The sequence below is a fragment of the Melozone crissalis genome, unplaced genomic scaffold, assembly GCF_028551555.1.
Source record: "Melozone crissalis strain CALT ecotype California unplaced genomic scaffold, PUWL_Pcris_2 ptg000237l_1, whole genome shotgun sequence".
NCBI classification, from domain to species: domain Eukaryota; kingdom Metazoa; phylum Chordata; class Aves; order Passeriformes; family Passerellidae; genus Melozone; species Melozone crissalis.
Genome location: NW_026535998.1, coordinates 683,384 through 827,562, shown reverse-complemented (window position 1 = coordinate 827,562; position 144,179 = coordinate 683,384). Strand labels below are relative to the sequence as shown.

The 144,179-nt window shown below is 42.6% G+C and overlaps 1 protein-coding gene across 1 annotated transcript; it reads left to right on the top strand.

Moving 5' to 3' along the window:
* Nucleotides 1-24,827: 24,827 nt before the first annotated feature.
* LOC128949464 (inositol polyphosphate 4-phosphatase type II-like) lies at nt 24,828-97,706 on the top strand (the record flags this gene model as incomplete). Its single annotated transcript, XM_054294322.1, has 18 exons — nt 24,828-24,866; nt 27,985-28,064; nt 33,262-33,373; nt 34,985-35,057; nt 40,155-40,302; nt 55,512-55,642; nt 58,682-58,786; nt 62,016-62,124; nt 67,281-67,458; nt 72,163-72,375; nt 77,050-77,194; nt 85,283-85,454; nt 86,323-86,447; nt 87,363-87,480; nt 89,168-89,308; nt 91,857-91,954; nt 95,619-95,731; nt 97,557-97,706. Coding segments are annotated over 18 exons (2,250 nt in total), but the record flags the coding sequence as incomplete, so codon positions are not given.
* Between the last annotated feature and the right edge of the window lie 46,473 nt (nt 97,707-144,179).

Genomic DNA, 144,179 nt, shown 5'->3' with positions numbered 1-144,179 from the left:
GAAAAGCTCAATCTCTCACCTCTGGGACATCTGTCCCCCCCATATTTCATATACCCCCTGGGGCCGAGGGGTGCCCACACTGAATCTTCTTTGGCTCTGGGACATTTCTCCCCCTGGACTCAGTCTCTGTATTACACGGAAACATAGCTCTGTCCATGGCTACACAAAAGAGTCCAGCATAAAATGCCACTCCCTCTTCTCCATCTTTCCAACATCTCTCACTTTCTCTCTCTCTCTGGTCCAGACCTTCATCACTCGCTCATTTCCTTCGTCCTCCTCCACTCTTATCTCTCGTCTAGGAAGGGGTAATGTTCTGTGAAGTTTTCATTGTCCAAAAAAAAAGGGTGAAAAACTCCTCCAAGCGGCTGGACTCCTGGCTGCACCCCCCCCATCTCCTCAGCCGGGCTGCCTGCTGTCAGCACATGTTTACTGCTTTCAAGGTAACGGCACACAAACACAGGCTGCCCTCTCTCTCTCTCTCTGTCTGTCTCCAAGGGGGGGGAACAGGCTGCCCATTGCTTCCTGGCATTTCTTTACTTCTTCCTTCCACCCTTGGGGGGGGCCAGGCCTACCTCTCCCGGGCCAGGCCGCATGGCTTTTCCCCTCCCCCCGCCCAGCCAGCAACTGGGCCGGGGGAAGAGACCCAACTCCTTCGCCGCCGGAAATCCAAAGAGAAGCTGCCGGGGGAGAGCCCTGCTTTTACCCTGTGTTCTCAGAGGTGGATCCCAGTGCCCAGTGGTTAGGCCAGATGGCAATATTCAAATCTGAGCACTCATTGGCCCCATCCACACAACATCCCAGAAATCCCGTTTCCGGGTCAAACCATGACACTTGGGTTTTGTTAAACCTGGCTCTGACTATACAAGAGAATTTGCTCTCATTTTCAAATCTGCTGGAATTTTACTATAATAGAAAACTAACTAAATACTTCTTGAGTTGTGCACACAAGTGATAACATTAAAGTGAAAGAAGATGCTCCTCATTGAGAAACAACCAGAATTTATTTTTGGCCTGCTCTTTAAAAAAAAAAAAAATCTTGAAAATTACCTTTCAATGCTAGTATTCCTGTACCAGGAAGCTTTTAGTTGCTTCACTCTTGACTGTCACTTCACTTCCATTATGTAAGAAGTATGGTTTAATTATATTGAAATACTGTGCAGCTGGGATCACATTCACTCTGCTTGACTACCGGAATGTTCAGACTGCACTTCTCACTTTTTATGCTTCTCTGTCTGATGTTGATCATAATTATATCTTGGCTGTGTCAGATTTTCTGTTATTGCGGCTTTTTAGGTTGATGAAAGGGGGGTTTTTGTTTGTTTTGACTAGTCTTTCTAAGTGATTCGTTACTGTAAGTTTTCACGTAAATAGAAACTTTTAAGAAAGACTATGGTATTCCCAGTTCACTTAGATATACTCAGAACAACGTAGCTGAAACGCTTATGAAATATCCTTTAAATATTTCCAGCGAAGCCACGCATACAGATCGGTGGGTAATGCCATATTGTGAGAAATGCATAGTGACATCTGTTTCTACATCACAAAGATTTTTCTTCTCATATTGCTGTGGGCAAATTTATGTTTTGCTGGCTTGAGCTACACTGTCTTTAGGATTTTATAAAGTTGGGTTTTGTTGTAATGCTGGGGCTGTACCTGTTCTATGTCATTGTCAAATAAGATCAGAATTATAGGCTTATAAATCGTTGAAAAATTACCTCTGTCCCACTTTTGCACAGGCATGCTGTTCTTACCTTTCTTATAGGCATGTAGGTTAGCCCAGTTTGGTCTGGCAAGATTTAGAGCTGAAGCTGGGCTCATTCTCTGGGACAATACTGCATAGCACGAGTCAGGTACCACTGCTGCATGGCAGAGCCACAGAGAATACAAAGCTGATGGTTTTGTGTTCCACTGAGAGAAGTCTACTCAGTGTGGACTCCTCCTCCTCCTCTGCTCCTCATCTGGGAGGCAGTGGGTGTTGTTCTTTGTTTGGAATATGTCTATCCTGCAGCAAGAATTAACCTCATACCCAGTGAGTTGGCCACTTCTTTTTCATCCACACATGGACAAGTGCTGGGAACAGAGGCAGGAGCAACTTTCTGAACCTGCTGGGAACTTTCTATATCTGATCTTTGCGTCATCCCTTCAAAGATAATCTCCTTTGGATGGATATTACTATTGGAATTCATGTGCGGTACTGAAAGTTACACACAGCCACTCCAGTGTTATCTCCTGAGGGCAAGGAGAAACTGGATGTATAAAATGCTGTTAAAATATTGCATTTGACAGTCCGGTCTCCCTTTTTTTACTCCCCAAATTTCATCTTAATCACTCAGAATAAAATTCTACTCATTTGATAATCTTAGAAGTAGTGGGGCTAGAAGTTCTGTTTTTGATATGGGAATATATCTTGTAAAGTGGCAATTTAAGATTACTCAGGCTTTAAATAACTTGTCTTCTAACTCTTGGGGTTTAAATTTTCTATTAAACCTGTTCACTGGGAATGATATTTTGCAAAAGGCTTTGCTTTGTGTGTTTCTTGATTTTGCAAGTGCCCCTGTTAAAATTGAATCCTGCTGGGGTGAGCTGGAAAATGAGGCCTGTCCATCACGACAGAGGCGTTTTGAGTTAAGCCAAATCTGAAGTGACAGCGTTCTGTGTTCCCTTGTGGGCACTGATCCCTGTTACACCACCACCACCATGCAGTTTGGTCCTTGTGCCTTTGCCATCTCTGCTGAGGGGACACTGGAGCACCAGGAGTGCTGCAGGGCAGCGTGTAAAATGCATTGGCAGAGATCAATGTGAAATCTCTACCTCGCCTTCCCGTTCTCTGCCTGCACCACAGTGCACACAGTCCCTCATTCCTGCGAATGCTAAAAATACCGAAACAGTTTATCTTCAAAAGCTGAAGCAAAGTGGTATACTTTGTTTAAAGACAAAAACACCTAAGTCTTCCCTTTATCAGTTGTGTTCCCTGCTGTCTCTGCAGGATTTGCAGAGAAATATTGCCTTAAACTAGAAACTCCTATTATCTCATTCTCCGTAATAGAGCAGTACTGTAGTCTGCTACAGTCCTACCCACAGAAGTACTTGCATTAAAGCTTTAGATGTTCATCTTTCTCTGCAAAATCATCTATTTTTTTCATAAATATATATTTGATGATAGATTTAGTTTTCCTTTTGCATCAGGCTGGATGTTCTTACTAAACATCATTATTAGGAGGAGGAGAGGAATGTCTTTTGATTCTTCGAGGCACCTGCATGTTGAATCCCTCTAAAGTATTGTCAGTTGTTTCTGTATTTTTTAAAAGTCTTGGATGCAAAAAGGGAAAGTCAAACTACTGACTTTTCTTTGGGTTTATATTGATATAAATTCTTTCTTTGAAGTGGCTGAGCTACAAATAGGTTTCATATATCTTAGTCTATCTGTAAGAGAATTGAGGAGAAGTGTCAAGACTGGTCAAGTTACAGTTATAGGCTTAAAGTCCATTTGTAGCCTTACTGCTCTTTGCACCTCACCTTTGAAAATTTAGTGGGAGGATTTGGTTTTGCAAAAATCTTTCTCCCTTTGAAACTATCTACTACTTTTTCTCCTACCCTTTTATTACTTTTTTTTCTTTTCTTATTGAGGAAAACTCCTCCCTCTTCCTGTATCTTCAGGGAAAATTGTAACCTACTGTTTGTTAATTTTCTATTTTCTTTTCCTTTTCCACCTGCTCTGCCAATCAAATGTTATTTGCTGCCTCACATCAGGCAAAGGTTTGTTCTAAGAGCTGACATTTGGGCAAAGGTTTGTACAAGTACCTAGCAATGAGACTAATGGTATTCTCTGAGAGTTTAAAGGGTTGCCTTGAAAATTGCTTAGGAAGAAAAGAACGAATTAGTAAATGATTGCATTTTCCTGTAAATTTTACTGGACAAGGCACTGGAGGAGCTGCTCATCCCTCAGGAGGGATGGCTGGTGCTGGATACTGAAGCCCTCCTAGGGAGCCCAGGCACCACAGGGGTGAAGGATTTCCTTGAGCTAAATGCAGCAACATGGAAATGTTAGTCACTTCAAGGATGATTTGTTTGTTCTCATTGGTCATTTTTTATTTGTTGTCAGTTTTTCATTTCTTGATCAGTTCTTCCAGCTCAGATGCACGGGTAGCCAGACAACAGCTGGCCTTGCTATTAAAGTCTGGAGCAAAGAAGGCATTTGAAGTACCTCAGCCTTTCCCTCGTCTTTTGTCTCTGTGTGTCTCTGCATCCATTAAAGATGAGGTTCTCCTTAGCCCTCCTTTTGTAGCTAACGTATTTATAGAAACATTTGTTACTGTCTTTGATGGCAGACGCCAAATGAAATGTCAACTAGCCTTTGGTCTTTCTAATTTTCTCCCTGTATAAGCGAATGGAATCCTTGTAGTCCTCCTGCATTGCTTTCCCTTTCTTCCAAGGGCCACAAACTCTCTTTTTCTCCTTGAGTCCCAGCTCTAGACAATCAGAGCCCTTCCTAACATGTGGGGCTACCCCACCTCCTATCTCCTTCCTTGCTTACCCCTTCTGAAGGGTTTGTAGACATTGCACCCTTTGTAGAGATTGATGTCAAACAGAGCAAAGTATCCCATCAGGATTGAAAAGATGAAAAGAAAGGTGTATGGAGCAGTGGTAAGTCTGCCCTTGCTTCTGTGCTATGAGAGCAGGTACTCAGAGGTTGGAAACAGATTTTTCTTTGGAGGTTTTGGAGTGTGTGCTCTGTGAAATTGAAAGCAGCAAATTCAATCTGTTAGAACAGATTTTTCTTCCTCTGCCGTGTGCCTCATAAAAGTGTCTTTTACAGTTACAGCCATGCTTGTACCAGTAAATGTTTACATTTGAAAATTTGTACCTAAAAACTAAAGCTGAGGAAATAATTCTATTAAAAAATAACATTAGAAACATATGCACTGGACGTAACGTGAGACTTTATCTTCTTGAGCAAATTTTTGCTGGAAGAGCACAGTAAATTGCTCTCAAAGCAAACTAGTTCAACGTTTTGTACTATGCTGTATTTTAAATATTTGATGAATAAACATGAAAGGCTTGTGTAATCATTTAGGATTTCCAATGCTGTTAGAAGTGCACGTATCATTGTATTTTACAGTAATCAAAGCCTCTTGATGTAATCATTATGCAGTATTTTACAGAGCTAAATTCCCATGTGGCTGAAATTCTCCATGCTTGTCTTTCTTCATGCCAAAAATGAGGATTTTGTTTTGATCTGTTCTTTGTTTTGTCCTGTTCGTCACAGATTGTGTGATCTCAAAGAGAGGGCAAGAATCCCTGCCTTCTAACATGCATCGTTTTTAAACAATGCAGCTTGCGTAGTGATGACCAGAAAGCCAGGAGAACAAACGAAAAAAATGCAGTCTTGTAGCATGGTCAGAATTTAGTGCATGTGGTCCTGTCAAAATCTCAGCAGCATAAATGTGAATGAGCACTATCAACAGCAACAATTGTGGGCCCAAGGTTTCAGTGTGCAAAGCAGTTACTGCATTCAGCAGAGCATCAGCTGCTTTGTAGTGTTCTGGCAATTTGTGGTGTCTGAGATGTCCTTTCACCTTGAATTTATTACTTTTAGGTGAGATCTTGGGTTATAACCAAGGATTCACTGACACAGGGACATTGGTTATGTTTCTATTTATTCTTTTTTTGGTGGTTTTTTTCACCATTCTTCAGTGATGAGAATTCAGTGCATTTTGTTCCCCCTCCCTTCTGTCCTCCCTTCCCACCTCACCCTCCACCACCCTCCTGAGTTCTTCTCATTGCAATCATGGTATTTTTAAAGCAAGAATAGTTGAATACTTTTAGAGTACCATGCAGCTGTTGATCTTTATTCTTGCGGGCTTATCATCCTTAAATCCCTTGCTGTATACACAGTCTCACTAACGTCAACGAAATTCAGAGGTCTCTCACTGGAGAGGAAGTAGAGGAATGTATTTCGTCTGCAAGTTGCTAAGCAGACATGTTGTCACACACATCAGGAATAGTAAGTAAGCAGAACATTTCTAGCATATGTATTCTTGTGAGATAAAATGAAGGTTTTGAGTGTGTCTATGTTATATGTTAGTCTGACTTGATATCTGCCTTGACAACCCTTTCTGGTGGAATCTGAAATCATTTTACTTCATGTATCTCACTGTTGCCTATGGTTGTCTACATTGCTCAGCTTTTTGGTTCTAAGGCAAGACCGTGGGCATTTGTTACTGTATTTTTAGTGAAAGAAAGAAAATTTCTAGATCTCTCCGTGGAGTAGAAGTCTGAGTCTTTTAGCAAAAACAAATTGTGCAGGTGTAAGTGTCTTAGAAATTTGTCTCTACTATTTCCATCAAAATCTGGCAGCAGCAGTTGGAGCAGCATTGTATCACAGCGCTTCAGGGTTTTTTTCCCTACTTTACAGAAGTTTTACTGGGTGTATTAGAAGTGCATCCAGAGTTACAAGCTATTTCCTTTCATTGCAACAGCATCTACACTGTGAGTAGTTGTGTGTAGGTATGTTTTGTCTTAAAATGCAGATCCATGAATTTGTGTTGGAAAAATAATTTCTCTCTTGAGAACCCTTCAGACAGGTTTGTTTGCTTCTGAACAGAAGGTCTGTGTCATGAGGGACAAATGTGATTTTTTGCCTGTAGAAGGCAGCGGTTAGTATGTTTTTGAGATCCTTGGAAGGCTTGGATTTTGGCACACAGCTGCCTCAGCGAAATCGAACACTGAGGTCTTTGATTGTTATAGCTGTAGATTCTCATTGCCTCTGTTCCTGCTGAATAACTTGGCAGCTTTTCAAAAAGAAGTAATTGCTAGACTCTTGCTAAAGAAATTATCTCTGAACGTGGAAGCTCTGGATGGTTACTGCCCAATTATTGCTACCCTGTTTTGAAATAACGTCATCCCTGTGAGACAAGGAAGGTTCTGAATAATTAGCTGGGTCCAAATGGCTTTCAGGCTTGGGTATGACAGAAGACTGTCTTTGCAGTATAAATTAAAGTATAGGCACATAGACCCAATTTCATTGAGAGGCTTCCCGAGAGACTTTTCTCTCTGACCCAAAATAGTCATGTCCAAAGTTTCATTGCCCATTAAGACGACCTTGGCATTATCAGCCTGCAGTCCTCTCGTGGTGAATAACTCTGTCTGGACTTAGAATTAGCCCTGTACAGAGTATTTGATAGTAGGGCAGGGATGTATTCCTTTTCTCTACTGCTTTCTGAGGTTCCTTAGGCAGCATCTCAGTGGCCCCTGGAAAAGGCTCCTCTCGGAGGGACCACAGGGCCTGAAGTGTTCATGTCTGTTCTCAGGCAGGCGAAACTCATAATGAGCAGGGTATTCAGTATGAAGACAAAAAGCCTGTTGACTCCAGTGGCATAAACTCCACAGGAATAGGACACTGGCATTCTTAACATCTGAACTATTGTTCCTCATAATCCATGAGCTATCTTTTGAAGGAGTTGAAGAGACGGTAACAAGAAGTGAAGGGGTGTTATGCAGTTTGAAAAAGCAAAGCATTATTTGCCCTGGGTTTGGTTTGTTTCCCCCCTTTTCCTGCCAGTTCATTTTTTTTTCCAGATTTGCAGTTTGGTTTCCCTGCTAGGTGTGCAGCCTGTTCTGTATGCTCAGCATGGACCACGCTGTTTATTTGATGTTTCTGAAACTCCTAGATGAAGCAGCTTTTAGAGTTACCTGATTTTTTTTCACTTTTATTTTAAGACAAATTGGATGTAACCATTGACTACAGGTGTCTATATGTGATGAATTTTGCAAGTATTTTTCTTAATATCTTAAAAACATGTTCAGAGAATATCAAATTGTCTAGTGTGCTTGCCTATACCAAAATAGTGATTCAAGTACTTTATTTCATTTTATTGTGGTTGCTCATTTATGTGATGTATTCATGTCTTGTTCAGGATTAGCCCTGCAACATATGAGAAAAAGCCTTCAATACTTTATTAAAATAATTTAATTTTTCAATGAAATATGTAAGTTGGCTTTTCCAAAGAAGGAAACGTTGTCATTACCATTAAACTAATGTAATGATATTGCATTATTATTAGCAGTTATTTTAAGCAGATCATCACTTTATCTTAAATTAGCCTCTCCTGTTACTGTGAGGCCATTCACTTCTAATAACACCTCACCTTCCTGAAGAACACAGTGGTTAATGGGGACGTTTGGTTTGGCTCATATTTCTAAAATGCTTTCATTTTCTTGTCCTCCATGAAATTTAAACTGTTCTAAAAGCTGATATTAGACAAAGTACCCTTTAAATGTTTGAAATAAAATTCCAAGAATGTTCACCTGGTGTGTTTGATTTCCCTTGAATTAGGTTTTGTTTGGTTTGATTGGGAGATACTTTTAGGGGGGAAAGGGACTGTTTCTGTCAAGATCCTTGGCCTGATAGTGCTTTAAACCTCGTAGGCCTAGCTGGCTGGATGAGTCAGAATTTCCACGTGGTGTAACTGCTGGAGCTTGAGCTGGCTCGGAGTTTGCGGGCAGGGTGCTGCTTGCAGCCTGGAATGTAGGTTAGTGTCTCAGCCACAGTGGCATTTGCAGGAGACAGGGCTAGGATTCTAAAAGGTGCATGTCCTTACATGAAGGTTTCTACATTCATTTCTGGAAGGCAGCTTAAGTTGTTTCCTTTAATCTCTTACTCCTCCTCCTGGTTTTCAGAGCAGTAAGGAGGTCACATATAGGTGGATTATTTTCTAAGCTAGGTGTAAAGACTGGAGTTTGTACCCAAGAGCAGAGTGTGCTGCTTAGTGCTCTTTTTCCTGTGTGCTGCTTCTAGAGTCAATATTAACAAAGTCCTATGAAAAATGAAAACAGTCTATGATAAAACAATGAATAGCATTGAAGGTCTGCTGCATGTTAATAGAGCAGTTCCTATTCATGCAGGAGGAATTTGAATACCTGTATTTAGAGACATGCAGTCTTAGAAAAGATGCTACTTTTTGAGGTATAGTTTCTTCAAGATGTTTAAAGGAAAAGGCTGGAATGTAGGCTACGGTATCAGGTATCTTTATTTACATTTTTTGTTTGTTTGTTTGTGTTTTCCTCTTTCTAAATCTAGATAGTCCTTGTTACTGCTGATCAAGTTCACTGTCTCTCCTTAACCTTTCAGTTTTTAGGGAAGGGAGCTGAAGTAGTGCTTGTGTTGCTACATTTGGTTAGCTTCAGATCCAGAGCTGGAAATGTACGAGTTCTGTTAATAAATCCTTTTCTCTAGTGTCTCTCTGGAAGTTGAAGTGATGTGTGACTGCAGGATTTCCCTGGTGATATCACTTCAAACACAGAGTTATTTGCAACATGTACTGAGTGCTCCCACGTCTTTCTTCTGAGGGTTCTGTTAAAAGTGTTACTGTTCACATAACTCTGAAAATTTCTTGCTAATGAAAATTTTCTTTGCAGTAAATGTACATGAAAATTTACCTACTTTCAGCTCCAGAACTTGTATTTGAATCCAGTCTTTTCAGATATAATGGGATTCTTAATCAGTCTGTCCTTATTTGGAACTGAAAGGAAATTTGTTGAAAAAAGCAAAGAGAAAAAGGGAAGAGTAGATTCCTCACTGATCTTCATGGAAATTGTTAAATTTGCCATGAACTTTTTATGTTGCTCATGGTGCTTGCTGCTGTAGTTCCCTTCTGTTAATTTCAGAAAGTTGAAGAGTCAGGTCAGTAGCAAATGAAACCAGTTCTGCTGACAAACTTACAGATTTCTGAAAAGTGCCCTAAAAAATAACAGTTTCTTTTCAATGGCTTTATGATTTGTGGCATCCTCTGTTTCACGGTCCTACCTTGTTTGTCTTTTAAAGCACAACACATCATACCCTTGAACAAAAGGGAGATTTCTGACATAAATTTCACTGAATATTTTTCATTCAGTTGGCTGCTGCAAAGGCAGTTGATTCTTATATAATTTTCATTCACCTGTAGAATTAGATTTATGTAATTTGTGATAGGCTCTGCTGCATGTCACTATTTGTTACTTTTTTACCTTTTAGCATGGATTTACCACAGCAGTGCAAAGAAAAAAGGCAGTTTATCCTGCATGACAAAGTTACTCCCCTAACACACAGAGTTTGCACGTAACCTACTAAGACTGTAGATGTTACTATTTATGTGCTGTATAGCCTTTGGGGAAATCATAGCTTATACACTGGGCTGGAAAAAGACTGAAAGGTCTGGAATGGGACTGGATTGTCTAAGGTGCTTTTTAAGAAGGAAACATGAGTTTTTAATGTTTTTTCATTTTTTTCCTTCATGTTAGAACTTCTGCTGTAGCTGAAGAGTATGTTAACTCTTATGGGTAGATTTTATAAAGGTATTCTGATGGGAGATACTTATACACCTGGAGATGTCAATGGGCTGCTCAATGGATTTGAATCAAATTAGACATCCAATTTCCCATTTTTTTTAGGTATTTGAGATACTTTTTTTTTTTTTTTTTTTAGCCCCATGTATCTCCTCAGGCACTTTTAAAACTGCTTGAAGAAATGTGTCAGCACCATTTTCAGACTCCGTGTGCATTTAAAAAATGTGACCCTGACTTCTCCAGAGTGGTGCCCAACAGAGCATCTCTGTTAGAATGCAGAGTTCAGCCTACCTACACAAAGCAGTATGCTCCATTTACTTCAGAGAGGAAGACCAAGCACCTTTCCAAGAATTCATTAATCAGGGGTCTGGATGAAACACATTCCTGGGAGTCAAAAAACAAACACATTTTGCTTCCCTCTCCATCCTTTTTTAGTGAAAAAACTTAGCAATAAAACTCTTAAACTGAAATATGAACGTGTGTTCATTACTCCTGTTCTTACAGTCACAGGAAGGTCCATGAAGGCTGTGATGCCTTTTGCTTCTAAATCTTTGTTATAAAGGACCACTGGAAAGGAAAGTAAGTGTTTAGAACAGCAACAAGAATGCATTTAGGAAATTTCAGCTCTGTCAGCAAGTCCTTTCTGAAATTCCTATTCTCTTGCAGGGTTTTTTGTCAAAGAAGATTTTGATACAGGCACCTCTTATTCTGACAGTGTGAATATATGTAATGCTTATTATTTTTAAAATTAATTTTAAAAGTAATTGGTTTGAGGTGCTTGAGTGTGATGGTTTGGTTTGGAAGAGGTTCTTCGGCTGGGTTAGTTTTGTGGGGGGTTTTGTTATTTGGGTTTTTTTATTGTTCATTTTAAGTAATTAGCGAGAATAGGGTAAGGAGGAATGAGGAAGGTTGTGTTGGGGGCTACAGTACCGATCCTGTGCTTATGTGGATGTATGTAATTAGCACAACAATACTGTCACTATTTTAAGCAAGGCAATGCTCTTACTCTTTTACACACCTCAGGACAAAACAGGAATTTTGGGTGCTTTGAGCCTGTGCCACTGAATCCAGGCCAGGTGGTTAAAACTGTGCCAGATTCATAGCTGAGTGTGTCTGCTGTGGCCCAGAATAGCAGTCATGGTCCCCAGGGCAGTGCAAGCATAGCAGCAGTCATGGAGTGCCCAAAAGAATTCAAGAGGAGTACAGCCCAAAGGGAATTTGCAATTTTTCAATTACATTTGAAGATATGGTCATTTGGAAGATAGGATTCAGTTAGGTTGAAAACGAATCTTTTCTGAAAGAAAAATAATTATGCTGAGTCACAAGGGGATCTCTTGTTTAAATTATTTTGGTATTATTCAGTCTTTAAACAGTGACTTGTATCTATTTTTATCTATTTGCATTTGGATGCAAGGAAGTTCACTTTTTCTAGTAAGGTTCTGCCACTTTTCTTGTCACTAGTTCTAAATAGAGGGATGCTGAGAAACTTAGACCTGCTTGGAGTCTTTAATACACTGCTATCTGTCTGGTTTGGGTGTCCCCACGTGCTGTGGCATAGTGTTTGGGATGTTCCAAAAGCTTCAGTTCTTTGCTTTTGGTTAAAGACTACCCCAGCTTTTAGACTCTACTGATATTAGCCATCTGCATTCTAACTAAGTAGAAAAGTTGAGTTTCTTCCTTGGGATGCCAGGGGGCTACCAGCGGCTTTAGAATTTATTTTCCATCCTGGTGCAACAACTTGTTTGCGCATAATTTTTTCACCTCTTCCCCAAACCAGCGTGCATTCCACTGCCAAAGGCAGTTCCTGACTCCAGTGAGGAGTTCTGAAGCAGTATTATTCATGCCCCTTGTGAAAGTATCACTCGTGGAGAGGAATGGTTTTAGTTTTCTGCAGGTAAATTCCTCATAAGTAATTCATTTTATCTCTGGGGGTCTTGGGCTGTGGGAGAAGGCAAAGTTACTCATTTCAGCCCAAACTCTTTTGTGTGGTGAATTCTGACCAGAATGGAGGAAGAGTGCCATAATTTAAAACAGTTTCTGAACAGCTAAACCAAGTAAAAAAACTATAGTGTGTTTCTTTTTTCCTTCTTTTTCTTTCACAAAGGTATATAAATACACAGCAATCAAGGTAATAGAAACAGATTTTTTTCTTTTAATGCTTTTGTAGCTAGAGTTCATCTGTCTACCTGAAATGAATAGGGATCCAAAGCTTTTCCATAGCTTCTTGGTTTATTAACCCTTTTTTGCAGCTGCAGATACACTGGAGTGAGTTCCATGGAATATTACTGTGTGTGATGGTCAGGAATGTGATTTGAGCTGGCATTTCGTTTAGTTACCCGACTGAGCTGCCTTTAACTTAAATGTTACTGTGTGTAACCTTTGCTGAAATATTTTGTGTTGTCCTGCTTGGCTGCCAGTCAGCCTCTGGGGGCTTCACCCTGACTATTCACTGCAGCTTGTTTTCACTTATTTTGAGTATGGTGGTGTTGCTTGTTTTAATATGCAAACAAGTGGAGAGGTTTTTTGTTTGTTTCTTTAAAATTTGAAATGTGGATGTCAGGTTTTTCTGATCTACTGATCTACTGTTGTACAGAAATTACTGAAGTTTGCAGGAGCATGAGACCGTTTATGAATAATTTTCTTTCATATATGGAGAGAGCAAATCTTATTCTCAGAAAATAAAGAGCAGGAAAGTCAGGAGTAGATAACCGAACAGTTGTTTAGTGCAGTCTAATGTGTGTGTGTCTCCTCATGGAAAGTGGTGTATATTAAAATATTTGTACAAGAAAAAATTTCTGTGAAATCCTATTATAAATGCTAGTAGATCACACCCAGGAATATATTTGCCAATGTTACGGTAAGGATTAAAAGAAAGTTAAAAGACATGTAAGTGAAAGTTAAAAGACATGTATGCGAACTTTGATAATTTTGAATTTGAAACTTTGCAGATGGAGTTTGTTAAGGCCTTAATATAAAAAGGCTGTGAATGTGGGAGTTTAGAAAAGCAGAGATGACTTTCCTTTGTGATGCAAACTTGGTGGCCAGTGAGCTGGTTGCTCCGAGTCAAGCACAGAGCCTAGTTTGATTTGTGGTTACTAACAAAAGAATAAGATATACAGAGAAAAGAGTAAAACCCTTTTCTGGGTTCAGACCATGCCGACTCCTGGTGTCTGGAACCAGTGAATGTGCTGCACTGGCCCCGTGCCACGGGGCAGCCTTTATCTGTGCCCTGCAGGCACGAGGAATTATACTGCCACATGATTCATGGGTTGCCAACAGAGCAGGATTTATACAGAATGCATTGGAGCTGTTTATTATCAGTACAGAATGTGGGAAATTTAGGGGAGAAAAAAAGGGAGAGGAAAAAATACTGCTGTTAATACAATTGAGCTGCATAACTGGAAGTGGCTTTTGTCGTTGCTTTGCTATATGGAGGCAGTGCTGGAAGCAAACTGAGCATCTGCTCAGGAAGTTTGGTGTTCTTAAACGATGTTCACCAGGCACTGGTGCTTATCTTTACAGAGAAATATGCAAGACAAAATGGAAGCCAGCCTACAGACGTTCTTTCCTGGAAAGTGTAGTTTGCTGGGATGACACTGTGCTTATGTCTTTGGTGAAATGGAACAAGAACAGTAGCTCTGCCCTTGAGAGATCTTTAGCATCCACAACACAGTAGATGAACAAAAAGGTTAAACCTTGAATAATTCTTTGTCATTTGAAGATCACTTTTTAGCAGGGAAAAAAAAATATCTTCCAGACTTCACTTGGATTTGTGGGGTTATGGTAGCTATAGTACTGGCAGGAGCTCTCTTGTGTGTAGGCAGGTGAAGTGCATGATTGTAAAATGATCATCAATACATGGCAAACCAGAAGAACCAACAGGAATTTTTTGGCCGTGAGACTAATAATACTTCTCATGATGCTGACATTTCCAGCTGCTGCTTCTTAATGTTGTCTTTGGAAGAACCAAGTTTCTGTGATTATATGTTATGGATAACTGGTATGGTATTTTTAAGTAGAAACTGAAGTTAGGAGTAAAATGGGTTCTGTCATTTGGAAGAACTTGGAAGAGACATGTGCCAAAAAGTAGTCCTTCAGCAGCTGTGTGCCTTTTCCCAAGGCTTCTACCAGCTGTGTTCACAAATAAAACTTAAAAAGAGGGAATGGTAATTTTTTTAAATGAAGGCATTTATTTGCATGAGTTTCCTTTTTATGTCCATAAAATAAAAAAGAGTAACCAACTTAACTTTTGTTTCATATGCCAGTGGTAAAACGTCATAATGACTTACATGAAAAGGAAACTTCTGCAGCAAACTTTATTATCAAATTCTTGGTAGTGAAGAATGGAAAAGAGTAGAAGTTTGGCCTACCAGCAAAGAGAAGTTTCTGATCATGGGAGTCCAGGAATCCTGGAAGGATGCTTATGACATGTGATCCATCCTGGTGCTGTCCAGGTTGAGGTGTTAAATACCAGCTTTCCTCAGCAGGGCTTTGTAGATCACTGTGTTCAGCTCACTGTTAGGCAGGAAAAGCAATTCTCTCTTCCAGGAGAGAAATATCTCAGGAGAAAATACGCCTGGGTTGGCACATGGCTTTTGAAGAAAAGAAGGGTCTGGGTGCTGAGTGCTGTGCAGTCTGACTTCCCTCTGACAGAGGCTGAAAATGTCATTCTTTGTCCTGTTGTGAGTCATGGTGAGGAATTAAGGGAAGCGCTGCCTCAGGAAGGACGTGTTTCACTGTGGCAGCATGGAAGGAATTGCTGTGTGCTAAGGACAAAGATGCTAGGTAGAAAATAAATTAACAGTTGAATTAAATTGGGGTAGGGGAAACAAAAACTACCATGACAGAAACGAGAGGACAGGTGGAGCAGAGAATTGATGTCCTGGCTCCAGCATCTTAGGTCCTCCATTCTGCAGGACAAAGGCATTTAGTTTTACATAGACATGGATGGCTTTTATGAGATGAATATTGACCAGAAAACAGCTTCCATAAATGTCTAGCTTTTGAGCTTGCTATTTCACACAATCAACCTTCCTGCAGAGGTCTGCAAGTCTGTCACTCTTGTGTTTGCAAAACGTTCTTCATGGGCTTCATTCAAGGGCTCTTGGTTTATTCTTACATGCACAAGGGAAAAGGGAAGTATTGTTAACTCAGACCAACCTTGAGAATTCTTGGCGTTTTTGAGGACCTTCACATGCCCTGAAACTGTCCCTCTCAAGGTATTTGCAATTGTGGATTGCTCAAAGGTTTGTGGTAGAAAGTGGTACATAAATCACTGCCTTTCTGTGCCATGAGATTTGTGTGGAAGGAGGAGAATTTTAAGCTGCAGTCTTTAAATCACACCTGTCATGCACACTTTGTTAATCCTAACATAATCTTGAGCTGAAGCCTCACATGAAATTTAGATCAGTGCTGGGCCTTCCTTTTAAAAGAATGCTCAGCTATTATTTTTAAATGTGTGCTTTCAAGTCCAAGCATGTTTTAGTTTTTGCAGGGAATGATTACTGAAGATCATTAATGTGGGTTTTATTCCACTCTGATCTTTTCAAAACCAAAAGATAGACTTCAATAAAGAGCATTTTATTAATGGCTCTCTGATGAGGTCTGTGCTGATAGCTTTGGAGTTAAGGTTCTTGCAGCAGTATTAAATTAGGTATTATTTCAAGATCTTTAGTGCTTAAAGCTGAGCAGAGTGACTTAATGAAATCACAGACTGCAACAAAAAGAAATTATTCTCGTTTAGGCCATGTCTATTGAAGGTGCATAAATAAACAATTGGTATACTTTGGTTTAACTGCCCATTTTCGTTCTTGTACATCTGAATAAAGATGGTTTTTAATGGTGCTAATATTTATGTGCAAATAGAGGAAATTGTAGCGAATTCTAGGAGATGTGTATGGAAATACTTATTGTGATTTTGCTGGTGTTTGGTTCTTTTTAAAGTTAAATTATTAGCTTCTTAGATTTTAAAAATATTTTTTTGATTTGCTAGCCAAAATATTGAAAAGCATTTTGAGCCTTTTTATTCTTTCCTTTGTGAAATAAGCTAGAAGTGACAAAATTAATTTTGGCCAACTTTATGGAAGTTTTAAAGATGGAGAGAAGACTCAGGATTAATTTCAAAATAATTCTGATGATACTGGTACTGTACAAAATAATGACTAAGTTGGGGCATATATGTGAGAATGGGATTTTTCTGTCTTCAGAAAGATGTGATAAACTTTTATATGGGGTGTTTCAAATGATGTGTGTGAAACAGACACTGTCTGTCTCCCTTTAAGGTTAGACTCTCTACTCATCTCCAGTGTTCATTGACCTCATTACATCCTCATGTTTTGTTTGTCATTTTTCAGTGTGGCTGTTGCTGTTGTGGATGAGGACTTGGACTCTTTATTTGTGGTATGACAAATAAAAGTCATAAATCTGTGTGTAGGAGGTGTTTTGGGTTGTGTTTTTGGGGTTGTATTTTTGGGGTTTGATTCTGAATTAACTTGGACAATTCAGCTGCTGGATATGGCTTTTTTAACATTGGAAATTGAATGGGTTTTATTAGAAAACTGGGCACGTGACCCTTGGCATTCATGCTAGCTTAGTTAATATCTTGAAATGTTTCCTGGAATTAATTAGATAAAAATGAATGCATTTTTATCTAATGGAGTTTTGTCTTGCTTTTGATTTTTGTCAGAAGGACCCATCTGTAAGATGGTTGAGTTGGAGGACTCCTTTTGGAGGGCTTTTCCAACACTGATGATTCTATGATTCCACCATAATAGTAATATTGGATGCAATGTGGGTCTGCAATAATTTACGGAGAATTTATGGCATGAGTTGTGCGATGTTCTGTGAATACAACATTATTTCACATATAAGCTCTTCCTTGTTGCATATATCTTTTTCCCTTTTAGTTGAGTTGTGGAAGGGGAAGCCTTTAAACATTAATTTTCCAGAACTACCATTATCCTGCCAGCACATGGGATGCTGTGCTATTGGGGATGCTATATCACCAGCTGTCCTCAGGCTGAGGAGGTTACCATATTTTCACATGTAAAGTTACTGTTCATATCATCCATCATGTGTTAAAATGGTTTTCTTTTACAAATAATGACTCCCTTTGTCAGGGAAGGAGGTTCTGCTCCATGTGGAAGGAGTGAAGCTGCTCTGTACTTGGCTGAATTATGATACCTACAACTTGTGGCCTGTGGCCTTATGATACATGAGGCCACCAACACATTTTTGGAAGCACAGACTATGTGGTTTATTAAACGGATAGAATCTCTCACTGTTTTTCAGAAGTCCCTCCTCAAGATGTTGCATTATCTGTAGTGACCCATTTCAAGTTATGTAAATTTAGATTTGTCTACGGCAAAATGTATCTGTTCCTTTCACTTTATTTAGAGAGAAATCAACTCTGTCATCTAATTTAGATTACATAAAATCCTTGCTGTGGAAATGTGCACGTGCTTTTTTCAACCCCTATTCTTGCGGTATGATGGAGAAAACACAGAAATTTTCAGAAGCACGAGCTTTCTTTAGTTCCTGAAGGAACCTTGGGCCAAGAAAAAAGTGCCTGTTTCCATCTTACATCAGCTTGTCTGATAACAGATCCTATCTTTCCCAGAAAACAATGTCATGCTGAATTTCCAAATAAGAAGATGCAATATAAAAAGGAAGAAAGAATCTGTGAGTAATTTCTAGAAATAGAAGTGTGGTGGTCAAATTTCAGACCTAAGCAGCTTTGCCAACAATATTGTTCCTAATAGATCCTTTTATTTGCAGAAAAAGCATCACTGAAACAGTTCCCCAAAAAAAGGCCACTTTTCAGGTTCTGAAAAAACTCTTATTTTGTTTTTTCTAAGCAGTGAAAATATTGAAATATATTTGGCTCTCTGAGCCTTAGCATCTTTCTGCATTAATTCTGAAAGAGGCAAAATGATTGCTTAAAAACATACACCTAATGTCTTTATTCACACCTTGTGCTTCGTAAGAATCAGAGTTTAATTACTTATCTCAGGCAGCTGTGACTATGAACTTTCCTGAGCCTGCTTATCAGTCTGAAAGTAGGGAGCTCATTTCTTACCTGGTTTTAAGTAACATCTCTGCAAGAGCTTGATCATGCTTGCAGAAGAGGATTACCATGTCTTGCAGATTGCAGTTGTGCTTTAAAAAAAGTAGAATTGACGCTGTAGAGGAGGGAAAGGGTTTATCTTTGTGTGGCAGTCAGGCACAATGACGCACACTCTGGTGAGGAAAGCTGCTCTTCCTGTGAAATGGTTTGGAGAGCAAAATCATGTGTGTTTAATGGGGATGTAGCCATGAATACAGTATCACTGATGGGAAAATGAACTTCTCTTCACACAAACCTGTGTCTGGTACAGGAGAGAGAAGGTGCTGTGTGAAAACTGCTTTTTACCTTTGCTTGTAGGCACAAAGTTTCTTTTGGGTTGCTGCATAGTGAAATAGTCCCACAGAGATACTTGTTCCCAGTGATACCTCCTCCTTCCTTTAAAACAGAAACTAATTTAGATTGTGGGACAGATGACACATTTGTCTGGAAACTTCTTCCAAAGCCAGCAGTGAATTTATTTGATAAATAAATAAATAAAACTCCTTTCAGTTTCTCATCTCAGAAGACAGGGAGCAAAGGGCAGAGCACTAGCAAAAACTATTTAAAGATAGCTGATCAGGAGGTTATGGGTTTTAGTGTTTGTGTACTTAAGAATTTAATTCTTGCTATGCAGGTTTAACTGTTTTAACCCAAGAAAAAATGCTTTCTCAAATGAAAAAAAAAAATTGTACATTTTTTCTTTTTAGATAGCTTTAGAAATGTTTATATTTGGGTAGTTGGGAGTGTTTATATTTGGATAGCTGGCAACATTTATTTTCCCAGGATCTTCTGGAGGCTCTTTAGAGAAAATTCCTTGCTCCCCTCGAGCGCGGATTGTTAGAAATGTGGACGGAGCATGTGGGAGCCCTGGACAGAGCAGTAATTCTCATGAATTCTCATGCTGCAGTTCCACAGGCTGGAAGGGACATTCACTATGGAAGTGCAGCTATAATCTTGCTAGAACAGACTTTTGTGAATAAATAGATCCTGTCTATGAAGGCAAAAAAAACCAGAGCTTGTAGGAAGCCCCGAATATTTTCCTACTCCCTCTCATCTGTCTAAAATACACCTTCTGCCACAGTAAATCTGATGAGCAATTTTACCCCTAATTCTGTAAAGGAGAAGTGAAATCCTATCCATTAGGTAATGCTAGCACCAGACCTCAGCCTCAGCTGTTTTTTAAACATTATCACAAACTGTCAGGAGAAGAAAAGAAAAATCCTTCTTGGCAAATATAATTTTCTTTGCTTTTGTGGATGTTTGTGCGAGAGTCCTTCAGCTTCTATGTGTTAGAGAAAAGTTTGGTGTGTGCAGAAATTTCCCTTAGTTCTCCTAAAAAAAAGCGTTTGCCAGCTGGAACAATGCAAACAGGATGAAATAAAGTAGACTCTCAGTACATGCCTCTGTGCTTTTCTAATAACATGAAGTTTTTTGGGTGAACAAAGACTTAATACATCAGAAACAAATGGTGTGAAGGAAAAAAAAAGGTAAATTAGTTGTTCAAAGTGTGACATAGGACTGGAGCAGATGATGTGATTTGGGGAATGCAGAGCTTATGGTATGACAGTGTACTGGAAAAGATTGGCTTATTATCCTAACAAAATGAAGTACAAGAGGGCATATAATTCCTTTCTCATTGATTCATCAGGAGACCAGTATGAGGAACAGAAAAGAATTACTTATCTAAGACACCATGTTGGCAGAAGAGCAAAGGAGTATAAACTTGCCATGAATAATGATGGGCTGTAGATTAGGAAAGGACTCTGAGCTATCATTGCAATCCTGTGTTTTGAATGACCTTCCAGTCAGAAGAGAGGCAGAGGAAATAGGAAATTAAAATAATTTCAATGTGTAGTTAGAAAGTGTTCACTTTAGAATCTAAAAATTTATGTTAAAAAGTTACCATAAAACATGGAGTGGGGGATAAAATCTTCACTGTTTTTTGGGGGTGATCTTAAAACCACTGTTTGCTTCTATATTTGGTTAGTTTGGTACCTCACATGAAAATAACTCTTTCAAAATATTGAACTCAAGGCCCCCAGCTGGAAATGCACTTAGGTCTTCTTGGCAGAGGGATAATACAAACTCCTCAAGGGAACTTTGGAGGTTCATGGACTGCTCCAGCAAGTTAAATTCTGAGTTCTTCATTTCAGCTTCTGCCATGAGTCAGAAGACAGGGGTATTTTGTGTGGAGTCTTGAAGGGTCTGGACTTGTTTAAGGCAGCAAGACTTTTTTTCTGTGTTTAATATGTGAATAATCTTTTGTCACTTGAGTAGATGTTGCAATCTGGTAAGGAACTGGAACACTTGGATATACCTCTAAAAAATGAATAAAATCAATCTTGTTTCTTGTAACTGGTTCGTCAGTGGAAATGGCATCATGCTTAATTTATACTAAGATTTCTTACTGCAGCTTCTATGGTAATAGATGCAAATTATGAAACGTGGACTTTAGCATATTCAAAAAAGGCTGTTTATTCAGTAAATCAAAATATAGGATTTCAGTTTATTTTGTCAGATATTCACAGTCAAATTTTAAATTTTGCTGAAGTTTTTAGGCAGAAGATCATGTTCTGGAAATTTTGTTATGCCATTGAGCTCATCTGATCACTCCAGTAATACTTGCTTTAATTCATGTTGTCTGCCATACACTGAAGCGAGGTGGAGCTGACCTGAGTGTTCATCAGACAACTGTAGGAGCTTTTTACCAGCTTGGGCTTGCATCCTCTCAAGTTTCCTATTTCCTTCATCGCACTAGAGTGAGTATTTTTTGGGATATAATTTGTCAGAACATCTGGATTTCTTTGGCTGCCATTAGCTGCTGCCTTGTTTGGACTGTGGAGTCTGTCTCGGGGATTTTTGAATAGTGCCATTGCAGTGACTAGGCTGAGGTGTTTGGATCTGGGAACACAGGTCCCCATTGCCTGCTCCATGTAAATGAAGAGCCAGAAGAGCTTAGGAATGCTCCAGCTGTAGCTTGCTGACAGAAGCCAGAATTTTCTTTTTGTGAATTTTATTTCACAGTGGAAGAAAGCTGGAAAGAGGAGGCACCGCAAGCACTTTGAAGGGTATTTTTACTCTTCAAATTTTGCAGATTGTTCCCAGCATAAAACAGACTTCAACAGGTTCATTCCTGGGAATTATTATGGGGAGGAGGCAAGGCTAACTGGCTGATTGTAACAGCTACAGACTTAAATGTGATTTTCTGCTCTATTTCATTAAAATTATAACTGACCAAATGCTTAGAATATTCAGTAGCTATTAAGACTTTAGAAGGCTACTTTGCATCATTGGGCTTTGTTCAAAAAAGCCTGAAAAATGGCAGAAAAAGCCTGTGGCTCATTAGCTTGCTACCAGTGGTCATGGATTGCAAAAATTCAACTGCTTATAAAAACCCCAGTGGGTCTGTGCCAGTCAGCACTCATCACTGTGGGGCACTGGGATGCCTGAGTGTCCCTGTCACAGTTATACACGTTTTTCTTTGTCACTTTTTATCTGTGGCATAACCTTACGTGACAAAGCTTTCTCTGCAGAAAAAATGCTGTTTCAAATTGGTTAAAAAAATTGAATCCAGTCTCACGCTGTGTGCTGTGTTAAGAAGGTAAATAAACTCTTCCTTCCTTCCATTTTTTTTGTTGCATACACTAAAAACATATTAAAATTATTTAGATTTATGTTAAACTCAGTCTTTGCTTGGGGGATCTCGTGATTCTTCTCTCGTGCCATATCAGTTGTTATACAGCAAGTGATAGGGGCATACATATTTTCCCTACTATCTGTAGTAGGAAATATATATATATATATATATATATATATATACACACACAGGCACATATATATATATATATATATATATATATATATATATATAAATATTTTGTAAGTTTAAACTAATTAATATATAATAAAAATCATGCAGTTATTATGCAATGTTGCAGTAATTTGATAAATCTTATATTCCCTTTATTAGTTTTCATCTTTAATGAAGTTTTAACATTTATTAGTTTCGCTGCCTATCAGGTTTTCCATTGGAACTGTAGAATCCCGCAATACCACGTGCATGTCCATTTTGAAAAGATTTTCTCTTTTGTTTTATATGGACTGTAGGAAAAACTGATTGGTTTTGTGGCAGAACCCCATAACAGTTTTGGCATTTTAGGCTCACCCAGCACAAACACACGAAGCTGCAATTTGTTTGACTGGGAAATTCCAGGGAGTCGTAACTCCTGGACTCTGATGTGTTTGGCATTGAAAACTAACTCTACTCTTGTGCATCTTTCACTTGCACGAACCTTCATCACGCTGCCCTTTTCCCAGTGGGTTCACAGGCCTCCACTGTGGTGTAAAAAGGTAACTGTGTTGTTCTACACACAAAATTACAGGAATGGATAGATGCCAAAACCTTTGCTGCATTTAGTCCAGGTCACAAGCTGTGTTTCTTGTGTGCCTTTGTGATCTCTTTGTGTCACAAAGGTAAAGCAGTAGTGGTGCTATTCCCTGCAGGCATGGGCTTACCCCGGTTGTGAATGACCTCCCCACTCAGAGGTTTGCATTTTGCACAGGAAAACCTAGAGAGAGTAATGGGAAAACTGAAATTCTAACAGAGTAGTGGAGGTTTGGGAATAAAATCTGACTTTCTGTTTGCTTTTAGATTTTATAGTTGTTCTGGATGGGGCCAGAGGGGAAAAGTTGATTTATGACGTGGTTTTAAAAAGTGTGGCAGTTTGTTTAATCAAGAAATGCGCTGGGAGGATATTTGACCTGTCAAATCCTCTGTATTTATCTCCCATTTTTTCTCTTCCATTTTGTGGACTGGGACTAAAACTGACTCGTTTCTTATGTTTTATAAGTTTTTATGAGCTGACCTGATGTTTATAATGAGGCCTGTGTGAACACTCCATAATGATACCCCAGTAATTGCAGCATTCAGAGAGTTTGTTCGGGAACTCAACCAACAGACAGCCTGATAGTGTTCAGCCTGTACCACCCATGTATGTATTTACATACACATATGTGGCTTCTCTTTTGATAAATGTCAAATAGTAAAACTGCTTCTGAAATTGCAGATATTTGCACACACTTGGATCAAGGCACTAGATTTAATTTCAAACAAAATATACTTTGGGAAGAAGAGAGGTACGGTCTAATGTACAGTCTAATTTAAAGGGGTTAAAACCCAATGAAAACAAATAAACATAGCTGAACCAAAAAGTATTGCAAAATGCAGCAGAAGTTTTTTCTGTATTTTAAGTCCATTTGAAATTCAGGAATATGCTTTTATTATATGGAAGACTCTAGGTTAGTCAGGTGTTGACATCCCTTTCTGCTCCTGTGTTGGGTCAGAAAAGCTGAAATATGTTCTCCTGAATTGATATTTTATCCAGCAAAAGAAGGAATTAATATTCTTTGATTCTAAATTAAGGTTGAATTTCCTTGATTTCAGTATGTGTAAAAGAAACATTAGCTTTCTCTTGCTGTGAAATACAACGTAGTATCATATAAAAACGCATACACTGTTAAAAATATGAACTGCTGTTGGGTTACAAATACGTAAGTAAATTATGAAAAGGAGTGTTAATTCTTACATTATTAGTTTATTTCTCTTGAATAAATAGCCATAATAATAATTAGAAAATATAAATACCTCAGTTGTTGGGCCAGATGTCACTTCTTTGAGGCTGGCACATAGAGCAGCTTTTTAGCATCTTAAAATGACACAGCATTTTTGGTTTGGTGTTGATACTCCATCTTTCTTTTAAGAAACAGATTGCTCTAAGTTATTTCCTCAGCTTCAAAAGGGAAAGATGGGTATCACCAACAAGAAAATGCCAGTAATTTCATTTTCATTCAGGGCGTGAAGCATTTAAAGGTTAATTTTAGATAAAAATATCATGATTGAACATTTTATACTAGCTTTCTGTAGATTTCCAAATGCTTTGCAGTTGCTAATGTATTAGTGTGGAAAATCGAAATGTAAAATTGCATCCATATGAGGACTCCCACAGATTTCTAAAGTATGCTGTCCCTTAATAAATTAATTATAGCATTTTTTTTACTATCTCCAGGCTTTTGTGGAAAAATCAAAGTTCTCACTGTAGGAAATCAAGGGATAAGAGCTGGCTGAGAAAAGCTGTGGTTCTGCTTTGTCAAGTCTTTGTGGTAGCCTTTATATTGGTGCTTTATAACAACATGTATTTAGAATAACAAACAGACAATTAAATTATCTTTACATTAAAGGAGTGTTTCTTTTTGTGCACTAAGTTGCAGCTAGAATAGAAGAATTGAGGGTCACTTTTGAGGGCATGGGAAAAAAAATGAGTCTTTTGCAGAGAGATTTACAGAAGGAGTTTGATTATTTCTTGCCTTTTTTTCCCCTCCCTTCTCTCAGGTCCACACCAGTGTCCTACCTGACCACAAGGAACCAAGAGCAGATGTTGGGGTAAGAAATCATTTTCAGTAATTGATTTTTTTTTTTTCCATCTCATTGGAAGGCACTAACACTCAGTGCTCAACAGGAGCTGAAAAGCTTTTTTAATAGCGAAAGTTTTTGGTGGAATGAATAAAATAATCAAGGCAGGAGTGGCAGTCTCATGGATTGATGTAATCCCATTCACATCTTTTTGAAAACCTCTTTCAACTGAAGCTATCCTGAGACCAGCATAACCCTGTAAAGTCCTTGCTAATATCAAGCAAGCAGTCTGGATGGGAAGTCATTTTCTGAGAGGGCTAAAACCTCATGGATAATATGGGCCCCTGGTGGGAGTGGGAAAGGTTGGTCCTGCTCGAGCTGAGTAGAAGAACAAAGCTCACCTGGTGCAGGTGTCAGATCTGTCTGCAAATATGGAAAATGCCTGGAGGCTTCAATTTTTTAGCCTAAGGGTTTGACTTTTCTGCCTTACAAGGGCTTCCTTGGCATGGTTTTCAAGACTTCAGCTAGTGTTTGAAAAACCTGTAGCTTGGCAGCAAGTTCAATCTTAGTGAAGTAATCAGTGTGTTTTAGCTTTCCATATAGCTATTATAGAGACTTTTCTCTTTGGCTAGTTGAGATTATTCATCAAACTACTCAAGGCGAGTGTCTTTAGATTTGTGTCTGGAACACTAGCAAAATTCCGAAGGAGCATTACTCTGTGATTAGGATTACAGCACAAATTTTGTTCTAAAGCCTACTTTTCAAGCCTTTCCAAGTCATGTGGGCAAAGTTAAATTGGTTTGTAGACTGCCAGTTCAGGCCCCAGGGTGGACTATTGGTATCTGAATCAGTATAGAAAAAATATTCTCCAGTTTGATATTAGACCCCTTGAACATTAGCATAACTCTCTTAATTTGGGTCATGGGATCATTTGAAATTTTATTTGATTTTGCACATAGCTCTGTGCTGTCAAGCAAAGAATTTCTTTTTTTCTAAATAAGCATATGAATATGAAACAGAGAACTAAGTAGAACATTTTAAGCCGATAAAATCATTCACCTTTAATTTCATGACACAGAAGAAGTAGATCTGATGCTCAGACATGTTTAGTGGGTACAATGACCAAAGCTCTTTGGCTTTATGAGAGAGCAGTGTAGTTGTCTCTTGGCCCTGGTCACTTGAGGATTCTGACTTAGGATTCTTAAATATATTTATGGTTCTATTTTGCTGCAGAAAGAAGCCCCAGGTGACCAAACCTTATATCAGTTTCATTCCAAATAGCCCTCTTCCCCTTTCCAAGCGGTCAGGTTTCAAATACAAACACTCAAATGTCATGAAATGCCAGAATAAAGGCTGCTGTGGAGAGACAGTGCTGTGGAATGCGTTCTTGCAGCATGGAGAAGGATATGCTCTTGGAAGAAGATGAATAATCTGGGCTAAGTGTGTGTGACCACAGAGTTTTAGTGCGGAAACACTCTCACACTGACTCATCCAAAGGAAGACAGAACCACCTGTGTGTTCACTCCAGCAAGGCTGTGCATCACCATGTGTTGCACCTGGATGTCTTTTTTTGTAGAAGTGCCTTTAATTTTGGCATTGAAAACTAACTGTGCTCTTTGCTTGTGTGGCTGTGTTATTTTTCTTCCTTTCTTCCTGTTCATCGCTTCCCAAATTCAATGTTTTTCCAGCCTGCCCTAGACACTCGTGTCCTTGTTCCATTGCTGCTTACATGCTGCTTAGGAAATCTAAGGCTGTGCCATTTATGGGAACAAGCCTTACCTCATGACTCAGTTTATTGAACTGCAGACATGCAGTTTGCAGTTTACTAACTGCACTGTGGGTGCTTGCCCAATTTCAGAGTTGGTGTTTGAACTGTACGTTGTGTATGGAAGAAAACTTATCTTAGTGTAAAGCTTTATTGTTTGCATTCAAGCACACAACATCCTGCTGGCTTTCCTGAAAGAAAGCAGGCTGAAGGTTTGTTTTTTTTTTTACCAGAGAAGTAACTCTTCTCAGCAGTGACAAATTCTTTTCTGTTTTCCTTGAAGAGAACATTGCTCTCTGTAGGCAGCCTCTGTTGACTCAGAGCAACTTGATTCTTCTTTCATTTGTATAGCCAAGAATGTATATAATTTAGCCTGGAATTCTAATTTGCCATTCCAACAGTAAACTTAGTGTTATGTAAGAAAAACCAAACTTTGTGCCCTTCTTATTGTTTTTTTGCTAAAAATTAAACATAATGTCATGATCTTCTTACAATTTATTTAGAGCAAGTGATGTTGTGTTGTACATTTGAAAGATAAATTGGTAGAAGATGGCTGTTAGTTTCTTGCCCATTGTTCCCAAGGCAAGAATACTACTGCTGGCCAAATTGACAAAATGGGATCTCAGCAGGATATGAGCAGAGGTTAAAAAATAGCCAAAGTGCAAGAGAAGATTTAACCCTTTTTCCTCTTTGTACTTTGTTATGCGTGAAGAGTGATTTTTATAGAAGAAAAAGATACAGTGGTGTAGCCTAATTTAACTTTAGGCATTCTAGTTACATTACCACATTTCTCTGCAATTTTAATGCAGTAAATAAGTTCACCTTACAATGGAAATAGAGGAAAACACTACTTAAAACATTGCCAAGAACTAGAGAAATAAAACATTTCTATTAATAAACTTGTGCTGAACTCAATTTAAGAATGCCTTCCTAGCACATACATTCATATTTTGAATACGTGGATGGTAGTGCCAATGGCTTGAGGAAAAACCATAACAAGAACAACTTTGGTATAACACTGAAAACTTAGCACTTCTTGTAATCCAGAAATTAGAAAAATAGGAAGGAACAGATGCAAAATGCAAATACTGGTACTGAATGAAAATCTTCCTGTGGCTGTACATCTTACAACCTGTTATTTTGTCAGGTTGTTAGACTGTTCTTAATGGAAATGAGAAAGGTTCCTGCCCATAAAACCAAAGTTTTTAACAGTTTACTGATAATCATGCTGCACAAAAAAAATTCTAGAGGATTAAGTATCAAACTGTTATATTGAAATGCAATATTTTTCTTTGTAGCAAAGAAAGATTTTCAAGTGTGTGAGCAAAAGAAATAACAAAAATGAATGAATATGTTATCTTTTCTTTCTGCTTTGATTTGTAGCGAAGCTTCCTGGGCTATGCAACTTTTAGAGTGGGTGATCTGGTAAAGTCAAAGGAGCAGCAGTTGACCCTCACCCTCAGGTAAGTGTTGTAAATCAGGGTTTTTCTAAGTACTAACCTTTGGCATTTCTCATCCAAAGAATGGCAGCAGAGATAGGGAAGGGTCTGCAGCACGAGTCGAACAAGGAATGGCTGAGGGAGCTGGCATGTTCATCCTGCAGAAAAGGAGGCTCAGCCAGACCCTGTCACCCTCCACAGTTAACTGAAAGGCCATGTTGAGAAATGCAGGTTGGTCTCTTCTCCCAAGAGGTAGCAAGTGAGCTTCCCATGTGCCAGATTAGAAAAGCTCATTTTATACCATGATAACCTATGGAAGAATTGTAGAGAACTTGGCATAGGGAATATTCATTCAAAGTTTCCTTTAGAAAGGAGCATAAAATTGTCAGTTTTGTTTGGTGTGTGTGGTTTAAAGAATTAGCAGTGTACAGGTTTTTTTAGGCACGTTTAAAGAAGGTGGTCCTAATTATTGAAGGTGTCTCCCACATGAAAATGCTTGTGGTCTCCTGAACTCGTTGTATGCAGCTACACTGAGACTGCAGGGGGTGTGATACAGAACTCTAATCAGTGACAGGGTACAGACCTAGGTTGATGAACTCCAGCTTAGTGATCGTAAGAATCTGTTCTTACAGGAATTCAAGTTGTCTTCAGCTCTTTGGGATAAATTTGGTTTCCCTAACTGACATATTGAAAATTTGATCTGGAAGATTGTCTCCAACAGGTGGCACAGTAATTGACAGAACGGAAAGCTTCGGTTTCAGAGTAAATATTTTGTATCTCAGCCATCCAATTTGTAAGCAAAAAGTTAAGATGGAAAACTCATAAGAAATAGATGAAAAAATTGGTTTTCATTAATATTTTTAGTCTTGGTTGCCCTCTTTGTTCAGCTAACACTAAAATACAAATGTACCAATGAAATTTAATTTGCAGACACATTAAATGGTAGGGTTTAGTCAGTTGGATATTTTTTAAGAAAAACATCCTAACCTTTCAAAAGTGGGTTTGTTTTCTGGTTATGACTATTGGGCAGCAGAATGTCAGTAGAAATGATCCACATTTCTTTGATGGCAATTTAACCAGAGCAGTCTACTTATTTAAGCTTGCTTTCCTCTAATTACCCTGCAATATTAGTACCTCTCAGGAGGATAGAGGATATATCAAGGGACTTGTCAGAGCAATAAATTCTATTTAATTCTTGTTGATATTCTTTGGATAGGAGTTTATCAGGGCATGCCTGTGATTGAGATACTCCTTTGTTAGATTTAAAGTAGAGATTTAAGGACCCAGAAATAGCTCTGTGGTGTGCCCTGTAAAGATTGGTGTAATTATAGAATCTGCTTAATTTTTAACTGAGTTTTCTTTTTCTTTTCCTTTTTTTTAGTTATGTTTTTCCTTTATCTTTCTGAGGTACAATGGAACAATATAAAAGTGTTTTCAAAGGAGCATTCTTGTGTTTTTCTGTTATTTTGTGGAGAGCTGGCTTGTGTCTACAAATTCTTACTGCTGACACACAGTGCTCTACTTCTCTGTTTTCCTACCATTGTGCCCTAATAGTGATTAGGGACACAAGTTACAAAACCTCTGCAAAAGAAGTTTTTATTTTGATTGTCCTTTCTTCTCCATAAAGGTGTCCTAAACTGGTGGCTGAGTGTTTCTGGTAGATCTATGCAGTAATCATCAAAACACAAAAAGATTGATTTGCAGAATTACTTCAGTGTACACAACAGGTGTTGGGAGAGGAATTTAGTTATTAGAGATTTGGGATTGCAGTTTTCAATATGGAATTTATAAGAAGAGAGAGGTTTTCTATAGACTTGCATGTTTCATTTTGCAGTGATAACGCAATGTCACTTGCTTCCAGCTTTCTCATACAGTTGTGATGATGAATGGCAAAAAATGGGCTGTTGAATGCAACAGAAGTATTTTTCAGTAGGAGAATGTTTCTTAATATTGAGTGTATGATACAGTGTGTCTGATGAAAAAAATAAAATCACACTTTTTTTTTTCCTTTCTAAATAAGAGCTAGGTATACTGGTTGCTAATTTAGCAATAAAAGCTGATTTTTTTTATTTTTTTTTTTTTTAGAAGGTTGGAGGCAAATGCCTGCTGTTCTCAGTCCATCTTGTTCACTTACTTTTCCATCACTAGCTTGTTACCTTTTTTCTCCCTGGATGCCTTGGTCAGCATTTTATGGCCAGAAGGAGTAAGGTGGGCACAGATTCCTGCTGCTCGTGGTGTTACTGGCTATCTCCTTCCCTCACATTTGGGGGAACTAATACTGACCTGGGGATCCTTAAGGACCTGGGATAGTAGAGAAATCTGTTTCAAATGCAGGTGCTCTGCTGACAGGTATCAGATGAGTGCTGATCCTTGTCCCAGGGTGCCAAAAAATATCAGCAATTTTCCATCTCCATAAGCCAGGTGGGTTTTGTCCCGTGTATGGGCTTCTTATGTTGATGCTGAGTTTATTCTCTTGGCCAGATTCCCCATCCCAACTCGCCCTAAGCAGGTTGTCAAGGTGCAGTCCTTTGTTTTGTGGGGATGTGTCTCCTCACTCATGACTGAAAGCAATTTGGTGCAGGGACCGTCTTCACTGCACCGTGTGAGTGCAGAGTGCCCTTCTCAGCTTTATTAAACTACAGCAAATAAGCTGATCTCATTCTAATGCATTGTGAAGTATCCTAAAACCAATTGATTCCTTATCTGGTGCTGTGTTGAACAGTGTGTCTGTGTGAGACTTTTTACATCTCTACAAGCAAAGGACATGAGGTGTATACATAATGTGTGTGTGTGCTCAATACTGTTAGTGCAAAGTAAAATTATGCAGGGTTTTATCCTACTAAGGTATGATCACTAAGCTTTTTTTTTTTTCCCACTCCGTCACTTCTGTTTCTCTTTTTAAATTTTCTTTCGAATGAAATTTTAATCTCATGGTATTGCTGGAAAGTTTGAAATGCGTGTTTTCAAGTAGCTGAAGACTCTCAAGCACTGCTGGTGTTTTAAAATCAGTCTGACAGTTTTACCCTGGGCATTTACAGAGCTCTTTGTTGATTTGTATGCCTGTAGCATTCAAAAGAAACTTTGGGTTTGGGATTTGTTGATTTTGTTGTTGTTGCCTTTTTCGTTAAAATGTGTCTTCGTATTTCTGTGTGGGAAGATAAGAACTGGAGAAAGGAGTGCAACTACAGTGCAACAAGTCCCACTGTTTAGTTTTATTGTGTTGCATTACCTTCTCTTACAGGTAACACCTGTAACAGATTGTAGTATTAAATATGTATTAGACCAGAACAGGAGTGATTTTGAGAAGAAAATAATAATTAAAAAATATATAAAAGTGGAATTATATCAATCACTGTTTTTAAACCCATACAAAATACATATTGCTCCTTGTGCAGGCAAACAGTGCAATGCTCGCTATCATACTGAGGCCAAGCTTTTAATAATAGCACCAAGGGAAATATTTAGGATTCTAAAGAACAGGAGACAAGGATGAGAAAGTGTAGTTAGCATTTCCATTTTACTGGAGCAACAGGCCCTGTTGGTTTGGATCAGTTCATTTGCTTGGCACTTTGATCGGAACACCTTAAGCTCCTGAAAAATTGTCAGTCTCATAACCACACACTTTGGCTTCTAAAGATATGTGATTTGCTGACATCTGCTGTATTCCCTTTCTGCTGGGGATGCTGCAGTGCATTTGTTGACAGAGCCTAGTTTGGGTGCTGGTTTGACACAAGAAGGAGCAGTCAAGCCACACGGCTGTAGCAACTCCAGGGAAAGTTCTTCATTCAGAAGGCCCTTTCAATATTATTATGTATTTCTGCTCGTAATTTGGACACTGAACCCTTACTGCTTTTCTTCTGGATACTTCTTAAATTAATACAGGCTTCTTCAATTGCAAAAATATCTGGAACTGGTTCATTTTTAATAGTCTCTTTATTGTCAGTAATTAATTTGGCTTAGAGCAGATGAAGTTTTACACATGTAAAATATGAAGAATTATGTTTATTTTGCAAGGTTTTATAGAAGACCAGATTTGTGTAGTTGCAAGATGAGTGTATTCTACTGAGTGCATAGTAAAGCCTAATGGTTTTCAAGGAAGATAATTATTTAATTTGAAAGCTTGGGGGTAACTATTTTTTGAGACTTTACTGTACGAGCTGAACTTGTTTAATGGGTCCCTTCCAACTCAGCATATTCAATAATTCTGTGGTTTAATGATTTTATGACATTGAAGTTTTCTATGTATTCTTTTTTCTTGATTCATCACTCTTCATTTCCACTGCTCAGAAAAGACACAGTATTGCCCCACACGTATTTGTTTTGATTCTCCTTCCTCGCTGTGTTTTTGTAATTGTGCTGAACTTATTCTCGTCATTTCCTTTTTGCCTATTTTTGCTTGGTGCCTTTTGTTACCCTTTCCTCATTATTATGAAACTATCAGTTACTCTTCTTTCCGTCCTTTAAAAAAAAAAAATCTAGCTGTTCAGAAGAAGCCAGGGAGATAAACTTGGTGCTGTGCTGCCAGTGAAAGCTGAAAAAGCATTTGGTATCTTTCAGGAGTTTAAATCCTTGTTTCTTCCTAATGGAAGTCAGCAATGCTCTTCTCTCGGTGATGTACATCTAAATTATTTGTTTTTGATTAATTGAAAGTAAACTATTTATGGGGATGATAATGAAGGAATTCACCTGTAACTATACTACCATTCCCATATAGTTCAAGAAATGGGATGGATTCTGAATAATTTCTCTGTGGAGGGATTACAAAGGGAAACGTGATATTCAGATTAGCTTCACTGTTTTGGTTTTGCAGGGATTCTGTTAATACACTCTGTCCTTTCTTTGCAGATTGTTAGGAAACAAAGCCATGTACTCTGCATTGGGATTGCAGATCCTAAGTGGAATATTGGTGCAGTGTTACAGCCCTTTATCCAATGGTCCACAAAGAGGATAAGGTCTAGAATGAGAACCTGGCAGTGTTCATGGATTCATGCACCATTCATAGCACTTACCTGTCCTCAGTGTTGTGATGAGAGCTTTCATTGTCCTGAAGAAGTTGCCTCATTGTTGTTAACATTTGGTTTGTGATGGTAAATAGCCAGCTCAGTAGTGGTGGCTGCACTTTACAGAATGGAGAGGGCACTAAATATTTACTGATGTTATTCTAATTGAAAGGATTTGATGCTGCAAGTGACCCGGTGTCATGGGTTGGTTTTTTTCCCAGGACATCTGATGGTGGAAAGACAGTTAGTACCATTGAAGTCAATCTTATGAAGATGGGAGAGCTGGATGAGGGGGAAACAGACCACATCACAGCAGATGCTCAGGATCAAAAGGTAGAAACTCAGTTTATTGCACCAAGTTAATTAGAATGATCTGTTGTACCAGATGTCTAAAATACTAATTACCAAATTGGGTTAAGAACTTAAAACAAAATTTGTGGCGCAAGTGCTGTGTAAACTTATCTCCCTCATCCAAAAAAACCAAATTCATGAAGATGTACAGAGTAATATCCTAACCTGAGTTTCCTAGGCCCTTTCCTTCTTGAAGAAAAAAATAGCTTATTTTTATCTCAACTGAATATATTTGATCACTTCTGATAAAAACTGTCCAGAGCGATGCCATAAATACAGCTTCTTTTTTCCTTGGACAGCTGGTCTGGTTTCTGCCCTTGAAGTCCTGTTTATGTTGATTTTTATGTGCAATCTGTGCCCACAATACTGAAAAGCTGGAAGAATGACAGACAGGCAAAGCAAAGAAGAGGTAAATTCCCTTGCAAAGGGGCAGGTTCATCTGCATTAAATGGGAGCACACAATTTTTGCAGCCCGAATACAACAGTTCACTGCTTAACACTGTGGTGTATCCTGTTCTTCCTGAATAAAAGGAAATATTGCTACAGGGAATGCAGGATTTTTTTGTTTGGAAGTTACATATAAAACTATTTTTTGAGCAGAGGACATTATTTTCAGTATCTTTTCTGCATAGCAAAATCAGTCTGAGGGTAAATTTCACACTTTTTTTTCACTGCTTATCTCAGAGAACTTCAATGCCTTAGATGAGTGTGACCAGTTCCAAAAAAGCAACAAATGCTGTGAAATCTTCCTGACTTTGACCCGTAAAACTTGCACAATATAGGCAACATGAGCTGTTTTTTTCAGCCTTCTCTTTTATTTGGCTTTTCTTCCACTGCAGAATGTGGAATGAGACTCCTTGCAGTTATTGGAGATGTAGTTACTGAGCTCTGTTGGGCCTGGGGGACACAGAAGGCTTTAATAGCAGCTTTCTAGGGGTTTCTAATACTTGTAAAGAGAGACCAGACTCATGACCAATGTATGGTCTTTAAAGGAGTCCTTGGTTTGTACAAATCAGTGGCAACACAGTCTTGGATTATATGTTGATAGTGAGGATGCAATTGTGAGAATGGTGAGTCATTGAATTAATAAAAAATAAATAAGTTTTGAACTGGTGAATCACAAAATCTGAGCACATTTTAAGGACTTTTTTGTGCTTCCTGCTTTTCCCTTGTTTAAAAATTAATGAAGGGTTTTCTTGCACTGTGCATGTGAAAACTGCTTTGTCTAAAGAAACCTCTTCGAAAGTATGGAACTTGTCAAAAATGGTTTTAAACTAAAGTGCCTTATTTTTATAGTAAAACGTATTAAGCTAAACTATTACTATCTCTCAACATTTCTGCCATAATACTGGTAGGAAACATTTCTGTTTTGTTATGGAACGGCTGATCATATTTTTTTCATTTTCTTGGCTATAATTCTGATTGTGTTTCAGTATCTTGGAACAGAAATATAAAGAAAAATGTAAATTCTAAGTAAGACTTTGGAAGTTTGTATTATTATCACTCATGGTTTTCAGCCTACCTTTTATAAACTGCCATGGATTTATCTCAGACCCCCTGAATGTGTCACATCTGTATTGTATTTTTTTTCAGTGTGCATTGGTTCGTGAGTGTACAGCCACTGAGGGCATAAGTGGGAAGGACAACCTGCCTTCCTTAAATGCAGGTAAGAATTCCAATATCTGTAAGAGACAGCTCTTGCAACTCCACCTCTGGTGCTGTAGAAATCACACAGATTCGTGGCAGAGCTCATCAATGTCTCTTCAAATGCTGCACAGATGTTCAAGTTCAATATTTTAGTGTTTTATACATGTTTGGCATTATCATTTCACGGAGAAGTTTGAATAAGTGTGTGTCAATTGCGCTTTCTGAAGCAGTGCTGAAATCTCCATCTCCTGCATCTTTACTGTTCAGTGATTTTCAGTGACTAAAAATCACTGTCAGTGACTTCCATGGGCATGGAATTACCATCATTAGTTTCTGTTGTGTCATTGCACGGCATTCTGTAAAATAATTCTGCATTATTTGTAAGTGAATACCCAGGACAATCAATCTCTCTCATTCATAACTGGTGAAGTGGCAGTTTCAGATTGATCTGGAAACTGTCTGTCCTAGAATGAAGGGAGCTGTTGGCAAGGCATTCTCAATTCTAGGCCAGCTTGGGCTTGAGTGCATGGTGTTAAACTAGATCTGTTTTTCTTTCATTATCTGAGGAGTATTACATGCTGATGTGCTGTGCCATAAAACCTTTATTAGCCCGAGTTTATGAATCTCCATTACTCGGCAATAACAATGTCACAAATAAGTTATATGGGTCATCTAAAACCACAGCACTGTCAAGAATTCTGTGTTTGCTACATACCGTTGAGGAGGAATGTTACCAAACTTTTACAACTTTTTAAAATCTTTCTTGAAACTTTTTAATCTGATTTCTCTGATAGGGCAGACTTTCTGAATCTGCTTTGCAGTCTGAAGGAAGCCCTAAAAACTGCCAAAAATTAAGTTCTTCCATATGTGTGTGAATATTGCATTTTTTTTCTGTGAGTTGTTGAGATTAGATCAGAATCAGAAAAAATATGTTCTAGAGAAATACCATTTATTTTCATCAATTCAAAGTGAGAAAGATGTTAATTGAGAATTTCTGAATGTGCCGGAGCTACATCCGGCTCCAGAAATTCCTGAACTGGAAATAGCTGGAGGCATGGAGGGTATCCTGTGTCTCCAGGTGTGTATTTATGGCTTTTCTTGGGCACAAGATACAGAGGCCAGGTGAAGGATTTCATCTAGCCCAGTGCAGTTCTTTGGTTGTGATTCTGTATGTCATCCAGATTAGTGAGACTTGAAGAAATGACATTTCTGCCAGAGAATGATGCTGATTCACAACAGATTGTTTTCTGTTTGTTGCCTCCCTTGTATAGGTCTGATTGGGGTTTTTTGTTGACTTCTTTTGTATAGGAAAATGCTGTAGGTTGTGAATATGTTTTGTTGGAACTTCCAAGGTAGATGTCAGTTTTAGGAATATTGAAGTCTCAATCAATTTGTCAAGAATATTTCCATGTGATTCTACAGTGTATCTAGGCAGCGTTTTCACATTTGTTATTGTCATATACAAACACAATATAAAACCAAAGCCCACCCAACACTACTCAGGTTTATAAAGTTATAAAGTCAAACACACCTTGAAGAGCTTTTTTTTTTTTTTTTTTGTCATTTTTTGGGTTGTCAGGCTTTTTTTAAAGAATTGAGGGGAAAGAGGTGCATATGCAAGAAATGACAGCATGCAGGCTATTGGGAAGAGTTTGCACTCACAGGAAGTTTTTCTCAGATAAATAATTAGTCTTCAGTCTGTTTCCTGTATTTGTGACTTTCTCTTCTCGTGCAGCATCACCTCCACTTTCCTGCTGACATGCTGTGCTCATACAGAACTGCCCCCAGAACAGTATGTTTTCCATATACATTCATATTTAGTTCACGTGTATGCTGCTGTAAAGCTTTCTGGTATTTTCTTGTTGTTTATCAGGCCTTCAAAATGATGAAACTGAAAAAAAAAGCTGCCTCTGTGAATCCTTAAGCTTGTAGGCATAGAAGCATGCTGGCATTCTTGTGAAATTTAAATCCTAGGATAGGGAACTCTCAGCCCTCCAGTGAGTTATGAGATGCTTGTTGAGCGAGTGGGAATAAGCAGTGTGTTTCAGAGCCTTATCACTATTGCTTCTATACCTCCAGAGACTGAATTTACGTCTCAAAATTCAGTTACTTATTTATAATGCTGGAGAGTTTGCCAGTTGTTTACATGTAAACAAATTGCATTCTAAATTAAAAAAGAAAGATAAGAAAAGTAATTGAAATTTAGCAAAATTAGGAAAGCTTTAATTATTATTCCTGAGGTAATACACATCATATTCCTATGCTACAAAGAAAGATATAAATAGGAACACTGTTAGCAAATTAATATATGGCAAAGATATGCTTTGATCTGTGTTCAATAGGGAATGAAAATAAAACCAGAGTATTCAATCTTTTATTATTTTTATTGTACTTTCAGGGGAAGCAATGTGAAGGATATTGCATGGAATAAAAAGCACAGAGGTTCTTCATATTAAAAATGACAATGTCCAAAAATATTCATGGGTAAATATATGGCATTGGCTTTCAGGCTTGATGCTGTGGAGAAAAGCTTTTAAAACAGAGTTTTCTCTTTTTTAACCACTGCAGTTCATGTGGATTTTGGGTTTTCTTCAATGCCTCTCATGATCACTGTCTGAGTACAGCAAGGATTATCTTTATGAAACTTCCACTCATTTTAATCACTACTTTTTATGAAAACCAATTCTAGTCTCACCCTTCTTATTGTACATGCCCTCTAGAATTTGGTTCTAGACAACTTGTTACAGGTAGAAATTAATTATTGTTGCAGTTGGAGGGGAAGATACTTCTGAGATTTTTATGGAGTTGCATGCCTTCAGTAGTTCTGTTTATAAGGAAAAAACATCAAGTACTTATGCAGCTTTTATTGGCCTTAAATCTTAAGCTTTAGCAATACTGCATATTGGGATTATTTGGGAAAAATGCCCAGGCTTTTTTTGACTTTGTAAATGAAATTTTCTTCTTAAACCCATGGATTTGACCATTTAAAAAACTTACAACACACTTGAGATTATCCCCATCTGAAAATTCAGACCTGAATCAAAGACCTGAAGATGAAGCCAGTACCGGGAGAGGAGTTTAATAATTCTAGCCACAATAAAAGTCACAACTTTGAATCCATATTTTTAGTGTTCTTTGTCCCTTGGTGCAGTTGTGATGGGTTTTCTGGGCTTTGTTTTACTTTGTGATGGTGGCAACATTGGGGAGATGGGAGGAAAGAGATTTTTCAGATACATATTTGCATTAGGTTCTCACAGATTAATGTGCATTTTTCAGTGTAGTCGATTCTGAGTGTGAATTTAAGGGCTGCTCTTGGAAAAAATCCCTTGATAAACTCCTTAGGAAGTAGATATAAAAAGGTAAAATAAAGAATCTTTTGTGTCAGGGGCATCATCATTTAAAATGTCCAGGTAATATGCTGATCGGGGGGCACAATAGAAAAAACAGTACCAACTCAAAATTATCATCTGTTTTGGCAGTTTTCTGTTTAAGGCCAGACTTGAATTAGCCCTTGAATTAGCCCTTAGTTTCCTGAGGTTTGAACATTGAGATATTTTGGGTATTGATAGTAAAGGAAAATTGCTCTTTTTAATATGTCAGAGAAATTAAGCATCTCTTTCGCTTATTTCACAATACTGAGTGAAAATTTAGTTTTTGAAAGTAAAATCACTAAGAACTAAAGGCAAAATTACTCTAAAAAGGTTCATAAAATGACAATAAAATGGCAAGAAGTGCTTATAATGTACTGTAATTAAGAAATAGTTGGCTTCTGATTGTAAAGGTGTAAATTATAACATCTGTATTGTCTCACCCTTCCCAAGAGATTGAAAATAGAATAAAAGTTTTTTAAGACTCGGTTGCTCCATCTCTGGATCAGAAAAGGGCATAATCCAACAACAGTTTTTCATCCAAGATTGCTGATGAAAGACATCTCAGTGGAGTGATGGGAATATAGAGCAGTGCGACCACTTAAACATTGCTCCTTTCTTCGGGTTGCAAGCAGTGGGTTTATTATCAGTGTATTTAAATCTCTGGTCTTCTTTTAGGCCTTTCCTAAAGGATATTTGTTAAAAATCCTGATTGCTTAGATAGACAAGGCAGTTTGGGTACCTTTTATTTTTAATTCTCTATAAATCAGACTACATAAACATTAATGGTGTCTGTGAAATGTCTGTTAGTAGCTGTCACTGTTAGTAGCTGTCACTCATTCCAAGTCAAGATATTGTGGATGTGTGTGTTAAATGGCAATCATTTGTCTCCAAGTAAACTTACCAAACTAGTGAAACAGAACTTTTTCTTCCTCAGCTTTTCCCCTTTTTGATCTTTCTGGAAAATAAGAGCGGGGTAAAAAAAGAAAATAAAAAGATGGAAAGGAGAGAGTAGATTGTATGGCATAGTTTTAAGATCTGAATGGAAATGTAGCCAACACGTGAAAACTGTAAAATAAAAAATGTGATGGGTTTTAAGCATAATCTTCCAAAATACAAAGAAATGTGATTTTCTTATGTCACATTGCAATAGTGATCTGAAAACTGTGTGTGTAACATATCGACAGGGCTGTTATATTTATTTCTATGTAGTGGCAGTGTCTTGACCCCATCAAAGTTCCAGGTAACTCTAATATGTTCAAGTTTCCTTTAATGCAGAAGCACACCTCCAATTTGCATTAATGATTTGTGTGTGCATGTCCAGGGGAAGATGCAGCTGAACCCTGAGTCCTGTGCAATTTATTGGAATTGTGAGTGGTGCTGGCAAGCTGTGGTGGTGGCTGTACTGAGTTCATTGTTCATTTGTGCTCTCTGGTTTTCCTAACTTCAGCTGAAATGCAAGAAAAGAGAGTCTGATTGACATTCTCACTACTTTGAAGACCTAAATTCAAAAGTTAGCTACTCTGCTGGTAAAATGCGATTTATTGATGTACTAGTAATACTTTGCCCTCCACATGCTGGTATAAAAATGAAATAGATATTAAATGTTTTTAGTGGAATTTTAATGATACTAAAATTAATTTTGTAAGCTAGGGGGAAATAATATAATAATTATGCAGGTTATTGTCATAAATGTTTGGACTCATATAAGCACATGAAAGCAATGATATTATTTTTGCTCTTTGCAGTGTTGAGAAACCCTGTTTGTAAGTTGTATAGATTCCCTACTTCTGACAACAAGTGGATGCGGATCCGGGAGCAGATGGCTGAGACCACCCTCTCCTTCCACGTTCCTAAAGAACTAATAAATCTGCACATAAAGGAGGACATGAGAAGGTAAGGAAGAGGCAGCAATATAAATTATATTTTTCTGACTTTGAATCATGCAGACGAGGAGCTAAAATATATTTATTTGTAGTATGAAATGGGCACTTTTATAGCTGCTAAGAATTTACAGCTGTAACTGAACAGAATTGATTGCTCAATAGGACTCCAGTGACCTCATAAGTTCTGAGCAATGAACTGTGCTAAAGTGCAGTCATGGCTTTAAACCTGTTAGCACCACCGTTTGATTAACAATTTAAATATTCTGGAACATTAGCATTTTATAAAGGATCAGAAAATGACAGGGGGCTGAGCAACATTGTGCTGTGTTTGGCTATGTGTCTGGGTAGAGTTAATAACATAGACAAACATTATGCCATGAAAAATGACAAGTTTATAGTGAATAAAGGAGCAATGAGGATAAAATGGACATTCCTTTAGCTAATCTAAATTAGTTGGCATAAGAAAAGGATTCCAAAGTAATGTTTGTTTGAAACCCTAACGTTTGGCCTCATAACCCAGAGAGATATCTGAGAATCATAACAATGTGTATGGCCTGGAGAAAAAGGAGAATGGAGAACACAGGTGTCCCAAAAGCCTTTGAATGTCCAATTTGCCATTGCAGTGATTAAAATGGAGCCTGTCCTTGAACCCTTGTAAGCTGTGCTGATAAAATTTGGGGAAACATCTTTTTAAGTAACCCAGGGCTACCCTGAAGACAGTGCCTCCTTCTTCTTCCAGCGATAATGGATGATGTAGAAGATATTGCCTCCTTCCTCATGCAAGTTACTTAACACATAGATGGGCAGCTGGTCTCATGTGTAAGAGTGATGCTGGGACCCAGTGCTGCATTCCAAAGCCATCCTGTGCGCTTTGAGGCAATTCCTTCCTGTTGTGTCACATCCCAAAACAACCTGTTGTGGCTCTTTGTTCTGCAGTATCAAGCTTCTTTTCCTTTTTTTATTTACCCCATCTGTTGCTTCCCTGTGATGTTTATATGCCAATAGAACAGCATGTGGGAGGCTGGAATCTTGATTTTAATAAAGTCACTGGACTGATACATCCTTATGCATGGTGATGATGGGTTATAAAATTCCTATGAATTGTTATAATAGTTTATTTTATTCATTTAGTACTGTGTTTAGGCATTTATGGCCTCATCTTGTTTGAGAATACTTATGGGCAAGGTTTTTGCAGTAAGCAATAAAAATAGATTATACTGAGTCTCACAGTTCATGCACTTCCCATATTTTCATTTGCCTCATGGGTAAGTGCCTTTTAAATGTTAGAGGATTACTTGAACCACTTTTACTACTTCTGCATTATTCTCTCCAAAGGCATAATACAAGTAATAGCCCTTGTTGTTGTATCATATTATAGAATTCACCTCCCTGGACAAACTCCTAGTAAGAATTCACCATGGTGGGGTTTTCTCTTCACCAAAATAAAGATTTGAAAAAGAAACAGAAGTAACAGTGGCACAAAGATTGAGATAAGTGCCTCTGATTTTCCTGACTGCCGGTGTGGTTGAGCTGTTCAAGCCTAGTTGAAAGTGTGGGTGTGAAAGAAAGAGACCAAGTGATTGATGCAGTCTGGAGGAGGAGATAAGACTAACCAAAATGAGCAACACTATGTAGAATACCAGCAGATGGTGGGAACAGGAGCATCTGTGTCATCTACCATCATATAAGAGTGTGGGTTGGAGCTTCTGCTTTGTCTGGCCTTTCTTTTTCAAGAAAAGCAATTGTGGAGATGTGTGTTCTTGTGGAGTCCTTACACTTGTAGTCTAGTAGAACGTGTGAGGAGGATGCTGCTATATTCGGTGTGGGCTCAAGTATTCTTCTCTGTGTCTTTTCCCCTCTGTTAGTATAAAAGGATAAATATTTCTGTCTCAGAAGCCACTTATCATACTCAGCCTGTTTCATTTTTTTTATTGTGGCTTCAATATAGTCAGGCCTGAAGCAATTACCTATAAAAATGTGCCAGTAAGTGTTAATGCTATTCAGTATTCATTAAAAATTGTAGTTTAAATTCCCTTTTCTCGCCATCTTGAGATTGATTGTCTCTTGATAAAACTTCAGTGTTCATTGTTAACCAAACCCTTTCATTTATTGACATGATGCTTTGAAATTTGTAACTTCTAACATTATTTGACTTTATTTTAACTTTAAGGGAAAGAATTTAAAGCAGGAATGGAAGCAAAATGATCTTAAAGTAGGAAGGGAGAAACAAGTTAAATTTAGCTTATAATTGTCTACACTTTTGTATAATAAAAAGTGTAGTGGATAGAAATTTAAAAGGAACTTAAAGTTTTCATCTCTTAGGAACCATATAAAATCGTATCATGGCTTTGCAAACCCCAGTCTATTCTCCTCACATGCATAGGAAAAGAGGCTTTAAAATAATTTTAAATGTATTTGTTGCCATTTTTGGGGTGGGTAGTTTGCTCATGGGGTTCTGGTGGGGTTTCTTTTGTCTCTTTTTTCTGCTTTGTTTTCTCTTTTTCTGTTTCTAAACAACTGTTCAGGGCATGCAAAGGTAAGCACAACTCACATTGAAGTTTTTAGTTGCCTGTCGGGTCAGGCTCACCAAAACTTGAAATAATTTTGGGAAATTCTGTAAGGAGACAAAAATTGCAACTGTTTTCAAGAGAGTCTAAAATGAGATTATTAGTAGAGAAAGAAAAACATGCCTTTTTTTTTTTCTTTTTTTTCTTTTTTTTTTCTTATTGACTCCTCCGTAATAATTATTTGCCTGGTTTGGAAACAACAGAGTGAAAAAGCTATGAGTATTTTATTTCTGGAGGGAATGTTATATTGTTTGTCTGGAGTTTATTGCCTGTATATCACAGAAGCATATCTTGCAGCAAAGAAAAATGAGAGTAATTTTATCTGATTCTGTTCTTTAAAAAAAAAAAAAAAAATTGAAGTGGTTATCCATACATTTTAAAGTGAACTTTGTTAGGAAGAAAAATTCCTGTGCTCCTTTCCTTAGAAGCTTCTAAACTTCCATTATGTATGAATGATTGAGTCATATCCCAAAGCTATAGTTTATATTTACTCCAAAGCTCCTGTTTGATAAATATTCAGAATTTTTAAGCTGTTACAATATTACAGAAGTTTTGCAAATATAATCTGCAGAAATGTCCCCTCTTGTTTTGAATCCTGCTAAGCTCTTTGCTTCTGATGTGTTGTAGTGTGTTTTTAAGTTTCTTGTTTTGTTCCCCCATTTTAGGTATTATTCTCCCCCTGTTCTTTGTAAGATGGTTCTTCCCCCTCCAGTTTTCCCGCCACAGAGTCTTTGGCAGTTATGTTACCACGGTTACCCCTGCTCCCCTTATTTGTCAATCTCCCAAGTTACATAACTGCTCCTCCCTTATCCCACCATATAAGTAAAGTTTTCCTCCTCCCTGGGCCCAGTCAATCACCCCCCACTCCTCCCTGCTTTCGAGAACATTCTTCTCTCTGGGGGTCATAGTTGGCTGGCGTCCCAGGGCCCCTCCTTTGTTCTATGTTTATTGGATAAGTTCTTGTGTCAGTTTTCTTATGTACCTCCCCACATGTTCCCCTATTGGTTAGCTGGGCTTCCCCTCCCATCTCCACCCCTTCCCTGTAAAACTCTGTCTCCCCCCGTGTTCGGGGCCATTTTTGCTGTGGGTTTTTCCACCTGTTGGTTTGCCCTGTGCTGCCTGTGGGCTCTTCAATAAACCGACGTTTTACCCCCAGCAAGTGGTCGCCTCCTCTCTCGTCTCGTCCAGCGCGAACCCAAGTCCGCAATCCAGCCCAGCCCGAGGCCAGGATGCCAAGGGGGGCTGGCCTCAGATGCGCAGGGGCGTCGGCCGCTTTACCCCTTCAGCTAGCCGGACTTAGGGCCGTGTACGCCCTCGCGCAGTTTGCCGTCCAATGTGGGGGCTGACGAAGTGGACTTTTGACCACGGACTGGACCCTGCGGAGTTGGGATTTACTTACCCTCTGGACGCCAGACTACCCCGGGTAGTAGCAGGCTTCGTTTTAGAAGCAGCGCTCCCCGGCGGGAGTCGGGACTCCTCGCACCCTCAGAGGACGACTCCCCGAGACAAGTGACCTTCGCCTGGTTTTTTCTTTGTCGCCGCAGCAGGATTGGTGAGTTCGGGCCCCGTCCTGGGGACTCTCCGGCTTCCCCTCTGCCTTTTTAACTTTCCCTAGGGGTATATGCCCTGCGTTGGGGACCTACCCCCCCGCCTTCTCTCCTTGAGGTTTTTCCTCGCCCCCGCGCCGTTTTTGTTTTCTCTTCCCTTTGGGTGCCGGATTTCCCCAGACGTGGGGCCGCACCCATCACCCAATCTCTTTTTCCCTCCGGCTGTTTACCCAGACTTTGGGGCAGTGGAGGGGGCAGGGGCCGGCGGCAGGCGGCTCATTGTTTAAGTTCTCGTTGTTTCCCGGGCGTGCGGTTGCGTCATCAGAGGATTTTCCCCCTTTCTAGCGGTAGCAGTTTCTGCTCTAGAAAGGTGCAATGGGTGCCGGCTTGGGAAAATCCCAGAAGGAGGTTTATTATGTTGTGAAGGGTTTGTTGCTTGGGGGTGGTCAGAAAGCCCGCAAGCAGGAGTTAAAATGTTTAGTTAAGTGGGTATTTTCTAGGTTTCCCGAGGTCTCCCCGGAACGCGTAAAAAAGAGCCGCGGTTTTGGGCAGCCGTTGTGGCAAAATTAGAAGAGGCCATAAATTCCGGGGAGACAAAACTAGCCACCGTGGCGTATTGCGCGCGCAGAGTTCATGCGACACTCGGCGCGCCTGTGGAGCCTAAGAAATGTCCCGCGGTTTCTGGTTTGTCCCCTCGTTCTCCTCGTTCAGTTGCCCTTGTCCCCCAAACCTTTCCCTCGTCCCGTAGGCATGAGCCCTCGAGGGGGATTTTGAGGGCCGACCAGAGGCAGGGGGTCCATCCTGCCCCTGCTCCCCCTCGACCGGCTCGGCCTCCCCCTTCGAGGAGCCCTGGCCAGGCTCCTTCTCTTCCCTTACCCTCTAACCCGGTCCTCAAGTCCCCGGTTCCAAACCCCAAAGTTGTTCGGTTTTGCGACGACCCTCAAAAGGGGTCCCTTGGTGCCCGAGATGGCGGCGGCCACGCGGCCGCTCCCGCCAGGGCTCTTTCTTCTCCTCCTAACCCTTTCCTCCCTAATGCTAACCCTTTCCTTCCCCTGGACCGAACCTCTTTTTCGGTTGTCCCTCCCCCATCTCTTTCCTCTGCTCCTTCCATTTCTCCGCCCTCCGATCCTCCGTCGGCTCCTCCCCAGGTTCCTCCCCCAGTTCAGCCCCCTGTTTACTCCTCCCCTGCTCCACCTTCATACTCTGCTCCGCCTCCGAACTCCACCCAGGGGGCGGAGAGGGGCGGTGTGCCGCGCCCACTCCCTCGCCCTGCCCCATTGCCAGACTCCGCCTCAACCTCCTCCAACTCCGGTTCCCACGCTCCCCCTTCCGGTTCTCACGCCTTGTGTTCGGGGTGGGGGGGGATGGATGACTGGAAGCCGGGGCAGGCGCCTTTATTGGAAGACGCTCCGGTTACGTACCACCTCAGCGGGGAGGGGAGCTCTCAGGCCCAGTGGGTGCCTTTAGCACAGGCCCGGATTAAGAAACTGTGCAAGGCGCAGAAGGACTACTCCCGCGGGTCTGAATACTTCCGGGGTATGCTCCGGAATGCCCTTGCACAGGGAGATCTGGTGCCGGCGGACCTGAGGGCCCTTTTCTCTAGTTTAACAAGACCCATGGAGTTTAGGGTCTGGGTGGGGGAATGGAGGAGGGAGATAGTGGAGGTTCTCCCGATTCTTTGGGGGAATCCTTCAGTGTCTCATGACGCGGCCGGTTTGGCAATTTCCCAAGAATATCTTTTAGGCGAGGGACAGTGGGCAGAGGGGATAGCTCAAGCAAAGGCCTTGTTCTCGTCTCAGCTTGTAGAGACCGCTAAGGCAGCAGAGCGGGCCTTTTATAAGCTAGAGGTGGTGACCTCCCAATGGGAGGACGATGAAGTCCGGCAGGGGCCGCAAGAGCCTTACATGGTTTTTATCGAGCGCCTCTACAGATACGTGGAGGCGCAGGCGACCGGGGACGACGACAGGGAGAAGATGCTCTGGAGGATGGCGTATAGCAACGCCAACCTAGAGTGTCGGAAGGCCATCAGGAGGCTCCCTCGAAGTCCCCGGCCCACGGTGGAGGCCATGATAGAGGCCGTGGTAGGCCAGGTATCCTTACCATCGCGGCCTAAAAGAGCCTCAGTGGCTTTTGCGGAGGACCCCGAACCGGACTTCTTTGATATAGAAGCTGCCCCCGTTGCCGGGCCCCCAACACCCGGGTCCGGCAGAAGATCAACAGCCACCCACCCCTGCCACCTCTGTGGCAAGACAGGGCATTGGATGCCTCAATGCCAGATGCGATTAGATTATTTGGAGTATAGAAGGAAGCGGGAAAAGGAGGAGAGTAAGGGCACAAAAAACTAGGCCTGGAGTGCAGCCCCTCCCTGCGCGAAGACAAAAATGCGGCAGGCCACTTAACAACAAGCGGGGAGGGAGGAGACGACAGAGAGCTGCCGTACACACTGCCGGATTTGTCTTACTTAGTACCAGACTTGACACATACCTGTGGTATTCAGCCTACACCTGCGCTTGACACCATGTCCTCTGTCCCTACAGGCTGCAGCTAACTAGGGACTTCTATCTCCCTAGTAGTGACATCCAGCTGGTGTCTGTCGACCTGCAACACCCGGGTCGCTGGAGGAAACTTGGACGTTGCAGGTGGACAGTCGTCGGGGACACAAAGCACACACCGCGAGACATTCACATCGTCCCTGGTCTAGTAACTACCGACCGGGACCGTTTCGCGGTAGGGCTGTACTGTGTCCGACCCCCACTCTTCCTCCCTAAGGGACAGATCATTGCCCAGGCTATTCCGGTTCCAGATAAAGATAATTGGAAGAACTCCGTGGAGAGGACATCGCCTCCGACAGTAGCCTGGGCACAGCTGGTGGGGAGGGAGAAGCCCCGCCTGACTTGTCAACTCTCGTTGGGAGGGGACAGAAAGATCGTGAGGGGTCTTTTGGACACAGGTGCGGATGTGACGATCATTCCCTCTCGGGAGTGGCCGTCACATTGGGACTTGCAAAGCGCTGCGGGCACAATCTCAGGTGTTGGGGGCCTTCAATTGGCCAATCAATCTAAGAGCATTGTGCAAATTAAGGGGCCCGACGGGCAATTGGCCTCTATACGCCCGTTCGTTTTAGATTACACCGAGCCTCTCTGGGGAAGGGACCTACTAGCCCAGTGGGGAGCCAGAATTGACCTCCCAAAGGCTCCCCAGGTTTTTCGGGCAGTGGCCACTGAGGAGCGCCAGACCTGGAAGCTGAATTGGCTGTCAGATAAACCAGTACAGGTCTTGCAGTGGCCACTCAACAAGCAAAAATTAAAAGCGCTCAATGAACTCGTTCAGGAGCAGTTACTGAAAGGCCACCTGGTGGAGACCATGTCACCTTGGAACTCCCCAGTGTTTGTCATTAAGAAGCCTAATAAGGACAAGTGGCGGCTCCTGACCGACCTCCGCCAAATTAACGAACAAATAGTGGACATGGGTCCTCTTCAGCCAGGGATGCCTTCCCCAGCAATGCTCCCCCAAAACTGGAATTTGGCAGTTGTAGATATAAAAGATGGTTTTTTCCAGATTCCCCTGCACCCAGATGATGCCCCGCGCTTTGCGTTCACGGTTCCATCCATCAACCGTGAGTCCCCAGCCAAGCGCTATCATTGGCGAATGCTTCCGCAAGGCCTAAAGAACAGCCCTGTGATCTGCCAATGGTATGTCGCTTTGCTGCTGTCACCCATACGTACAGCCCTCGGGGATGCCGTCATCATTCACCATTACATGGACGACATCCTCGTGTGTGCACCCGACCACAGTCTGCTTGCCCATGCGCTTGACCTGACAACCAATGCGTTGGTTGCTGCAGGGTTCGAGCTCCAGCAGGACAAAATTCAGCGGATGCCACCTTGGAAATACCTGGGCCTCGAAATCACAAAGCGGACCATTGTTCCGCAGGAATTGGCTATTAGGACAAAAGTCCAGACCCTAGCGGATGTCTATCAGCTGTGTGGGTCTTTAAATTGGGTGAGACCCTGGCTAGGCATTTCAACTGAAGACCTAGCCCCCCTTTTCAATTTGTTGAAAGGGGGAGAGGGGCTGAGTTCCCCTAGGGCTCTCACCCCAGAGGCAGGGGTGGCTTTGGAGAAGATACAGAAAGTTATTTTGGCCAGGCAGGCCCACCGTTACCATCCGGGCCTGCCCTTCAAATTTATTATACTGAGAAAATTGCCACATCTCCATGGCATGATACACCAGTGGGACACCAGTGTAAAGGACCAGGGGCTGGGTGACCCCCTCTTAATTATAGAGTGGGTGTTTCTCAGCCACCATCGGTCCAAAAGAATGACACGGCCACAGGAGTTGGTAGCCGAACTGATCCTCAAAGCAAGATCGAGGATCAGGGAGCTGGCGGGGTGTGATTTCGCATGCATACATATCCCAATTAAATTAGAATCAGGACAACTCAAATTAAAGACCTTTGAAGAACTGCTGCAAACTAATGAATATCTTCAGTTTGCATTCGACAGCTACACCGGGCGCATCGCAGTAGATCGGCCGGCCCACAAATTATTCAATTCGGAGTTTAAATTATCGCTGAAAAAGGTTCAGAGCAGGAAGCTGCTGGATGCCTTGACAGTTTTCACAGACGCGTCTGGAGCATCCCACAAGTCAGTAATGACTTGGAAAGATCCTCAGACTCAGCAGTGGGAGACTGATGTTGTTGTTGTGGAGGGCTCTCCACAAGTTGCTGAGTTGGACGCAGTCGTCAGGGCATTCCAGAGGTTCCCTGGGCCTTCTAATTTGGTTACAGATTCTGCATATGTCGCAGGTGTAGTGTCTCAAGCTGAGTCTGCGGTTCTTCAAGAGGTCACCAGCAAAAGATTATTTGAGTTGCTTAACAGGCTCGTTGAGCTAGTCTCCCACCGCGAGCACCCTTTTTATGTTATGCATGTGAGATCACATACTGATCTGCCCGGGTTTATTGCGGAAGGCAACCGTTGTGCCGACTCTCTGGCTGCGGCTGCTGTTACGCAGGCCCCTCTCCCAGACGTGTTCGGCCAGGCTAAGATCAGTCACCAACTTTTCCATCAGAATGCGCCTGGCCTGGTCCGGCAGTTCAATCTGACACAGGATCAGGCCAAGGCGATAGTGGCCACATGTCCCCAATGCCAACAAGATCAGATGCCTACTGTGGCCTCAGGGGCCAATCCCCGAGGTTTGGCGAGCTGCGAAGTGTGGCAGATGGACGTGACGCATGTCCCATCTTTTGGTCGATTGTGTTACGTCCATGTCTCAGTTGATACCTTCTCTGGGGCTATCTATGCTTCTGCCCACACAGGTGAAAAGGCAGCGGATGTGCAGAAGCATCTGCTTCAGGCATTCGCTGTCTTGGGCATCCCTAGGGCCCTAAAAACAGATAATGGCCCTGCGTATACCTCCAAGGAGCTGCGGAACTTCCTGCAGCAATGGGGAATAGTCCATACGACTGGCATCCCCTATTCCCCAACAGGCCAAGCCATGGTGGAGAGGGCCCACCAGAGCTTTAAGAAGATCTTATCCCGGCAACAACCGGCGATGAAGGTGGAGACCCCCCACGTCCGGCTGTCAAGGGCATTGTACACGCTTAACTTTCTAAATTGCTCTTTTGACAGCCAAAATCCTCCAGTGGTCCGGCACTTTGGCAGTCACCAGCAGCTGCAGCCTAAAGCCAGGCCACCGGTTCTTGTAAAAGATCCGGAGACCTGGCGGACGGAGGGCCCCTTTGACCTGGTGACCTGGGGGAGGGGATATGCCTGCGTGTCCACTCCCTCAGGCCCCAGGTGGATTCCATCTAAGTGGGTCAGGCCCTTCATCCCGAAACAGAGGACTAAGAAGGAGGCAGTACCACAAGTCCGGCAAGCTTGTTGGCGTTGGCGGAGGAAACCACACCATCAATCTTTGTCTTTCTTTCCGGGTCTTCCCCCAGTTACAGAAGAGCCCTCTCCTCCAGCTTCTCCTCCACCCCTTGACCTCCTATGTCATGTTTCCTCCCATTCACCCCCTGCTCCAGCTCTTACCCCCTGTATGTTTTACTTAAACTGGTTGTTTGGAGAAGAACCATTTTTGTGAATTCGTCATACTTTTACTATCTTATCTCATTTCAGTTACATCTCCCCCATGGCCCCCGTTTCAACATCGCTGAATGCTGCTGCCTGCTAATGGCGATCATGACGACCTGCGGACTCCTTTTGCCACCTTCGGAGCCGTGGGTCATCCCCCAGCGGAAAGTCAACGTCTGGCGTGCCTTGGCTCAATCGTTAGGACAGGACAGTATATGCCTAGACACCGGCGCAGCAGAGGACCCGATGTCGCCTTGTGGGGATCCCTTTCTCTCCAGGCGAGTTTCTTCCTGCCTTCTAAAGTGCCTTTAATGCTATCCTAGCCCAGAGCCTCACTATCCTCCCCAGTTTTGATTCCTCCAACGCCTGGAGAGACGGAGTGAGCAGGCTAGATCCTGCACCCTCCGAGCCCACAGAGTTACATCTCCTCGGCTCGACCAATACATCAATTTGCTTTCAGTTTGATTATACAATCACCCCCGTCGAGAGGGGTAGTGAGGTAGTGCTACAGTCCAAGTTAGAATACCAAGCTAAGCAGTGGTGTAAGGCTGTCCTAAAGATCCTCGGCCCCACCACTACCAGACGGACCCCTTACTCCCTTCCCCGAGGCGTGTTTTTAATTGTGGCGACCGGGCGTGGGCAGGCATCCCCTCTGGCCTGGTCGGAAGGGCCGTGCACTTTTGGCCGGCTGACACTGTTTACCCCCAACGTCACTCAAATTATCAATTGGAAGAAGACAAACATCACATCTAAATTGGCTAGACCTAAAAGAGATCTCAAGGATCTCACTGAGGATTGTGATGATGAAATTACTCATTGGTCACACTCAAAATCCGTCGCCTTTACCATCTTGTTGCCTTGGGTATCGGTGGCGAAGGCTCTAGGTGAATTGGGCTGTCTAGAGTGTTGGGTGGCTAAACAAGCAAATTTTACTTCGGCCGCGCTCTACGACCTCCTCACAGACGAGGAAATAACAAGGAAGGCGACACTCCAAAACAGAGCAGCAATAGATTTTCTATTGCTGCTCCATCATCATCACTGTGAGGAGTTTGAGGGCCTCTGCTGCCTGAACCTATCCTCTCGAGCCGAGGACGCCAGACATTCCATCAAGAGGCTGCAAGACCTTGTCCATCAGGTCAAGCAAGAAACCTCTGACTGGCTGGGGGACATTTTCAAGGGTTGGGGCCTCAGCGGGTGGGCCGGTTCCATAATAGAATCTGTTTGCAAGGTTGTTCTGAGTTAATTAGTACTTTTAGTTTTCATTATTTTGATCCGCGGTTTGGTCCAGAGACTAATGGTCAGAGATACCTCAGCATCTGTCAACCATGCCGCAGTCCCGTCGGACAAGCCCATCGAGCTGGAAGACCTCTCCTCGGAGGCCGAAGAAGCTACAGATGAGGAAGGGGCGACCGCACCGTCCTTCGACCACCCAGGGGCGGGCGGATTCCAGCTCGAAGAAAGCGAGGCCTGGCCGGACCAGCCGCGAGATCCTGAATTTTAAGTTTCTGTGGACTTCCCGTTCTTTTTATTTTATTTGTTAAGAAACGGGGAGATGTTGTAGTGTGTTTTTAAGTTTCTTGTTTTGTTCCCCCATTTTAGGTATTATTCTCCCCCTGTTCTTTGTAAGATGGTTCTTCCCCCTCCAGTTTTCCCGCCACAGAGTCTTTGGCAGTTATGTTACCACGGTTACCCCTGCCCCCCTTATTTGTCAATCTCTCAAGTTACATAACTGCTCCTCCCTTATCCCACCATATAAGTAAAGTTTTCCTCCTCCCTGGGCCCAGTCAATCACCCCCCACTCCTCCCTGCTTTCGAGAACATTCTTCTCTCTGGGGGTCATAGTTGGCTGGCGTCCCAGGGCCCCTCCTTTGTTCTATGTTTATTGGATAAGTTCTTGTGTCAGTTTTCTTATGTACCTCCTCACATGTTCCCCTATTGGTTAGCTGGGCTTCCCCTCCCGTCTCCACCCCTTCCCTGTAAAACTCTGTCTCCCCCCGTGTTCGGGGCCATTTTTGCTGTGGGTTTTTCCACCTGTTGGTTTGCCCTGTGCTGCATGTGGGCTCTTCAATAAACCGACGTTTTACCCCCAGCAAGTGGTCGCCTCCTCTCTCGTCTCGTCCAGCGCGAACCCAAGTCCGCAATCCAGCCCAGCCCGAGGCCAGGATGCCAAGGGGGGCTGGCCTCAGATGCGCAGGGGCGTCGGCCGCTTTACCCCTTCAGCTAGCCGGACTTAGGGCCGTGTACGCCCTCACGCACTGATGTTTTGCAAAAGTAGATTTCAGAAGCTCATTTTGCTTAGCGGAGGCCAAAATCACTTAGTCTTCTAGGTTTTGAATTTGTCATGTTTGCTTTACTAGGAAACACATCATTAGATTTTTGAAGCTGTATGTATAAAAAATTGCTACTTGGCCTTCATACAGCATTTTCAGCTTATGTGCTTTTTAATAGCACAATTGTTGTTTGACACAGTTACTGGTTGAAGTGGATTTTTAAAGTTATTCAATGAAATAAGTTAACATTAAAGTATTAAAATATTATTAAAAATTTCAACAATTGTATTAGTGTGAACTGTAAACTTTTTCAAAAATGGAAAATATTATGGTTTTTCCACTCTGTGTACTTTTAGAAAAGGCCTTTCATGTAATAATAATAAAGCTTGGTACTGTGGAGTATTGTTGATGGAGTTTAGATATAGAAAAGACAACTCTTTTTTCATTCATAACTCAGAATTTTATGGAGTCAACAACAGCAGTGATAAACTGTAAAAAGACCACGAGACATAAATCCAATTTAAATGCTCTGTCTTCTATAATTTCATTAGAAAAAGAAATAGATATAAAGTGAGGCTATGAGACTGTTTTCTATGGAAGTGTCTGCCATATAATCCTGTTTTCTAATGGTTTTGATTTTGCTGGAGTTTAAAATGCAAATAAATTCAGAAATCGTAGTCTTTAAAATTTCCACGCTGTGTATGCTCTAGATTGCTATAGCGCTGTACTCTCACTTTAAGCATTGTTGATGTGTCTTTTTTTGCCACATATTGAAGACTGAATTTTTACTTCATTGATTTGTACATGTTTCTGAGGAGAAACAAATACCAACCTTGTCACCAGTAATGGGGACAGGATTTGATATTTCTTGAAGACCTATTAAAATTAATATTCCCATTGCTATTGATGTCAGTGGAGTTAACTCTCAAACTTCAGTTTGAGACCAGCAGCTCCAGGCATGAGCTTAGATGGAGGCAGGGATGTAGTTCTTGGATAGAATACTCTATTCCTATACAGAAGGAGTAGTAAAGTTTTGGAAGCCAGCCAGGTCCAAACATTGTTGCTAAAACTATTAAATCAGACACCATAAATATTAAGGGCCAAAACATTATCGCTGCACATAAACAAAATTGCATACCCTGACAAATTTTACACATTTTGCTGAGAAGGAAGCCCTAAGATTTTAATTGAAAGGGAACCTCATGTTATACTGCTAAAAACTGGCAAAGAAAATGGTCCCTGAGAATGTTTGGTTTATCCTCTCAAATCCCTTTGTGACAGATTGTTCTTATGCTACAGCATTACCAGTTTGTATTGCTGGAGGAAAGTTTAATTGGTTCAGCTTCAGGAGCAATTAAATGGCAGAAAGTAATAATATCGTTAACATAGACTGTCAGCAAGTCCACGTGTTGTGTCTTTGTTTCCATGTTGATATTTTCAAGAACATGTACAAATGCAATGCTTTAATTCCGCTTCCAGTGCAGTCTCTCTGGTTTTGATTGTCACCTACACCAGGAGCAGAGGTCTGCCTATGGAGCTTGTTCTGACTGCACTGCTCACACTAATGCAAAGCTAATAATGATGGGGAAAGCACCACCAGTGTGTTGCTGTTCCATTTAAGAAGTCATTTTAAGGCTTTTTTGACTAATGGTCAGATCTGCTGCTCACATAAGTGAGCTCTGTGTTCCTGCGCTGCAAGCTCACTGGTCCTTTCCTCCCTCTTTCCACCTCTTCTACCCTATTTTTGCTTTTTCTTACATAATTTTTCTGTATGCAAGAACTGTCTTCTGGAAGACTTTTTGGAGACTTCCAAGAATTACAGTGGAACACTCTTCTTGATGCTCCAAGGAAAATAATGAAAACTGGTTGTGTTGCAAACATTTTCTCCTGTTAAATTCCAGATGTTTGAAGACTGACTGAAGATCTTTTATTTTCCTTAAAAGCAGGTCCCACAAAATGGCTTTGGGAGAGATACAGGAGAAACTTCCTCTGCAAGAGGAAAAACCAAACAGAAAGCCCAAAATACTAAGCTTGTTTGTGCAGGAAATTCAGATGATCTCTATTTCACTCAGGTCAGCTCTCAGGAGTGTACAGGAAAACTGATAATTTACTAAAGGATTTCCTTTTGGATTTCCAGTGACCTGTTTGGTTACCACAGCAGTACTTTTTTGACCTGATGAACACTGGACATGACATTTTAGGGAGCAGGTGTTGGGATTTTTTGTGTATATTTTGTTTTGAATCCTGAAGAAATGTGGTGAGAGCTGATGTGTTGATTAAACTGAATTTGTAGAAACACTGCTAGAAATATGTGTTTATGAAATGTTTATGAAAGTATACAAAGAGTAGTGCATCAAAACAACCATACTGAAAGTTTTGCAGGAAAAAGAAACTTTATATTCTTTCCAATGTTGTTTAATATCTCTTGAGATAAAGTTACTTGCTCTGAGCACAACTCTCTGGAGCCTGGAAGCCTTCTTTCCTTCATGAAAGAAGTGGTATTTCATTTTGAAGGTTACTGCATTTATACCAGATGAGTTTTGAGCACAAAAGTTACTGCATTATCTACTGACATAATTTATTGTTTACTTGTAAAAGAGAGATGAAAAGCAGATCTCACAAGCAGTCCGAAAACGGATTTTATTTCAATTAGAAATCTTCCTGATGTTTTGTAGCAAACTTGTTTTAGATTAATTTGGATGAACCTTGATAGATTAATGAGTTAATTAGCGCCTTCCCTTTTTGCTTTTTGGTACAGGAATCAGGAGCTTAAAGACCTGGGAGAGCTTGCTCCTCACTGGGACAACATGCGCAAAAGTGTAATTGCTCACTGTGATCAGTTGCTGAGCATGTACCAGGACACTCTGGCAGAGCTTGGGAAGCATACAGGTGGGAATCTGTGATTTTATCTGGAACCTTTCAGAGCTTACTAGATTGTTAGCTATAAAATACTGGCATATTCAGTGGGAATAAAATACATAAAAATCTTAGAATCAAAGGATGGTTTGGATTGGAAGGGACCTTAAAGATTATCAAGTTCTAGCCCACCTGGACCAGGTTACTCAAACTCCCATCCAGCCTGGCCTTGAATACTTCCAGCAATGGGGCATCCCCAGCTCCTCTGGGCAGCCTGTTCCAGTGTCTCACCTCCCTCCACATTAAAGAATTTCTTCCTTATGTCTAATCCAGATCTCCTCATTTAAGTTTGAATCCCCTTGTCCTGTCATCACATGATCTTGTAGAAAGTCCCGCTCCAGCTTTTATTGTAAGCTCCCTCCAGGTACTGAGGCAGTAAGGTTGCAATTGCATCAGCCTGAAATCTCTTTCCCAAGCTGAACTGTTCCAATCAGCATCTCTGTGGCCTCCTCTGGACTCACTCCAGCAGGTCTGTGTCCCTCCTGCGCTGGGAGCCCAGAGCTGGATGCAGAGATCTTGGTCACAGAAAAGGAGAAATCCGATTTGAGTGCATTAAAAAAAACCAGTCTCTAACTGAAAGTCACCTTTTTGAAAGCAGTCGGTCAGCTGCTTAAATATTTGGTGGGGGAAAAAGCTCTTGTGTTGCACTAAATGTTGTATAATTATTTCCATTTTGTTGGCAGAAGTGACGTTTCTTGTATTTATGATTGTTTGCCATCATCAGAATATCCCAGTTCCAATTTTGGCATCTACTGTCTAGCCCAGTATGGCACTTCCTGATTCTGTTTTAAATAGTATCTATATGTATTTTCAATCTTTGCCTAATTAATCTTGAAAGCGCTCCATAAAGTGTCGTAAACAAGCCAATAAATACAGATAATGACAGATCCAATGTAATAATTATAACATTCAGGAAGATATTGAGGGGACATTTTGAGATTTTAAAAAACAGACAATATAATCTCTTAAACATAAACCCTGCAAGACCTGTGTTGTGCAAAGTGGCTTTCTAAAGGGTTTATAATGTTAAAGGACCCATCTTAATTGGGTCTTGAGAGAAATAATGTGGTCCTGGGAAACTGAGGTCATCCGGGAGGAGCAAATCAGCACATGTAAAAGAGAAAGGGACATTAATCAGAAAACAAAACAGTCTAATACAAGATTGTATACAAGATCAGAAAAGCGAGCCAGACATAGATTTGATTTAATACTGTAGTTGAACAAATAGTTACGTTGGGAGCACGTTGAAATTCAAGTACTTATGAAGTAGAAATTGCTAAGATTAGGGATGTGAGTACAATTTTAATTCAGACTTTTCAGGTCAACATATTTCAAGGCATGCCAAAAACCATTTTGCTGTTCAGTGTAGCCAGTGCAGGTGTCTTTCTTCATCCTAAAACATCGCCTGAGTTTGTGTTGAATTGTTCAGAAGGGCAGATGGCACCTGCAAATAAAATTTCTCCAAAATATGCTCATGCTTCCCCAGCACAATAATCTCACGTTGGGCTTTTTGAGTGATACCCACTTGAACTACACCAAACTATTTGGGAATTTAGTGGAGAAGGCTGTTAGGAGACCACCTAATTTCTTTTTGAAGTTGAGAGATTGCTGTGGAAGTATGAGGAAGCCACATTAGTGTTAGACAGCAATTTTGGTTTACCAGCATATTTATTGAAAATGGATGTTTAAGAAAGTTAAAACTATTTCAGATTTGAGTTGTTTTGGCAAACACTTTTATCCTCAGTTATGGGAGAATTTGAGAGAATGTAAAGCATTTTATTGTAAGGAAATATACCAGGAAGATATAAGTGTTAGGAAACAAAAAGCCCAGTAATTTCAGGTAACTCTAAAGCACAGATTTGGTGATATTGGGAGGGAGTGGAACTTTGAAAATTATTTGTTTGTTTCAATCTGCATCATGGGATTTCCTGTCTAATCTAAAATTTTGACTCCTGGCTGTGCTCTTCATCTGTATTAAATTATAATTTAAAGTTCCTAACTTAGGGAGCAGCCTGAGCATGCTTGGCTGGTCTGGAGCATCGTTGGTGCCCTCTGGCAGAGTGGTTTATATTGGGAGGCTCAGTGCTCAGTCCTGTGGCAGTTTCAACAGATAAACACTAGCAAGTCTTGATTGGGCAAGCAAAAAACAATTTAAAATATTTTCTTTATCTTTTTATGTGTTTGCTTCAAAAAAAGGCTGAACCTTGGCAAAACTTATTTAAAAATTCCATCTGAGTGAGAGGAATTTTAGTTCTAGTAATTAATAGTTGGCGAAATGATAGAATGTTGGAAAAGTGGCCTAGGTGAACGTTGGGCTGCCTGAGTTAGAAGACAAGGCCACCTCTCTTTCCTAATCTACACCCTTTTATTTTATACAGATTCTGTATTAAATGTGTTCAGGTAAATTATATTTTAATGCTGTCGGACTTTAATTATTTTTCTTTACGCTACCAAAAAACTACTCAAATTCTAATGTTTTGGAAATATACAGCCATATTAATTTGTTTTGTTTTGTTTTTCCAAGGCATCATGCCTCCTCTGAACAAATATATAGCTTTTCTTAAGATAGTTTGTGTTTCTTTATTTGACCTTTCTAGGAAGAACGCATAGCCTATTCAATACAATACTTTTCTTCAAAGAAAATAATCTTACTTGGAAAAATGCAGTGCCATCATAGCTCTGTAACCTCGCAGTTTTAGCACAGAATATACACAATGCACATTAACTGCTGCGTTGTCTCCAGCAGACTACAGACTGATTTCAGACAGCAGGGAAGAGTATCTGTCTCCCAGAATAAAACAGTTAGATTGCTCTGTGAATTAAATGCTGCTTTGCTGCTTCCAGTATGGATACATGCTGAGACTCAGTGAACATTTCATCTCCTAATATATAATTATCCATTGAAGGTAAGTTAAAGACAACTCCTCACATACAAGTATTGTCTCCCTTTAAAAGGAATACAAAAACATCTGGGTAGTTAAGACAATGATTCTTTAAACTTTTGTTTTTCAGGTTCTTCCTTTAAATCAAGCTGTAGCAAAGGAGAAAAAACACTAGAATTCATCCCAATAAATCTTCATCTGCAAAGAATGCATGTGCATAGTCCTCGATTGAAAGGTAAAGAAATTCCCCAAGTATGACTAAGTGTGCTTTGAAACAGTTTCACTGAAATCTAGAAATCACATCCAAAGTCAAAGCTCTGCAAGGAATTTCCCTGCCTCGTCTTCTGATGCCACAAGTTGTGGACAATTACTGCACATCTTGGAAAACTAGGGGCTGGTTAACTAAATTTCTTCCAAGTTCTTTTCTAAAAACAGATTCCAAGAATGTGCTCATGTTGTTCCTATGACACTTCAAGCAAATAAGTAAATGGAGAATATGTGCTATTTTGGCTCAGTGTTGAGTGAAAATACTGCAAGCTTCCAACATCTCCTGGAAAGGGGGATAACTTTCTCTAACATGGTCTGTGGTTCTTTTTAACACAGAATTCTGTTGTTGCCACTTGCATATGATTTTAGCAGCTTCCTTTACAGATCAAAGATCATATTGATACATATATATGACCAAATGGCACAGTGAATAATTTGTTGATCAATTGAGATCTGATAAATTTGCTGTAACTACAAACACAGAAATTACATTCTGATATGGTTTTTGCCTTATTAATACACTCTGCATCTAAGATTGTAAAACAGGAAATAAAAACAGTGGTAAATTTCCTGTTTTGTACTGTGTGAGTATACATCCACTTCTAAATTGGGACACAGGGGCTTCCAATTATCTGTTAGATACTTGTTGGTTCAATATTTTGTTATTTGTTTTACTAAAAAACTGTGCCTCCAAATATTTCAACAAGATGGGGATTTATAGTGACATAATGTGATAACACAGATTTTAATTTAATGTTTTCAAGTTAATTAATTAACTGAAAAGGATTTTTAGGTTTGTAATGGGGGCCAGAAGCTTAACGTTGTCTTTTCAACAAAACCTCTTTGTGAACAGGACACTGTTCTATTTGCTAAATAAAAAGAGAATTTGAGTGAAATCTGTGACTTACTTAAGCACCCACAACTTTTACAGTACTGGAGTTTTGTTTTGCTTTTTAATGAATTTTCTCCCTTCTTCTCCAAAACCATTTTGCTTTGCACACATCATTAATTGATAATCAAAAAGAGTACAGGAAGAGATAAATGTTAGAATTGTTCTAGTTGTCTTCCAAATTTGGATCTTCAAATTATAAAACTCTGCCTCTGTTAGTTAACTGATGTTCTTCCCTGTGTCTTGTATTAGATATATGCAGGCTAAGCAGTTTGCAGCAATTGCTAATTGATCTGGAATAGGCAGCACTTCGATATGAAGTTGGTCTTTCTCAGCTCATGCTTTGCTTGGCATATATCAAAGGACACCTGGAATATAACCAGGAGAATGATACTGGAAGGGGAAGAATAAAAATTCATGGAGGTGGCATTTAAACAAGCTAATGATCCATGGAGGTGTCATTAGCCCTTACACTATCAGATATCTTAATTTTGGGAATGCAAGATAGGTTTTTATCCCATCTATTGTATATACACATTGGTATGTGGGTTTTTTTGTGTTTGACATGTATAATAATAGGTTTGCTTTTCCTGAACTTTTGTTTGGGTTGTCATTGAGTACTGAAATGGAAGAGAAAGTGTGCTTAAGCTTTCAGTAGGAGTAGCTTTGAGGAAAAATACTGTTTTCCTATGGGTCAATGGTATCCTTATCCATTTGATAAACCCCACATTGTGCTCTGTTCATCATACTAGAGAACTTAAATCTGTATATTGACATAGCTTTGCTTTTGTTTCTGTTTGCAATATGTGCTTGTTTTAAATAGATTTGGTGAACTGAAGTGGTTTTTGTTTTGCATCTGGCCAGTTTAAGACACTGACTGCCTCCTCCTCCTCCTTATTGTCAAGTATCAGTGGAGTCCTAATAGCTGAAGAATATGTATTAGTGATAATCTGTATAAAGACCTAAAAGAATGGGCTATTTAAGAACCTTGAGGCTCACCTTAGGCAAATGAAATTATGTCACTTCTCCTTTTAAGTGGATATTGAAGAGTCACCAACTCATTAGAGCTCAAATCAATTTGAGCAAATGTGTTCTGAGATTCAGCTCAGGAAGTAAGGCATAGTTCATTAACTGTGAATCATTTGTACAGTGCTCATGCTTCTGGGCATATTTATCATCACAATGCAAGTTCTATTTTAGGAGAGGTCTAGATTTTAATTTACATGGGAAACTTCTTTGAGGAATAAAACAGTTCTCAAAAAACATCCTGTAACGTTTCCTTTAGAAATGCATTTTAAAGATGAGGCATTTGGAACTGCACTTTTGTACCTCCAGTAAGTTCAGGTACAAAACAGGTACTTACTGTAAATGTAAATTTTTAAACTTAGAAAAAATAGTTATGTGGTGTGGGATGTAATTAAATCTTCATCTCCACCCTGAGAATCAATCACGAGCTCTTTGAAAAATGATGTTTCACCTCCAGTTCTGTAAGCATATATCCACAAAAAGAATTCATCCCCTATGTCATAAGGCACCAGGTATATACAGAAAGAGACAACAGATTGTTTTCTCAGCAAGCATTTCATTAGTATGATTTATTTCCTATTCTGGTAGCTTCTCAACTGACTTTGTGTTTATAAACATATATAAGAAGTGTATATCCTAGAGCAGGGCTCACCAATTCAGCATTAAACACCATTATATCTGAAAGTACAGTAGCATTACATCCGAACAAATTCAAGCTAGAAAAGGAATAGGGATTTTTACTAGCCTAATTGACTTCTCTGGGAATGCAGTGAGTTTGTTGTCATTTGAAATCTTTTAATCAAGATTAGATGCCTAAACAAAGAGATGCCTTCACTCAACCAAGAGACAAGCTTGATGCAGGAATTATTAGCTGTGATTCAGTAGTCTCTATTATTCAGTCAGACTATTCCATCAAAATGGTCTCTTTTGACTCTAAAATGCTTGAACATGACTACAAGTTAAATAATGAAAGGGGCAATAGAGTGGAATATGCAATGGGCCAATTTACTTGTCAGCTTTGTAAACTGCAGAGCTGGAATATTCTTCTACTCAGTGGCACATAATTTACATATAGCCATAAATCAAATGAACTTTTTAAAGTGTGCAGTGGCTGTATAGAAAGATTGATTAGCTCTTGGGCCTTCTTGGGACATGGATTATCAATTATTCCCTGGAAATTATATAGACTTGTCCTTACTTTTTGTGGAATAGATGTCATAGTGTTTCCATGATTTAGGGATAGAAGCATTCAGATGTCTGTGTTCCTCTGTTCCCATTCCAGATGCTCTGTATGATGTTATCACTGTGGGAGCCCCAGCAGCACATTTCCAAGGATTTAAGAATGGTGGTCTCCGGAAACTGCTGAGTAAATTTGAGGCTGAAAGACGAAAGTGAGTATTCTTTCCAGCAGCTGGGAAAATACCATTAAGGTTGCATTAAAATGCTATAAGCTCACTGAATAACAAAACAGTTTATCCTGCTGAATGAATGGAAGATTAAAATCTGGTAGGATTGAACACTGCATTCATAAAATATTCCCCTTTTTTCCCCTGCTTTGATGAAAATTGAAACACGCTCTACTTCTTGTGTTAAGACCAATTTTGAGTAAACACAGGAAATTACCTCAAGCTGTGCTGCAGCGTGTTCAGGTTGGGAGGATTTCTTCATGTAAAGGGTTTTTGTGCATTGGGACTTGTGGTGGAGTCATCATCCCTGGAAGTGCTCAAGAAAAGGCAGGACTCGGCACTCGGTGCTGCGGTTTAGTTGATATGGGGGTTGTTCTGTCAAAGGTTGGACTCGATGATCTTGGAGGTCCTCTGCAACCTTAATGGTTCAAAATTATGATTTTGTTTCCTTGTATTTTAGGAAGCTGGAGGTATATCAGTACTTGAAAACCTGCTGTTCAGAATGAGCGATCTCTTTGGCAATTCTTGTGCTAAGAGGAATGTATCTGTAGACAATTTTTAAATACAGAAATTGTAACTTAAGGTAGCAGCTTTATTTCTGACAGGCCTGGGTGTATGCTAAGGTAGAAGTATTTTTAGTACGCTGTGAAAAAACAAACTACTCTTATTCTTCAGAAAGCCAAAATAAGACTAATCAAAAATAAAGGTTTCAGTTTATTGTGGAGCTCAAATGCTTTGTTCACTGTTGAACATGCGCCAAAGTGTTAGTCACATCTTTTCCTAAGAATTGGATGTATTTGTGTTTGTTGCTGTGGCTGTTCAGATTTTTTCAGTAGTTGTGACTGCTCAGTGCTCCAGCTGATGGTGCCAACTGCAGTGTTACAGCATTCCAAAGGGAAAGCAGGGAGGGAGTGCTCTGATCTAAATTACCATGACAGTCCACAGCAAATTAATTCCATTATAGTCAATGCTCAAAAAAGTTTCATGGATAAAATATCATAGAGAATAAAAGGGAAATTATTCAATTCTTCTGTTGACTTCTAGGTTGAATAGGAGCTGGCATTAATATTAACATCAAACAAAACCCAGCAGATCTAGTTGCTTTGAAAGCTGTATTATTGAGGGGGTCTTGCTTGCCCTACACAGTATAAAAACCCTGTTAAATCTTCAAAAAGCTTTCATTTCCCTGACCACCTCTGATGCTGAAACCTGCCAATGAAACACGTACATCATGTTGATCACATAAGACGCATCGAGAAACTCGGTGTTAATATTCTGCTGTCAGCAAACTGGTATGGGCAGCCTCATCCCCATCATATGAGGGCCTACAAAGTACATGTTTTCTGTTGAAGAAAATGTCTGAAGACACTTCTTAAAGTATCTTCTCCTTTACTATCTGATTAATGCAGTTGCAATAGTGATTTGTGGGTTTTTATCATAAAAATTTATAACTGAAGCCGCTAGATATAAATAATATAATAGACATAATCCTTTAAAGTTATATGATATAAAGTAGCATTACAGTTCTCACAGTGCTCACCTTTCAGAAAATGAACCATTTCTTACTACATTCTCAATCTTATAATGGACAAATTTATTTCACTCTGGCGACAACAGTGCTACTTTGCATGCACCTGTTTATTTTGCTGGATAAAGGTGTTTTGAGGACACCTTGTGTCCCCCGGGGCACCTTCTGCAATTTGAATTTCCTGTTTTATGATGGGGCTAGATTTTCTGAAGATTTTGTTGAAGGAAGAAGTGACACCTTGCGATATCAGTCAGAATACAGAACGAACAGGAAAAATGCAGATTCAGCAGCCGTTTTCTCTAGGCTAACTGAGCTGAAGACCTAATGCAGGACTTGGGAAGAGACTAGTTCTCAGCCAATCCTAGCAGCTGTCAAGATGTGACAGAATTGCCTTGCGTGTTTTTGACCTTCAGTCTGATTATTAGAGCAGTTTATCAAAATATTCAACAGTGTCAGCATATTGCAATATATTTCTTGCGCAGTCTTAGACTTGTGGAATTTGCAGACAAAGAGAAACAGTTATCTGGTAGCATTTGCAGTTGCAAAACAAAAACAAGACTGAGACATATGTTTTGTGAAAGTTTATCAAGCAGAAGAATGTGGAAAATGTGTATGTGAAGATAGTTCTGGCGTCTTTTCTATTACACAGAATATCAATCTTTGTGCAGACACAAAGGGAAAGTCCTGTATAATAATATTTACAAAAATGCAGTGGCTTTGCAATTCTTCTCTCATTTATTACCATCAGGAATGTCATATCCAATTTTTATAAAAGGCACATTATAAAAAAAAAATAGGACCTGAAATGAGAGCAAGAAAGGCTTTTCTTTTAAGTGAAAAGTTTCTGGTATGTGATCTGAAGAATGTCCATAAAGCAAGTTTAGGACTGAAATGACCGCTGACAGTCATGTGGTTATGGTTAATGATGGCGCCAATATATGGAAATGGTCAAGTGTGGTTTTATATGCTTAGTGAAAGCTTTCAAACTTTTCCCAGAAAGCATTATAATACAGTTTTCAAAAGGTACCTGAGTCATAATTTACATATGAGAGGTATGTTTTCATTATGCTGCTGCTATTCTGCACTGGACCTACCCATGTGGCCTTTACCCTAATGCAGAAGTTTCATGCAGTTTGTGCCTTAGGACACCTGTGAAAAGTTTCTCTTCTGCCTAACAGTGCTTACATACCAGAACTGCATGCAGCACTAAGCTTTAAAAGTAGCTGCAGAGGAGGGAATGTCGCTTACTTGTGAGTGGGAATATCTGTTTGTGAAGGCTAAGGCCAGAGAAAACCTCAGCTAGTCATACATGCAGCAGTGTGAACACAACAGTTAGAAACTTCAAACGTGTTGTTTCTGAAAAATAATTACACATTCTTCTAGGGGGATTGAGAAAGTTGCTCTCAAATTATGAGAGGAACTAAATATTTGAAGTTGTGTCGTGCTTTCTAGGGTTCTGAAAATGTTTAAATTGTCCAAATAATTACCAGTCTGGTAGTGCACTTCATTCTGAAGAGTCATTCTCTCTTCACTAATTCCTTTACTTAAAAGCTATGATTTACTTAATTGCAATGAGAACTGCCCACACCTTTGGTGTCACTGCCCTCTTTCTTACAAGTGGTGTCTGTAGCTTTTCTGCTGCAATATTCAGTGAAGCCTAGAGCTGTGGGAGATCAGTGAAAACTATCTAGGATTTAAAGACTGAGGGAAATCCCAGAAAGGAGTGAACTTGATAACAGCATTAGCCAGATTCAGCCTGCAAAAAGGACTTTTTGATAAAGGGAGGGAAAAGCCTGATGGGGAATTAGAGAAGTGTCAAGACTTTTAAGACTATGTCTTCACTGCAATTAACATAGACTATTGCTCTTTGTCCCTGCCCTATCCACTGAGCCTGCTGCTTGAGGGTTCCAGTGGATGTAGTGCCAGATCTGACTCTGGAAGTCATCTCACTAACAGGCTCTCCACCTCAAAGGCAGAACTGTGGCAGTTTCTTGATTACTCAGAGGGACAGAGGTTTGCTTGTTTTTCCTAATTCATTAGGAGGGACAGTTTATATTATTCACTTTGCTGAAATACTCAGAATTATGACTTCTACTAGACATGGGTCTAGTAGACATGAGTAGCTCATGTAAGTTGGAGATGCGTCGCAATTTAGATGTGGCTGGTAGTAATGGCAGCTATATGCCATTAATCCTGATTGCTTCTACAAAGAATTGTATCTAGGAATGAAGACATTGGTGAAAGACAGAAAAATAGAATGGATATTGGGGAATAGAACATTAGAATTGGGTATTGAGAGTATACCTCAGCAAAATATGTAAGCAAGAGCCTTCATTTTAAAACTGCTTGAAGCTATCCTTATTTGCCAGAATCATAGAAAATGCTGAATTGGAAGGGACTGATCAAGATTTAGTTTCTAATTTGTAGAAAACTAAAGAGAAGGAACTAGAATTCACTCAATAAAAGGCACAAAGGGGAACTGGGGGTAGGGAAGAGATCTGGACAAAGACTGAAATGAAAGCGAATGCATAAAGTTCAGAGGATTGAACAAGTGTCAGTATTTGGTCTTGGTATGCCAAATTAAGAAAGAAAGAAAGTGGTGAAATGGCTGAAGGGACTGAAATACTTCAGACAAAAAGGAGAGAAGGGAGATACAAACAGTACCAGCTGGGAGTAGCATGTACATTCCTCTGGCATTGGTGATGTGCCAGGAGGGGCTTGGGTTCTTTTTTTCCTGTTTTAATCTGAAGCTGCAGAAGATTTTGGTTAGTTTCTCTGAAAGACTAAACCAGGGCTTTATAAAAGGAAGGGTTACGTACCAGAGGTTCAGGTGAGGAGCTGTGGGCTGCAGGCAAGAGCCAGTGGGTGTGTGCATGCTGTCTGAAGTGGTGTTTGAGAACAGTGGTGTAAGAGGATATTGCATAATTTGTAGGGAGGAAAAGAAGAAAAAGGGATAGGAGAAGTCCTGCAAAATAATTGCAGTAGTTTGAACAGTGGACAGTAGGAAGTTTGCAGTGTGCATTTGTGTGGTTTTGAAGTAATTCACTTCCGCACCCATTGCTGGGTCTCTTCTTGCAAATCAGATGCCTGTTCTTTATTGGAGATAACTCTGTTTATCGTCTCTTCCTGGACATCATTGAGGCCAATCAAAACACAGTGTGGGCCACTGATCAATTCAACCTTAATGGCCCACTTGGAAAGACTCGGTGAGGCAGTCAATTCTCTTTTGGGGAGCTCAGTTGGAAGAATAAGGAGCCTTATGCTCTTTGATATTATTACCTGACTTTGTCAAATATTTTCTGTCTCTAGAATTACAGTGTTTAAAAGAAACACATAAAAACATGGGGGTTTATGTTCAGATCACCCACTCAAAGGAATTTTGCACTGTATTACTTGGAGCATGTGGTGGTGGGCTGTTTCATGCCGTTTATGCTTTTACTGTTCAAGGAAAGGTTTGTTTTTACCCTTAAATGCAGGATCAGTGGTGTCTGTGAAGTTCAGGCATCTGGCGTTTTTTTTTTTTGCAAAAGTAGTGGTAAGATTTTTAGCACCATAAGCATTGCTGTTAATGGCAGAAATGAATTTGACATGATGTGACTCTCTGTTATCACAGCACTGGATACCAGTGTATTTACTATTCACCTGAAAACACAGCCAAGGCAAAAGAAGTTCTCAGCAACATCAGTCATCTGCAGCCTCTCATATCAAGCCATGCAGACCTGCTGCTCAGTTCTGCAAGCCAGCGTTCTCCAGACAGCTTGAAGAACTCTTTAAAGATGCTTTCAGAAAAAGTAAGATTCAAATCCTCACTGCAATGGAAAATGGAGTAACCAAGTCTCTCTAACTGCTGGGGAGGAAGGGGGGGGGGGTTTCTGCATCATTTGACTTTCACAGCATCAGGAAATGTTAAATAAACTCAGCTAAAATAAGCATCAAAATGTTGTTATTAGAAAAATAATGTTATTTAGCATTTCTGTAGGCCTTCCGTATAGAAAATTAATGAAATCTATAAAGATTGCTTTATTAAAAAGTGTAATTAATTTAATTTCATGTAGCTTCTTCATCCTCTAGTGGCTACATACTGGAGTTTATGAAAATATCAACAATTATAAATAATTTTGTAGTATGAGAAGTCTTTTTTTTTCATTCTCTTTCTATTATATTTCAAGCTGCTGGTTATGGGAGGTAGTTCAAGCCAGGTTGGTGTATAAGGTTTAGAATAACAGCATGATCAGAAATGGTGATGCAGCCTGGAAGGAGAAGCTGGGAAATTTGCTCTAGGAGATCTCAAAGTTTATTTCTCTTTTTCCTATTATATCTGTCTGTAGCTGTAACCTCTTCCTCATTTCAGTTCCTTTAGTTCTAAATTAGAGAAGATAATGTTCGCCGCTGGTCTCACAGACTGATAATGGAGATTAGCTGAAGCCTGTAGTGCTTCCCAGCATATGTTACCCTATAAAAATATGAGCCCTTATATGAATAACAATATGAACCTTGTGACCCGAGAGCTTGTGAAGAGTTTCCCATTTCTCCACGGGCCATCCCTTCAGCAGTATGATCCCAGTATGGCTCAATAACACGATCAGTAACCATTTCCATGCATCTTCAGCTATTGGGAAGTGACAGCCCTGTTGGTCTGTTGAGCACCATTACCCCAGCAGCTCCTCGTGCCATAGGAGGGTTTCAAATATTGATATTGAGCTTGGCCACTTGCTGGGAAGGCATTCCAGAAGAGCACTAGGGAGAGGAACATCGCTCTCAGCGGCAGATGTGTGAATCCACACTCGCTCTGAGAATGTGGAGTCGCTCTGAGCGTCAGGGGTGATGGAAGAAGGCAGAATTCAGCCTGGAAATGAAACAGAGGAATTTAAGGAGGGGGACTGTAGTGATTATGGTGTACCTCTGGATGCAGGAGGGCATTTTTAGCTGTGCATAGAAGAGTGAAGCTGCTCTGTTAGAGGTTAGTTCAAAGAAATCTGTATGCACAGGCAAAGCCAATCAGGCAAAGAAGGGTTTGTTCTGAAGATCCAAGGGGTGGTTGCTGAGCAATGTGCATTTTCTCTGCCATTGGCCTCTGGACAGGAGGAGGGGATGATTTCAGAGGCAGGAGCCATGGTACTAAAGTACTGCTTGAACCATGGCTCGCTAGAGACTCTGGCTATAAAAAGGGGACAAAAAAGACAATTCATTCAGTTTGCTAAAGCCTTAGGTATTTTACATTTATAGCTGGTGGCTTAGTTGAGTGTGTTCATATCAGCTTTTCAGGACCAGGATTAAATTGCTGTTAGTGCATGAGCTCAGGTTCCCAGAAGAAGGAGTCTCACCCCATGTACTCCTTGGATGTCTGTCTAGCCTCCACCTTTTGCTTGGAAGAGACAAATCCAGTTGTCTGAACAACTGCAGCAGGAGTGGTTCAATACCTGCTTCCCTGTCTATTACCAAATGCACTCCTAGGAAAAGGTGGACAATAGAGAAATAGGGTGGATTGCTGAGGAAGCAAGTGTGCTGGGACAGCTGCTTGTAAAGAGGGGAGGAGAGATGGGGAAGAGAGACCAAGAAACAGCTTCAGGAAAGAGAAATACAATTTCAAAGCCCTAAACTCAGTGAACCCACACAATACTGAAATTAGATCCCTCATGGTTAATTCAAAGCCTTATATTGCTGTCTTGAAATATTCTGTCTGTATAGTCTGGTACAGTACTGGAGAACCAAGACTACCAGAGTGTTCCTGCTTGCATTTAACACAGAGTAGCACATGCTCTGCTGAGTATAATGACATGATATCTGCTTGTGCTCCTGAGGCATATGTAGTGCTTTGCTATTCCATCTTTCCTGCACTTTTTGTATGTAAAAAATAAATGCTCTGATGTTTTAACTGGATAGATATTTAGAAAGTAAACATCTGTTTGAAGCCATAAAAATTATTTGCCTGGTGATTAAATTCTGCAAGTTTATTAAAAAACATATCACTTGGTATATATAAGAATTCTTTCTATAATTATTAGGTAGCAGTGAGTAAATCTGAATTATCAATAATGTGAATTACATTAAAGTGTTCATGTTGGAAATGGAAGGACTGGCTGCATGGATTGAAAGTGGAAAATTAAATCAAATAATTCCACTGCTGCTTCTTAAAAGGAGCTTATTTTCTCCTGTTAAGCATCTCCATATATAATTTACAGTTTCCTGTAGTGTTTTCCTGAGACTAACCTTTTATCATCCCTTTTTGTTAGTTGATTAAGGAAGCCTTTAGCTATCGACAAGTGTATCAGCATTTGCAGCTTGCAGCAGGCTTGATAAATTAATTTTCCAGCTATGCCTATCTTTGTTTGCAGAAATACTCTTTAGTAGAGTATCTGAAAGAATTTGCAGAGTTTTTATTTCTTTGTATAGACTGGTTTTGTGATTTCAGTGCAGTTTCATAAATAGTGATGTTCTGCAAATTTAGCTGTACTGAGCTGTTAGAAAGTGAAGTTAAAACATAGACTGCTGTAAAACCAATGGGATCTCTGAATGGAATTTAATTACAGAATTATTTGAGTTGCTGCATGAAAAATGGAGTCGCACTTCTGTACTGATTTTCTTTTAAAAACTAAATTTCCCTATAAAATATTTCTATTCAATTATATTACTTAAACTTTGCAGTCCTAGTGGGCATTATTTACATCAAGCTATCCAATTCTCCTAATTTTTTGAAATGTAAAGTTTTTTTGAGCGTTATTCTGAACCAGAAACGTGAAATTTTCTCAAACAGACATTGTGGGGAAGGTAGATATTAAACCTCAGCAAAACCATGATATTGCTGTTTTTAAGGGTAGACAAGTAATGGAGTTTCAACTCTCTTGCTATGGAACTGTAGAAGTGTTGAAGAGGAGCTTTGCTGTTACCACACAACCCCTCAAATCTCATTGTGCCATGGTAAGGCAAAGAATGGTGGGGTGTGATAGCACTATTCCCCAGAGACTAAGTCATTCTCCAGGCATGCACCATCTGGGTTGGAAATGTAGAAAACTGCAATTGTCCTGCAGAGCAATTCAGGACAACGAGGAGACAGTCCTGAGAAAACTGTTAAAAAATGGCCTTTCCCTCAGGCACCAAGTTGGTAATGAGGAGAAGGAATGGGTCTGGTAATATCGCCAGGGAGATGAGTAGCGTTGCCAAGTCTAAAGAATCCCAAGTCAGGTCTGATTTTGGTTTTAAAAAATCAATAATTTTTCTTAGATGTGCCTGCAGTTCTTATTTTTAGAACTGTAGAGATTTATTTGGAGTAAAATTTTCAGCCCGTCCATGTGAAACAATTCAGAAAGCATTTTTTTGGTAAACATAATGAAAATGGGAAAGACAGAAACTTCTCATTTAAGTACCTCACCTAGCAGCTGGAGCCTTAAGAAAACCATTAATTTTTTAGAGCCTTTCTGTCTTAAATATCTGTAAACTTTTGAGAGGGTCTTGAGACAGGAAGGCAAGAAAAAGAAGTTGAGTAGGAGTGGGTGCAAAAGAGGAACAGGTAGTATGAAGAAAGGGATAGGATAAGAAATGCAGAAACTGGGAGAAAAGACTTCCAGGAATCTTCTCAGGAGTTCCAGGGAGGTGCTGGCACTTGGCACTTGTTTGTTTTGGGGTTTTTTTGGCTACTTTTCCCTCCAGTTTTTGCATAAGCAGCACATAAGGGCTGAAGAGAGCTTGGCTGGGCAGCCCTCATTTTTGGCATTTCCTGCTGGTTGAGGCTGGATCCTCTGACTCTTATCTACATACCTTCCCACATCCCTGTTTAATTAAGATTGTCTGCACAAAGGCATACTTTCCTTGTTGAGGTGGAAGGGAGATGAATAATGCAGGGAGGTTGAAGGATTTAAAAAATACGGTAAAATGCCAGCTGTAACAGTCAACATAGAAAAATGATGCAGAGATTGAATAGCATCTTCAGAAGACCCGAGAAGACAACTTCAGAGTTTCCTTTCTTTAAAATATACAAAAAAATCAAGCTTGAAATCAGGTGTCACCTACCATGATATCTGGGTTGACACCTACCAGTAGTAAAATTTATCTGTGGAAATACTGCTTTTGCAGATACTGCTATTTCAGCATTGTAGAGTGGTGGGTTTTATTTAGAGAGATTATTGAACTGGTTAATTGTGTTTTATCTTACACTTATTCAGAAATCATTGTGCTGTGGTTGGTTACTCTTGGAATTGGTTCTTGTTGAGGCTTGCCTCTGAGGTGAAATTTGGAATTCAAATAAAATGTGAAAAGATTGTGATCTCTGACAGATAATGTGTTCCTGTGTTAATGCTTAGAACACTGGGATTGTAGAATGTGATCTCTAAAACTCTTGAAATTTTCCTCATTATTTGTTGGCCTACTTTGTTTTCTGCCTCCCAGGCAGGCCTGAAACAAATAGCCGCTCTGCCTAAGGATAATTCAGTGTTACACAGCTTTGCTGCCATACCACATTCTTTGCTCTAACCTTTCCATTGGTTTGTTTTTTTCCCTAGACGGAGTTATTTGTGCACACGTTCAAGGACCAGCTGGTGAGAAGTGCCCTTCTAGCGCTGTACACGGCCCGGCCTGTCTGTGTGCTCAAGAAACCAGCTGTGCCCAGGAGCAGTGCAGAGGAAGGGGCTGATGCACAGCACCAGGACCATCCTGCTCACGTCAAAAGGCAGGACTCCATACCCCATCATTCTGAGTATGATGAGGAGGAGTGGGTAAGTGGACAGAAACCCTTGGCCAGTGAAACCCTACAAATTAGCATAAGCCACCTCAAGCCCTCAGTGTCCTTGTCACATGCTGTTGCAGGGGGCAAAGGGGTGCAAAACTGTAAAATTGTGCTTCTCAGATGCATCGCAGATATGCAGATTTTGAAGCTAAATTGCAAGGCTTTGCCTAAGTACAGTGTGCTGCTCTGAGACTGCCTAGTTGTGCATAGAACAGTGAAGGTGTTGAGTGTATTCTTGCCCAGACACAAGAATAGTCTTTGTTCTTACTTGGGTTGGTTTTGCTAGTTGGGCAGATTTAAGGACTGGAACAGTATATGCTGTTCACAGGGAAATGGTTTTTTTGTTCCCCACCCCCTGCAACACCCCTCTCCAGCCCTCAGGCTGTAATCATTTTAAATACACTGAATTAACCCTCAGCCCATTGCCCCTAGACTCTGTTCTTAGAAACTGTCTGAGGTTCTGTAAAAGAATTAAATACAGTGTTTGGATTTTAACATTCTTAGCATATCTTTCAAAGATATGTATTATTTATATGGCTGAAATGTTATAAATCAATTATTTTGGTGGATGTCTTCTTTAATAGGTCTGTTACTTTATTTCATACGTACTCAAGCTATTTTTATTCAGTCCAGGCTCATGCTTTGAGTTCATCACTGTATTCTCATAGACGTAAAGGATGTCAGCATATTCATCTCTATTGTAAATAATTAATAACTTGTGTGAGCTATGGTATTCCACCTAACCTGTAATTTTTTCCACACCAAAAATAAAGGAAGAAGAATATATTTCTTCTAGAAGAAAGGCAATTATTTCCAGCCCCATGCATTAAGTATTCGTGAGATTTAAACAATAAATAACTCATTATTTCATTTGTCCTCCAGTTTTAGAGCCTTTAATTCACTTTTTCTTGTTTTCTCAACAACCTGAGGGGCTGGAATGGTGCTCTTTGCTTGAACTAAAGCCAAAATGTTTGTTTTTAGCTGTTGAAACATTTAGAGATATAAATAACACAATAGTTTTTGTAAAAGAGATAAATTTTGCACTGGAAAAAGTGGCATTTGTGAAAGCTGCATTTTAATTTAGTACTGCAGTTCAGCATCTCTGAAGAGAAGATAGCTTTGCTGTAATTCATAACTAAAAGCCGCCAGGTGCTTGGTCCTCACCTATTAAACTGCATAAGTGGGTCATTTTAAACAGCATTCATTTTTTTCTGCTGAATTAGTAATCTTGATTGAAATTAAATGTATCTTTCACTGTTTTCTGAATTGAGCTGAGTCAGAGTCATTGTCAAACTTGAGACAGTATAAATTTTGGAGAAATTTTGTGATTTTTTCTGGATTTGAATGGTTAAACTTTTCAGTTATTTCTGTCAGTAGAGGTGATATGAGTTTTAATAATCAAATTGTGATTAGCACGATGGAAAGAGAAAGAATAAAGGCATGTAAAATTTGAAAAAACACTTAATCCACTGTGAAACACAACTATAAAGGGAAAAACTTTAATATATGTTGCTTTGTATGCACAATGCTCTATCCTCCTTTGCTGTTGTAGGTTTTTTCCTCACTATTATCAGTACTAAGTGTTATAAGTACTATTATAAGTACTAGTGTTACATTTTGCAGTTGGAACTTTAGTTTTGCCTGAAATCTACATCCTTAAACAACTCTTTAAGCTGACCCTTGAAGCAGCCCACGAGGGTGTTAATCTCTGAGCAGAGCTCAAAAAGGCCTTAAGGAATTATCTGAATATCCACTGAAATGAAGGCGACACAGCATCTTCAGAGTGCTTGGACGTGCAGATGCTGTGCCATACATGGCACAAGCAAAGCACACAGCTGAAGTGGTGTGTATGGAGGGACAAGAAGTGACTGAGGAGCTCTGTGGTGAATTCGGAAAGGCTGAGAATCCTTTAAAAACAGAAACAGCCTCTGGGACTCCACTGGCTGGCAGTGTTTAGAAGGAAGACATCCAGTCAGGTGCAGTGACAGAAAGGAGTGTCCATTCCTGCTCTCTGAAATGAGGAAGGTGTCTTAGTTTTTAATGATACTTTCTGATCAGATGGAACTTAATTACAATTTTTTCAGTTGGATGAATGAAAGAGAATTATTTTACAGGCTCATTTTTAATTGTCCTAGGAGAGGTGCCCAGCTTTCACTGATGCCAAGGCCTGCCTTTCCATCTTTTCATCTGCTTAAGAAGATGAAAGGTCAGTGCTAGGCTACAGGAAAATATTCTGGAAGTAGTAAAAGATGACAATAAGAAGTGACGAAGTGAAGGGAGACGGCCCATCTTAATTGATCAGCATCGAACTCCAATTTATTGATCCAACATGCACATTTTTATAACCGTGTTAATTAAGTTCATACATATTGCAAAACCCGAGCTCATCATTGGCTACAGATTACACAGCAACCCCTCCTCTTGTTTTCAATACCTGTGGTTTGTTATTGAGACCAAAACTTGTGTTTCTCATCCTGTTATTAACTGTTCTCAAGGCCTCCATGTTTGTCACTGCTTTCCCATCACTACCCAAGGACAAGGTATTTACTTGTTATTAAAAACAAGCCTGAGAACTTTGCTGTTTACAGCTGCCTTTTACTTTTCAATCAGCTGTTTATTTTCATGGCCTTTTTTCCTTCAAGCCATGTCTGAGCAAAATTCTCCAACAAAGAAACGGATTAATTTCTTCTCATGGAGAATCATAGAAGCCACTTGATTTTCAGTGATGGGAAACTGCAGTTTTACTTGAAAATTGTTCCTGCCAAACTGCAGAATTTCAACAGCCTTCTTAGATAAATGTGACTGCCTTTGGTGCAGACAGAATAACATCTCAATGAATGATAAATAGATGCCTCTACATTTTCTATCTGCCCACAATCCCAGGAGCCTCCTGTGTGGAGAAAAGGGGCTGTGAAACAGGCCCTTGCTCCCTCTCAGTTGCTTGTATATAAAAAAGCCAGATACATGATAATAAGAGTGAGCTTTCTGTCAACAGATGTTTATGAATTTCGCTTCTAAACCCTCAGGGAACGTTTGTGGGAATATTGTATAGAAATCATCTCAATGCTGGGTTAATAGTTGGTTTGAAAAAAGTGCTCTTTCCAATGTGAAACAAGGGCTCATATTTGTGTTGCTTGTGCAATAACTCCAGATGCTCTTTAAGAGCTTAATGCTTTTTTTGTGCAGGAATTAAGTTCCCCCATCACACAAAAGAAAAGGGAAATTAGATTGCTCCAACTTCTCTGAGCAACCTCACTTGCATATTCCTCAGCAACTTCAGTGACTGAAAGCTCTGAAGCTCCCTTATACTCTGGAGGATTCTTCATAGAATCCTTCTCCCCAGAATTATGCTTGTGGGCGGTAAAAATCAGTAGTTTCACACATATTGTAAATGTTTTTTCAGGATTGCTTGAAGTGCATAGAGGAGGAAACTTTTGAAGGAATCTATACCTGCCCTCAGTCTTTTGTGTCCTCAGGAGGAGGGAGCAGGGCATAAGATAAGATCCCTCTAGTCAGGCTGAAGCGAGGCATATAGTTGAAAAGCGACATTAGATTTAAATGTTTGCCTTAGCAGTGGCTCTAGATTTGCCTCCACTCAAAATCCAAGGGTTGCCATTTAAATGGAACTATGCTATTTCTCTGAGTTCTCAGTTTTCTTTAACCTTCTCTCTTGGTATTTTTGCAACTTCATTTTTCTGCCTGAAGACCTGACAAATACATAATGCTTCTGGCTCTGTAAAATACAAAACAAAGCAGTGATGTTAAATTCCCATTTTTAACCCTCAAGCAAACTCTGGTTGCTCTGCAATACTTTCAGAATGACTCAGCATTGAAACATATACTTGGAGAGGGAAGGGTGGTTTCTGTGGGTTTGTTATGGTTTGGTTTTAGTCTGATTGCTTGTCTTGTGAACAGCCTCATTACTTGTATGGCTTGGTTTCTTCCTTCTTATTCAGTGCTGCAAAAGTAGGTGCAAAAGCTTTGATTTCTGCAGCATCCAGCACCTGAAGGACCCTCCCTATATCTCTGATCCATAACAGCTCTTTCTTATGCTCCACATGATTTCTTTTCCTCTCTGCTTGTACAGAACTTTTTGTACCTCTCTATTACTTCCCTAATTCTCCTATTGTAAACTCAGTTAAGTGTGACGGTTGCAGTTTGTGTGAGAGGTGAGGAACAAAACTGAAATTGTGTTAGCTAATAAATATGCCATGACAGCAAGTTTCTCATTTTAGTCCTTGAATTAACATTTTCTTCAGCAGAGTAACTGATGTGATAAAATACAGGATATGTTAAATTATCAAAAAGAGGTTATTAAACACTGTGACAAAACTGGCCCACACAAGGTTTCATTTGTCAAGCTTTGAGTGTGTCTGTACTCTTAAGGTATCATTTAAATAGACAAGCTGCTCAGTTCCTTGCTATTAGACCTGAAACTTTGTCTGCATTATGTCAAGTTTGAAGCGCTTGTGCACAGTGTCTAAAACCATAAAAGTTTGGGTTCATTTACGCTGCAAGAGAATCTCCATGAAAAAGGCTCAGGTTGGTAATAGGCTGAAGGATGAGAGGAGCAGTCGTATGCTAACATCATGAATAACTTACTATTGTCCCTTTTTGTTTTTTTTTCTGCAGTAACATGCAGTGATAATTCTGGTCTTTTCAGGACAGGGTCTGGGCCAACGTGGCAAAGAGTTTGAACTGCCTTATTGCCATGGTGGACAGGCTGCTTGAAAAGGACAACATCAGCAACATCAAAGAGGGTGAAAATGAGCCTTCAGCAGAAGATTGCAAGGTGTTGCATACAGGCGGTAAGCAACCTCCCCTAATTTTTTTTTTTTTAGTCATTGACAAGAGTAAAGAAAAATTTGCACAGCTACAGAAAAGTCATCTAGAGAAGACTCCATAGTATCTTTGATGAGAGTGCTAATGGCAAGGTTTACACATTTGTGGGAGGTTATTTATCAAAGTACAGCTTTAATGTGTGCTCAGACTGCTTGCCATGTGCAGTTGTTTGTGCTAGAGTGTAAACCTTTTGAAACTACAGTCTTTTCTTTTTGTAGGCTGATGTAATTTAATTTACTCTAGATTTTACTTGCGTGTAGTATTTTGAGGAAAAAAAAAATTGGACTGTGTCTTACCCCATAGAAAATTTGTAAGGAAAGGTGAACATTCTGAATCAGTGTCATTCTCCTGCAAATGCTTCTGCTTTTCTGAGGTGATATACTGATTTTTATTTTCTGATTTGATAAAATTCATGTTTACCTGGATATACCTGTCAGCCTGTGTCAAAAGGTCAAATGGAATAATTCAGTGGGATGATGTAAAGAAAATTTTGTGACAAGGGTCCTTGTCACCTTCTGATCTTCTCCTTCTCATCTTCTGATCTTCTTCTGATCTTCTCCTATGATTCATGTTTGCATTCTTGATGCATAGATTATATCTGCTTAATAAGTCTAATGGGATTTTCTAGTCTGAAAGTGTGTTGCAATAAATGAAACAGATCCTTAGTGATGGTGGTAGTAGTCCTAATGGAAGGACATCAGAGCCAACCTTTGTGCCACTCTTTGGCTAAATAAATCAACTCCCCATACAAAACAACAAACCAACACAACTGCTTTATTTTGTACAGTTTTGTATAGTTTCAATTTTCTTTTTTTTCATTGTGCATTTTATCCTGTGTCTTCCCTTACATGTTCTCCACGGAATTTAATTACATCATTTTATATAAAGACTTTTAAAGTTATCAGTACTCACTTGTAATTTATTTCTTACACAACAAGAATTAAAATCACTTTTAAAGTTTTATGTCATTTGTGTAGTACTGGTGAGATCTGTGAATTCTGGTTGTAGTATTGATTTTTAATGCAGCTGTAACATCTGCATTTTACCAGTGTGAGAGGTTTATGCTGGAGTCCTGGCATCCTTGTTTTCAGTGCAAGATGTGTTGGACTTGATTTTGTGTGATTTGTTCAGAGAGCAGCTTATTCCTTATCTGTTTGGTTCTCTAAGTTTCTGTCTACCAGGCATGTAATGTTAGACAGGAGGGTGATATAATCTCTGCTCTCTAGTGAAGGCTTGCAGGTGAAAAATATCAACACAGCTTTCTACACCTTTCCCGCCTTCCTCAGAGAAAGTACAAATATTCAACAGCTAGGTAGGTGTAGTTTTGAACTTGGGAGAATCCTTAGATGGTGGGCCTTTTACAGACTTTTCCCTAATTTCCTTCACTCTCTTCAACCCCCTGAGTATCTCCTCTGCTATACGCCGTGTTATGGATTTAACCAGCACAGGCAAATGAAATATTGGTTACAACTTTTAGGTCACAAGCCAAAAACAAAAAAGGAAAAAGCAAAGTTGCATCATTTAAAGTACTGTAATAAGGCAGCCATCAAGTCATCAAGTAGAATGAAAGGTAGCTCTTGCTTAGCAATAATGATAATAGTGATGGTTAGAAAATTTTAGATGAGCTTCATCCAGCTGAGAGGTTGTCTTCTGGAGCTGGTGGGCCAAAGACACAAAAAATATCCAACTGCTATGATGCTGGAATAAATCCTTGCTTTTTTCTTCATTTCAGAGCCATCCCTATTTCTCTTGAATAAGTACAGGTGTCCTTCAGTGAGAGCAATGCTTTTGTTGAGCTGTCCTGAAAGTTCTCTAACACTCCCTCGCATGAGAGCTGCAGAGATCTGTGGGGCAAACTGCTGTGTTTTCATGTCCTTTTTGAGTAAGACATCGTTTTAGGAATGCCTTGGACAGTTTATAGGACTTTCAAGGTCACATAGAGATGGAGATGTTTTAAAATTGCTTTCTTTTATAGGACTAACTTGAAAGATGGAGCTTTCCGAAGAGCTTTCCAGGTGTGTGCCAAAGTTGGTTCCCTAATGATTTTCAAAACTTTGGGGCCAGAATTTTTCATGCTTGACTTCTCTATGAGAGTGTGGGTGTAGATGTTTGTTTTTCTCTGCATCTCCCTCTCTGAAATTTAACGTGAAACCCTAAGGCTGCACTGTGAAGCAACTACACAGAGGTTGAGATTCCAAGTTTACAGTTACAAATTTGGCTTTAATTCTGCTTCATTTTAAACTTGAAGCCTGATTATGAGTTCACAGCATTTTCCTAGATACAAAATCACACTGTGTACGCCCATAGATACATTTCTAAAATAACAGACTTTTGCACTACTTAAAATTCACAAACGTGACATAAATGAAAAGCTTGCCACATCTTGCTTATATATTATACATAATTTGAGCATATTTGAGCATAATGTATTTCATTAATACTGCAAATATATGGCACAGGTTGATCTTTAAGTCTGAAACTGCTTTAGTTGATACTCAGAGAAATTGGGCTGCTTTTGTAAGAAAAAGAATGCAGAGTTTTGAACAAAATAATAACAAATAAGCCTTGAAGTATGAGATTAAATTTTTGCTTATTTAGTGAACCTGACTGGTTTTTTGTAGCATATAGCAATGAAAGACCTTTCAAAAAATGCACATCTGTTCATTTTAGATGATAGAAAATATTATGACAATATTTTGATGCAATAGCATTTTCATATAAATTTAGATATTGTTGTAACATATATTCAGAGTTTCCTAAAGTAGGTTGATATTTGCAGTCTCAGTGACTATGGCATTGTGTGGTCTTACTCTCTTTTTTCAAACATGTTTATATTTGTTGTTTGGAATCTTTGTAATTGGAGATACTGGAGCACTTTTTTTTGCTGTACTTTGCCTTTCAATGTGAATTATACCTTCCTTAGCCTTAACTTTTCATGCAGTCTGACCTTTGAGTGTATTCTAAAGACTGAATTTGAGTTACAGTTACCAAGGTAACATGCTATGGTTTCATCAGTAGCAGGATTATGAATCCTCTGCAGGATAAATCAGGAAGAGTAGAAGGATTTTTAAGGAGAGGGCTTTTTTGTTGTTCTTCTGACTCTAGTTGTCACATATTTCTCCAAGGTTTGCCTTGGAGAAATATGTGACAACATTAAATTCTTTTCACTTTTGCCTTTTCGTTTTCCGTGAGAGTTGTGATGTGAAAGCCTGTCCTGCAGCATTAGAGGTGCCAGTGGAACACAGCGTTGGCTCTGGTGCTGGCACAGCCCCGACAGATGTCTGTGCTTGGCTGCTGCATGTGGCTGCTGTTTCTGTCTGCTGCTCGTGCCTCCTGTCAGAGCTCCCACCCAGCCGTTCCCTCGCTGCCTCTGCGTGAGGACTCCCCCATTTGATACACACAGGATCCACCTAGCATCACAAACAATTTGAGTTGCCAGTGTGATTGCACCTGGATTTTGCCTTTAAGTGAATTATGGAATCATGAGCTCCGTGAACTGGCCCTTGATAACCTTCAGCATAGGTTTGCAAAGAGCACCTGGGGAACATTGCCACATTTCCTAGCTGGAATTACAGGAGACCTCTGTTCATACTCACATTGCTACAGACATATGTGGGTTTATTTTTCTTGTATTATCTCATACCTGTTGGGGACTATATAAGTTTAGATTCAAAATTTCGGACTTTCATTGCCCTGGGGATGGGGACTACATCTTTCGTTGCATCCCTTCCAATGCAGGCTGGTAGAAGTGGGAAATAAAGCTATGTTCTGTGGGAAATAAAGCCGTGCTCTAGTTTTATTGGAATCTTCAGAAAAGCTTTTATTATAAAATATTGTTTAGTCATGAAGATGAAAAATTTTTCTGTGGTCTGTGTCCTTGAGCAGCAGACATAATTTATTTAGAGCAGTCACATGTGAAAAGCTTTCTCTTTCCTTCCTCTTCCTCACATTTTTCCTTCCTTTTCTTTGAAGCTTGTATTTACAAAAGTTTTACTTATGCTTTTTTTTCCCCTTTTCCCCTCTCTTCTGTGTCATCCTTTTCTTTTTGATAGGATCCTTATCTGGGCTGAATGTAGCCCAGGAATACAAGACAATCCCCTTCAGCAGTACTTTCTCTAAGTACTTTGGCTAAAAACAGAAGCTGAAAAATATGTAAGGGAAAGACTGTTTAACTGAATCAACAAACTAAAACAAGATATAAGAATATTTAGTTGCACAGCATTCACAGAACCTTCCTATGCTTAAAGTGTATTAGATTTTCTTAGCTTTGTCTTTTATTACCTTTGTCCTCTCTTTCTGTTTTCACTCTGACTAAGCATGCTGAGATGCTCATGTAGGTATTATTGGATGGTTTTGGGTTTAGCTATTAATCCATGTGACAGTGGAGAAAATCTTGGATGGTTGCAGTGGAATAATAAATCCCAAGAATTCCAAATTTCTGGACACCCAAACTGTGCAAAGCAAACTGCTACCTTCAAGTGCAGGAACACCAGGAAATCTTATTCAGGTTTTTATTGTTCCTGCAAGAACTGCTGCAGCATTATGAGTACAAAGCCTCCTCCTTTTTCAAAGAGCTTAGCCCTCAGCTGCAGTTCAGCTGAGCTCCAAGAGCTGCGTGGCAAAATAAAGAAATAAGGCACTGACCTTTTTATGGTGCAAAGTTGAATATGTGCAATCTTCTGTCTTTTTAAACCTCCCTTTAAAAAAAAAAAAAAACATTAATTCAAAGACTGTTCCTTTCCTAAGTCAGTAAAATCAAATTCTGGGTTAATTATTTCATGCTGATTTTAGGGATTTACTGCTGCTGTGTTGGTTGGTTGGTTTGATTTGCCTGCCTTTTTCATTAAAACAGAGTTTGTCTAATGATCACTTTGTGACATAAAGACAACTCATTTATGTTTTTTTACCTCTAATTATTTCAATTCTGTCATGGAATATTTTTATGATCAGGTAGCGAGTGATTAATTTAAGTGAAACGTTACCTCGTGGGTATCTGCTGTTACATTTATACGTCACATTTATATTTGTATTTCTTACATTTGTGTGGCTGTAGTGCCCCCCTTTGCTTTAAGGGCACAACATTATGCATTCTTCTGCTTTTTCTTTAAGGTTTGGTTTTTTAACTTCATACCATTCAAGTTTTGAAGTGACTTAAAGCAATTTATGGATTTTAGGTGGCACAAATAGCAGTGACAAAATTGGCTTTTTTAATCTGTTGCTAGGGCTAAAGGAGATAGGAGTACTATGCTGAAGCATCCTTTTTGGTTACCAGCATATTTTAATGAGCATTTCAGTGGGCCTGACTTTGAAAAGACCAGAAGCTTGCTTTTCTGCCAAAGTTTATAAAATTTAACATGTGGTTTGACATATTGCAACTTGGATATGAGCACGCAGAACTGACTAGCTGGGTGCTAAGCAGGTCATTTGCCTGCACAGCCTGTTGATTACAGGAACATGGGGCTGAAGGGCGTTTTCCAGTAACCAAAGGGCAAATCCTGTCACAGACTGAGCTGCCATCACTCTCTTGGCAATGAACATGGAATATTTACTCAGTGCTTTGTGGAACATGCACTTTTGTTTTAATCTCATTCTAACTGCATAGCGGTGGTACTGTCCTTTTAGTTTCATCCTTTAATTTTTTAATTTAATATGTTTGGTTTTCATGCCTTGTTTTAGTTTCCCGTGGCTGACTAGCTCTATTTTTGTGCTGAGTTTCTTTGCTTTATCCGGAGACTCTGACAGTTCTTCTGGATGCTAAGTGTTCCAAACTGACAGGCTGCCCATGTCATTTTAGCAACCTGACAGTCATCCCGGAGTCTCCTTGTCGCTTCTGTTCTTGCTTCTAATCTCCTTTTTTTAGATGGTCACTCATTCAGTTAATTCTTCACCCCTTCTTCAAACAATTTTCCGCTGTGATTTTAATTTAAAAGAAAGTTGAGATCCGAAGGCTCAATGTGTGTGAGTCCATGAATGTGTTAAAAGCAATAATTTGTATTATTCCTTTCCTGAAGTGATTCTACAAAGGTATTCTGAAAAATATCTTATTCTAAAATGTATACAATATGATTTACTGAGTCACTCTAAGAGAACTCTTAGACTTTAGACTTTGAGCTTACTTTGCTGCTGATGCTTTTATTGGCATATGTATATTGCTTAAATTAATAAAGGATTGTAATTTGACTGAGACTTTAGATTGCCTGATCTGTCTACACTGGCTTCCAGTACATTACACTTTTTTGTCTACCTTATTTCTAAACTCGTCTGTGTTTTGCAGCAGCCTCTGGTTGTTCTTTTGCTTTTATCCCTGGAATAAACACCACAGTTAGTTCTTGTTATTTTCTCCTCAGGAAGAGGGGAAATCAAGTTGCTGCTCAGTCTTTTTCATCAGCTTAAGGAGATTAAATCTTGGTAGCTCTGCGCTGCAAGCTCTCCATTTTTCCAGCAGCCTCTCTAAAACGTGTACACCAGCGTTTGGCACACAGCGTGTCATCACTCTGTTAGCCAATGACATGTATAAAATCACCTGGAGCTTGTGCCTGGGGGTGGCTCATGGTCTGTTTTGTCAGGATGACACTCGCTTCAGAACTGCTTTTTTCCAGGGAATGCTTCCTCAGTCTGTGTTACTTACTCATGGTTAAATATGTATGACTGTGGTAAAACTCATGTTGTCTGACCACAAAGTTAACAAAGAGCTCATCCGATTCTCTGTGCATGCTCTGTCCTTGTTCCCCTTTCCTGCTCCTTGCTTTCTCTAATTTCTCCCAGCTTTCAAAGCTCTCTGCAGTCTTCTTGGCTGCAGTTTTATTAATTTGTGTGTTTTTCTGGAGCTCAGCCAAATTGACTGGCAACAGGCAGCTGTCTTCTGCCTCAAGAACTTCCTCAGTTCTAATGAGGTTTTACTGGCCTGACTCAGAATGTTACCTGAAACAACACGCTGCTGTCTTGCACCTAATTACAACAGATTTTAATTATCATTGATTCTTAATTACACTGACCTACAGAAAATATGAGCCAATTATAGACTGTTGCATTGTCAGTTGCATTCCCAACTTTTATATAGATTCTTCTAGAGTGTTGATTTCCCTCATTTCAAACTGTACAATCAAACTGAGATGTAGATTCTGAAGGAGGGGGATTTATTTATTTGTTTTTATTATTTGCTCAACTTAGGGGTAGGCAAAGCCATATGCAACTACAAGGCAGGTCTGATTTTATTAAATCATATAAAATTCAGGAGTAGCTGGGATTATTGGGCAAGTTTGTGTAAGGTGTTCCAATTCTCCTCCATTCCTAGTTATCACTGTTTCATTTGTAATGTATTAAGGAATCACATTTTTCAATCATTTCATGAGTGTTTTTTTTAATATGCCTAGCGTGTATTTTCATAGAGAAAAACATGTTTCAAAATACTCTGCATCTCTCTGATAGAAATAGCTAAAATGAGTTCAAAATGTCTAAATGTTTAAAGAGAACAACATAGAATCTAAAAAAAAAGGAATATGGTCTGAAGCTTTTTATATTTCCAGCCTGTAGATTAAGTAGGTGATACCCTTCCAGATACCTATTTGTTATTGTGTTTTACCCTCCAGCACCCACCTTTTCTTAAATATTTGGTTATTCTCTCTGGTTTTGCATTTTTGATGCTATTTCATTTCTTACATAGCCAGTTCTGAGTCCTGAAAGGAGACTCCATCGCCACTGTATTAATCTCTGTGTGCTAAATGAGGTTTTATGTGTTTCCCTGTGTACTCTGTTTGTGACACTTGAATACCAGTTTTACAGGGATGCTGGGACTGTTGGAAAAGGCCATTGTTTCAGAGTGCAGTTGGATTCAGGCCAGGGATTTAACCCCATTCCCAGTGGTAAGATGGAATCCTGCTTATAAGTATGTTCTCCAGTGGCATTTGTGGTCCCACAGTGGTCTGGGGAGAGCTGCAGGGGTTGTTTTAAAGGGAAGGGTGATGTGCACAGCTGCTCCTGCCATCCTTCCTAGTGAAGAAGGGTTTTTCACTGCGAGTTTTCCAGTCTGGAGCAGATGACCTGTCGTGTTGTAGGTGACTGGTACGAGCAGCTGTACCCGCTGGTGGTCACGCTGAAGGACTGCATGGCAGAGGTGGTGACCAGGGCCAAGCAGTCCATGGCCTTTGTCCTGCTCCAGGAACTTGCCTGTGGCTTGCCCCAGTGCCTGATGCTGACCCTGAGGAGAGACATCGTCTTCAGCCAAGCAGTAGGTTGTCTTGTGTCGCTCACTTCCTTCTCTTGCTCTAATTATAAGCATACTCTTCATGCCAGTGTTTGTGGGTTTCTTTCTCATTGGTTTTTTTTTTTCCCTTACAATTTGATACAGCTTTTTCATTTATTTTCCATTATATTCACCTAAATAATTTATAATGTGGTAAGAAATTAAATAGGAAGTAGAAATCCATGGTACTGGCTAGGCAGCATCCAAGCCAGGGAGATTTTTTTCTCCTGGTCACCTTGGAAATAGGGAGAAGATAATTTGTTTTCAGTTTGTGGCAGTGTTTTAAGTGTTTAAATACTATTAGCATGTCTTTCCTTAGAACTGTCTTTTCTTGGCAAATAACTGAAGCTCTTTATGTCTTCTCCTGTATATCATGTTTTTTTCAGATAGATTTTTTTCTAAACATTTCACTTAATTTCTCTCTTAAGTTGGCAGCTGCCTAGGAGATTCAGTTACATTAGATGTTGAACCACTTTCAAATCCATCAGAATTCACATGTTTAATTCACAGTCTTGCATGTTTGAAGCCTGCCAAGTGAGGTTCTGGTCTTATTTATGTCAGTGTAAATAACACACAATGATACAAAACAAATTAAGCTTATCTAATATACCTTAACAGAATATTTCACTACTTTATACACCCCCAAAAAACCCATCAAAATACATTATTATGAAATCATGTACTTAGTCACTAAACAGAAATACCTATGCTGATTTCTCAAATATGTAGGTGCTACCTCTGTTGTGTATAATGATGGCAAGCCTCATTTTAACTGTTTGTCTTGTAACAGTTGAAATGTCTTGTATCTGTTTGTCTTGTAACACTCTTGCACATGTTTTAATTATCTTTACAACTCGCTGGATTGGTCTGTGGTTTTGCAATCAAATTGCACACAGGTTTACATGATCAAGGATTTTTACAACAGCTTCACACTGTTGGATTGCTGGTGCAGTATGAAGGACTCCTTAGCACATACAGTAAGTATTGCTCTTGGACAAAGTTCCTTATGTTCCCTGCCCAGAAGTTACCCAGGAAGTTCTTATTTTAACCTCAGCAAGCCTCTTATTTGGCTTGCTGAATCAAATCTTGTCCTTACAAGACAGTAGACTTGCACATAATAGCACAGCTGAAGTCATTGACACTGTGTTGTTAATTCTGCAGCAAAAGTTATTAATCTGTTTCATTCTGAGTTTCTCAGAGAACACGGCCTGCTTATTGTTCCATGCAGACCTGACCCAAAATAGCAGGTTTATAAAACTAATGCAAACGGAAGATTTAAACACTTACTGCTTTTATCAGCCTCGGCCCTGATCCCCAGTGCTGATAATGTGAAGATAGCCTGAAAACAGTTTCATAGTTTGTTACACATGCCATTATTTGATATGCATTAAAAAGGAAATTTGGAGGGAGAAATTGCCTTATGTTTCAAACTTTGAACTAGATCTATTGGAATCATTCCCTGAATCAGAGATTTTGACTAAAGTAGAGGAATTTAGCATTTGTGCAGCTTTATTATGCAGTTGCTCATTTGGAGATAGCTGTCTTCTCCATTTTACATGATGCTTGTTTTTATTCTCAAAACCTTTGTCCTCCATCAGCAGGAAAGCCTTTTGAAAACTTTCAGAATAGACAAAAATGGCTTTTCTGAGGTTATTTTATGTCTATATAGAGCAGGCTGATTTTCAGAATTGCTTAATACTCATGGTTACCATTTAGGGCACAGAATTGTCAGCAGTTCAAGAAATGAGTCTGGTTTTATGTAGGTTACTGTAATGTGGATTTAGAACTGTGATTTTTAGATGCACAGACTGGAAAATATATTGCTTTGCCCTGACCTATACAGTGACTGATCTGCCAACTCTGTTAATAGTCTCTTTAATCTTTTCATGTAGGTGAAGAAGCAGGGATGCTCGAAGACATGGCTGTGGGCATTTCAGATTTGCAGAAAGTAATGTTTAGAGTAATTGAAGCCAAGTCAGAAGATTTTTTGCCTATTATAAGTGGAAGGCGGTAAGAACTTTGTTTCTTGGAGCCCAGGAAACTGAGCTGCAGTTTTAATCTGTAGCCCATGAAACCCGTCTAATGGTTTTCTTGTTGCTGAGTTCTGTTTTATTGCAAGTGCATTGTTTTACTTTTTAGAAGGTGAGTTAGTAGGGATTCTAAAAGCCAGTAGGCTCTGGGTTACTCTCCTGATAAAAAGCTGAAGTTCCAGTTACTAATACAGATTAATCTGAGCAGCGTCTGTGTTGTGCAGAGCTGCTGGTGCATTATTCACACATGGATACTGAACCCTGGACAAGTGACAAGGCCATTGTTTACAAATGTGGTCTCTAACTGAGAAACTTTGCTTTTGAATGTCCTGAATTTGTATTTCAGCATGAGAAATGAAACTGCAGTTCCAAGAGTTAGGCCTTGATTGTTTTTAAGATGGAAACCAAAAAACTCTGATGCCACTTAGTATTAAAAACTTAGTAGTCACTTTTAAAAATGGAAGCCTTTTTTAGCTGCTGAAAATCACACAGGACATAGGCAGTCTCAGAAATCCTTGCACAAAATCACTTATCCTTTATGAATCTCACGTGAGTACTGCTGAATGTCAGGACATAAACTGCAATAGTCCGTTTATTTTGGCTATTTGAGGGTTAACAAGATTGGAATGGATTTTTCATCTTTATTATTATTCTAGTCTGAAGCTCCAAATAGTTTTATTTTGCAAAAATCACTTCCTTAATAGTATCATTGCTCTTAAGATGACTGTAAATTAAATTCAGCTAAAAGCAGGAACTTTTAGAAAATATATGTTTCCTCTGAAGGGGGCTTTCACCACTGATTTACTTAATTAATCTGGATGATTCACTCTCATCATATGGGCTTTCTGAGAAGGGATTGAATAAATAACAGGAAGGCTGGAATATGATAGGCAATACATTGGGAATAATTAAAATTAAAAAAAATTTAAAAATAAAATCTACAAGGTTTATGTGGAGGAGTGCCATTCCTCTTAGAGCTGTGATAAGACTGCTCCTATCAAACAGCATTGGAAGTGAACCGTAAAAAGAAAAGATGAAAAGGTGAAAATCTAGTTATTTTCTAATAATTTTTTTAGAAACCCTCCATTTTTATTTTGGTTGTTATATGGTATGGCTCAATAAATGAGAGTGAAAGACTGTAGAAATGCAAGACAGAAAAATCAAACTACAAATTCTTATCTTGAAGAGTCAGCATATTTACTTGTAATTGTTTTTTCTAGGAAAGTGCTTAAACCTGACATTCTGTGTGCACAAACAAATCAATCCAAAGTGTGTGGCACTGTCTAGCAGTGCACTGATCATCTGGTGTGGGTGGTAGACACCAGCCACCCAGGGGAGGTGAAATTCTGTTCAGGAGCTCACATGCTTTTATTAGAGGCCATTCTTTTATTAGAGGCGCTTTTGGAACATTCTTTACAGAATCACAGAATATTTTGAGTTAGAAGGGACCCATATGCATCATCAAGTGCAACTCCTGGCCTTGCACAGGGCTTCCCAAGAATCACACCCCGTGCCTGAGAGTTCAGATGCTTCTTGAACTCTGTGAGGCTTGGTGCTGTGACACTTCCCAGGGGAGCCAGTTCAACCTGCTCAACCATTCTCTGGCTGAAGAAACTTTTCCTGACATTCAAGAACCCCATCCTCACTCTTGTTTTCATTGTTGCTAGTGAACATTACATTATAGAGGTCCAGCTCCCAGCAAAGATGTTTGAGCTGCTGCCACAAGAGATTAACGAGGGAAAGCTGCTTCGCATGTATCCAGTGCTCTTTAATGTTGGAATCAATGAGCAGCAAACACTGGCAGAGAGGTAAGGAAAAGTCACGTTGCATTTTCTGTCCAAGTACTCCATGCTGGTACAGGCTATCTCTCAGGATTAGAAACAAATCTTCTTTGTTATTTGCTCTTAGACAATCTCACATTGACTCAGTGTGTATTTTCAAAGGTATTAAAGGAAATAAACACAAGCTATGAAGCAATGTAGAACAGTGAAAAAGTCCAGATGAAGATAAGATCATAAGCAGGGCTCCGTTTCACAGAGTTGGTGCCATGTTTCTCTTGGATACAGGTGCAAAATGGATTTCTATTTCAGATGCAGAATTTTGGTTGTATGCAGTACTCTGAAATTCTCACACAAGTTTGAAAATTCAAAATTCTTACATCTTGAAGATGGGTTTGAAGAGACCAAACAAGTGATAAGCTAGAGAAATTAGTACTCCTCTGCAACAGATTGCTGGAAACTAATTAATTAGTATAATAATAGTCATGGATTCACCAACGTATTAATTTTCTCTTCCAAGAGAAGGGTATCTGTCAGTCATGTTAAATTACCACATTTGTGCAGGGCTAAAACGGCAAAGTAGAAGTCAAGATGTCAATACAGACAGCTACTTTGTTAAAACTTCTTTTCTTTTAGCTGCTTTTATTAACAGAGCGTCCAAAATACCTAATGCTTATCTTGAGGTTGCATTTGCTCTAAGCCAAAAGCTTATAGCAAAGCTGTAGCTGGAGTAATGGAGGGAGACAGTGAAAATCCTTAACCTGGGTAATAGGCAAGAAGTTAAACACCACAGGATTTTATCTCCTGTTCACTGTAGACAGCCAAGTAAACCCAGTCTTTTAAAGAAGTCTACTAAAGAATGTCATTAGGTAGCTTTGTGAATGTTTATGGGACACTTCTCCAAGTTGAGTGGTGGTATGTGAGAAAATTTAGGCAGAAAGTTGAAATGGGAGACATAGACTGAATCTAAAGACAGTAAAATCTGGCATTTTACTGTGAAAGAGCTGGATAGCTGGTTAGAGAACTTGGAAACTTCTTGAAAATGAAAATAGGTTATTCTGATGACATAAAGAGAAAAGTGCTGAGAGGAGTGACGTGGCCAAACTCATAATGTGCAAAACCAACAAAATCAGTCATGACAGTTCTGAGTGGGACACTCAAAAAATAAGAGGTAAGACATGATGTGGTAAGCAAGAAGCAGGCTGGTGGGAGCTTACACGAGTGAGATAGGCAGGAAGGACTGAGTTATGAATAGTCTGAGGAAAAATTTGACAACATTTAGAAATAGCCTGATTACCTGGGGGCTTGTAGAGGAGTTGGTATGAAAAGATGCCTGGCTTGCAAGTGAAGTGGCAGGAAGTGTTGTTCCCAGTGGTCATTTTACATTGTGTGCAAAGAAAGCCATAGGAGAAAACAAAATAACTGCATATTTATAAATATGGATATGTACTAATATCTGCCAAGAAAATAAGTTCAATGCAGAAGCAGCTTTAATGCATGCAGTTACAGTCTGCTTTTGTCTTAATTCAAAATGCTGCTTAACTCCTAAAGTTGTACATTTGTTTTTGAGACTGAAAACACCACACACGATTTATGGCTAAAAACATGGAGGGGTTTGTGGGATAAAGAACCTGAGAATATAAAAACACTTTCGTGGCAAATTTCTAGGAAATGTTACTGTATTAGAAAAAAAATCTTTTAATTTGTTTTTTGATAGAATACACTTGAGAATGTTTCCGATTTAAAAGAAATGTTCTCATGTGACAGTGCAGCAATGGCTACTAAGGAAGTAGTTACATCTTCTCCCTGTGGCCTGTTGAAATATTTGCTTCCCTTGTTCCCAATTTAGCAGCATATTTGGTATCTTCTGATCTGTGTCCCCTTCTCTCTGAGTTTCTCACTTATCTGCCCATGCCTCTCTTCCTGTACTCCTCCATTCCCTTTTCAAATCTATTCTGAAGATGAATTTCAAAACTTTGGCCCTAATTGTCATGGGGACATTCGTGTCTTTACAATCATATCTCCTGTAGTACCGTGAGATTTAGTTTCTTGGCATGTGAAATGTGGCTGTTGTAGAAATCTTGGTCTCAGAGAGAAAGATATTTGTTTTTATAGCTACAGTTATTTTGTAGATAAGCTTCTCTTCCATCTTGTGTCACTTCCATATTATCCAGCTCTTACAGAAATTGGTATGCTTAAGCAGTAGCAGCACTAAGAGATGGAGAGTTGGTGTTCTCTGCCTGTGGTACCCAATTTTTGGAATTGGAATTCCCCCAAAGTGCCTTTCCATTTATTCACGATTTGTGAGGGGAAAAGAATAAGTGCCTTATTGCATGTTTGTAAATAGATTGCTTTGTTAATAAAGTTTTGGAAGAAGTATGCATCAGCGATGATCTCATTTCCAAAAATTAATTCCAAAGCATACAAGAACTTAACTACTGCATGTTTGACAAAATCTAATGCATTTAGCACCAAAGTTATTTCTTTATGCAAAGAAATAACTATGAAGGATAATTTATCTTTTGTTGTTGTTTGTGGGTTTTGGGTTTTTTTCATAATTTATTGTGTATTTTCATAGGTTTGGAGATACCACTTTGCAGGAAAACATTAACCAGGAAAACTTAGAGCTTCTCAAAGAATATTACAAGTTATTTACAGAAAAAATGCCTCCTGATTGTGAGTACAAAATAATGCAATGTCCAAATCGGTTTGAAAAGCTTTGAGTAGGTAGAAGGTTATAAGACAGTAATATTAGCAGAATCCCATAACTTGTTCCATAAATTTAAACATTTTGTACCTGTACATGACCCTGCTGGTCTCAGGAGTGATTTCAGGCCTTGTGCCACAGCAGAAACTACAGAGAAAATGAAACAGAGGAATGATGAACTGAACAGCTATTTTAAGTTATTAAAATAATAAGTTTGTTAATATTTCATGTAGAGGACAGTCTGTACCTACTGTATTTTTACATAAATACTTGGTGGGCAATTTCATCAGCTTCAGTCATACCCTCTGTTCTTATTCTGAAAATATGTTGAGGTTTGGTGAACCATGGAGAAATCTGCAGATCAAATACAAGCAATGAGCCACATCATCATTATATGAACGACAAGGTTTCATTGGAATAGGCCCTGTATTCCACTTCTATAGAACTTCTGTATTATAAACATAAGCATTACTATGCTGTTACTCTGATTGCCAGAAGCAAGGACTGAAGAAAACATCTGCATCAATCGAATCCTGTTAGTTTTAATGCCCAAACTATAGTCCCAAATGTGGGAGATTTAACTGCCTGATGTTTAAATGCTATGTAAAACTTTAATAAATCACATGCGTATGTATACATGTTTATCTCTTATATCAGGATGATTTTAATTTGTTAATCATTTTGACAGAAACAAAAGCCCTTCCTAAATGATGGGCAGGATGCCCATCCATCCCCCCACAGACCTAGTATTTATTTCCAGGATGTCTACAGAGAAACTCATACAATAAGTTGGGTGATTAATTGAGGGGAATCTTGCTAAGAAAACATCCTCGAAAAACTAACCTCATGCAGGTTAGGACTAAGGTAGATCTGCTACCTCATAAATGGATTTTATTTTATAAAAGCAAAAATTTGCATGCAGACAGTATTGGCTACTTTTCATTAACACAATTTAAACTTGTACTGCCTTCCTGAAGGATTATTAGTGAGCCACACAGTTCCTGGACTTCTTTCAGACTGTGAAGGCTTTTGAGAACTAATTGTGTCTAGTTCATCGTGTATTTTCTGGTTATTATAACTTTCTTGCTTTTTTTCTTTACCTTTAAGAACTCAGTCTCTTCTTTATACAATTTTTTGTGGAACATAAAGCATCTTTTGGTTCCACTGCCCTTCCCAGTAGCTCCCTGCCAGTATACAGAGTCAGTCTTTTGCCTTGGAGAAATGTGCCTTTTAAACCAGCCCCCTGGGAAAAAAGGGAAGCTCTCAAACTTGTTCATTTGTGGCAGGACTTAATCCCACTCCTGTTCCCCCTCGTCTGGAAGACAAACCTCCATACAAGGCTGGCAGCAACCCTGGTGCTGGGGCCACGTGAGAGGCATTCAATATTGATGGCTTTTTGATGGTTTTGTCCCACCTATCCAGATAATTTCCTATAATGCCAAATCTGTGCTACAAAATCAATGCAGGACTGTGTTCCCAAAGCTGTCAGTTCCAAACAGTGCTCAAAAAGCCCAACAGAATTTGAGCATTTGCAGCCCTATTTGCCAGGCTGTTGGATCCACCCTTGGCAGCCTCCCTGGCCTGCTGCCTCATTCATATATTCCCTTTCAAAGAATTCAATTTCCCACTCCCTGAAAGGTATTGCCACCTTCGCTGTTAGTTTTCCTCTTGTGTCTGTATTTCTCCTTGGCAATAATAGTCTTGCTTGTAACTAAGCATCCACTGACTTTCTGTCTTTAGGATGAACATACACTTCGTCATTTACCCATTTGTTAACTTCTTAAATTCTTTTAGCAGAAACTGAAAATAAGAGCATGTTTCCAGCAAGGTTCCTACCAAAAATGCTGACCAAATATAGCTCAAAATGGTACTGCTTTTATAGAAATACTAAGACAGTAAGGGTCCAAAAACGTAAGATAGTTGTTTAGTAGTACGTAAGTACCTGAAAACAAAAAGGCTGTTTGGTATTTCCAGGCTTCTCCCCCTTATCAGCCTGATTTGGTGGTTTGGTACTGTGGGGGACCCAAGGAGTTTAGGCCATTGATCATTTCCAGTCAAGGTGCAACCCCTTTGGCAGTACTGTGAATTAGGAGACTCTTGCTGTACCTGTGCTGAAGTCATCCCTCTGAGATGTCACGTTTTCTGCTGTGACCCAAAGGAAAGCTACTGGGAGCAATAGAATGTTTAGTGATACATTTGCATCATCTCAAAGCATCTTTGCCATTTTGTGCTCTCTGTTTTAAAGAAACAGATGCACCCATAAGTGTAATAGTCTAGCAGAGTGTGATGTGGTTTTATGTGCTCTACATTATCTAATGTACAATCAGAGCTTGTGATACAGAGGTAAAACAATCCACATTAAAATTATTGCAAAACAGATTCTGGATGTATGTTTTCCTCCCTTTTTCTTTTTTTCTTGTTTGTTTGTGAGTTTTTTTAGACAGCACAGTATGACTGGAGCAACTTAGTTCTTTTTGAATAGATTTAAAGTACTTCTTACTATGAATCATGGATAAGGGAAACTACAGAATTTATTAGATGTAAAAGGTAAAAGCCTGTTGATGAGAGGGATCATTCCAACTTGGATCACGTTAGGAGAATGGATATTGACCTTCATTAATACTTCCCTCATTTTTTTTCTTCCAATTGAGTATAAGTTTTTGGGCTTGGGTTTGGGGCTTGGGTTGTGGGGTTTTTTCCCCTCACTGGATGGATAATTTACTTTCTCTGCTTGAAGAAATCCATTGATCAATTTAGTTTCACTTTGTTCCACTTGATTCTGGCCCCTTTATTTGGTGATAACTATGATTTAAATTCTTTTTACTTTGCCACCATGAGAAGAAATAATTTCAAAAAACAGATTCTGCATGTTTTTATTGATTTTCAGAACTAGCAAGGATAAATGCAACATTAGAAAAATCCCTCCTCTATATACATATGAAACAGAGGGGGAAATTAAATTGCCTACTCTTGAATTTTTGCTGGAGATGTAGGATAAATTAAACTTCAACTTAAATTCCATACCCAGAACAAGCAGGTAAATTTTTGGATTTTAAGCAAACTTGAAATTATTTTCTACTTCAAAATAAAGCCCCACTTAATTTCAGGAGAAATATACTTTGTTACTTTTTAGAGGGGATACTAAGTGCTGTTTAACCCTTATCTTACATTATGGAAAAATCTAAGGCATATTTTAAAACAAAAACTAGATGTTTCAATTTGAAAACAAAACCCTAATTTTTTACTTTAATTTTAAAAAATAATCATCCCATCAAAGCAGGTTGTAATACACTCAGTTTTTTTTTTTATTTTTCTGATTTCTTTTGAATGTCTGTAATAGCTGATGAACAGAACTACAGCAGAGATTTGGTTTTGTTTTTCACCATCCATTTATAAGATAAAGGTTGAAGATACTTCAAATTTCCACGTGAAGATCTTAGGGAGGACAAGGCAATACTCAAAAGACATAAGGTTTGCTTATTCCTTAAATATTTAGCTGGTAATTTCTATCCTGTGTTCCAAAACAAGGCTGTAAATAATAGACCTGTTCTTTACCATGAGCATTCTTTAGTCGGGACAATCATATGACCAACCTTATCAAAATGAGCAACTTTTTTCGTCCTTTTTTCCCAGGTTTACCACATTTTCAAGAACAAAATGATTTAAAGGGATTGCTAGAAAGTCTTCATCAAAATATCCAGGCCAAAAAGAGAAAGAATGTAGAAATCATGTGGCTGGCTGCAACGGTGAGCTCTCTTGTTTCAAAGAAATTGATGAACTAACCATAAACTCATTTTCATAAGCTTGCTGACTTTGTAACTGCAATGGATTTTAAGGAAATGACTGGAAAACTCACTGGTTAAAGGAGGCAGATGTGCTGTAATAGTTTTTTGCAGACAATTTCTTTTTCTCACTTTTTAAACTGGTAGAACCTGCTAGAATTTGAGTGATTTGTTTGATATCCATTCTTTGATAATATAAAATTACTCAAAATAATTTTTTAGTGTCCTTGAGGTATGATGTGGGACATGATTGCTTGGTTCCCTTACTTTAACTTTCTGAAATGTGTATTTCTGGTCCTAGTGATCTACACACTGTTATTCTATATTCCATTTATTTATTGAAAAAGATGTAAGAAGAAAACTTTGTCAGTGCAGTAGCTGTGCAATATCACTTTTTTATTGCAGTGGAAGTACAAGATTCCACATATGAGCCCATCACTCATCCAGAATAATTACCTGGGATTTTTTTACTTTATTTTATAAATGATTTTTTAATATTTTAAAATTTTTTTAGGACTCATTCACATCGAATAGCCCCAATGAATCGGGGGCTTCCAAAGATACTAGTGCAAAGAGAATTAATCTCTTCAATGAAACAGTTCTTTCACATAATTATTTAAGCAGATTATCATATAGTACTTGTTTTAAATCCCAGTGCAACTGTTCAAATTTTTAAACAGATTTAACTTTTAAAATTTTCAATTATATGATGGAAGAAACACTCATAGGTTCTCCTTCACTATCCTGTACCTCTTTGGATTCTAAGTAAGATTCCCTTAATTGGTTCCCTAAATTAAACTTTTGAGATTGTCCTCACCATGGTATCACAAAGAACTTAAAGGCTCTAAGTATTTTTTGATTTTTATAGAATTTAATAGTATTTATTGTTTAATAGAATTTCTAAGAATGCAATTAGCATTAGATGAAGAAACACTTATTTGCTGGACTGACACTGGTCATGTTTCAGTTCATGTTCCAGTTCATCCTGCGAGCTCTCCCATGATAGCCAATGCGGGAAGTTTCTTTTTGTGATTCCTGCTGTAGTTTATTGCCTTGCTGCATTCTCACAAACATTTTGAGGTTTTGTACCATTACAGCTGTGATTCCCCAGGGATAGGTGTAAGCAAAGTATTACCTTTTCTCAGGACAGGTTATATCTGGGAAATGGTAGATTTGGGCACAGAAGCTCTCCTTCAATTTTTCTTTTTCTAGTAAAATATCATTTGAAACCATAGTATAAACTAATGGAATGATACAACCACAGATTGATTCCTAAGAGGAAGAATCATCCTCCAAAATGTCATGTTTCCTTTATGTGTTATAACTTTTTCAAAGTATAAGTGAAAGTAGACAATCCATGGCAGCAATTTGTTAAACTTTATTAATTGTGAGCCATACATTGAACAGTTCACCTGTTGAAAATAAAAACTATGTAAGTTAGATGTGTCTGACTCCATACCTTCACAAGAAGTTAGTCTGCTACATTCATGTTTGTGAGTTAAGACTCACCATATCTTCATTCATCAGATATTCAGACAATTTAGCTTTCATTGAACAGGGCAGCTGCTGCATTCAGTGAGGAAACGGTGAAGGAACTGTTTCTTTTATAGTTATGAAAGTCCCATGTCAAATTCAGGAATTCAGTGTACTGGTACTAACTTCCAGAAGGTGTTTTCTTCTTGAGAAGTGCTGTAGCTGTCTGGAAGCCCTCGCTGGGCTTGCAGAGCTGTAGGGCTGCGCAGCCTGGTAGGAAGGAAGGGCTGACCTGTGGGGCCTGCCCGTGTTTCAGATTTGCCGCAAGCTGAACGGAGTGCGCTTCACCTGCTGCAAGAGTGCCAAAGACAGGACATCCATGTCAGTGACGCTGGAGCAGTGCTCCATCCTGAGGGACAGGCACCAGCTGCACAAAGACTTCTTCATCCGGGCGCTGGATTGCATGAGGAGGTACGTGGGGCTCCATGGAACTCTGAGCCAGGCCAGGGCTGCCAGCGAACAGGGCCTGAGGCTGGTTCTGAGGGCCCAGCAGAGCCCAGGGCCACGGGCACACAGGGTCTGAGGCTGGTTCTGAGTGCCCAGCAGAGCCTGAGGCTGGTTCTGAGTGCCCAGCAGAGCCCAGGGCCACGGGCACACAGGGTCTGAGGGTGGTTCTGAGTGCCCAGCAGAGCCCAGGCTGGTTTTGAGTGCCCAGCAGAGCCCAGGCTGGTTCTGAGTGCCCAGCAGAGCCCAGGGCCACGGGCACACAGGGTCTGAGGCTGGTTCTGAGGGCCCAGCAGAGCCCAGGCCTGCCTGCACAGGGTCTGAGGCTGGTTCTGAGTGCCCAGCAGAGCCCAGGCTGGTGCTGAGTGCCCAGCAGAGCCCAGGGCCATGGGCACACAGGGTCTGAGGCTGGTTCTGAGTGCCCAGCAGAGCCCAGGCTGGTGCTGAGTGCCCAGCAGAGCCCAGGCTGGTTCTGAGTGCCCAGGGCCACGGGCACACAGGGTCTGAGGCTGGTTCTGAGTGCCCAGCAGAGCCCAGACTGGTGCTGAGTGCCCAGCAGAGCCCAGGGCCACGGGCACACAGGGTCTGAGGCTGGTTCTGAGTGCCCAGCAGAGCCCAGGCTGGTGCTGAGTGCCCAGCAGAGCCCAGGCTGGTTCTGAGTGCCCAGGGCCACGGGCACACAGGGTCTGAGGCTGGTTCTGAGTGCCCAGCAGAGCCCAGGCTGGTGCTGAGTGCCCAGCAGAGCCCAGGGCCACGGGCACACAGGGTCTGAGGCTGGTTCTGAGTGCCCAGCAGAGCCCAGGCTGGTGCTGAGTGCCCAGCAGAGCCCAGGCTGGTTCTGAGTGCCCAGGGCCACGGGCACACAGGGTCTGAGGCTGGTTCTGAGTGCCCAGCAGAGCCCAGACTGGTGCTGAGTGCCCAGCAGAGCCCAGGGCCACGGGCACACAGGGTCTGAGGCTGGTTCTGAGGGCCCAGCAGAGCCCAGGCCTGCCTGCACAGGGTCTGAGGCTGGTTCTGAGTGCCCAGCAGAGCCCAGGCTGGTTCTGAGTGCCCAGCAGAGCCCAGGCCTGCCTGCACAGGATCTGAGGCTGGTTCTGAGTGCCCAGCAGAGCCCAGGCCTGCCTGCACAGGGTCTGAGGCTGGTTCTGAGTGCCCAGCAGAGCCCAGGCTGGTTCTGAGTGCCCAGCAGAGCCCAGGCCTGCCTGCACAGGGTCTGAGGCTGGTTCTGAGTGCCCAGCAGAGCCCAGGCCTGCCTGCACAGGGTCTGAGGCTGGTTCTGAGTGCCCAGCAGAGCCCAGGCCTGCCTGCACAGGGTCTGAGGCTGGTTCTGAGTGCCCAGCAGAGCCCAGGCCTGCCTGCACAGGGTCTGAGGCTGGTTCTGAGTGCCCAGCAGAGCCCAGGCCTGCCTGAGCAGCAGCCTGACTGCTGCTGGGTCACCTCAGGGCAGGCTCTTTGCAGCGGTGTGTTTTATCTGTCATTAACAGTTTGTGAGACAGATATGTGAAATCTTGCAAGGGTCAGCTCACCGAGTGTAGAATATGAGCAGTAGTCTGAGCAGCAGTTGCTTTTAAAAAAAGTTATCTTTCAATTTTGAGGGTATTTTAAAAACCATTTGCGCAGTCATTAAATTTTTTGTTCGACATCTACACAAACACTGAGAAAGCAAAAGAAAAATTTGTTACGCATGGCAATTCTTACTAGTCACGTTATTGAAAAGAAACATCCAAGTAGGTTTGGACTGGTGGTGTTTGCCACTAATACCTGATGAAATCTTTACTGCGCTTTAGAAGAAGTGAATTAAAACATGTTTTATTCTAAATTGCAACTATGCAGAAATTGAGGCTGATATTATCAGGAATGTGTAATTAAAAGATGTAAAGATTTTTCATTACCTGAGTCTTTGATGAATAAAAAAACCTTCTTGAGCAAACAAATGTCAATCATAAAATTAATCCACATGCTAGATTATCTAAAGAAACTTTCATCATTGGTTTTAATGAGCTTAATCATATAGTTTTAATCATATAGTAACAGTTCTAATCACATTGTCAAGAGGAGTTTTAAAATGTGTATCCCCGACACTAGAATAACATATAACAAAGGTCACTGCAAAACTAATAGAAAATATTTTGGTCAGCCTGCAAAGAAGTAACTGAATCATATCTTGGACTTTTCTTAAACACAAATTGTTTGTATGGTGGCTTTATAAAGATCCTAATAAGTAAACAAGCATGTTTACGGTCTGTAATGGGTAATTCTGGACCTTCATATTTATTATTGCCAGAATAGGTGCTTAATGTGTAGATTAATACTGTAGGTTTGCCCACATAAACCCTTTGTCCTTTGGCAAAGATAGCTGCTCTGAAGAGAAAAGGTAATTTTATAAAGAGTAAATGAGCTGAGATGGCTTAGCTGTAGGTTTAGTTTACAAGTGCTACTAATGCAGTGAGATGTGGTGTGTTGAACTGAGCTGTATTGTTTTGGATGTATTGCACCTTGCATAAATCCCTCAGTCTCTGTAGTGATTCAGTGAGTGAATGAGTTTTGTGCAGTCTTTCATAACTACATATTTTATCATTAATGAATTCTGAGTTTTCTGTGTTAAATTTTGTTTGTTGGCATTTCAAATGCTTTTTTTTTTTTTCTGGTATGTCTCCAATAAATACAAAAGTATGTAAACTACAGTAAGTTACCAGACAGGAAAATAATTTAATTACATAAAATCGCCATAATGTTAGAATAGCTTTGAGTAGAGTAGGAGATTGGAAAATTTTCACAGACATAAATATAATTTTAAAAAACCTGAACTTGTTAGTAAAAAAATGTAGTAGGTTTTTGTAGATCAAAATATAAATGGTTTTGAGTGGGTTTATGTCATGTGAGTGATTTGAAAGTTGAGAAGATTAACACATTAGTTATATTTGCAGGCAACAGTAATTTGAAGTCACAGAAGAATGTTGTAAAGGCAAAAAAATCAGAATAATACTTAAAAATTAAACAAGCAAATGGGTATATGAGGTTGAAGCACCATTACAAAAATGTAAAATCTATCAGTTATGCTGTACTTTCAAACAGACAAAAGCTTTATCCTGCTCTTGCCCTGTATATGAATTTCAGAACTGACTTAAAGTAGGTGAAAAATGAGTTACTTTGACTTGGGTAATAGGATTGTCTGAGGACTAAAGCAAAGGCTTTGCAGTAGTGGCAGTAGCATACAAAATAATTTGCACCATCAGGATAGTAAAGAAATAAATCTTCTAACTATGCTGGTTGCTATCAGTCTAACACAATACTAGAGGTTTAAAAATAAAATACAAAAAAAACCCAGCCAAATTCCTCTTTTTCCCTCCCGAATTCAAAATTTTCACGTCTAAGAAGAGAACCTATTTTCCTTCAAGGGCAGACAGAGAAAAACTATTTGCCATTTAATTTGCAATTTTAGCAGTTTTTTTCCCAATGAATCTTCTCTAGATCACTTTGTTAAAGTTTGTCAATCAAATCCCTTTGTGCTGATTGTCACAAATTGCTTTTAAGCCTTTCAGAAGAACAAGTAGACATGAAAAATTCAGTTTTACCATCTAGAATCCTAACAGTTTGGGTTGACCTTTGAAAGGCTTCTTTTAAGAGTTAACAGTGGGAGGTAGAGACTGCTGTGAAACTAAGTGAACTGTAGAAGTAAATGGTGATTCAAAAGCAGACTTTATTGGAAATGCCATAATTTTGAGATATGAAAATTATAAAGGTGCCTGTGTAGCCATTAGACTTTTTCTTTGTCTGCCAGTGGTGACAGAGCTTTTGCAGTGGAAAAAGGAAGCATGCGTTTACAGGTTCATGCTTCCTTGCCACCAGCAGCTTGGAGATGCTGCCCTCCTGTGTGCTGCTGCTTTTCAGCTTCTTCAGGGTGCCCAGAATTTTGAGCAATCCAGAAGTGATTCCCAAAGTTTCAGCGTATTTGCCTTGGTGTACATTGCATAACTCTGTTTTGGAAAATACTGCCTGTAGCTGTTCTTTTAATGACTTAGTTTGTAAGTGGAATTGTTGTCGTTTAGTGATAAACTCTACAATGTTTGTTGCTTCTTTATAAAAAAAGGCTGTACAAGAATGCTTCTATTAGTTCTTCCTTTCACTTATGAAAAATGTGGAAAATGAAGCAATGATGGCAATGCACACTTTCTCATTTACAATATGTAATAGATGGCTTTGTCCTCAGTCATAAGTCGGGCCATTATGATGCTGCAATTGATGTGTACCTGGAGCAGCCATTCTATAAATAATTCCACATATTATAATTTCCTTGATATAGGTTTGTGACTTCCATTGATCTTAGTGACAGGCATAGTTCAGAATGAGGAAAATCAATATATCATCCCCTCTGTATCAAGTGCTTGTAATTCACATCGTATTAAAACCCTGTTTATAATGTCTCTGCCACTTCCAAGTCTCTTTTTGCAGGCATCAATATTCTTATTTTTCCCTTCACCCATACCTGAATGTTTCCTATCATTCAGTGTTAAGTCTATTCCAAGAGACAGAGAGGCACAAAACTGGTTTACCTGAGTTCTGTGGAGGATTTTATTAAGAGTTGGTTAGCTGAGAAAGGCCATACTGACTTAATGCCGCTGGTTAAGCTTGAAAGGGAGGTCAGCAGTCTCCGATTCAGTGACTGCTGACAGGCAAGAATGCCGGATGGCCTTGCTGCAACATGAGGAAAGGGAGGTGAGATTAGTCCTGAATATCTGCAGAATGTAACAGAAGAATAAGCATAAGAATGTAGAAGTAGGTGTAGTTGCTGATATGTAACTAACCAATCCTGAGCTCAACTTTTGCAATATGTATGAAGCTTATTAAGAACCATATTTAACCCGCCGTATTCGATCAATAAATGGGACTTGGATGAACCAATTGGTGTCTGGGTCTCCTTCCTCCGACAAATGGTGGAGAATGCGGGCAAAGGCAGCATTCTGAACGTTCGCTCTTTTGGATTATAAATTCGCCACGGTCGAGGAAGTTGGGTGAGAGTCCTTGCAGCCGGGACGGTGCCGGATTTTAATAGCACCCTTGAGGATTACAATGGTATCTCAAGTCTCTACATGTCGCAGGAGCCTGGAAGAGCTGCAACAGCGCGCGCTGATATATAGGTATGGATAGGCAAGCGACATACGACCTATTCTCCTCATATTTAGAAAAGCGAGGAGTAAAAGGGGTAGATTTAAAAAAGGAGTTACCAGGGTTATTAGCTTATGGTCATTCTAAAGGGATTTTTGCTAACCCACATACAGTTCATGAGATAGCAGAGTGGAAAAAGTTTGGGGATATCCTGTGGGATGCAGTGTTAGATGATGATAAGTCAGCAAAGAAATTTGGCAAGTTATGGCGGGTGGTGTATAATACGTTGCTTCAGCAGGTTTCTGAGAGAAAGGCAGCAGAAAGGGCAACAGAAGCTTATAAGAAGAATATAGGGTATGGTCGTGAGGATGATCCCCTGGCACCTTCTGTAACTCAGATACTTATGCCTAAGAGTCCCCAGCAGAGTGGTGTGCAGGATTTTCCTATAAATAGTGTGGAACCGTCTGCACCTTTACTGTTGGGGGAGGAGGGCAGGCTGGATGGTGGAGGTAAGAGCTCGCCTCCGCCGCCAGCTTCAGGCAGGTTGGATGGTGGGGGTGGGAGCAAGCCAGCTTCACCTCCGTCTCCAGCTTTGCCTCCGCCACTTCCCCCGCGAGAGTCGGCTTCGGTGGGGGGGGGGCCGCTTCCCCCACGCGAGCCAGCTCCGGCTTCACCCTCGGCTTCGGTGGGGGGGGGGCCGCTTCCCCCGCGTGAGCCGGCTCCGGTTTCACCCTCGACTTCGGTAGGGGGGGGGCCGCTTCCCCCGCGCGAGCCAGCTCCGGTTTCACCGGCTTTGCCTCCGCCGCTTCCCCAGTATGAGTCAGCTCCGGCGGGGGGGCTGAATCCCCCGCCGGAAACCTCGGTCTCGGTACCGAAATGCCAGCAGCATAGCACCCTTAAAGAGTCAGATCCTATCCCGGGGGCACACAGTGACCTATGGGGGGAGATGGCTAAGCAGAGAAGGGAAGCTTGGGCTGATGTGGCAAAAGAAGTAATGCAAATGGGGGATGGCGAGGCGATGGAAGTAGTCTCTAGTCTTGCATGTCCGGTTACATATACACCACAATATGATGCACAGGGGAACCTTACGCATAATATAGCAGCCTATGAGCCCTTAGACTGGAAGCTGCTAGCTCAGTTACGTTCTACAGTTAGTCAGTTTGGAGTAAAAAGTGAACCTGTTAGGCAAATGTTAGATTATCTTTTTAATACTCAGATTTTATGCCCAAATGATTTAAGAGGAATAGTTCGGTTGATATTTACTCAGCATCAGCAGTTACTGTTTAATGCACATTGGCACGCTTTGGTAAATGAGTCAGTTGCTGTACAGCGAGCTCAAGGAGATCCATTACATGGAGTGACAGTAGCTGAGCTTATGGGCTTAGGGGCATTTTTGCGTACAGAGGCACAGATGATATCGGGAGCAGATAAGCTTAGAGAGTCTATGCGGTTAGTGCGTGCTGCAATAGATATGGTTAAAGAACCAGGAGGGTTACCGGCTTATATGGGCATTAAACAAGGTAGAGAAGAATCATTTGGGAATTTTATAGACAGGGCAGCTACTGCTATAGATCGGGCTGGTGTCGCAGACTACATGAAGGGGGCGCTATTGAAGCAGTGTGCTCTTCAAAATAGCAATCCAGCAACACAAAGAGTGTTAGCTACTTTGGGGGCAAATTGGACCATTGAGGAAGCATTAGAGCGAATGGCATTAATGCCAACAGCTTCACAGGCATTTATAGTAGATGCAATAAAGGAGCTAGGGTTAGGATTACAAAAGCAAGCAGAGTCTACTCAAAGTCAGGTGTTAGCTGCTCTTGCTCCTCTCCGAAATGGCTCACTGGCGGTCACGCAGAGCTCGAGACCTTTCCTCAAGTGCTACAGATGCGGCAGTGAGGGACACACGCGACGAACATGTCAAGCAACCGGGATATGGTGTCACAACTGCCGATCCAGTTCCCACAACTCTACAGCTTGTAGGCGCCGGTCGGGAAACTATCCCAGGAGCGCGCAGCAGGCGAGCCGTGCCCAGACACAAGTAGCCGCCGTGACATCGGAAACACCAGCTGCCGACGCAACATCGCTGCCACCCCCTGTCTGCAACCAGCCACAGAAGGCAGCCTCGGCTTGGACTTATCAGCAGCAGTAGACGTCACATTAATGACGAATCGGCCTGAGAGGATACCAACTGGAGTAAAGGGTCCTCTCATTTTGAATGAACAAAAATGTGGAGCATTGTTATTAGGACGTTCTTCAATAACTATGCTGGGATTATTTGTATTGCCTGGTGTTATCGATGCGGATTATACAGGGGAAATACAAATTATGGTTTACACCCTTTATCCTCCTATTAAAATAACAAAAGGACAACGCATTGCACAATTAATACCACTATGTCAAATGACATCTGGTATACCATCATTTACTGGACAAACGCGGGATGAAAAGGGTTTTGGCTCTACTGGTGTTACACTTTTAACTGTGGATTTACAAAATAGACCAAAACAAAAGGTGGAAATTACCCATGGACATCAAAGCATAACCCTTTATGGATTATTGGATACAGGAGCAGATACCAGCATTATTTCTCCAGAAGCATGGCCACAACATTGGCCTCTGTTCCCATCATCAAATATGCTCACCGGAGTAGGAGGATTTACATTAGCAAGTAGATCACCACTTTTGTTAGTGTGTATTGATGATCAACAAGTATCTGCTGTGTTTTCAGTTGTTCAATTACCACCTACAGTTTCTTGTTTAATTGGAAGGGATATTTTAACACAATTGGGAGTGGTGTTAACTAATCATCACCCTTTGGGGTAATTGCCATTGCTTGGACTTTCCCCATTCCACTCACCTGGAAAACGGATACACCGGTGATGGTTAAGCAATGGCCATTAAAAGGGGAGAGTCTTATGCATGCCCATGAATTGGTAAAGGAACAATATTCACAGGGACACTTACGACTTTCTACGAGCCCTTGGAATACACCTATTTTTGTTATCAAGAAGAAATCAGGGAAATATCGTTTGATACATGATTTACGGGCTGTAAATGAACAGATGGAATCAATGGGGGCCTTACAGCCTGGTCTTCCAAATCCAGCTATGATCCCAGAACACTGGCCACTTTTAATTATTGATCTAAAGGATTGTTTTTTCACTATTGGGCTGCATCCTGATGATATGAAGAGATTTGCTTTTACTTTACCGGCAATAAATCGTGGAGAGCCAGATAAAAGATTTGAATGGACGACTCTTCCGCAAGGCATGCGTAATTCCCCGATGTTGTGTCAGCTTTATGTTGATGCTGCATTACAGCCACTACGTCGTAAGTGGCCAGCAACTATAATATATCATTACATGGACGACATTTTGTTTGCCCAGCAACAACCATTCTCCTCTCTGCAGATTGACAGTATTAGAGATACTCTTTCAGCATATTCGCTTGTTATTGCTGCTGAGAAAATTCAGACCACCACACCGTGGAAATATCTGGGATGGACTTTAGCAGATCAAAAAGTAATACCTCAAAAATTGGAATTACAATTGGACATTAAAACTTTGCATGATGCACAGAAGTTGCTGGGAGATTTACAGTGGTTAAAACCTATTGTGGGAATACCAAATCATTTATTAGAAACCCTGCGGCCTTTGTTAAAGGGTATTGATCCTACTACTCCTGTACACCTGACAAAGGAGCACTATCTTGCCTTGCAACAAATTAGTAATTGTGTACAACAGGGATATGTGTCTCGTCGACAACTCGACTGCCCTATTGACCTTACTATTTGGAATAGTCCTTGCCATTTGCTTGGTGCTCTCTCTCAACAACAGGAGAAAACGGGGGAGATACGAGTTCTGGAATGGTTGTCACCATCACTACAACATAAGAGAACAATATTCTCAAAAATTGAACAATTGGCTGTGTTAGTCAAAAAAGGGCGTCTCAGAATTATTGAAGTGGATGGTCGAGAACCTGCTACCATTAGATTGCCTATGGAGAAAGAGACTTTAGACTGGTACTTGATTAATTCAAAGAACTTGCAGGAAGCATTATTAGCATCACCTGCTAAAGTAGAAACCAGCAAATTAGTGCCTAAAGTTTTGCAATGGATGACAGAATGGAACTGGATTACTCGACCATTGAGGGAAGAACGCCCTATAGAAGGAGCTATTACAGCTTTTACAGATGCGGGAAAGAAATCAAGGCGTGCTGCTGTCACCTGGCAAGAAAAAGGACAATGGAAGCATCAACTTCTTACAGCAGATCCTGCAGATAGTTTACAAACTTTGGAATTGTTGGCAGTAGTATGGGCAGTGTCTAATTTACAGGAGCCTTTAAATGTGGTCACAGACTCTATGTATGTTGCCGGAGTAGCCAGACGAATAGAGGAAGCAGCAATTAAGGAAGTGAATAATAAACGATTGTATGAACTATTGATACAATTAAGGAAAGCTTTACGAGAAAGAAGTGCAGCGTATTCTGTGATTCATATTAGGAGCCATAAATGGTCTGAAGGTTTAGGAGAAGGGAATGAACGTGCAGACAAATTGGTTACTTTACCCATTGATAACTCTTGTCCTATTGACAAGCATACATTGGCCAGAGAAGCACATAGCAGATATCATCAAAATGCAAGAGGGCTTGCAAAACATTTTGAACTGAGTTTATCAGAAGCTAAAGCCATTGTTAGAGCGTGTCCAATATGTAGTTATCATAATGAAGGAATAGGTTTAGGCGTGGGAGTTAATCCTCGAGGTTTGGAAATAAATGAAAAATGGCAAATGGATGTTACACAGGTACCTAGATTTGGTAAAGTTAAGTACGTGCATGTCACTGTAGATACATATAGTCACTACATATGGGCTACGGCTCAGGCAGGACAAAAAGCTACACATGTTATTAGGCACCTGTTAAGTTGCTTTGCTGTTATGGGAGTTCCAAGAAGCATCAAAACAGATAATGGTCGAGCTTATGTGTGTGCTAGGGTCCAGAAATTCTTAAATCGGTGGTCCATTAAGCATGTGACAGGTATTCCACACTCTTCTACTGGACAGGCAATAGTGGAAAGAGCAAATGGTACCCTTAAACGGTATATTGAGAAGCATCAAGACTTAACAGACCCACAATCATGTTTGGCCAAGGTTCTGTATGTGATCAATCATTTATGTATTTTTGGAGAAGATGATACCCCTCCTGCGATTAAACATCATCCAAGGTCAGGTCAGAAAAATACTGAGGAGACAGAGGTCTGGGTTAGGTATAAGAACCCGAGTACAGGATTATGGGAAAAACCTGCGAAAGTATTATATTGGGGTCGGGGGTATCTTTGTGTTTCTTCACCTACAGGACCTTTGTGGGTGCCTGCTAAGTGGACTAAACCTGTTTTTGATGCAGCCTCTAGTGGATCGCCTCACAGAGGAGGACAGGGAGCGACTGAGGGAGAAACTGCCTCTAGTCCTACAACCGCTGCTGCTACAGCTGAAGGGACACTCGAAAGTGTTGGACAGAGCACTGACATGTCACTATCGGACGGCCCAGGAGTTGATTGGTTTTACTGACTCATTATCAACTTTTCGTTTAACAAATCCAGCAAAGGAACATTGCCTTGACTGTTATGATCCACATTGTGCTGCCTGGATAGCTCTACGTTGTGGGGGCTGTGATAATACTTTTTGGATAGAACAATCATTATTACGGGATTTATGGTGTCATACTTGCGAGCACGAGCACACGTGGGGTAAAAACTGGCAAGATGAATTAAGGAGACAAACGGGACTAAATGCGGATGTCGCTTTAAATCTTTATGAGTCTCCTGAACAAAAAATTCTTGCTTATTATCGTTGGGAAGTACAATGTGTTGTAAGTAGAATTAAGGTTCAAAGTAAATCACGTATAATCTCTGTAAGGTGTAGAAAATTAGTACCTTTAACACAACGTTCTATTGTAGGGCCCTTCAGGGGGAATCCTGAAAGAGCATTAGATCATTGCATTGAAAAATTACAAAAATTAAGTTTGAAAGTGACGGGACCAGTGAAATTAGGAGCAGCAAAACTGAAAACTGATAAGAAAAAGAAGGCTAGAAAGGGAGCAACCTCTTCTAAATAAGGCTAATTAGTTTTCTATGATTAGGACAATTTTACATTTGTGGGACCCTCGGGAGGATACAGTTATTGAAGAAGATAACGAGCAGGAACAACGATTACGAAATAAAATACGCCTTGCGCTAAAGAAAGAGCTTGAACTATTAGCCTTATATAGTAAGAAAGGTGAAGAGGCTTTGCAATCACCACCATTAAATTGGTTGCATTGGGTCGAAGAGACAGATTTTTATACTGGTCCCTACTTACATTCACTTCCTTGTTATGTTTGCAAAAGGGATGCTGATAAGTGCTATGCATGGATAGCTTTGCTTTGTGCAGGTTGTAATAAGATTTATTGGTACTCACAAAAGACAATAGCAAATTTATGGTGTGGACCTTGTTTCGGGAAGTGGATTCAAGATTTTGTCTGGGTTAGAGCTCTTGAACAAAATACTGGTCTGCCAGGAAGGGCAGGATTGGAGCTTTTTGAGAGTGCAGAACAAGTGGTTATAGCATATATTAGATGGAAGTTGCAGCAAGCACTTAGAGAGCTTGAAGTTACTAGTGCCTCACGCATTATAGCAGCTCGCTGTAAAGCTGATTTGCCTTTAAACTTGCCATATGCTATACCTGTGAGCAAGGATGCTGATTTGGGGTTAGATCAGTGTATTCAAAGACTGACTCAGGTCCATTTTAATCAGCCTAACAAGTCAAGTAAAAGACAGCAGAGGAAGAAAAAACAGGCAAAAAGGAAAGAAAAATGAAGTTTGTTTTTATTATACTGCTTAACGCTGTAGCAGTTAAAGCAGTAGGAATAACACACTTCAGTCAGCCAAGAGAAAATCTATGGGTAACACTTGCTAATCAAACTAATCAATCATCACTTTGTCTTAGTCTTGGAGGGGTTACTAATCCATTTCGAACATGCTTGGTAGGACTTCCAGTGTGGTCTCCTGGAGAATTTTGCAGTTTAATAAATAATCGAACCTTATGCATGCGTAACATGTCTAACATCACATTGCCAGCACAGCAAGGATATACTGCAGGTCAGAGTGATGGCTATCGCCAATGTTTACTAATCCAATCACTTAACACTTCCTTGCGTTCTCCTCCTGAAGAATTAGATCTTTTTGGAAGTGCAAATGCCAGTATGTCTAACACCACAGCTGGCGGATGGTTTAGTTTCAAACCCTTGGATGTCCAGAATTTAAATCAACCTAAAGACACATGGGCCACCTTGGATTCATCCCTGAATTTGAGTGAATTCTCTCCACAGCATTACAGTCAATGTAACGGCACAAACATTACGGCACCAATGAAATTACCTACAGGAATATTTCTAATTTGTGGAGACAGGGCGTGGAATGGTGTACCAGCTAAGCCACAGGGTGGACCCTGTTATTTGGGAAAATTGTCCTTGTTTCACCCTAATGTATCCTTGCTAATGCAGCTCAGTCAAACATCAAACAGGAAAAGGCGTAGTATACATGACTTGGACTGCAGCCAGATTGGAGATCCAAAGTTTTGGGGTACATTCAGACAAGTAGTAGTTTCAACTATCTTACCAGGAGGATCTGCCAATAAGGCTATGAATTTAGCAAAACAATTAGGGTGCTGGACAAGAAATGAGCTGAACCAGACATCCCAAATTCTGGACATGATGACTGCAGATGTGCAAAGTGTTAACCATGCTGTTTTGCAAAATAGAGCTGCTGTAGATTTTTTGCTCTTAGCACAAGGGCATGGATGTGAAGAATTTGAGGGAATGTGTTGTATGAATTTGTGTGATCATTTGGTGTCCATTCATACTAAGATAAAAGAACTACAACAGGGACTTCACAATCTCAAAGAAGAAGAAGGTTTAGGAATTGACGAATGGCTTAAAGGCTTAGGGCTTGGACCATGGCTAAGGAACATTGTGACATATGCTATCGGCTTACTGGGTGTGATCTTAATGTTTTTGCTTATTTTGCCTTGTATTTTTACTTGTATTCAAAACATGGTTAGCCGTATGATAGCAAAAACCTGGCAAACTAATCTCCTTGCTCAAGAAGAAAGCGGGGGAAATGTGGAGGATTTTATTAAGAGTTGGTTAATTGAGAAAGGCCATACTGATTTAATGCCGCTGGTTAAGCTTGAAAGGGAGGTCAGCAGTCTCTGATTCAGTGACTGCTGACAGGCAAGAATGCCGGATGGCCTTGCTGCAACATGAGGAAAGGGAGGTGAGATTAGTCCTGAATATCTGCAGAATGTAACAGAAGAATAAGCACAAGAATGTAGAAGTAGGTGTAGTTGCTGATATGTAACTAACCAATCCTGAGCTCAACTTTTGCAATATGTATGAAGCTTATTAAGAACCATATTTAACCCGCCGTATTCGATCAATAAATCGGACTTGGATGAACCAATTGGTGTCTGGGTCTCCTTCCTCCGACAGGCAGCCTTGCTGGAACTGGTCGATCGAGAACTGGAAAAGGGTCACATAGAACCCTCCACCAGCCCATGGAACACCCCGGTATTCGTAGTCCCCAAAAGGTCCGGACAAGGCTATCGTCTCGTCCACGACCTGAGAGAAGTGAACAAGACGATTCGACCCATGGGTCCAGTCCAGACACTGCTTCCCACGAACTCAGCCGTCCCCACAGGGCAGCCGTGTGCAGTACTGGACATCAAGGACTGCTTCTTTTCAATACCCCTGCACCCTGAGGACAGAGAACGATTCGCCTTTTCCGTGGCATTTCGGAACGGCGAGAGGCCCAACCTTCGCTTCCAATGGAGAGTACTTCCGCAAGGCCTGGTCGACAGTCCCACCATATGCCAAATCACCGTGGACAAAGCACTGATGCCAGTCCGACACTCATACCCCACCGCAACCATCATCCAGTACATGGACGACATCCTGGTCGCAGCACCATCGACAAGCCAAGTGGATCACCCGGTGTCCACAGTCACGGAAACCCTTCAAGCCAACGGCTTCGAGATCGCGAGCGCAAAGATCAAGAGAGGACCCTGCGTGACCTTCCTGGGAGTAGGCATCACAAGCTCCTACGTGACACCCCCCGAGATGAAGATCAACCGAGACATCGAGACGCTCCACGACGTGCAACGCCTGGTGGGATCGCTGCAGTGGCTTCGCAACATCGTCCTGATTCCTCCCGAGATCATGGACCCTCTGTACGACCTCCTGAAAGGAAAGCACCCCTGGGAACCCAAGGAGCTGACACAGCAAGCAAAGAGCTCCCTCGACTTCATCGAAGTGTCAACATCAGCAGCAACCCTAATGCTGGAAGAAGCACTCTCCTCGCGACAGGGCACCGTGTCAGTCATCCACATCAACAGCCATGACCCAGTCAAAGGTTACTTTCAGATCGGCAACGACAAAGCAGACGCCGCAGCGAAAGGCGTTTGGACCTTGCAAAGAGCTCGTCAACTGCACGAGTCGCTCCACATCGGAGTCAAAGCACTGGCGAAGAGATGCGGAATCTCGATGGCGGACGCCAAACATGTGGTAGCCACTTGCCCTCATTGCCAGAAGTCACCCCTTTGGTGCTACGGAGTCAACCCGAGAGGCCTCAAGCCCTCAGAAATCTGGCAGTCGGACTTCACCTGGTGCGAAATACTAAGGCCCCGAGCTTGGCTTGCAGTGACAGTAGACACTTATAGCGGAGCGATCGTAGCTACACAGCACCCCAAAACCAATTCCAAAGCCACAATTCAGCACTGGCTGACAGCCATGGCCTGGCTTGGCATCCCCAAGCAGATCAAAACGGACAACGGCTCCAACTTCAAATCCAAACAAGTACAGGAATTCGCCTCGAAATGGGGTATCACGCTAGTGCACGGCATCCCACATAACAGTACCGGACAGGCCATAGTACAGAGAGCAAACCAGACCCTGAAAACCAAGATAGAAGTGTTGGCAAAAGCAGAGGGCTTTGCCAACGCCATTCCCCCAGGAGATCAGGCACGTATGCTGGCAACCGCCTTGCTGGCACTGAATCAATTCCCTAGGGGAGATGAAACAAACAGTCCCGTTCAAAAACACTGGGTTACTCGAACGCTAGAAGAGGGCCCGCAGGTGGTAATCAGAAACGAGCTAGGCGAGTGGGAACAGGGTTGGAGGCTGGTGCTCACAGGGCGAGGGTACGCAGCGGTCAAAAAGGACGGCAAAATCAGGTGGTGTCCACTTAAGTCGATTAAACCGGACCTTCAGGGCGAGCAGAATGAGACTGACGAGAATTGCGAGTATCTGTTTACAGGACCTGCTCGTGGGACGTCCTCGTGACGCGTACTTTCCAGTTCCGGACGAAAGCGACAGACCACCAAGCCGCCAAGCAGCACCCAAGAGACCCGCACGGGTGAGACCCAAGCACCAAGGGTGTTTCTGTGCGATTTTGCTGTTGGGGCTTGTTGCCAGGGGGCAAGCCAGCCCAGACCACTACCCCCATCAGCCCTTCAGGTGGGTAATGCGACACCTTAGTAGGGGCAAAGCGCTCAGACAAATCACCACACGGAACACCCCATCCTTCGTGCTCCGCATCACCGACCTGTTTCCAGGACAGCCAAAGGTACACCCCTATTCCCCACACGTCACACACTCGTACCTATCCTACTGGTGCCCAGCTTCAAACCCTGGGAAAAGTTACTGCAATCACCCAGGGTGGGGATACTGTGGGCACTGGGGTTGCGAAACTATAGTTACAGATGCCAGGCCATCGGGGCCTGGGTGGGATCCACAAGAGCCAGACAAATTCCTACAGTTCACCTGGGCACCCATCGGTTGCAAAATACCCCTCTTCTTTCACGGGAACTTCCATCGAAACCAACATAAAATCCCTAGATTTCGGGCATGCACTGAGTACAACAGGACGGTCTTGCAGCCAGATCACCCTAGCTGGGCCACAGGCAGAACGTGGACAGTAGTCCTTCAAGGGTCAAAAGAGAGGGCGAATGTGCAAATTATCAGGCTTCAACCGTCAGCACCCCGAGCAGTCGGACCCAACAAAGCGATTAAAAGCGTGCCAAAAGGGAGAAACGTAACCTACCCCAAAACCTTACCCACAGGGGTCAGCAAAGTCCCGACCAGTCAAGCGGAGACCTTTCAGATGAGCCGCTTAACTGAGTCAGACGCAGACCCAATCCTTCGCATGTTAGAAGCTACCTTTGTATCCCTGAACGAATCCAACCCTAACCTAACCGAATCCTGCTGGCTTTGTTACGATGTCAAACCCCCCTTTTTCGAAGGAGTCGCTCTAAACACTCCCTTCAGTTACTCCTCAGCCGACGCCCCTCACCAGTGCAGATGGGACACCCCTCGCAAGGGAATCACCCTGAGTCAAGTCACAGGCCGAGGCAGATGCTTTGGCAATACAACCCTAGCTAGGCGGAAAGGCAACGTCTGCACCAAAATCGTCAAGCCTAACAGGAAAAACAATAAATGGGCAGTCCCAGCCGCATCTGGGATGTGGGTTTGCCAGCGATCCGGAGTGAGTCCTTGTGTGTTCCTTCCCAAATTCAATGACTCTAACGACTTCTGTGTCCAAGTTCTGATTGTTCCTAGGATCCTGTACCACTCAGACGAAGAAATGTACCATCTTCTTGAGGGACCCGGCCGGATCCACAAAAGAGAAATATTGACAGATATAACTATCGCGATGCTGCTCGGCCTGGGAGCAGCCGGAACGGCCACAGGAGTCTCAGCCCTAGCGACCCAGCACCAAGGACTGTCACAGCTGCAAGCAACAATTGACGAGGACCTGCAAAGGATCGAGAAATCCATCTCCTTTCTAGAGAAGTCGGTCTCCTCACTCTCAGAAGTGGTCTTGCAGAACAGGCGAGGCCTAGACCTCCTGTTCATGCAGCAAGGGGGCCTGTGCGCCGCCTTGAAGGAGGAGTGCTGTTTCTACGCAGATCACACGGGAGTCGTGAGGGACTCCATGGCAGAACTCCGGAACTGACTGGCTCAGAGACAGAAAGACAGGGAGGCCCAACAGGGCTGGTACGAGTCCTGGTTCAATCAATCACCTTGGCTAACCACTCTGATTTCTGTCCTGATAGGTCCATTGGCCATGCTGTTTCTAACAGTCACCTTCGGACCATGCCTGCTGAACAAACTGGTCTCGTTCGTTCAGACCCGCCTGGAACGGACCAACATCCTGTTCTTAGGCCGACGACAATTGCTGTGAAATCAACCAGAGAATTCAACCAGGGAATTCAACCAGGGAACACCGTCAGTCACAAGATCCTCCCAGCTTGTCTGACAAAAGCTTACTCAGGACTCCCAAGACCCTTTTCCCTTGTCAAGCTATGACCTTATACCTCACTTAAGTACCTATAGGCATGACTACCTCATCCATTTGTGAAAAGGGGGGGGGAGATGTGGTAGACAGGGAAAGGCGCTGCGGAAGATCTCGCGATGTCACAGAAAGCCAGGACCCTCAGATCCCCTTAGATAAGACCATCTGCCTCCCATAGATAAGAAACTTACATAGGAATGTAACCTGCCTAACCAAATTCCAGTAACTTTCCATCCCCTACCCAGTAACAGTCCACCTCTTACTAACCATAGAAGGTAAAGACAGACCCATGCTGACGTAGAGAACCCTTAGACTATAAAAACCCAAGAGACGACATAATAAACGCCTTTTGACCGTCCATCACATTGATGTCTGCGTGTGTCATTGGCCCGAGAGGCCCTAGTGAGAGGGCTGCCGTGCTGTTCGTCTGAACCAGGTCGCCTGCCTTGCATCGGAAGGCAACACTCTCTTCTAGTCTACATGTTAGGAAAAAGCTTTTCCACTCTGTCTGGCAAGGAGAAACTGTGCCAGCACAGAAAACATCTCCCATCGTGTTCTAGAGGCTGCACGGAGGTCTGCCGAGTGTTTTGCAAGAAGAGAAAGAAAGTTATCCAAAACAGCTTGCAATCGGATGTTCATGTGAATAGAAAAGGCAGGAGAGTGGTCAGGTACTGTTTTCTCTCAGTTGGCAAGCTGCGCTCACAATCGCAGTGTTGTACAGCTTGTTTCATCACCTTTGCGAAGTTGCCGCTCTCTCCGGCTCCCGGAGACGAAGAAGCTGCTTCTTCGCGCAAAGACGATTCTGCCGCTCATAGTGCTCTGCGGTGTGCGCCTTCTGCCGAAAGAGGCCCGGGAGCTGTGCTTAGCTCTGCAGAGCACCGTACCTTGGTCTTTAGCCTCTCTTCTCGTCTACATCTTAGCAAAAAGCTTTTCCACTCTGTCTGGCAAGGAGAAACTGTGCCAGCACAAAAAACATCTCCCATCGTGTTCTAGAGGCTGCACGGAGGTCTGCCGAGTGTTTTGCAAGAAGAGAAAGAAAGTTGTCCAAAACAGCTTGCAATCGAATGTTCATGTGAATAGAAAAGGCAGGAGAGTGGTCAGGTACTGTTTTCTCTCAGTTGTCATGCTGCGCACACAATCGCAGTGTTGTACAGCTTGTTTCATCACCTTTGCGAAGTTGCCGCTCTCTCCGGCTCCCGGAGACGAAGAAGCTGCTTCTTCGCGCAAAGACGATTCTGCCGCTCACAGTGCTCTGCAGTGTGCGTCTTCTGCCGAAAGAGGCCAGGGAGCGGTGCTTAGCTCTGCAGAGCACCGTACCTTCGTCTTTAGCCTCTCTTCTCGTCTACATCTTAGCAAAAAGCTTTTCCACTCTGTCTGGCAAGGAGAAACTGTGCCAGCACAGAAAACATCCCCCATCGTGTTCTAGAAGCTGCACGGAGGTCTGCCGAGTGTTTTGCAAGAAGAGAAAGAAAGTTGTCCAAAACAGCTTGCAAAAGAATATTCATGTGATTACAAAAGGCAGGAGAGTGGTCAGGGACTGTTTTCTCTCAGTTGGCAAGCTGCGCACACAATCGCAGTGTTGTACAGCTTGTTTCATCACCTTTGCGAAGTTGCCGCTCTCTCCGGCTCCCGGAGACGAAGAAGCTGCTTCTTCGCGCAAAGACGATTCTGCCGTTCACAGTGCTCTGCGGAGTGCGGCTTCTGCCGAAAGAGGCCCGGGAGCGGTGCTTAGCTCTGCAGAGCACCGTACCTTCGTCTTTAGCCTCTCTTCTCGTCTACATCTTAGCAAAAAGCTTTTCCACTCTGTCTGGCAAGGAGAAACTGTGCCAGCACAGAAAACATCTCCCATCGTGTTCTAGAGGCTGCACGGAGGTCTGCCGAGTGTTTTGCAAGAAGAGAAAGAAAGTTGTCCAAAACAGCTTGCAATCGAATGTTCATGTGAATGGAAAAGGCAGGAGAGTGGTCAGGTACTGTTTTCTCTCAGTTGGCAAGCTGCGCACACAATCGCAGTGTTGTACAGCTTGTTTCATCACCTTTGCGAAGTTGCCGCTCTCTCCGGCTCCCGGAGACGAAGAAGCTGCTTCTTCGCGCAAAGACGATTCTGCCACTCACAGTGCTCTGCGGTGTGCGCCTTCTGCCGAAAGAGCCCCGGGAGCGGTGCTTAGCTCTGCAGAGCACCGTACCTTCGTCTTTAGCCTCTCTTCTCATCTACATCTTAGCAAAAAGCTTTTCCACTCTGTCTGGCAAGGAGAAACTGTGCCAGCACAGAAAACATCTCCCATCGTGTTCTAGAAGCTGCACGGAGGTCTGCCGAGTGTTTTGCCAGAAGTGAAAGAAAGTTGTCTAAAACAGTTTGCAATCGAATGTTCATGTGAATAGAAAAGGCAGGAGAGTGGTCAGGTACTGTTTTCTCTCAGTTGGCAAGCTGCGCACACAATCGCAGTGTCGTACAGCTTGTTTCATCACCTTTGCGAAGTTGCCGCTCTCTCCGGCTCCCGGAGACGAAGAAGCTGCTTCTTCGCGCAAAGACGATTCTGCCGCTCACAGTGCTCTGCGGTGTGCGCCTTCTGCCGAAAGAGGCCAGGGAGCGGTGCTTAGCTCTGCAGAGCACCGTACCTTCGTCTTTAGCCTCTCTTCTCGTCTACATCTTAGCAAAAAGCTTTTCCACTCTGTCTGGCAAGGAGAAACTGTGCCAGCACAGAAAACATCTCCCATTGTGTTCTAGAAGCTGCACGGAGGTCTGCCGAGTGTTTTGCAAGAAGAGAAAGAAAGTTGTCCAAAACAGCCTTCAATCGAATGTTCATGTGATTAGAAAAGGCAAAAGAGTTGTCAGGTACTGTTTTCTCTCAGTTGGCAAGCTGCGCACACAATCGCAGTGTTGTACAGCTTGTTTCATCACCTTTGCGAAGTTGCCGCTCTCTCCGGCTCCCGGAGACGAAGAAGCTGCTTCTTCGCGCAAAGACGATTCTGCCGCTCACAGTGCTCTGCGGTGTGCGGCTTCTGCCGAAAGAGATCCGGGAGCTGTGCTTAGCTCTGCAGAGCACCGTACCTTCGTCTTTAGCCTCTCTTCTCGTCTACATCTTAGCAAAAAGCTTTTCCACTCTGTCTGGCAAGGAGAAACTGTGCCAGCACAGAAAACATCCCCCATCGTGTTCTAGAAGCGGCACGGAGGTCTGCCGAGTGTTTTGCAAGAAGTGAAAGAAAGTTGTCCAAAACAGCTTGCAATCGAATGTTCATGTGAATAGAAAAGGCAGGAGAGTGGTCAGGTACTGTTTTCTCTCAGTTGGCAAGCTGCGCACACAATCGCAGTGTTGTACAGCTTGTTTCATCACCTTTGCGAAGTTGCCGCTCTCTCCGGCTCCCGGAGACGAAGAAGCTGCTTCTTCGCGCAAAGACGATTCTGCCGCTCACAGTGCTCTGCGGTGTGCGGCTTCTGCCGAAAGAGGCCCGGGAGCTGTGCTTAGCTCTGCAGAGCACCGTACCTTCGTCTTTAGCCTCTCTTCTCGTCTACATCTTAGCAAAAAGCTTTTCCACTCTGTCTGGCAAGGAGAAACTGTGCCAGCACAGAAAACATCTCCCATCGTGTTCTAGAAGCTGCACGGAGGTATGCCCAGTGTTTTGCCAGAAGTGAAAGAAAGTTGTCCAAAACAGCTTGCAATCGAATGTTCATGTGAATAGAAAAGGCAGGAGAGTGGTCAGGTACTGTTTTCTCTCAGTTGTCATGCTGCGCACACAATCGCAGTGTTGTACAGCTTGTTTCATCACCTTTGCGAAGTTGCCGCTCTCTCCGGCTCCCGGAGACGAAGAAGCTGCTTCTTCGCGCAAAGACGATTCTGCCGCTCACAGTGCTCTGCGGTGTGCGTCTTCTGCCGAAAGAGGCCCGGGAGCGGTGCTTAGCTCTGCAGAGCACCGTACCTTCGTCTTTAGCCTCTCTTCTCGTCTACATCTTAGCAAAAAGCTTTTCCACTCTGTCTGGCAAGGAGAAACTGTGCCAGCACAAAAAACATCTCCCATCGTGTTCTAGAAGCTGCACGGAGGTCTGCCGAGTGTTTTGCAAGAAGAGAAAGAAAGTTGTCCAAAACAGCCTTCAATCGAATGTTCATGTGATTAGAAAAGGCAAGAGAGTTGTCAGGTACTGTTTTCTCTCAGTTGGCAAGCTGCGCACACAATCGCAGTGTTGTACAGCTTGTTTCATCACCTTTGCGAAGCTGCCGCTCTCTCCGGCTCCCGGAGACGAAGAAGCTGCTTCTTCGCGCAAATACGATTCTGCCGCTCACAGTGCTCTGCGGTGTGCGGCTTCTGCCGAAAGAAGTCCGGGAGCGGTGCTTAGCTCTGCAGAGCACCGTACCTTCGTCTTTAGCCTCTCTTCTCGTCTACATCTTAGCAAAAAGCTTTTCCACTCTGTCTGGCAAGGAGAAACTGTGCCAGCACAGAAAACATCCCCCATCGTGTTCTAGAAGCGGCACGGAGGTCTGCCGAGTGTTTTGCAAGAAGTGAAAGAAAGTTGTCCAAAACAGCTTCCAATCGAATGTTCATGTGAATAGAAAAGGCAGGAGAGTGGTCAGGTACTGTTTTCTCTCAGTTGGCAAGCTGCGCACACAATCGCAGTGTTGTACAGCTTGTTTCATCACCTTTGCGAAGCTGCCGCTCTCTCCGGCTCCCGGAGACGAAGAAGCTGCTTCTTCGCGCAAAGACGATTCTGCCGCTCACAGTGCTCTGCGGTGTGCGCCTTCTGCCGAAAGAGCCCCGGGAGCTGTGCTTAGCTCTGCAGAGCACCGTACCTTCGTCTTTAGCCTCTCTTCTCGTCTACATCTTAGCAAAAAGCTTTTCCACTCTGTCTGGCAAGGAGAAACTGTGCCAGCACAGAAAACATCTCCGATCGTGTTCTAGAAGCTGCACGGAGGTCTGCCGAGTGTTTTGCAAGAAGAGAAAGAAAGTTGTCCAAAACAGTTTGCAATCGAATGTTCATGTGAATAGAAAAGGCAGGAGAGTGGTCAGGTACTGTTTTCTCTCAGTTGGCAAGCTGCGCACACAATCGCAGTGTTGTACAGCTTGTTTCATCACCTTTGCGAAGTTGCCGCTCTCTCCGGCTCCCGGAGACGAAGAAGCTGCGTTTTCGCGCAAAGACGATTCTGCCGCTCACAGTGCTCTGCAGTGTGTGTCTTCTGCCGAAAGAGGCCCGGGAGCGGTGCTTAGCTCTGCAGAGCACCGCACCTTCGTCTTTAGCCTCTCTTCTCATCTACATCTTAGCAAAAAGCTTTTCCACTCTGTCTGGCAAGGAGAAACTGTGCCACCACAAAAAACATCTCCCATCGTGTTCTAGAAGTTGCACGGAGGTCTGCCGAGTGTTTTGCAAGAAGAGAAAGAAAGTTGTCCAAAACAGCTTGCAATCGAATGTTCATGTGAATAGAAAAGGCAGGAGAGTGGTCAGGTACTGTTTTCTCTCAGTTGGCAAGCTGCGCACACAATCGCAGTGTTGTACAGCTTGTTTCATCACCTTTGCGAAGTTGCCGCTCTCTCCGGCTCCCGGAGACGAAGAAGCTGCTTCTTCGCGCAAAGACGATTATGCCGCTCACAGTGATCTGCGGTGTGCGCCTTCTGCCGAAAGAGGTCCGGGAGCGGTGCTTAGCTCTGCAGAGCACCGTACCTTCGTCTTTAGCCTCTCTTCTCGTCTACATCTTAGCAAAAAGCTTTTCCTCTCTGTCTGGCAAGGAGAAAGTGTGCCAGCACAAAAAACATCTCCCATCGTGTTCTAGAGGCTGCACGGAGGTCTGCCGAGTGTTTTGCAAGAAGGAAAGAAAGTTGTCCAAAACAGCTTGCAATCGAATGTTCATGTGAATAGAAAAGGCAGGAGAGTGGTCAGGTACTGTTTTCTCTCAGTTGGCAAGCTGCGCACACAATCGCAGTGTTGTAAAGCTTGTTTCATCACCTTTGCGAAGCTGCCGCTCTCTCCAGCTCCCGGAGAAGAAGAAGCTGCTTCTTCGCGCAAAGACGATTCTGCCGCTCACAGTGCTCTGTAGTGTGCGCCTTCTGCCGAAAGAGGTCCGGGAGCGGTGCTTAGCTCTGCAGAGCACCGTACCTTCGTCTTTAGCCTCTCTTCTCGTCTACATCTTAGCAAAAAGCTTTTCCACTCTGTCTGGCAAGGAGAAACTGTGCCAGCACAGAAAACATCTCCCATCGTGTTCTAGAGGCTGCACGGAGGTCTGCCGAGTGTTTTGCAAGAAGAGAAAGAAAGTTGTCCAAAACAGCTTGCAATCGAATGTTCATGTGAATAGAAAAGGCAGGAGAGTGGTCAGGTACTGTTTTCTCACAGTTGTCATGCTGCGCACACAATCGCAGTGTTGTACAGCTTTTTTCATCACCTTTGCGAAGCTGTCGCTGTCTCCGGCTCCCGGAGACGAAGAAGCTGCTTCTTCGCGCAAAGACGATTCTGCCGCTCACAGTGCTCTGCAGTGTGTGTCTTCTGCCGAAAGAGGCCCGGGAGCTGTGCTTAGCTCTGCAGAGCACCGTACCTTGGTCTTTAGCCTCTCTTCTCGTCTACATCTTAGCAAAAAGCTTTTCCACTCTGTCTGGCAAGGAGAAACTGTGCCAGCACAGAAAACATCTCCCATCGTGTTCTAGAAGCTGCACGGAGGTCTGCCGAGTGTTTTGCCAGAAGTGAAAGAAAGTTGTCCAAAACAGCTTGCAATCGAATGTTCATGTGAATAGAAAAGGCAGGAGAGTGGTCAGGTACTGTTTTGTCTCAGTTGGCAAGCTGCGCACACAATCGCAGTGTTGTACAGCTTGTTTCATCACCTTTGCGAAGCTGCCGCTCTCTCCGGCTCCCGGAGACGAATAAGCTGCTTCTTCGCGCAAAGACGATTCTGCCGCTCACAGTGCTCTGCGGTGTGCGGCTTCTGCCGAAAGAGGCCCGGGAGCGGTGCTTAGCTCTGCAGAGCACCGTACCTTGGTCTTTAGCCTCCCTTCTCGTCTACCTCTTAGCAAAAAGCTTTTCCACTCTGTCTGGCAAGGAGAAACTGTGCCAGCACAGAAAACATCTCCCATCGTGTTCTAGAAGCTGCACGGAGGTCTGCCGAGTGTTTTGCAAGAAGAGAAAGAAAGTTGTCCAAAACAGCCTTCAATCGAATGTTCATGTGATTAGAAAAGGCAAGAGAGTTGTCAGGGACTGTTTTCTCTCAGTTGGCAAGCTGCGCACACAATCGCAGTGTTGTACAGCTTGTTTCATCACCTTTGCGAAGTTGCCGCTCTCTCCGGCTCCCGGAGACGAAGAAGCTGCTTCTTCGCGCAAAGACGATTCTGCCGCTCACAGTGCTCTGCGGTGTGCGGCTTCTGCCGAAAGAGGCCCGGGAGCGGTGCTTAGCTCTGCAGAGCACCATACCTGCTTGTTTAGCTTCTCTTCTCGTCTACATCTTAGCAAAAAGCTTTTCCACTCTGTCTGGCAAGGAGAAACTGTGCCAGCACAAAAAACATCTCCCATCGTGTTCTAGAGGCTGCACGCAGGTCTGCCGAGTGTTTTGCAAGAAGAGAAAGAAAGTTGTCCAAAACAGCTTGCAATCGAATGTTCATGTGAATAGAAAAGGCAGGAGAGTGGTCATGTACTGTTTTCTCTCAGTTGGCAAGCTGCGCACACAATCGCAGTGTTGTACAGCTTGTTTCATCACCTTTGCGAAGGTGCCGCTCTCTCCGGCTCCCGGAGACGAAGAAGCTGCTTCTTCGCGCAAAGACGATTCTGCCACTCGCAGTGCTCTGCAGTGTGTGTCTTCTGCCGAAAGAGGCCCGGGAGCTGTGCTTAGCTCTGCAGAGCACCGTACCTTCGTCTTTAGCCTCTCTTCTCGTCTACATCTTAGCAAAAAGCTTTTCCACTCTGTCTGGCAAGGAGAAACTGTGCCAGCACAGAAAACATCTCCCATCGTGTTCTAGAGGCTGCACGGTGGTCTGCCGAGTGTTTTGCAAGAAGAGAAAGAAAGTTGTCCAAAACAGCTTGCAATCGAATGTTCATGTGAATAGAAAAGGCAGGAGAGTGGTCAGGTACTGTTTTCTCTCAGTTGGCAAGCTGTGCACACAATCGCAGTGTTGTACAGCTTGTTTCATCACCTTTGCGAAGCTGCCGCTCTCTCCGGCTCCCGGAGACGAAGAAGCTGCTTCTTCTCGCAAAGACGATTCTGCCGCTCGCAGTGCTCTGCAGTGTGTGTCTTCGGCCGAAAGAGGCCCGGGAGCTGTGCTTAGCTCTGCAGAGCACCATACCTGCTTCTTTAGCTTCTCTTCTCGTCTACATCTTAGCAAAAAGCTTTTCCACTCTGTCTGGCAAGGAGAAACTGTGCCAGCACAGAAAACATCTCCCATCGTGTTCTAGAGGCTGCACGGTGGTCTGCCGAGTGTTTTGCAAGAAGAGAAAGAAAGTTGTCCAAAACAGCTTGCAATCGAATGTTCATGTGAATAGAAAAGGCAGGAGAGTGGTCAGGTACTGTTTTCTCACAGTTGTCATGCTGCGCACACAATCGCAGTGTTGTACAGCTTGTTTCATCACCTTTGCGAAGCTGCCGCTCTCTCCGGCTCCCGGAGACGAAGAAGCTGCTTCTTCGCGCAAAGACGATTCTGCCGCTCACAGTGCTCTGCAGTGTGTGTCTTCTGCCGAAAGAGGCCCGGGAGCTGTGCTTAGCTCTGCAGAGCACCGTACCTTCGTCTTTAGCCTCTCTTCTCGTCTACATCTTAGCAAAAAGCTTTTCCACTCTGTCTGGCAAGGAGAAACTTCGCCAGCACAGAAAACATCTCCCATCGTGTTGTAGAAGCTGCACGGTGGTCTGCCGAGTGTTTTGCAAGAAGAGAAAGAAAGTTGTCCAAAACAGCTTGCAATCGAATGTTCATGTGAATAGAAAAGGCAGGAGAGTGGTCAGGTACTGTTTTCTCTCAGTTGGCAAGCTGCGCACACAATCGCAGTGTTGTACAGCTTGTTTCATCACCTTTGCGAAGCTGCCGCTCTCTCCGGCTCCCGGAGACGAAGAAGCTGCTTCTTCGCGCAAAGACGATTCTGCCGCTCACAGTGCTCTGCGGTGTGCGCCTTCTGCCGAAAGAGGTCCGGGAGCGGTGCTTAGCTCTGCAGAGCACCGTACCTTCGTCTTTAGCCTCTCTTCTCGTCTACATCTTAGCAAAAAGCTTTTCCACTCTGTCTGGCAAGGAGAAACTGTGCCAGCACAAAAAACATCTCCCATCGTGTTCTAGAGGCTGCACGGAGGTCTGCCGAGTGTTTTGCAAGAAGAGAAAGAAAGTTGTCCAAAACAGCTTGCAATCGAATGTTCAAGTGAATAGAAAAGGCAGGAGAGTGGTCAGGTACTGTTTTTTCTCAGTTGGCAAACTTCGCACACAATCGCAGTGTTGTACAGCTTGTTTCATCACCTTTGCGAAGCTGCCGCTCTCTCCGGCTCCCGGAGACGAAGAAGCTGCTTCTTCGCGCAAAGACAATTCTGCCGCTCACAGTGCTCTGCGGTGTGCGCCTTCTGCCGAAAGAGGTCCGGGAGCGGTGCTTAGCTCTGCAGAGCACCGTACATTCGTCTTTAGCCTCTCTTCTCGTCTACATCTTAGCAAAAAGCTTTTCCACTCTGTCTGGCAAGGAGAAACTGTGCCAGCACAAAAAACATCTCCCATCGTGTTCTAGAGGTTGCCCGCAGGTCTGCCGAGTGTTTTGCAAGAAGAGAAAGAAAGTTGTCCAAAACAGCCTTCAATCGAATGTTCATGTGATTAGAAAAGTCAAGAGAGTTGTCAGGGACTGTTTTCTCTCAGTTGGCAAGCTGCGCACACAATCGCAGTGTTGTACAGCTTGTTTCATCACCTTTGCGAAGTTGCCGCTCTCTCCGGCTCCCGGAGACGAAGAAGCTGCTTCTTCGCGCAAAGACGATTCTGCCGCTCACAGTGCTCTGCGGTGTGCGGCTTCTGCCGAAAGAGGCCCGGGAGCGGTGCTTAGCTCTGCAGAGCACCATACCTGCTTCTTTAGCTTCTCTTCTCGTCTACATCTTAGCAAAAAGCTTTTCCACTCTGTCTGGCCAGGAGAAACTGTGCCAGCACAAAAAACATCTCCCATCGTGTTCTAGAGGCTGCACGCAGGTCTGCCCAGTGTTTTGCAAGAAGAGAAAGAAAGTTGTCCAAAACAGCTTGCAATCGAATGTTCATGTGAATAGAAAAGGCAGGAGAGTGGTCAGGTACTGTTTTCTCTCAGTTGGCAAGCTGCGCACACAATCGCAGTGTTGTACAGCTTGTTTAATCACCTTTGCGAAGCTGCCGCTCTCTCCGGCTCCCGGAGACGAAGAAGCTGCTTCTTCGCGCAAAGACGATTCTGCCGCTCGCAGTGCTCTGCGGTGTGTGTCTTCTGCCAAAGAGGCCCGGGAGCTGTGCTTAGCTCTGCAGAGCACCGTACCTTCGTCTTTAGCCTCTCTTCTCGTCTACATCTTAGCAAAAAGCTTTTCCACTCTGTCTGGCAAGGAGAAACTGTGCCAGCACAAAAAACATCTCCCATCGTGTTCTAGAGGCTGCACGGAGGTCTGCCGAGTGTTTTGCAAGAAGAGAAAGAAAGTTGTCCAAAACAGCTTCCAATCGAATGTTCATGTGAATAGAAAAGGCAGGAGAGTGGTCAGGTACTGTTTTCTCTCAGTTGGCAAGCTGCGCACACAATCGCAGTGTTGTACAGCTTGTTTCATCACCTTTGCGAAGCTGCCGCTCTCTCCGGCTCCCGGAGGCGAAGAAGCTGCTTCTTCGCGCAAAGACGATTCTGCCGCTCACAGTGCTCTGCGGTGTGCGCCTTCTGCCGAAAGAGGTCCGGGAGCGGTGCTTAGCTCTGCAGAGCACCGTACCTTCGTCTTTAGCCTCTCTTCTCGTCTACATCTTAGCAAAAAGCTTTTCCACTCTGTCTGGCAAGGAGAAACTGTGCCAGCACAGAAAACATCTCCCATCGTGTTCTAGAAGCTGCACGGTGGTCTGCCGAGTGTTTTGCAAGAAGAGAAAGAAAGTTGTCCAAAACAGCTTGCAATCGAATGTTCATGTGAATAGAAAAGGCAGGAGAGTGGTCAGGTACTGTTTTCTCTCAGGTGGCAAGCTGCGCACACAATTGCAGTGTTGTACAGCTTGTTTCATCACCTTTGCGAAGCTGCCGCTCTCTCCGGCTCCCGGAGACGAAGAAGCTGCTTCTTCGCGCAAAGACGATTCTGCCGCTCGCAGTGCTCTGCAGTGTGTGTCTTCTGCCGAAAGAGGCCCGGGAGCTGTGCTTAGCTCTGCAGAGCACCGTACCTTCGTCTTTAGCCTCTCTTCTCGTCTACATCTTAGCAAAAAGCTTTTCCACTCTGTCTGGCAAGGAGAAACTGTGCCAGCACCGAAAACATCTCCCATCGTGTTCTAGAGGCTGCACGGAGGTCTGCCGAGTATTTTGCAAGAAGAGAAAGAAAGTTGTCCAAAACAGCTTGCAATCGAATATTCATGTGAATAGAAAAGGCAGGAGATGGTCAGGTACTGTTTTCTCTCAGTTGGCAAGCTGCGCACACAATCGCAGTGTTGTACAGCTTGTTTCATCACCTTTGCGAAGTTGCCGCTCTCTCCGGCTCCCGGAGACGTAGAAGCTGCTTCATCGCGCAAAGACGATTCTGCCGCTCACAGTGCTCTGCAGTGTGTGTCTTCTGCCGAAAGAGGCCCGGGAGCTGTGCTTAGCTCTGCAGAGCACCATACCTGCTTCTTTAGCTTCTCTTCTCGTCTACATCTTAGCAAAAAGCTTTTCCACTCTGTCTGGCAAGGAGAAACTGTGCCAGCACAGAAAATATCTCCCATCGTGTTCTAGAGGCTGCACGCAGGTCTGCCGAGTGTTTTGCAAGAAGAGAAAGAAAGTTGTCCAAAACAGCTTGCAATCGAATGTTCATGTGAATAGAAAAGGCAGGAGAGTGGTCAGGTACTGTTTTCTCACAGTTGTCATGCTGCGCACACAATCGCAGTGTTGTACAGCTTGTTTCATCACCTTTGCGAAGCTGCCGCTCTCTCCGGCTCCCGGAGACGAAGAAGCTGCTTCTTCTCGCAAAGACGATTCTGCCGCTCACAGTGCTCTGCAATGTGTGTCTTCTGCCGAAAGAGGCCCGGGAGCTGTGCTTAGCTCTGCAGAGCACCGTACCTTCGTCTTTAGCCTCTCTTCTCGTCTACATCTTAGCAAAAAGCTTTTCCACTCTGTCTGGCAAGGAGAAACTTCGCTAGCACAGAAAACATCTCCCATCGTGTTCTAGAAGCTGCACGCAGGTCTGCCGAGTGTTTTGCAAGAAGAGAAAGAAAGTTGTCCAAAACAGCTTGCAATCGAATGTTCATGTGAATAGAAAAGGCAGGAGAGTGGTCAGGTACTGTTTTCTCTCAGTTGGCAAGCTGCGCACACAATCGCAGTGTTGTACAGCTTGTTTCATCACCTTTGCGAAGCTGCCGCTCTCTCCGGCTCCCGGAGACGAAGAAGCTGCTTCTTCGCGCAAAGACGATTCTGCCGCTCACAGTGCTCTGCGGTGTGCGCCTTCTGCCGAAAGAGGTCCGGGAGCGGTGCTTAGCTCTGCAGAGCACCGTACCTTCGTCTTTAGCCTCTCTTCTCGTCTACATCTTAGCAAAAAGCTTTTCCACTCTGTCTGGCAAGGAGAAACTGTGCCAGCACAAAAAACATCTCCCATCGTGTTCTAGAGGCTGCACGGAGGTGTGCCGAGTGTTTTGCAAGAAGAGAAAGAAAGTTGTCCAAAACAGCTTGCAATCGAATGTTCAAGTGAATAGAAAAGGCAGGAGAGTGGTCAGGTACTGTTTTTTCTCAGTTGGCAAGCTGCACACACAATTGCAGTGTTGTACAGCTTGTTTCATCACCTTTGCGAAGCTGCCGCTCTCTCCGGCTCCCGGAGACGAAGAAGCTGCTTCTTCGCGCAAAGACGATTCTGCCGCTCACAGTGCTCTGCGGTGTGCGCCTTCTGCCGAAAGAGGTCCGGGAGCGGTGCTTAGCTCTGCAGAGCACCGTACATTCGTCTTTAGCCTCTCTTCTCGTCTACATCTTAGCAAAAAGCTTTTCCACTCTTTCTGGCAAGGAGAAACTGTGCCAGCACAGAAAACATCTCCCATCGTGTTCTAGAGGCTGCACGGAGGTCTGCCGAGTGTTTTGCAAGAAGAGAAAGAAAGTTGTCCAAAACAGCTTGCAATCGAATATTCATGTGAAAAGAAAAGGCAGGAGAGTGGTCAGGTACTGTTTTCTCTCAGTTGGCAAGCTGCGCACACAATCGCAGTGTTGTACAGCTTGTTTCATCACCTTTGCGAAGGTGCCGCTCTCTCCGGCTCCCGGAGACGAAGAAGCTGCTTCTTCGCGCAAAGACGATTCTGCCGCTCACAGTGCTCTGCAGTGTGTGTCTTCTGCCGAAAGAGGCCCGGGAGCGGTGCTTAGCTCTGCAGAGCACCATACCTGCTTCTTTAGCTTCTCTTCTCGTCTACATCTTAGCAAAAAGCTTTTCCACTCTGTCTGGCAAGGAGAAACTGTGCCAGCACAGAAAACATCTCCCATCGTGTTCTAGAGGCTGCACGGAGGTCTGCCGAGTGTTTTGCAAGAAGAGAAAGAAAGTTGTCCAAAACAGCTTGCAATCGAATGTTCATGTGAATAGAAAAGGCAGGAGAGTGGTCAGGTACTGTTTTCTCTCAGTTGGCAAGCTGCGCACACAATCGCAGTGTTGTACAGCTTGTTTCATCACCTTTGCGAAGCTGCCGCTCTCTCCGGCTCCCGGAGACGAAGAAGCTGCTTCTTCGCGCAAAGACGATTCTGCCGCTCGCAGTGCTCTGCAGTGTGTGTCTTCTGCCAAAGAGGCCCGGGAGCTGTGCTTAGCTCTGCAGAGCACCGTACCTTCGTCTTTAGCCTCTCTTCTCGTCTACATCTTAGCAAAAAGCTTTTCCACTCTGTCTGGCAAGGAGAAACTGTGCCAGCACAAAAAACATCTCCCATCGTGTTCTAGAGGCTGCACGGAGGTCTGCCGAGTGTTTTGCAAGAAGAGAAAGAAAGTTGTCCAAAACAGCTTCCAATCGAATATTCATGTGAATAGAAAAGGCAGGAGAGTGGTCAGGTACTGTTTTCTCTCAGTTGGCAAGCTGCGCACACAATCGCAGTGTTGTACAGCTTGTTTCATCACCTTTGCGAAGCTGCCGCTCTCTCCGGCTCCCGGAGACGAAGAAGCTGCTTCTTCGCGCAAAGACGATTCTGCGGCTCACAGTGCTCTGCGGTGTGCGCCTTCTGCCGAAAGAGGCCCGGGAGCGGTGCTTAGCTCTGCAGAGCACCGTACCTTCGTCTTTAGCCTCTCTTCTCGTCTACATCTTAGCAAAAAGCTTTTCCACTCTGTCTGGCAAGGAGAAACTGTGCCAGCACAGAAAACATCTCCCATCGTGTTCTAGAAGCTGCACGGTGGTCTGCCGAGTGTTTTGCAAGAAGAGAAAGAAAGTTGTCCAAAACAGCTTGCAATCGAATGTTCATGTGAATAGAAAAGGCAGGAGAGTGGTCAGGTACTGTTTTCTCTCAGTTGGCAAGCTGCGCACACAATTGCAGTGTTGTACAGCTTGTTTCATCACCTTTGCGAAGCTGCCGCTCTCTCCGGCTCCCGGAGACGAAGAAGCTGCTTCTTCGCGCAAAGACGATTCTGCCGCTCGCAGTGCTCTGCAGAGTGTGTCTTCTGCCGAAAGAGGCCCGGGAGCTGTGCTTAGCTCTGCAGAGCACCGTACCTTCGTCTTTAGCCTCTCTTCTCGTCTACATCTTAGCAAAAAGCTTTTCCACTCTGTCTGGCAAGGAGAAACTGTGCCAGCACAGAAAACATCTCCCATCGTGTTCTAGAGGCTGCACGGAGGTCTGCCGAGTATTTTGCAAGAAGAGAAAGAAAGTTGTCCAAAACAGCTTGCAATCGAATATTCATGTGAATAGAAAAGGCAGGAGATGGTCAGGTACTGTTTTCTCTCAGTTGGCAAGCTGCGCACACAATCGCAGTGTTGTACAGCTTGTTTCATCACCTTTGCGAAGTTGCCGCTCTCTCCGGCTCCCGGAGACGTAGAAGCTGCTTCATCGCGCAAAGACGATTCTGCCGCTCACAGTGCTCTGCAGTGTGTGTCTTCTGCCGAAAGAGGCCCGGGAGCTGTGCTTTGCTCTGCAGAGCACCATACCTGCTTCTTTAGCTTCTCTTCTCGTCTACATCTTAGCAAAAAGCTTTTCCACTCTGTCTGGCAAGGAGAAACTGTGCCAGCACAGAAAATATCTCCCATCGTGTTCTAGAGGCTGCACGCAGGTCTGCCGAGTGTTTTGCAAGAAGAGAAAGAAAGTTGTCCAAAACAGCTTGCAATCGAATGTTCATGTGAATAGAAAAGGCAGGAGAGTGGTCAGGTACTGTTTTCTCACAGTTGTCATGCTGCGCACACAATCGCAGTGTTGTACAGCTTGTTTCATCACCTTTGCGAAGCTGCCGCTCTCTCCGGCTCCCGGAGACGAAGAAGCTGCTTCTTCTCGCAAAGACGATTCTGCCACTCACAGTGCTCTGCAATGTGTGTCTTCTGCCGAAAGAGGCCCGGGAGCTGTGCTTAGCTCTGCAGAGCACCGTACCTTCGTCTTTAGCCTCTCTTCTCGTCTACATCTTAGCAAAAAGCTTTTCCACTCTGTCTGGCAAGGAGAAACTTCGCTAGCACAGAAAACATCTCCCATGGTGTTCTAGAAGCTGCACGGTGGTCTGCCGAGTGTTTTGCAAGAAGAGAAAGAAAGTTGTCCAAAACAGCTTGCAATCGAATGTTCATGTGAATAGAACAGGCAGGAGAGTGGTCAGGTACTGTTTTTTCTCAGTTGGCAAGCTGCGCACACAATTGCAGTGTTGTACAGCTTGTTTCATCACCTTTGCGAAGCTGCCGCTCTCTCCGGCTCCCGGAGACGAAGAAGCTGCTTCTTCGCGCAAAGACGATTCTGCCGCTCACAGTGCTCTGCGGTGTGCGCCTTCTGCCGAAAGAGGTCCGGGAGCGGTGCTTAGCTCTGCAGAGCACCGTACATTCGTCTTTAGCCTCTCTTCTCGTCTACATCTTAGCAAAAAGCTTTTCCACTCTTTCTGGCAAGGAGAAACTGTGCCAGCACAGAAAACATCTCCCATCGTGTTCTAGAGGCTGCACGGAGGTCTGCCGAGTGTTTTGCAAGAAGAGAAAGAAAGTTGTCCAAAACAGCTTGCAATCGAATATTCATGTGAATAGAAAAGGCAGGAGAGTGGTCAGGTACTGTTTTCTCTCAGTTGGCAAGCTGCGCACACAATCGCAGTGTTGTACAGCTTGTTTCATCACCTTTGCGAAGGTGCCGCTCTCTCCGGCTCCCGGAGACGAAGAAGCTGCTTCTTCGCGCAAAGACGATTCTGCCGCTCACAGTGGTCTGCAGTGTGTGTCTTCTGCCGAAAGAGGCCCGGGAGCGGTGCTTAGCTCTGCAGAGCACCATACCTGCTTCTTTAGCTTCTCTTCTCGTCTACATCTTAGCAAAAAGCTTTTCCACTCTGTCTGGCAAGGAGAAACTGTGCCAGCACAGAAAACATCTCCCATCGTGTTCTAGAGGCTGCACGGAGGTCTGCCGAGTGTTTTGCAAGAAGAGAAAGAAAGTTGTCCAAAACAGCTTGCAATCGAATGTTCATGTGAATAGAAAAGGCAGGAGAGTGGTCAGGTACTGTTTTCTCTCAGTTGGCAAGCTGCGCACACAATCGCAGTGTTGTACAGCTTGTTTCATCACCTTTGCGAAGGTGCCGCTCTCTCCGGCTCCCGGAGACGAAGAAGCTGCTTCTTCGCGCAAAGACGATTCTGCCGCTCGCAGTGCTCTGCAGTGTGTGTCTTCTGCCAAAGAGGCCCGGGAGCTGTGCTTAGCTCTGCAGAGCACCGTACCTTCGTCTTTAGCCTCTCTTCTCGTCTACATCTTAGCAAAAAGCTTTTCCACTCTGTCTGGCAAGGAGAAACTGTGCCAGCACAAAAAACATCTCCCATCGTGTTCTAGAGGCTGCACGGAGGTGTGCCGAGTGTTTTGCAAGAAGAGAAAGAAAGTTGTCCAAAACAGCTTCCAATCGAATATTCATGTGAATAGAAAAGGCAGGAGAGTGGTCAGGTACTGTTTTCTCTCAGTTGGCAAGCTGCGCACACAATCGCAGTGTTGTACAGCTTGTTTCATCACCTTTGCGAAGCTGCCGCTCTCTCCGGCTCCCGGAGACGAAGAAGCTGCTTCTTCGCGCAAAGACGATTCTGCCGCTCACAGTGCTCTGCGGTGTGCGCCTTCTGCCGAAAGAGGCCCGGGAGCGGTGCTTAGCTCTGCAGAGCACCGTACCTTCGTCTTTAGCCTCTCTTCTCGTCTACATCTTAGCAAAAAGCTTTTCCACTCTGTCTGGCAAGGAGAAACTGTGCCAGCACAGAAAACATCTCCCATCGTGTTCTAGAAGCTGCACGGTGGTCTGCAGAGTGTTTTGCAAGAAGAGAAAGAAAGTTGTCCAAAACAGCTTGCAATCGAATGTTCATGTGAATAGAAAAGGCAGGAGAGTGGTCAGGTACTGTTTTCTCTCAGTTGGCAAGCTGCGCACACAATTGCAGTGTTGTACAGCTTGTTTCATCACCTTTGCGAAGCTGCCGCTCTCTCCGGCTCCCGGAGACGAAGAAGCTGCTTCTTCGCGCAAAGACGATTCTGCCGCTCGCAGTGCTCTGCAGTGTGTGTCTTCTGCCGAAAGAGGCCCGCGAGCTGTGCTTAGCTCTGCAGAGCACCGTACCTTCGTCTTTAGCCTCTCTTCTCGTCTACATCTTAGCAAAAAGCTTTTCCACTCTGTCTGGCAAGGAGAAACTGTGCCAGCACAGAAAACATCTCCCATCGTGTTCTAGAGGCTGCACGGTGGTCTGCCGAGTATTTTGCAAGAAGAGAAAGAAAGTTGTCCAAAACAGCTTGCAATCGAATATTCATGTGAATAGAAAAGGCAGGAGATGGTCAGGTACTGTTTTCTCTCAGTTGGCAAGCTGCGCACACAATCGCAGTGTTGTACAGCTTGTTTCATCACCTTTGCGAAGTTGCCGCTCTCTCCGGCTCCCGGAGACGTAGAAGCTGCTTCATCGCGCAAAGACGATTCTGCCGCTCGCAGTGCTCTGCAGTGTGTGTCTTCTGCCGAAAGAGGCCCGGGAGCTGTGCTTTGCTCTGCAGAGCACCATACCTGCTTCTTTAGCTTCTCTTCTCGTCTACATCTTAGCAAAAAGCTTTTCCACTCTGTCTGGCAAGGAGAAACTGTGCCAGCACAGAAAATATCTCCCATCGTGTTCTAGAGGCTGCACGCAGGTCTGCCGAGTGTTTTGCAAGAAGAGAAAGAAAGTTGTCCAAAACAGCTTGCAATCGAATGTTCATGTGAATAGAAAAGGCAGGAGAGTGGTCAGGTACTGTTTTCTCACAGTTGTCATGCTGCGCACACAATCGCAGTGTTGTACAGCTTGTTTCATCACCTTTGCGAAGCTGCCGCTCTCTCCGGCTCCCGGAGACGAAGAAGCTGCTTCTTCTCGCAAAGACGATTCTGCCGCTCACAGTGCTCTGCAATGTGTGTCTTCTGCCGAAAGAGGCCCGGGAGCTGTGCTTAGCTCTGCAGAGCACCGTACCTTCGTCTTTAGCCTCTCTTCTCGTCTACATCTTAGCAAAAAGCTTTTCCACTCTGTCTGGCAAGGAGAAACTTCGCTAGCACAGAAAACATCTCCCATCGTGTTCTAGAAGCTGCACGCAGGTCTGCCGAGTGTTTTGCAAGAAGAGAAAGAAAGTTGTCCAAAACAGCTTGCAATCGAATGTTCATGTGAATAGAAAAGGCAGGAGAGTGGTCAGGTACTGTTTTCTCTCAGTTGGCAAGCTGCGCACACAATCGCAGTGTTGTACAGCTTGTTTCATCACCTTTGCGAAGCTGCCGCTCTCTCCGGCTCCCGGAGACGAAGAAGCTGCTTCTTCGCGCAAAGACGATTCTGCCGCTCACAGTGCTCTGCGGTGTGCGCCTTCTGCCGAAAGAGGTCCGGGAGCGGTGCTTAGCTCTGCAGAGCACCGTACCTTCGTCTTTAGCCTCTCTTCTCGTCTACATCTTAGCAAAAAGCTTTTCCACTCTGTCTGGCAAGGAGAAACTGTGCCAGCACAAAAAACATCTCCCATCGTGTTCTAGAGGCTGCACGGAGGTCTGCCGAGTGTTTTGCAAGAAGAGAAAGAAAGTTGTCCAAAACAGCTTGCAATCGAATGTTCAAGTGAATAGAAAAGGCAGGAGAGTGGTCAGGTACTGTTTTTTCTCAGTTGGCAAGCTGCGCACACAATTGCAGTGTTGTACAGCTTGTTTCATCACCTTTGCGAAGCTGCCGCTCTCTCCGGCTCCCGGAGACGAAGAAGCTGCTTCTTCGCGCAAAGACGATTCTGCCGCTCACAGTGCTCTGCGGTGTGCGCCTTCTGCCGAAAGAGGTCCGGGAGCGGTGCTTAGCTCTGCAGAGCACCGTACATTCGTCTTTAGCCTCTCTTCTCGTCTACATCTTAGCAAAAAGCTTTTCCACTCTTTCTGGCAAGGAGAAACTGTGCCAGCACAGAAAACATCTCCCATCGTGTTCTAGAGGCTGCACAGAGGTCTGCCGAGTGTTTTGCAAGAAGAGAAAGAAAGTTGTCCAAAACAGCTTGCAATCGAATATTCATGTGAATAGAAAAGGCAGGAGAGTGGTCAGGTACTGTTTTCTCTCAGTTGGCAAGCTGCGCACACAATCGCAGTGTTGTACAGCTTGTTTCATCACCTTTGCGAAGGTGCCGCTCTCTCCGGCTCCCGGAGACGAAGAAGCTGCTTCTTCGCGCAAAGACGATTCTGCCGCTCACAGTGCTCTGCAGTGTGTGTCTTCTGCCGAAAGAGGCCCGGGAGCGGTGCTTAGCTCTGCAGAGCACCATACCTGCTTCTTTAGCTTCTCTTCTCGTCTACATCTTAGCAAAAAGCTTTTCCACTCTGTCTGGCAAGGAGAAACTGTGCCAGCACAGAAAACATCTCCCATCGTGTTCTAGAGGCTGCACGGAGGTCTGCCGAGTGTTTTGCAAGAAGAGAAAGAAAGTTGTCCAAAACAGCTTGCAATCGAATGTTCATGTGAATAGAAAAGGCAGGAGAGTGGTCAGGTACTGTTTTCTCTCAGTTGGCAAGCTGCGCACACTATCGCAGTGTTGTACAGCTTGTTTCATCACCTTTGCGAAGCTGCCGCTCTCTCCGGCTCCCGGAGACGAAGAAGCTGCTTCTTCGCGCAAAGACGATTCTGCCGCTCGCAGTGCTCTGCAGTGTGTGTCTTCTGCCAAAGAGGCCCGGGAGCTGTGCTTAGCTCTGCAGAGCACCGTACCTTCGTCTTTAGCCTCTCTTCTCGTCTACATCTTAGCAAAAAGCTTTTCCACTCTGTCTAGCAAGGAGAAACTGTGCCAGCACAAAAAACATCTCCCATCGTGTTCTAGAGGCTGCACGGAGGTCTGCCGAGTGTTTTGCAAGAAGAGAAAGAAAGTTGTCCAAAACAGCTTCCAATCGAATGTTCATGTGAATAGAAAAGGCAGGAGAGTGGTCAGGTACTGTTTTCTCTCAGTTGGCAAGCTGCGCACACAATCGCAGTGTTGTACAGCTTGTTTTATCACCTTTGCGAAGCTGCCGCTCTCTCCGGCTCCCGGAGGCGAAGAAGCTGCTTCTTCGCGCAAAGACGATTCTGCCGCTCACAGTGCTCTGCGGTGTGCGCCTTCTGCCGAAAGAGGCCCGGGAGCGGTGCTTAGCTCTGCAGAGCACCGTACCTTCGTCTTTAGCCTCTCTTCTCGTCTACATCTTAGCAAAAAGCTTTTCCACTCTGTCTGGCAAGGAGAAACTGTGCCAGCACAGAAAACATCTCCCATCGTGTTCTAGAAGCTGCACGGTGGTCTGCCGAGTGTTTTGCAAGAAGAGAAAGAAAGTTGTCCAAAACAGCTTGCAATCGAATGTTCATGTGAATAGAAAAGGCAGGAGAGTGGTCAGGTACTGTTTTCTCTCAGTTGGCAAGCTGCGCACACAATTGCAGTGTTGTACAGCTTGTTTCATCACCTTTGCGAAGCTGCCGCTCTCTCCGGCTCCCGGAGACGAAGAAGCTGCTTCTTCGCGCAAAGACGATTCTGCAGCTCGCAGTGCTCTGCAGTGTGTGTCTTCTGCCGAAAGAGGCCCGGGAGCTGTGCTTAGCTCTGCAGAGCACCGTACCTTCGTCTTTAGCCTCTCTTCTCGTCTACATCTTAGCAAAAAGCTTTTCCACTCTGTCTGGCAAGGAGAAACTGTGCCAGCACCGAAAACATCTCCCATCGTGTTCTAGAGGCTGCACGGAGGTCTGCCGAGTATTTTGCAGGAAGAGAAAGAAAGTTGTCCAAAACAGCTTGCAATCGAATATTCATGTGAATAGAAAAGGCAGGAGAGTGGTCAGGTACTGTTTTCTCTCAGTTGGCAAGCTGCGCACACAATCGCAGTGTTGTACAGCTTGTTTCATCACCTTTGCGAAGTTGCCGCTCTCTCCGGCTCCCGGAGACGTAGAAGCTGCTTCATCGCGCAAAGACGATTCTGCCGCTCACAGTGCTCTGCAGTGTGTGTCTTCTGCCGAAAGAGGCCCGGGAGCTGTGCTTAGCTCTGCAGAGCACCATACCTGCTTCTTTAGCTTCTCTTCTCGTCTACATCTTAGCAAAAAGCTTTTCCACTCTGTCTGGCAAGGAGAAACTGTGCCAGCACAGAAAATATCTCCCATCGTGTTCTAGAGGCTGCACGCAGGTCTGCCGAGTGTTTTGCAAGAAGAGAAAGAAAGTTGTCCAAAACAGCTTGCAATCGAATGTTCATGTGAATAGAAAAGGCAGGAGAGTGGTCAGGTACTGTTTTCTCACAGTTGTCATGCTGCGCACACAATCGCAGTGTTGTACAGCTTGTTTCATCACCTTTGCGAAGCTGCCGCTCTCTCCGGCTCCCGGAGACGAAGAAGCTGCTTCTTCTCGCAAAGACGATTCTGCCGCTCACAGTGCTCTGCAATGTGTGTCTTCTGCCGAAAGAGGCCCGGGAGCTGTGCTTAGCTCTGCAGAGCACCGTACCTTTGTCTTTAGCCTCTCTTCTCGTCTACATCTTAGCAAAAAGCTTTTCCACTCTGTCTGGCAAGGAGAAACTTCGCTAGCACAGAAAACATCTCCCATCGTGTTCTAGAAGCTGCACGCAGGTCTGCCGAGTGTTTTGCAAGAAGAGAAAGAAAGTTGTCCAAAACAGCTTGCAATCGAATGTTCATGTGAATAGAAAAGGCAGGAGAGTGGTCAGGTACTGTTTTCTCTCAGTTGGCAAGCTGCGCACACAATCGCAGTGTTGTACAGCTTGTTTCATCACCTTTGCGAAGCTGCCGCTCTCTCCGGCTCCCGGAGACGAAGAAGCTGCTTCTTCGCGCAAAGACGATTCTGCCGCTCACAGTGCTCTGCGGTGTGCGCCTTCTGCCGAAAGAGGTCCGGGAGCGGTGCTTAGCTCTGCAGAGCACCGTACCTTCGTCTTTAGCCTCTCTTCTCGTCTACATCTTAGCAAAAAGCTTTTCCACTCTGTCTGGCAAGGAGAAACTGTGCCAGCACAAAAAACATCTCCCATCGTGTTCTAGAGGCTGCACGGAGGTGTGCCGAGTGTTTTGCAAGAAGAGAAAGAAAGTTGTCCAAAACAGCTTGCAATCGAATGTTCAAGTGAATAGAAAAGGCAGGAGAGTGGTCAGGTACTGTTTTTTCTCAGTTGGCAAGCTGCGCACACAATTGCAGTGTTGTACAGCTTGTTTCATCACCTTTGCGAAGCTGCCGCTCTCTCCGGCTCCCGGAGACGAAGAAGCTGCTTCTTCGCGCAAAGACGATTCTGCCGCTCACAGTGCTCTGCGGTGTGCGCCTTCTGCCGAAAGAGGTCCGGGAGCGGTGCTTAGCTCTGCAGAGCACCGTACATTCGTCTTTAGCCTCTCTTCTCGTCTACATCTTAGCAAAAAGCTTTTCCACTCTTTCTGGCAAGGAGAAACTGTGCCAGCACAGAAAACATCTCCCATCGTGTTCTAGAGGCTGCACGGAGGTCTGCCGAGTGTTTTGCAAGAAGAGAAAGAAAGTTGTCCAAAACAGCTTGCAATCGAATATTCATGTGAATAGAAAAGGCAGGAGAGTGGTCAGGTACTGTTTTCTCTCAGTTGGCAAGCTGCGCACACAATCGCAGTGTTGTACAGCTTGTTTCATCACCTTTGCGAAGGTGCCGCTCTCTCCGGCTCCCGGAGACGAAGAAGCTGCTTCTTCTCGCAAAGACGATTCTGCCGCTCACAGTGCTCTGCAGTGTGTGTCTTCTGCCGAAAGAGGCCCGGGAGCGGTGCTTAGCTCTGCAGAGCACCATACCTGCTTCTTTAGCTTCTCTTCTCGTCTACATCTTAGCAAAAAGCTTTTCCACTCTGTCTGGCAAGGAGAAACTGTGCCAGCACAGAAAACATCTCCCATCGTGTTCTAGAGGCTGCACGGAGGTCTGCCGAGTGTTTTGCAAGAAGAGAAAGAAAGTTGTCCAAAACAGCTTGCAATCGAATGTTCATGTGAATAGAAAAGGCAGGAGAGTGGTCAGGTACTGTTTTCTCTCAGTTGGCAAGCTGCGCACACTATCGCAGTGTTGTACAGCTTGTTTCATCACCTTTGCGAAGCTGCCGCTCTCTCCGGCTCCCGGAGACGAAGAAGCTGCTTCTTCGCGCAAAGACGATTCTGCCGCTCATAGTGCTCTGCGGTGTGCGCCTTCTGCCGAAAGAGGCCCGGGAGCGGTGCTTAGCTCTGCAGAGCACCGTACCTTCGTCTTTAGCCTCTCTTCTCGTCTACATCTTAGCAAAAAGCTTTTCCACTCTGTCTGGCAAGGAGAAACTGTGCCAGCACAGAAAACATCTCCCATCGTGTTCTAGAAGCTGCACGGTGGTCTGCCGAGTGTTTTGCAAGAAGAGAAAGAAAGTTGTCCAAAACAGCTTGCAATCGAATGTTCATGTGAATAGAAAAGGCAGGAGAGTGGTCAGGTACTGTTTTCTCTCAGTTGGCAAGCTGCGCACACAATTGCAGTGTTGTACAGCTTGTTTCATCACCTTTGCGAAGCTGCCGCTCTCTCCGGCTCCCGGAGACGAAGAAGCTGCTTCTTCGCGCAAAGACGATTCTGCAGCTCGCAGTGCTCTGCAGTGTGTGTCTTCTGCCGAAAGAGGCCCGGGAGCTGTGCTTAGCTCTGCAGAGCACCGTACCTTCGTCTTTAGCCTCTCTTCTCGTCTACATCTTAGCAAAAAGCTTTTCCACTCTGTCTGGCAAGGAGAAACTGTGCCAGCACCGAAAACATCTCCCATCGTGTTCTAGAGGCTGCACGGAGGTCTGCCGAGTATTTTGCAAGAAGAGAAAGAAAGTTGTCCAAAACAGCTTGCAATCGAATATTCATGTGAATAGAAAAGGCAGGAGAGTGGTCAGGTACTGTTTTCTCTCAGTTGGCAAGCTGCGCACACAATCGCAGTGTTGTACAGCTTGTTTCATCACCTTTGCGAAGTTGCCGCTCTCTCCGGCTCCCGGAGACGTAGAAGCTGCTTCATCGCGCAAAGACGATTCTGCCGCTCACAGTGCTCTGCAGTGTGTGTCTTCTGCCGAAAGAGGCCCGGGAGCTGTGCTTAGCTCTGCAGAGCACCATACCTGCTTCTTTAGCTTCTCTTCTCGTCTACATCTTAGCAAAAAGCTTTTCCACTCTGTCTGGCAAGGAGAAACTGTGCCAGCACAGAAAATATCTCCCATCGTGTTCTAGAGGCTGCACGCAGGTCTGCCGAGTGTTTTGCAAGAAGAGAAAGAAAGTTGTCCAAAACAGCTTGCAATCGAATGTTCATGTGAATAGAAAAGGCAGGAGAGTGGTCAGGTACTGTTTTCTCACAGTTGTCATGCTGCGCACACAATCGCAGTGTTGTACAGCTTGTTTCATCACCTTTGCGAAGCTGCCGCTCTCTCCGGCTCCCGGAGACGAAGAAGCTGCTTCTTCTCGCAAAGACGATTCTGCCGCTCACAGTGCTCTGCAATGTGTGTCTTCTGCCGAAAGAGGCCCGGGAGCTGTGCTTAGCTCTGCAGAGCACCGTACCTTTGTCTTTAGCCTCTCTTCTCGTCTACATCTTAGCAAAAAGCTTTTCCACTCTGTCTGGCAAGGAGAAACTTCGCTAGCACAGAAAACATCTCCCATCGTGTTCTAGAAGCTGCACGCAGGTCTGCCGAGTGTTTTGCAAGAAGAGAAAGAAAGTTGTCCAAAACAGCTTGCAATCGAATGTTCATGTGAATAGAAAAGGCAGGAGAGTGGTCAGGTACTGTTTTCTCTCAGTTGGCAAGCTGCGCACACAATCGCAGTGTTGTACAGCTTGTTTCATCACCTTTGCGAAGCTGCCGCTCTCTCCGGCTCCCGGAGACGAAGAAGCTGCTTCTTCGCGCAAAGACGATTCTGCCGCTCACAGTGCTCTGCGGTGTGCGCCTTCTGCCGAAAGAGGTCCGGGAGCGGTGCTTAGCTCTGCAGAGCACCGTACCTTCGTCTTTAGCCTCTCTTCTCGTCTACATCTTAGCAAAAAGCTTTTCCACTCTGTCTGGCAAGGAGAAACTGTGCCAGCACAAAAAACATCTCCCATCGTGTTCTAGAGGCTGCACGGAGGTGTGCCGAGTGTTTTGCAAGAAGAGAAAGAAAGTTGTCCAAAACAGCTTGCAATCGAATGTTCAAGTGAATAGAAAAGGCAGGAGAGTGGTCAGGTACTGTTTTTTCTCAGTTGGCAAGCTGCGCACACAATTGCAGTGTTGTACAGCTTGTTTCATCACCTTTGCGAAGCTGCCGCTCTCTCCGGCTCCCGGAGACGAAGAAGCTGCTTCTTCGCGCAAAGACGATTCTGCCGCTCACAGTGCTCTGCGGTGTGCGCCTTCTGCCGAAAGAGGTCCGGGAGCGGTGCTTAGCTCTGCAGAGCACCGTACATTCGTCTTTAGCCTCTCTTCTCGTCTACATCTTAGCAAAAAGCTTTTCCACTCTTTCTGGCAAGGAGAAACTGTGCCAGCACAGAAAACATCTCCCATCGTGTTCTAGAGGCTGCACGGAGGTCTGCCGAGTGTTTTGCAAGAAGAGAAAGAAAGTTGTCCAAAACAGCTTGCAATCGAATATTCATGTGAATAGAAAAGGCAGGAGAGTGGTCAGGTACTGTTTTCTCTCAGTTGGCAAGCTGCGCACACAATCGCAGTGTTGTACAGCTTGTTTCATCACCTTTGCGAAGGTGCCGCTCTCTCCGGCTCCCGGAGACGAAGAAGCTGCTTCTTCGCGCAAAGACGATTCTGCCGCTCACAGTGCTCTGCAGTGTGTGTCTTCTGCCGAAAGAGGCCCGGGAGCGGTGCTTAGCTCTGCAGAGCACCATACCTGCTTCTTTAGCTTCTCTTCTCGTCTACATCTTAGCAAAAAGCTTTTCCACTCTGTCTGGCAAGGAGAAACTGTGCCAGCACAGAAAACATCTCCCATCGTGTTCTAGAGGCTGCACGGAGGTCTGCCGAGTGTTTTGCAAGAAGAGAAAGAAAGTTGTCCAAAACAGCTTGCAATCGAATGTTCATGTGAATAGAAAAGGCAGGAGAGTGGTCAGGTACTGTTTTCTCTCAGTTGGCAAGCTGCGCACACAATCGCAGTGTTGTACAGCTTGTTTCATCACCTTTGCGAAGCTGCCGCTCTCTCCGGCTCCCGGAGACGAAGAAGCTGCTTCTTCGCGCAAAGACGATTCTGCCGCTCACAGTGCTCTGCGGTGTGCGCCTTCTGCCGAAAGAGGCCCGGGAGCGGTGCTTAGCTCTGCAGAGCACCGTACCTTCGTCTTTAGCCTCTCTTCTCGTCTACATCTTAGCAAAAAGCTTTTCCACTCTGTCTGGCAAGGAGAAACTGTGCCAGCACAGAAAACATCTCCCATCGTGTTCTAGAAGCTGCACGGTGGTCTGCAGAGTGTTTTGCAAGAAGAGAAAGAAAGTTGTCCAAAACAGCTTGCAATCGAATGTTCATGTGAATAGAAAAGGCAGGAGAGTGGTCAGGTACTGTTTTCTCTCAGTTGGCAAGCTGCGCACACAATCGCAGTGTTGTACAGCTTGTTTCATCACCTTTGCGAAGCTGCCGCTCTCTCTGGCTCCCGGAGACGAAGAAGCTGCTTCTTCGCGCAAAGACGATTCTGCCGCTCACAGTGCTCTGCGGTGTGTGCCTTCTGCCGAAAGAGGTCCGGGAGCGGTGCTTAGCTCTGCAGAGCACCGTACCTTCGTCTTTAGCCTCTCTTCTCGTCTACATCTTAGCAAAAAGCTTTTCCACTCTGTCTGGCAAGGAGAAACTGTGCCAGCACAGAAAACATCTCCCATCGTGTTCTAGAGGCTGCACGGAGGTCTGCCGAGTGTTTTGCAAGAAGAGAAAGAAAGTTGTCCAAAACAGCTTGCAATCGAATGTTCAAGTGAATAGAAAAGGCAGGAGAGTGGTCAGGTACTGTTTTCTCTCAGTTGGCAAGCTGCGCACACAATTGCAGTGTTGTACAGCTTGTTTCATCACCTTTGCGAAGCTGCCGCTCTCTCCGGCTCCCGGAGACGAAGAAGCTGCTTCTTCGCGCAAAGACGATTCTGCCGCTCACAGTGCTCTGCGGTCTGCGCCTTCTGCCGAAAGAGGTCCGGGGGCGGTGCTTAGCTCTGCAGAGCACCGTACATTCGTCTTTAGCCTCTCTTCTCGTCTACATCTTAGCAAAAAGCTTTTCCACTCTGTCTGGCAAGGAGAAACTGTGCCAGCACAAAAAACATCTCCCATCGTGTTCTAGAGGCTGCACGGAGGTCTGCCGAGTGTTTTGCAAGAAGAGAAAGAAAGTTGTCCAAAACAGCTTGCAATCGAATGTTCAAGTGAATAGAAAAGGCAGGAGAGTGGTCAGGTACTGTTTTTTCTCAGTTGGCAAGCTGCGCACACAATTGCAGTGTTGTACAGCTTGTTTCATCACCTTTGCGAAGCTGCCGCTCTCTCCGGCTCCCGGAGTCGAAGAAGCTGCTTCTTCGCGCGAAGACGATTCTGCCGCTCACAGTGCTCTGCGGTGTGCGCCTTCTGCCGAAAGAGGTCCGGGAGCGGTGCTTAGCTCTGCAGAGCACGGTACCTTCGTCTTTAGCCTCTCTTCTCGTCTACATCTTAGCAAAAAGCTTTTCCACTCTGTCTGGCAAGGAGAAACTGTGCCAGCACAAAAAACATCTCCCATCGTGTTCTAGAGGCTGCACGGACGTCTGCCGAGTGTTTTGCAAGAAGAGAAAGAAAGTTGTCCAAAACAGCTTCTAATCGAATGTTCATGTGAATTGAAAAGTCAGGAGAGTGGTCAGGTACTGTTTTCTCTCACTTGGCAAGCTGCGCACACAATCGCAGTGTTGTACAGCTTGTTTCATCACCTTTGCGAAGCTGCCGCTCTCTCCGGCTCCGCGAGACGAAGAAGCTGCTCCTTTGCGCAAAGACGATTCTGCCGCTCACAGTGCTCTGCGGTGTGCGCCTTCTGCCGAAAGAGGTCCGGGAGCGGTGCTTAGCTCTGCAGAGCACCGTACCTTCGTCTTTAGCCTCTCTTCTCGTCTACATCTTAGCAAAAAGCTTTTCCATTCTGTTTGGCAAGGAGAAACTGTGCCAGCACAAAAAACATCTCCCATCGTGTTCTAGAGGCTGCACGCAGGTCTGCCGAGTGTTTTGCAAGAAGAGAAAGAAAGTTGTCCAAAACAGCTTGCAATCGAATGTTCATGTGAATAGAAAAGGCAGGAGAGTGGTCAGGTACTGTTTTCTCTCAGTTGGCAAGCTGCGCACACAATCGCAGTGTTGTACAGCTTGTTTCATCACCTTTGCGAAGCTGCCGCTCTCTCCGGCTCCCGGAGACGAAGAAGCTGCTTCTTCGCGCAAAGACGATTCTGCCGCT